This window comes from Coloeus monedula (assembly GCF_965178545.1).
Source record: "Coloeus monedula genome assembly, contig: HAP1_SCAFFOLD_89, whole genome shotgun sequence".
Lineage (NCBI taxonomy): Eukaryota > Metazoa > Chordata > Aves > Passeriformes > Corvidae > Coloeus > Coloeus monedula.
In genome coordinates, this window is record NW_028120812.1 from 118,489 (window position 1) to 258,314 (window position 139,826).

General features: G+C 56.0%; 3 protein-coding genes and 1 pseudogene across 4 annotated transcripts; 1 reads left to right on the forward strand and 3 right to left on the reverse strand.

Moving 5' to 3' along the window:
- Positions 1–3,492: 3,492 nt before the first annotated feature.
- LOC309585649 (maestro heat-like repeat-containing protein family member 7) lies at positions 3,493–9,046 on the forward strand (the record flags this gene model as incomplete). The annotated part of the gene is made up of 15 exons (XM_082303571.1): positions 3,493–3,645; positions 4,226–4,451; positions 4,770–4,834; positions 4,942–5,289; positions 5,473–5,621; positions 5,877–6,024; positions 6,256–6,443; positions 6,526–6,663; positions 6,926–7,040; positions 7,213–7,350; positions 7,591–7,767; positions 7,894–8,049; positions 8,208–8,309; positions 8,689–8,791; positions 8,928–9,046. The coding sequence occupies 15 exons, from the start codon at positions 3,493–3,495 to the stop codon at positions 9,044–9,046; spliced, it is 2,325 nt and encodes a 774-aa protein (XP_082159697.1).
- A 31,532-nt stretch (positions 9,047–40,578) lies between these two features.
- LOC309585650 (maestro heat-like repeat-containing protein family member 7) lies at positions 40,579–45,279 on the reverse strand (the record flags this gene model as incomplete). The annotated part of the gene is made up of 14 exons (XM_082303572.1): positions 40,579–40,697; positions 40,834–40,936; positions 41,316–41,417; positions 41,576–41,731; positions 41,858–42,034; positions 42,275–42,412; positions 42,585–42,699; positions 42,962–43,099; positions 43,182–43,369; positions 43,601–43,748; positions 44,005–44,153; positions 44,337–44,702; positions 44,810–44,874; positions 45,168–45,279. The coding sequence occupies 14 exons, from the start codon at positions 45,277–45,279 to the stop codon at positions 40,579–40,581; spliced, it is 2,076 nt and encodes a 691-aa protein (XP_082159698.1).
- Positions 45,280–45,958: 679 nt separating this feature from the next.
- Positions 45,959–88,328, reverse strand: LOC309585651 (olfactory receptor 14J1-like; annotated as a pseudogene). Its single transcript has 2 exons — positions 87,361–88,328; positions 45,959–46,155 (listed from the first exon to the last, which is right to left on the reverse strand). The product of its transcript is annotated as an olfactory receptor 14J1-like (transcript).
- A 29,871-nt stretch (positions 88,329–118,199) lies between these two features.
- On the reverse strand, positions 118,200–122,915 carry LOC309585653 (maestro heat-like repeat-containing protein family member 7; the record flags this gene model as incomplete). The annotated part of the gene is made up of 14 exons (XM_082303573.1): positions 118,200–118,318; positions 118,460–118,562; positions 118,942–119,043; positions 119,202–119,357; positions 119,484–119,660; positions 119,901–120,038; positions 120,211–120,325; positions 120,588–120,725; positions 120,808–120,995; positions 121,227–121,374; positions 121,631–121,779; positions 121,963–122,328; positions 122,436–122,500; positions 122,804–122,915. 14 exons carry the CDS (start codon positions 122,913–122,915, stop codon positions 118,200–118,202), a joined length of 2,076 nt encoding a protein of 691 aa, XP_082159699.1.
- Between the last annotated feature and the right edge of the window lie 16,911 nt (positions 122,916–139,826).

The following is a 139,826-nucleotide window of genomic DNA, read 5'->3' on the forward strand; positions in this document are numbered from 1 at the left end:
GGCACTTACATAGTATATCAGCTTGTTAACACTTTATTGGCTTAAACCTATCAGAGCGCATTTCTGCTTCTACATAATTAGACTACGTTGGCAAGCTTCTACTAGTTATGTTATGATTAAAGAATTCAGAGTTCACCCTCCCTTCTCCTGGTCAGTACATCTTACCTGCACAGCTGCACGTCCTCAAAACTCCCTGTTTGTTCTCAGGCTTGTTTCTCACACAGGCATTTGCTTGCAGGCTTTTTCCTTGCAGGCCTTTGCTTCGTACAGTTCTTTTACTGATCCCATAATTCTATCAATGACCCATGCCCCTGATCCTCTAACCATTCTTCAACAGATAATAACTAACTAGACGGCTGCCGCCCCTGACCTTATGGCCGACCGATCCACGCAAACGCGGAATGCGATTTTCCAGCATCGCGTGGTTTTAGACTACCGGCAGAAAAAGGAGGAGTCTGCAGGAAATGAATTTGCAAGAAAATGAATCCAGCTGCTGCTTACAAATTGATGACAATGGAGAAGTAGGAAAACAGACAACTAGGGAGATGAGAAAATTAGCCCATGTACCAACCCAACATGGGAATGTTGGGAACCAGATATATTCTTGTGGCTGCCAGGGAGTCTGTGGCTCAAAGGGGCCCTTTCTCCTTTCCCTTTGTGCAGCTGCTACCTTCTTGTTTATTCCTTGTTTCGCTCCTTGTATTGTACGACTCATCCAGCACACAGTACAGGGAAGGCAGCTCGCAGCTACGCCTCAAGATCAACCCACCCTATATGCAACAACTGCAGAGGCAGTCTGACAACCATGATTCATCCTGTAAGTCAGAGGAGCAACTGATGTGCTGAGGCCTGAGCAGCAGGCCTCAGCCGGAGCTGACCTACGAGATGAACCCTGGCCAACCTGTGACTAACACCATCAGTATTATTCAGCTAAAAACAGATGACAAAGATGCTTATGCTAGCTGTTTAACGCCAAACGGGCTGCTTTAGAAACTTTCCCATCACCGTGTACAGTTATCTGCAAGCAATGGATAATTTAAGAAGCTTTCCCAGCTGACATGAATAAAGGTCTGTTTGCAGGGTGTTTGAGGGGAAACCCTCCCAGGCAAGGCCTGGGCACTGGCCAAGCTTTGGCCCCTGCTGGTTGCAAAGTGTGCCATCAGATCCAGGTGTTTCCGGGCTAAAAACACAATCAAGTCACTTGGACTTCCTGATTTGGGCCTATAAAAGCTGGACCCACGTTTGGGGCAAATTTGGAGACCTCACATACGGATAGATGCCCCCACAGGTTTTTCCCAATTGACAGGAAGGGTTCTCCAGCTCCTTGCTGCGAAACGGGGCTCCCCAACGACTGCAGATCTGGATGATGGTAAGGTATTTAGGCAATTGGTGATGCATCTTTCTAAATCAATCTCCTTTCTCTTGGATAGTAATATTTAGGTGCATTCATTACCTTGCTTATTTTTGCTTGTTGCTAAAGCCAAGTGCCTAGTTTTACCAAATGTATTGTTTTACGTTTGAGGTTCCTTAATTTCACAGTAAAATAAGAGCATTCTTTCCAGTGCTGTCTGTGTCCTTTAAATCGCCTCTGCCCCTTGGCAGAACAACAGGAGACCCCTGAGGGGCTGGGGTGGTGGGAAGGCCCGAGGAAGTGGCTGTCAGAGGCCATAAGCAGCCTCCAGGCAGCCGCCTCGTTCCTGCCGCCCGGCTGCTCTGGCGCTTCCCCTGAGCATCTCCCAGGCCTGCGGCAGAAGCCCTCAAGGCTGGGCCTCAGCACGAGGGTGGGGACCACGCCAAGGTGCTGAGGCTGGGCTGGCTGGGGACAAGGAGGGCAGGGGGGCCCTGCTGGGGCACGGCCCCTGGCTGCTGCCAAGAAGGGGCAGTGGGCAGAGGCAGGGCTGGCGGCCAGCCCAGGCCCCCGCGGCTGCCCAGGCCACAGTGCTGTGACCGAGGCCCCCTCAACACAGAGCTCTGGGCCCGCACAGCTGCTGCCACCATGGGGAGGGCGGCGATGTCTCCTCGAGCAGGGCTGCCGAGTCGCTGCTGCCGAAACAGCTCTGGACGCCACAGAAACAGCAGCAGAGTGTGCACAGGAACAGCAGGAGCCCCAGTGTCAGCACCAGCTCAACAAGGCATCCGCACCAGCCGGGACGCCAAACGGGGCCATACTGTGGGCACAGCTGCACGTGGCTGGGCAAAAGGCTCCAGCAGAATCGGCCACAATGGCTTCCTCTTGTCTTGCCAGCCTCACAGCGACGCTTGGCAGCTTCAGCTGCAGCCTGTGCCCCTGACTGACTTCAGTGGCCGTGCTTGAGGGCAGACTCGCCTTCCACAGTCAGGCGTCCCAAGGCAGCAGCATTGCTGCCATCGTGACAGAGAGACTCTGATGGGACACAAGCCCTGCACTGCAGCTGCCATCCCTCTCCTCCATGCAGGCCCCTTAAAGACACGTACGTGAGCTTCCAAACTAAATCCTGGACTTGCTTGGAACAAAGGAAGATGCAGCTGGCACTAAAGAAAAGCAGGGAGTGCTGGCAGACGTTCAGGGGCGGAGGGAAGCATTTTGCTGTGTGCAGAGGAGATGGCCCGGTTCACAAGCTCAGGCTTTGCTGCCAGAGGATCCTGCTTTGCTCTTGCTGGAGGCCATTCCCTACCAATGCATGGCCCTCCATTGTTCCTGCATCACGGCTGCTGGACCTGTGGCAACAAGTGTGTCCCGAGTCCATGTGACAGCAGAAAAGGGTGGGACCTGTGTGCTTCCAGCGCTTGTCTTGGCTGCTCCTTCAGGGTGCTGGCACCATCATCAGAGACACAGAATAGCTTCTCCTCCCACAGCTATCCCTATCCTCTGCGCTTCCCCAGGTGGCTCCCTTGATGTTCCCTGGGGAACCTCCCTGTTTGTGGCCGTCCATTGCCCTGCTCAGCAGGGACGCAGTTGTGTTTGGACATGAGCTGCCACAGCCAGACACGCAGCACTGGGAAGGTTGAATATCAGAGGCTGGGCCGATTCTTTCATTTCCAGAATGCAGGAAAGACAGAAAAGCACAAGGAAACATCACAGTGTCTCTGTAGAATCTCTTTGTCCTGTGCAACTCAGCAGCTGATGCTGTTCTGGTGCTACTGCTAATCCCTTCCATGAAAAAATTCACTCCAGGAAGGAACAACATCTCCTGTTGGATACCAAGTGCTCCCCCCAGTCACTCCAGCTGCTCCTGCCAACAGCCCCCTGCAGGAAGGAGCACAGACCCCAATGCACCTTGGCTTTGGCTGCCCTCTGGCAGAGAAGCCCCCGGGGGCACAGGTCTCTGAGGCAGGAGACGGGCACCAGCGCTGCCAGGGCTCGGGGGTGGCAGGTCTGCTTCGGAGGGGACTCTGCCACACCTGCTGATTTCAGTGCTCCCGGGCCCCAGGGCTCAGAGCAGCATTTGCGCCCTGGCCCACACGTTCCTTGTCTGTGTCACAGCCCCGGCTTTAGGATGGCCACCAGCCGGGATGTGTCCCAAGGAGGCCGTGCCAGCTTCTGTGGAAGACCCCGAGCCCTTCCCGCGGCGGCTGCGGTGGCAGCCGTGGGGGCTCCTGGTGCTGCCCCGAGCCCGCAGAGCAGGGGAGCGCTTGCTTATGGCTGGAGCCGATGCTAAAGTTCCTGTCGGGCTGCCTTAGACACTTGGGGCAAGGCATTCCTTCCAACCTGGGCCACTTGGGCTGGGCTGGGGGCGGCCCCGGGGCAGGTGGCAGCGTGTGCAAGGGCCCTTTGTGACACGGTGCAGCACGGTCACCGTGGGATGGAACGGGACAGGGTGTCCCAGGGCCCTTTGTGACACGTGCTGACATAGGGGCTGGCGGCGACGCAGCCACACCACAGTGCTCGGAGCACGCGACGGGACAGGACGGGACAGAGCGGTGCCGTGAGGAGCCCCCGCACAGCGCACTCGTTCCTTGCCGACCCGGAGCTTTTCCGAAGCGTTATTCCTGCAGGTGACCTCGAGGCCAGACCACAGGACTTGGTGACCTGTGGCCTTCTCGAGGCTTCTCTTTTGCAGGTGCCCTCGAGGGCAGACCGTGGGACTTGGTGCCCCGGAGCTTTTCCGAGGTATCTCCCATCCCTGTGGCCGGTGCCCTCAAGGCCAGACCGTTGGCTTTGCTGACCACAATCCTTGACGAGGAGTCTCCTGTCCTTGTGGCAGGAGCCCTCTGAGACCAGGGTGCAGGACTTGCTGTCCTGTAGCCTTCCGGAGGCTTCTCTGCTGCTGGTGCCTTCAAGGCACAAGTGCAGGACTTGTTCACTCAGAGCTTTCCCAAGGAATCTCTCTTGAAGGTGCCCTTGAGGCCACACTGTGGCATGGCGGGCAGATTCCGTCGCCTGTTCAAAGTGTTCAGGAGGAAAAAAGGCCCTGGAGCTGCCCCAGCACAACAGCCCAAAGAGCTGGAGCGGTTCCAGCCACGGCAGGATGGTGAGTGACAGAACTGGGCCACAGGGCTGATGGCAGCAGCCAGCTTGGTGCCATCCCATCCCATCCCGTCCCGTCCCATCCCATCCCATCCCATCCCATCCCATCCCATCCCATCCCATCCCATCCCATCCCATCCCATCCCCGGGGAACAGGCCCATGGATAGGCTGGAAGAGGAGCCAGGCCAGACCCCCCGCAGCAGCCATGCTCCATCCCCTGGGCATCCCGGGGCTGTCCCTGCCTGGGGAGCGCAGGGCTGGGCTGCGTTCTCCGGCCTCTCCCGCAGCCCCTCAGCTCTGGCTGCGCTCGCTCTTTGCCAGATGCAGCCCTGGACTGGACACAAGAGCAGGACCGTGCCCACGGCCGCTTCCGGAGAACAGTGCAGGTACCTGCAGCCATCCCCACCTGGGCTGGGCCTGCTGTCGCTGCTCAGCTGAGCACCGCGCCTGGAGCACCCCTTGGAACATCCCTCTCTTCTTTGTTCTCCTGCAGATGTTCCGGAAGTTCATGTGCATTCGGCGTGGGAAGACCAGCACCACAGCAACTGAGGGCACAGCTGAGCCTGACTCTGGGCTGACCGAGCTCCAGGCAGAGCCTGATGTCAGCACAGATATCACTGCACCCTCAGAAGACTCTGACAGTCCAATGAATGATCACACGGTGAAGACTGACGGGGCAGTGACTGAGGACATGGCAGTGACTGAGGACATGGCCATCACAAACACTGACACCGGAGAGACTCAGGGCATCCCAAATACTGACACTATGCCCATTCCCACTGGGATTCATGCTCCCAAACTGGATTTTTTTGAAGAGAGTGCTGCTTCTCCTCAGCAGCAGGTAAGCAGCCTGGGGCCAGGGCTGGAGACTCCAAGGATCGTGTGCCCCCTCAAGCCACGGCTGCTGGGCCCCCTCAGCCTTTGAGGCCAGCACAATGCGGTGGGAAGGGAAGCACTTCTTGGGGGCAGCTGGGGAAGTTGCTCCCTTGGACAGTGCTCCAAGTCTTCCTCATGCCTCCTCCAGGTGCCAGCCATGGTGAGGAACATTCACCAGAGACTCGGGTCCCATGTCACTGTGGATGCCTGGCTGCAAATTGACATTCTGAGGCTGGCTGAAGAGCACCCCGCTGATGTGGTGCTGACCCTCCTGCGCTGTGCCCCATCGTGCGACAGGTACGGGGCCCAGCTGCCTTGAGAGCTCAGGGCTCACCAGCCCTTAGGGCCCATTGCCCTGTGCCGCTGGTCCAATGGGGTCTGCCAGACAGGTGGAGAGCTCCAGGACCCTCGGGCCCCTCTGTTTCCTGAGCCTGCTGCCATGCTCCCTCCCTGCCCCTCAGGGCACCGGGGCTCTGTCACCTGGGCCCCCACAGCTGCACAGGGCGTGGTACTGTGACTGAGATGCCCCGACTCAGAGCTCCGATCCCACAGAGCTGCTACAATGATGTGGAGAATCATAGGATCATTGGGACCAGCAGTGGAGAAGGTGTTGCCAACGCTGCTCTGTGTGATGCAGGAATGGCCACTGCATAGCACGTCCACCTCTGATGGGGATGATACAGATGTCTTTGCCCTGGCTGTGAGTTTCTGGAACTGGCCTTTACTCACCCTGAGGTCACATCCTCACCAGCTCTCCATCCTTCCCCCACTGCATCTCCTTGCCTCAGGCGCTGGGCTGAAACCTGGCCTAGGGCAGGCTCAGGGGGCACCAAGCCCGGTGCTCCCCCTGCGTCTCCCCTCGGGCCCTGCCACATGGACAGCTCGGCACTGAGGGATGTTCCTGAGCTGTCTCGAGCTGCTTCTTTTGCAGGCAACTCTGGCGCTGTGGGTGATTGTCCAGGTGCCCGAGTGCCACGAGGCAATGATCCTTTATTCAGCCCGCCTGTTTGTGACTCTGCTCTTCCAAGTTGTCATCACCACACAGCAGGTGCCAGAGGAAGTTGATCACTTCTGGAGAGCATGCCAGGAGGAACACCGCCTTCCCACCAACCCCAACAGGTCCCAGTCCTCCTGTCCTTCCCATGCCCTTGTGGCCAGCGCCAGTGCTCCCAGTGTGACCTGGGCTTTGCTCTGTGCACAGGTTTGCAGTGCAGGCCATGAAGGCTCTGCTCTGTCGACTGCGCTGTGACAATGAGGTGGTGGCTATGGAGCGCAAGCGCGGCTGGGACACGCTGCTGTGTGCTGACACCCAGCACTATGCAGTGGGTCTGCTGGCCAGGTGAGACCCCCTTCTCCCCACTGCCCCCGGCACTTGTGCCCTGGGCCCGAGGTGCCCCACACAGTCCCTGTGGGGCCTCGTCACCGAGGGACGGCCAAGCGGACTGGAAAAGGCTGGAAGGGGAGGGTGCCCAGAAGAAGCTGCCTCCCAGAGCACCCAGATCCCCTTGCAACGTGGTGGGGAAGACCAGACCTGTGTGAGTCAGTCCTGGGAGAGGTTTGCCCCCTGGCTCAGGGTCTTGGTGCCTTTTTCCCCCTACCAGAGAGATGCGCCAGGTCTTGATCCCCTTCTGCCCCCGCATTGCATTCCACCTGCTCAAACCACTCAGCAGGGAGGAGCCATGCTGGGATCTGCCCTTCCTGGCTTTCCTTGTGGAGGTGAGCCTGACGGCCAGCGCTGCCTCGCTGAGCTGCCTCCCGCCTCTCTGCCCTCTCGTAGCCGCAGCTGCCTGGGACGGTGCCCGCGCCCTGCGCTGCTGCCCGGGCCCAGCCCTGGGCAGTTCCGGGCTCCTGCCGGCCGGCTCCCCTGTCACTGCCCTGTGCCTTTCAGGTCCTCGAGTGCCTGGACTTAAGTAAATATGGTGACAACATCCTGGAGATCATGCCCAGGTACCTGCTGAGCGAGTGCAGGCAGAGATGTCGCCTGGCACTCAGAGGCCTCGTGGTGCTCAGCAAGGATCCCGCCATGGTGAGAAGGCGGCAGCGGCTGAAGCTGCGCTGGGGAAAGCAGTCACATGGGCTTGGCTGGGCTTCAGGAGCTGAGGCAGCTGCTCCCAGCTCTCCTGCCTCCCGGCTCAGCTGCCCCAGTGCTTCGGGACAGGCCTTTGGCCTCTGGGCCCTGAGGCAGCAGGGTGGGCTTGCAGGGCCAGGGTGGTGTAGGCAGTGCAGCCGTTCGTGGCTTCACAGCACAGCCTTGTGTTCCACACAGGCCAGAAGAATGGGCAGCCTGTCTCAACGGCTTGTGGAGCTGCTGGGCGATGCAGACGGAGAGGTGGTCAGGATGTCCCTCTCTGTGTTCATGAATGTGCTGGAGAACAAAGACATCCTGGTATCCAGCACCACTGCCCCGAAACTGGCTGAGGCGCTCTTGCCACTCTTTGAAAATGTAAGGCTCTGTGCCCCCAGCCACTGACACTGGCTGCTGCCCAGACACTTTGTGCCCTGTGGATTTTTAGGCCGTTGCCCACATGGGCTGGAGAAGTTGCTGCTGAGCTTTTTTCCTTTACTCCAGGACAACAGCAATGTGCAGATACTCTCCATTCACCTCTTCTGCAAGGTGATGGAGTTGGTAGTGGACGAGGGAAAAAAGCCCCTTAAGACAATTGTGTGCCAGAGCCTACTCCCACTTTTATTCCACTGCCATGATGAGAACCGGAACGTGGCAGAGGTGAGGACTTGTGGGCTGATGTGTCCTCCTGGGAGGGGGCTCAGCTGCCTCCTGCCCTGGGGCCTCGCAGGCTGCAGCCTTCTCCTGGCCTTGGCACAGGGACGCGGGTCCTGTGCCCTGGGCTGTGGTGCCATCTCCGTGTCTCTGCTGCTCTCCAGGCTTCTCGGGAAACGCTGATTTGTGCGGCCAAGTTCCTGAAGAGGAGAAATCTTGGGCAGCTGGTGAAGAAGGAGCAGCTGTCGAAGTTTGCCGAGTGCCTGGTAAGGACCGCCTGGAAGCCTAAGCTGAGCCTGGAGAAGTCCCCTGCCCCTGGCGCCCAGTGCGTGGGGCTGGCAGCTGTGCTGCACCAGGGGCGCCAGCCTGCGCCCCACACGCTGCTCCCTTCCCCGGGCTCTGCTCCAGGCTCCTGTGGCCCCGAGCCGGGAGCCGATGGAGCCCCGGCCCCGCTGGGCTGTGGCGCGGGGCGGCACCGCGGCTCCCCGGGCAGCAGCCGGCCCTCGGCCCCCTCCAGAGCCCGGCGCCAGCGGCTGCTGGCCGGGCCTCGGGGCCGTGCGGGCAGGGGAGGCCAGGGCTGGGCGCAGAGAGCCCGGCCAAGGGGCTGAGCCCGCGCCAACCCTTCCCTCCTGGCGCTCTCTGCAGCTGGCAGAGGACAGGAGCCGAGCGGCCGAGCGCCTGCACCAGGCGCTGCCGTTCGTGGAGAGCCCACAGGAGTCCCTGCGAGAGGCGGCCGCCAGGTTCATCGGTGAGCCACGAGCCCGGGGCCCCTCCCCGCCCCGCCGCAGCTCGGCCCCAGCCCCGGCTGCTGCCCCGGCAGCGGGATCCGGGCCCGGGGCCGTGGAGCCCCGCCTGCCCTCGGGGCCGCTGCCGCCCTCTCGCAGCCGTGCCCTCGGGCGTCAGGATGCGGCAAGGGCCCGGGCTGAGCCCTGCCGGGGCAGGAGAGCGTGTGGCCACGGGGCTGGCAGCGCCGCTGCGAGCGAGCTGTGCCGCGGGGCCGTGACCGCCTCTGTGCTCCCAGGGACTGCCAGGGTGTTCTTGAGGGGGCACAAGCAAGAGCTCCAGGTCCTCAGCGAGGGTGAGTGAGGGCAGCGGGCTGGCAGCGGGGGCTGGCGGGGGCGAGCTGCAATGCCTGGCTCGGGAGCCACAATCCCTGCCCTGGCTGTGGGGGCTTTGCTCCGTGTGTGGACTCGGGGTGACGTGGGCAGAGCACAGAGAGGTTTCAGGGACACGGTGGGGAGGTTCATGGCCAGCACCTTCTGGCTGATCTCCTTGGCCCCTGCTGTCTTCTGGCCATGGCAGGAGCTGGGTGAGATGGCCCTGGCAGGAAGGTCTGCTTGGATTCCTGCAGATCCACGCTCTGTTCCTGTCTCTTCCAGCCCTTCAAGCCCTGAGGAGAGACGACAGCCCTTCCCAGACAAACATCATAGTTCAGGAAATATTCAACGAAAGAGCTGCAGAACTACGTTCATCTGCTGGCTCAGAACCAGTGTCCCTTTAAGACCTCCAGATATCCTGGAAGATGAGACCATCTGGAGACTAGAGTAGAGCAGCTGGAGCTCCAGGCACAGCTGATGCTGGTCACAGCTGAGCCTGTGGAAAGCTCCCATAGCTCCTGCCCTCTCCCTCCCTTTTGACAGCTCCAGCCCTCCAGCCCTGAGACCCTGCCCATCCCCTTTTTTCCTCCCAGCTCATCCCTTCGCTTCGCTTCCTACTAATAAACAGTTTGGCTTCTTCACTTGAGCTGCATCTCTGTGGTGCTGAAGCGGCCCAAAACCTGAGCCCTGGGACACACAGGCCCCTCCTGCCGCTCTCTTCCGTGCTTTTACTGCAACCCTGGGGTATATCACCGTGTCCCGCAGCCGTAGGGAGCAGGAGAGAAGCTCCAGCAGGCAGGAATTGTGGAGCAAGATTGATTTATTTAAATATTTTACAAACTCTTTCATAGACTTTTTTCTTCATAGTCTAATTGGACAAAGGATCAGCCACCCCTTGGGGTGATCGGCTAAAATCCTAAAACATCCATTGTCCAAATATTTTCTACTGTACTATAAAAAAGACTTTTCAAGGATGCAGGTGTTTGGTTGTGTACATAACTCTGCTGCCTCTTCTGTGAGAGAGAAAAGTCTCTCACAGGGCTTAGAAAATAGTAAGAAAATCCTTGCTAGCAGCATTTTTGTATCCACACCATGCCATGTTTTGTGCAGAGACACAGAGGAACGAGGGCAGCTCAGGCTGGAAAGGTCCCTGTCCTGAAGGTTCAGTTCCACAACACTGTGGAGTCAGAGGTCTTGCTGAGCACCTTGAAGGCCCTGGATTTTAGAACAGCCAACAGGAGTATGCTCCGGAGGCAGCTGTGAGGGATGCCGTGGCAAGCCTCCACGGAGGGCCAAGGAGCTTGGAATGCTGGAAGTTTTCAAGAGCAGCTTCCTGAAAGCCCAGCAGCGCTGCATCCCTGCACGGGATCAGGAAGAGGGCAGAACCAGAGACGACCCGGGCTTAACAGTGGCCTCTGGGTGCGCCTACGAGCAAACGAAGCAGCAGCACAGTGGCCGAGACTGGGATGCGCGGCCATCCCGGTGTCCGGAGCGCTGTCAGGCAGTGTTGGGATCCTGGGGGCGGTTCTGGTCTCCACAAGTGTGGAATTGCAGCCCCTGCTGATGCCTAGAGAGGCCACCTAAAAACAGAGGCTAGAGCAGAATAAGGGAATAAAGGTAGGTATTTATTTGAAAGGCCTTCAAAGGTACACCCAGGGTAGCCAGAGGCTACTGCCAAGATGGACCCTAAGATGGACAACAGGTCACGAGTTCTTCACACTTTTGTAAGTTTGGTTCATTTGCATATGTGCCGGTTTGGCCAAATTTAGAAAGATATCCTCTGAGAAAAGGCACAACCACCCCTCCCCGAACCTGGTTCAGGAAAAAATAAGTTTTCCTCAAATGAAAGTGAAGGAGATTAAAACTATTGATTTAACAAACACATGGGAAAAGGAAAATAATGCTAAATAATAAAATCTCTCGCTGTGGAGAAAAAACCTGGGAAAGTGTTAGAGTCTTCCCTTTGGTCTCCTCGGAGCTGGGGCTTGGCCCAGGGCCAGGCCCTCTGTGCTCGGTGGCAAGTCCTCCTGATGTGTTCTGATATTGAAGCAGTCCAGCAGAAAAGGGAGAAAATCCAAAATTCCAGGGAATGAAAAAAAAATTCAGCTCTCAGTCTCCCTTTGGAGAAAAAGAAACTGAAGAACTGGCCAAAAGCTGACCAGGGAAGCAGCAAGCTGGCTGCCTCCTCCCTCCCCTGCTGCAGCTGGGAAAAAGAAAGTCCCTATCTCTGTGTGACCTTGAACAAGCTGCAAAGTGCTTTGAAAAAGTTTTGCTCAGTTTTTCCTTCCCCCTCTCAGGCTCAGTTTAGAGGCATAGAAAGGCACAAAGTTAATTTCTAGGCATAGGGCAGGGATACGGGATACACATCACAAAGTCACCCCAAGACATTCCACCCCTTATCCCATAGCATTGGCTCAATGCCCAAACGAATATATTCTAACTCTACACACACACATCAATACATATACATATATATATATATATATATATATATACAGCTATGTACGAACCGTGACAGTGACCCTCAGCAAGCAGGGGTACACAGGCATTTCACACTACAGGTGGTTTTCACCCAACAATCAGATCTCCCTGCGGTACACAATGCGTTGTTCCATCTTTCTGCATTACCCACCATGTGCAACCAGGTCCCTGAGCAAAGACAACCCCACGGATGGGTTTGTCTGTACTCGAGGCAGAATTTATCCACACAGGCTTTCCTAAGAGACCTCTGACATGCACTGCTGGGGCCTTATCTCCATCTGTTGTATGCAGGGATTCTGATTGGGCTGGACCCGCTCTACTGGTGGAACCTCGGGTGTTAACTAACCAGGTGGCCTTTGCCAGATGCTGCTCCCAATTTTTGAAAGTTCTCCCACCCAGTGCCTTCAAGGTGGTTTTCAACAATCCATGGCACCGTTCCACTTTGCCTGCAGCTGGTGCATGGTAAGGTATGTGGTACACCCACTCAATGCCATGTTCTCTAGCCCAGGTGTTGATAAGGCTGTTCTTAAAATGAGTCCTGTTGTTGGTCTCAAATCTCTCAGGGGTGCCATGCCTCCAAAGGACTTGCTTTTCCAGGCCCAGGATGGTGTTCTGGGCAGTAGTGTGAGGCACAGGGTAGGTCTCCAGCCATCCAGTGGTGGTTTCTACCATTGTGAGCACACAGCGCTTGCCTTGGCGGGTTTGAGGCAGTGTGATGTAATCAATCTGCCAGGCCTCCCCATACTTGTATTTGGACCATCGCCCACCGTACCACAGGGGCTTCACCCGCTTGGCCTGCTTGATCGCAGCGCATGTCTCACAGTCATGGATCACCTGGGAGATACTGTCCATGGTCAGATCCACCCCTCGATCTCGTGCCCACTTATAGGTGGCATCTCTGCCCTGATGGCCTGAGGCATCATGGGCCCATCGAGCTAGGAACAACTCTCCTTTATGTTGCCAATCCAAGTCTATCTGGGACACCTCTATCTTTGCAGCCTGATCTACCTGCTTGTGGTTTTGGTGTTCCTCATTAGCCCTACTCGTGGGGACACGATGCCTCAGGTCATCAAGGCAGAGATGCCACCTATAGGTGGGCACGAGATCGAGGGGTGGATCTAACCATGCATAGTATCTGTGATAAAACAAACTGTCTCCCTGTGATCCATGAAAGGCGGCCACCAGAGGCCAAGGCCAGCCAGACCTGTTGGCCTTGGCAGCTTTTGTCTGGCAGCAATCCTGAGATAGATGGAATTTTGGAGGCCAAATTGCAATTTTGGCCATGGGCAGCTGGAGGAGAAGGACAGTTCTGTTCCACAGGAAGGAAAGCACGGAGCCCCAGCGCTCCAGGGCAGGTGAGAAGCAGCTCTGGCCATGCCAAGGTCAGCCGGAGCTGCCAGGCGGCCCCAGGAGCCCAAGGCAGCCAGAGCTGTTCCATGTTCCCTTGGATCCGTGGGCCCAGCAGTGTCCCAATGGACTCCGTGATTCCATGAGGACCTGCAGGAGCACCATGGTCTCCTTGGATCCACGGGGCCCCTCAGAATCACACCGGCTCCTTGGTCCATGGGGCCCAGCAGTGCCCCGATGATGCCCTCGGATCCAATCCCACAATTACAGGGCTGCCAAGCAAAAATGCAGGAAAGGGAGTAACAGTTCTTTACTCTAAGAAGTAAACAAGGCTGAGGGAGGAGAATGAATCCACCAGAAAGCCAAGCCCAGAGCTGTCCTGAAAATCAGCCCTGGCTGGGGTCGGGCTGGGGGAGGCCCCAGCCCCCAGACCCATTTGCTGAGGCCAGGTTTGCACCCCCACCCCCCACCCAAGGGGGCAGGAGGAGTTTTGGGGGTGTGGGGTAACCCCTGCTCAGGGGGAGTGAACACCACCCCCCTTACCCAGACTGGCTCAGGTGTGAAACCCCCACCCCGGGAAGGCCACACACACAGGGGACAGAGTCACACTCGCCCCTCCCCAGGGGAGGTCTCTGTCCCTGTCACTCCCTTGCTCTCCCCCCTTTTCTCTCTCACAGCCTGGGGGGGGCTTTGCCAAATGGGAGAATCATTTTTCTCTTCCTCCCTGCCACCTTTGGAACAGCTACACAGAGTTTTCCTTCCTTTCAATAATCTGTATTGGGCTGAATTGACACTTTTCTTTTACAGGAACCTGCAGCAGCTGAGCTGGAGCTGTGCGGGAACCGCTGGAACTTTGAATTGCCACCATAACTGCTTGTGCTGTCAGTTCATTCATGGTTGGGGTTTGTTTGTGTTTTCACCACAAAGGACTTGTGGGAAGAGCAAACATTGCTCAAAGCATTTTGTGTAGAGTTAAGTTTGATTTCTGCCAAGTTTATTTGGTCTGGTGTCAAGGAGATGCTGAGGAGGGGCTTGGTGGGGTTGTCCCTGTCCCTCTCAGCCCAGGGGATGCTCGGGGATCCCTGTCCCCCTCGCCCTGGGGGATGCTCAGGTGTTGGGGTCCCTCCCCTGCCATGGAGCCCTGGGAGATGGGCCCTGGGGGGGAGACACGGCGTTTCCCTGCCCCTGGTCAGTCTCATTCCCCATTGGTTGGTTTGTGTTCCCCGGTGTGGCCAAGGACCCTCGGGTCCCGTGACTGGGGGAGTTCCTGAGCTGAGCCCCGGCCATGCGGCTGGAGAAATAAACATCTCTGAAACATCTACCACGACTCTGTCCATATATACTTCGCTTTCCACGGGACTCCTGGTTTGAAATATGCTTGTTGCAGTAATCCCCGCTGCAACACTCAGGGGTCTCCATCCCTCTCACCCCAGGGAATGCTTGTGCAGGGTGGGGGACCAGGGGCTCTGTGTCCCTCTCACCGCTGAGTGTGCTCGGGGGGTGGGGGGCTCTCCGACCTTCTCACACCTGGGGAGGCTGGGGGGGGTCTCTGTCCCTCTCACCCCTGGTGTGACCCCACCCAAGCATCATCGGGGTGAGAGGGACAGAGACACCCCCAAACCCCCACAAGCATCTCCCAAGAATCCCGAGGGGACAAGGACAGAGACCCTCACTGGGCACCGAGTGGGGTGAGAGGGACAGAGACAGTCTCCATCCTCCTCTGCCAAACATCACCCTGAACCCAAAATTCCCCCCACATACCAGTAAAATGGTGAGACTTTAGATTTAGATGTCTCTGATCAATTTCTTTATTTTTACCCCAGTTTGGGGTGGTTTTAAGGGACAAAGATGGATCAAAAGAAAATTAGGGCCAAAACAAAAGGACCATCAGCCAGGTGTCTTCCCAACGTGGATCACAGGGAATGTGGGTCACCAGGGCTCGTCTGGGGGATGGAGTTGGAGCACAGGACAAAGCTCTTGCCACAGTCGGGGCACTCGCGGGGCTTCCCTTACTGGTGGTTCTGTTGGTGTGGGGCCAACTGTGAGCTCCTGGAGAAGCTCTTCCCACACTGGGGACACTCACAGGGCCTCTCCCCGGTGTGGATGCGCCGGTGGGTGACGAGGGTGGAGTTGTACTTGAAGCCTTTTGTGTAGTCAGGGCAGCAGAAGGAGCACTCCTCTGTGTGCTTGCGCTGGTGCCCGAGGAGACTGGAGCTCTTCCCACCCTCAGGACACTCGCAGGGCCTCTCCCCAGTGTGGATCCTCTTGTGGCAGAGCAGGCTGGAGCTCCAGCTGAAGCTCTTCTCACATTCCAAGCACTTGTTGGGCTTCTCTGTGCCATGAAGCTGCTCAGGAAGCCCCAGCTCTGAACCCTGGCAGGATCTGCAGCTGCCTTCCCAGCACAGGGTGGGTCTTTCCTCCTCAGAGCACCCTGGGCTGCGTTTGGAGCCCCCCCCAGTCACTTCTCAGCCCCTTCCCAGCCCCGGCTGAGTTTAAGCCCTGTGTGCCTCTGTGCTGTGCCCGGGCTGGCTGCAGGCAGTGCCCCAGCCCTGCTGGGCTGTGCCCAGGAGCTGCTCCTGGCCAGAGCTGTCTCTCTGCAGCGCTGCCGCTTGCCAGGAGCTGCCTCTGTGCCAGGAGCCCGGCCCAGCTCAGCAGCACAGACACAGCACAAGGACTGGAATGACCCTCTTGGGGCTTGGTGCTGAGGCCCTGAACATCAGTCCCTGACAGGGACTGGCAGAAACCTCTCAAGGATTCAAGTCAGAACTGAACTTCAAAGTTTCTGGAAGTTTTCATGGGTCCCAGTGAGGGACACGACTGAGAAAGTGTCCCCAGGCTCCGGTCAGAGCAGAGAACTGGAGGCAGGGATGACAGGGGGGGACAAAGAGAAGCCAAGCCTTGGTGCCCTGGGGCACAGCAGCGTCTGTGCCACCAAGGGCTGGGAGGAGACACCTTGTCCTGAGGCCCTGGGGCCTCCTGGGCACAGCCCCAGCAAGGCTGGGCACTGTCAGCCCCTTGTCCTGCCCTCAGCATCCCCCCACATCCCAGTGGCCTCAGGGATCTGCTGGAAGGAGTCCCTGGGGAGCCTTGGTCAGGAATGGCCCTGGGGGCTCCTGAATGCTCCCAGGGACTGCAGGGTTTTCAAAGGACTTTGGCTTTGGCTTTTGCCTGGGAGCCTCTGAGAGCTTTGTGCAATCCTGGCCCCCAATTATCTGCTCTAATGAGCCCCTGGAGATTCTTTGTCAGTAACAACACTCAGTGGGGCTCATTAATGCTTCAGGGTACTCAGGGGTAATTTAAGTACTTCTTTTTGACACTGACTCTCTGAGAGGTTTGTGCAATCCTGGCCTCCAATTATCTCCAATTACTTTAACGAGTCCCTTGAGAGCTTTGCAGTGACACTCAGTGGGGCTCATTAATGCTCTGAGATACTCAAGGGTTTTAAGGTACTTGGGATTTTCCTTCCCACACTGAGGCTCTGAGAGGTTTCTGGGCAATCCTGGCTTCCAAGTCTCTCTTCCAAGGAGTCCATGAGGAGCCTGTGTTGGGGATGGACCTCAGTGGGACCCATGAATGCCTCGAGACACTTTGGGTGTTTCCTCTGCCTTTGACTCCTGGAAAGGTTTGTGCAATCTCCTCTCAGGCCCTGAGCTTCAAGGGCTCAGCCCCAAATGCACCACGGGGCTCATTAGGATCAAGCAAGTGCTGACAAACCCTGGCTCTGCCTTGATTTCCCTCTGGCCTGGTGCAGTTCATTAGGAAGGTTTCCTTCTCCAGTTATGGAGAAATATTTCAAAGAGCTTCTAAGAAATATGCATTCCTATTTTAAGGGGTGTATTTTATTGCTGTTCTCTTTAGAGAAGAGGTGATTGCAGCATTCTGTGACTGACACTGATGGAGGGTCTCTCCTAAGGAGGTGTGGCCTGGTCACAGAAGCTGTGCCTTGAGGTCTGACCCAGCATGGAGAACCCTGCTCCACATTCCCAAGCCCATCCTGTCTCTCCTCACTCACCTGGGACCTGCTTTGCTCAGAGAACTGGCTGCACTCAGCCAAAGGGGGGGGGTTGTTGGGGTTTTTTTGAAGCAATCTGAAACTCCTGAGTTTCCTCACTGAAAACAGACACCCTCCTCCAGTGTGTGCCAAGCCCCAGTGAAAGGGTGAAAATCATTGTACTTGGGCGTCCTTGGGCAAGAATAAAATGCACAGTAACCAATGTAGAAGCCAGCTGAACACCTTGGCAAGAGATAGGGAACAAAGCTGGCAGGAATGAGGAACAAAGCTGCCGAAAGCAGGGAAGAAAGTGCTGAAACAGCTGCCAAGAGACTGCGCATGCCGAGAGGAGAAAGGTGAAGAGTGCAGAGCGAGGAAGACCTTCAGCCTTCATCAAATGCCCACCGAGGCTTCCTGAGCGCGACCACCAGGGAGCCCTGGGCCTGCGCTCCGCGTGTGCTCCTGATAATAACGAGTGCTGAGAAATGGTTTGCACAACCACACCTTTTCTAGGGAAAACAATGAACATGCCTGAAATGGAACCACATCTTGTAATCTGCCGTGTGCCTGGGGTGGGTGTTAGGAGGAGCGATGCCCGCACAGCCAGCGTGCTGAATAAAGCAAACACCCGCTTCTTGGGCTTTGTCTGGGAAGTGTCTCTTGGCCCGGTGTGGGGCGAATCATAGAGCTGCCAGAGGGGCCTTTTTGGCTCAGCTGAGAGCAGTCCTGCTGCAAGGCTGTCCTCGAGCTGCTTGGGCTGCACATGTGCCCAGGGAATGCTCATTGCTTGCAGTCTCAGGGGCTGTGGGTGTGCAGGTGTAAGTACTGCAGGAGGGAACAGCTCTGCTGGGGGCAGTTCTCTTTTTCTTGGTGGTTTTTCTGTTGAATGAACGTTCCCTGCCAGCTCTGGGCAGAGCTCTGTAGCTGTATGTGCCACTTGTGTGTGGCACTGTGGCTCAGGAGGTGGCCAAGGGGAGCTTGGCCGAGGTGTGGGCAGAGGAATGGCCATCAGGCCAGGCTGGGGGGTCAGCGGCCGGTCAGTTGCGTTGCGTGGCCGCGGCTCTGGAGGCTTGTGTGGGAGCGTGTGCAGGGCTGGAAGGCTGGGGCTGCCGCCGCTGTGTCCCAGAGCCGGGAAGGCCGGGGCTGGCCCGGCCCTGGCCCGGCCCCGCCAGCTCTGGCAGCTGCCGGCGGGGACACAAAGGGCAGCTCCGAGCTGCGGCCGCTGCGCTGCGGCCGCACAAAGGCAGCGCCCGCAGAGCTCCAGGGCAAGGTCCTGGCCCTGGCTCGGGGCTGGGCCGGGGCCAGCGGCAGAAAATCAACTTGCAGCTTGGGCCCCGCAGCAGGGAGGAGCAGCAATTGCTGGCTGAGAGAGACTCTTGCCAAGGGCCTGCGGGGCCGGGCCCCAGGGAACGGCTTCCCGCTGCCCGAGGGCAGGCTGAGATGGGATGTGGGGCAGCAATGGTTCCCTGGCAGGGCGCTCAGGGCCTGGCACAGGCTGGCCCCAGAAGCTGCGGCTGCCCCCGCATCCCTGCAAGTGTCCCAGGCCGGCTCGGCCATTGGGGCTTCCTGCCCAGGAGGGCTGGGCTGGGCTGGGGCTGCTGAGGGCGGGATGGGCTCTGCCTGAGACAGCTGAAGGCTGCGCATGATGAGGCCGGGGGGACCCCGTTCCTCAGTGGGTTCTGGGGTATCCCCCATTCCTGAAGGGATGTCAGGGTATGTCCCGTTCCTGAGGCAGTTTTGGGGTCCCCCCAATGCTTTGGGAGGGGTTCTGAGAGGGGGCCTCTGGTACTTGGAAGGGGGACCTATTGTCAGGGAGCCGGGGAGCCCATTTTGGGAAGGATGCTGCTGTTTCTGGCAATGTTGAGAGGTTCTGAATGGCCTGTGGGGCCCTGGCTCTCATTTTGGGACTTGAGGTGAGCCCATGGGCACAGCAAGGGCTGAGGAGAGGTTCCAAGCTCCCATTTGGGATGGAGGGATTGAGCGGGTGCCTCCAATAAACTCAATGCCAGCCCCAATGTGTCGATGGCAGCCCCAAATGGCTCGATCCGTCAGCCCCAAGGACCGGCTGTGGGGAGTCAGGAACCACAGAAGGGGAATTGGTGTCCAGGAGGGGTGGCATGGCATGGCATGGCATGGCATGGCATGGCATGGCATGGCATGGGGGTGGCATTGTTGGGGTGGGATGAAGTTTGGGAGGGATGGGGTGGTTTGGGCACTTGGAGTGGGGCACTCCAGGGAGGGAAAGCAGGAGCTGCGTTTGGGGAGGCTCCTGCTGCTTTTTGACAATTTAGGGGTCTCTAGGGGGCTTCTGGGAGGTTGCAGTGAATTTGGGGAAGGTGCCATAAACTCCCCGCAAGTTGGGGGGCTGTGGTGAAGTCCCCATATTTTTGGGAGGGTGAGAGGACCGCAACTGGGAGGGGATCCTGCCGCTTTGCACCCCTTCAATGGGGTGAGAAGCAACTTGTGAGGGAGGGAGGGAGGGAGGGAAGTAAGGAAGGAATTTGGAAGGAATTCGGAAGGAAGGAATTCGGAAGGAATTCGGAAGGAATTTGGAAGGCAGGAAGGAATTCGGAAGGAAGGAAGGAAGGAAGGAAGGAAGGAAGGAATTCGGAAGGAAGGAAGGAAGGAGTGAAAACAATGTAAGTACTGAATGAAACAAAACCAAAGGTAAATAACTGAGTTCTCTTTTAAAAAATATCAATTCCCTCTGAATCCAAAGTTGCAGAAGACTTTTCACTCCACATTTGGGTTTTGTTTTTCTTTCTCATGCTTCTTCTGGTTCTTTCCTTTTCTCTCTTGTTTTTAATAGATAACCCCTGCTAGGAAAGGAATGCAGAGCAAAATGAGACCCATTTCTGGCAGGCAATGAAAGTGTCGACTCCTGGTCTGGTTCCTTTTGTGTGGATCCCTCATCTCTGCAGCACGGGGGGAATAGCAGTACTGGGAGGCAGCAGCGGGCTCAGGAGCATCCCGCTCTGGCAGCTCTGAGCAGGTGGCACATGTCCTGCTCTCCTGCTGCCCTCCAAAGCACAGAATCCATGGGCAAGTTTAGGCACAGCTCTGGGCACAGCCAGCATGGCCTGGGCACGGGAATGGGGGGCAAAGCGGGCGGGATCCTTCTGCAGCTGCCTGGTGGTTTCTGCTTTCTGTGCCCAGAGTGCCAGGATGTTCTTCAGAGGTGCTTGTCCATGCAGCCCTTGGCCAGGCCGTCCTTGGAAGAGCTCTTCAGTGAGCCTTGGCTGCAGGGTGTTCATGTGCCCTAGAGGATGGCAGAGCCCCACGGGCACAGTGTGATCCAGGGGCCTGGCAGGTAACAGCCCCACCCATCTCTTGGCAATCAGTGGCAAAGCAAAGCAGACTCTTTTGTCCTGCCTGTAGCTGTGAGCAGGGAGCCTCAGAAGGGAACACGCAGCTCTTGGGCTGCAGCTGAGCTGGAGGCCTGCTCTGGCAAGCACTGGTGGCCACCATCCCCCCTGGTTTTGCTTGTCTGGTTCACTGATGGCTGGGGCCCTGGGCAGAACCCTGAGAGCCTGGTGTGGCCCCAGGGAAGGAGAAGGAGCCCCTGGAGAAGCTGTACCAGGTGGGGCTGCTGCTGCTGGAGCCACCAAGGCCGAGCTCAAGGACAACAACCCCTTCCTGGAGCTGGCCAGCGGCAGCTGAAGATGATGGCCTTTGATTGTGGCACCTTCTCCAAAGACACGCTGCACGGCCAGTGTGCAGGTGAGTCCAGAGCCAGGGGGATGCTGCCAGAGCTGGGCATGGCACGGCCTGGCTGGGCACCAAAGGTTCCCCCTTTGCTGGGGCGGCTGCAGGGAATTCTGCAGTGGCTGCCAATACATATGTGTCAGTACAAAGCTCTCAAGGGACTGATTAAAGCAGAGGATTGGAGACCATGACTGCACAAACCTCTCAGAGACTCAAGTGTGAAAAAAGGAAAGTATCTTAGAAAAACCAGCAGTACCTTGAAGCATTAATGAACTGTCGTTAATGACCAAGGCTCTCAAGGGACTGATTAAAGCTTTAGCCCTATTGCTGCTACATGGACAGGGAGTATGTGGATTCTTGAACTGAAACAGCAACACTTGTTGTGTGCACATTCCAAATGTGATGCTGGATTGGATGATCAGGGAGAGAGGATAAAATCGGTTGCTGCATCCAGCAGGGAATTAAGGGGAGGGTTAGACAGTAACTGGTTGGATAAAATATTTAGAGGACTTGGATTTTCCCTGACTGATGGTTGGCCTCACTTTTGCAAAGTCTAACTGGGATCAGAGCAATACTTGTGCTTATGACACTTGCTTTGAGCTGTGTAAAGAACATGGTTGTGAAAGCAGCTGAGGAACTCGTGGGATGTGAGTAAAGGAGCAGAGTGAGGCTTACGAAGGCTTGAAGGGAAGAGAAGCTTCACAGCCCTCCAAGGGGGGGAGATTTGCCAGATGAAAAACCGTTTGCACCTGCTGGGTTCATGCAATGCTTCTTCTCCAAAAGCCACTGGCCATGGAACCGCACAGGGCTGATTCTGTAGGCAGCAACCAGCCCAGGTGTGCCAACTTTCACCAGTTCACCGGGCAGTCAGGGCTGGCTTTGGGGTCAGCGACCCCCAGGGACCCCCAAAGAGACCCCCAGGGCAGAAGAACGGATGTGCAAAGGGGTGGGGGAAATCTGCAATGATTTTGGGGCAATGATGATCGTGTGTGTGTTTCTTGTGGGACAATCTGGGAATGTGTCTGTGAAACACAGTCTGCAAACAGGAACATTCCTGAACTCGGCACACACGGCTTTGGGAGGGGCTCTCCCCTCGTGCATCCGGCCCAATAAAGAATGCTGCTGCTTCGTGCTGCGCTGGTGCTGAGGAGGTTTTGTTTCACTGAAGTTTTGGTAACACCTCTGTGCCTGTGTCACAGACCCACAGAGCAGCTGTGATGTCAGAAAGGGGCTGTGTGACGTCACAGAGTGGGCTGTGACATCACAGGGTATCGGTGTGATGTCACAGGTAGGGCTGGTTTGTCCCAGAAGAGGCTGTGACATCACAGAGTGGGCTGTGACATCACAGGGTGGCTGTATGACATTATAGAGTCAGCTGTGACATCACAGAACAGCTGTGTGGTATCACAGAGAGGACTGTGACAACACAGATGGGTGCTGTGACATCACAGAGTGAGCTGTGACATTGCAGATAGGGCTGTGATATCACAGGGCAGAGGTCTGACATCATAGAGTGGATTATGACATCACTGAGTGGTTGTGACATCACAGCATGGCTGTGTGACATCCCAGGGTGGCTGTGTGACATCCCTGGGGGTTGGATGCCATGGCAACCCTCAGCAGTTCCAGTTCCCTTGGAAACCCCCCCAGGACCCATTGCTGCAGTCAGGCTCCGTGGCCACTTGCCCGCAGAGCTGTGGCTGCCCTCGGCTGCCATGGCAGCCCTCAGGACAGAGCGGTGCCGGGCTGGTGCCAGCTACAATTGCAGTGACACTCGCTGATGCCCTCAGGTGCCACAGCAGCGGCCACAGGGACCCGTTCCTCACTTTGGTGCCACGGACACCAACGCTTGGCCCCGCTGCCATGGGCATTGGCACGGTCACCTGCACTCAGGGCCCGTGGCCGGGCACTGCTGCCATGGACACGGGCACGGAGCCCTGGGCCACAGTCGGCTGCCGTGGCCACCAGCCCAAGGTCCTGTAGCCAGGGCCGGGGCATGGAAAGGAGCCCATGGAGCCGTGGTGATGGTGGGTGGCCATGGGGTGCTGCTGTGGGCTGGGCCAGAGGGAATTTCCTTGCCAGGCCTTTCTCTGGGGCTGTGTTTGGCTCTGTGCTGAGCACAGCGTTGCTCACACTGAGATGGTTTTGTTCTTGCTGAGCTTGCACAGAGCCAAGGCCTTTCCTGCCCCTCGTCCGGCCACGCTGGCGAGGGGCTGGGGGTGCGGGGGAGCTTGGCAGGGGTCACAGCCAGGACAGGTGACCCCAACTGACCCCAGGCATATCCCAGACCACAGGACATCATGGCCAGGGTATAAAGTGGGGGGAACAAGGAGGAAGGGGGGACATTCCGAGTGAGGGTTTTTGTCTTCCCAGGTAACAGGCAGGCAGGACGGGGCCCTGTTTTGCTGGTGGGCAGGGTCAGCACCAAAGACACAGACACCAACTGAAGGAACTGTGTCATTTGCTACAGCTCAAAGCAGCAAAGAATCACAGCAGGAGCAGCTCAGCAATGCCCCCAATCATCAGTGCCAAAGATTGCCTGCAGTGATTAACCAAGATCCAGCCCCAGTTCCCCTCAGACTTTACCATCACCCAGAGCCACCCATCAGCTGGGGGAAGCTGTCCCAGCCAGGGACTGGAGAGCCACTCCCGGACACTGGGAATTCCTGCAGCTGCCTCCAGCCACAGCTGAGGCTCCAACCCCGCTGGGAGAGGGCCCAGCTTTGACAGTGCTGGAGAAACAAACTGACAGCACTTCCAGTGCGGGAACATCTGCTTTCATCCTCCTCTGGGCTTCCTCCTAAGCCTGGCCAGGGCTCGAGGAGGAGCCAAGGGAGCTGACTTTGACCATACAGCCCCAAACAAGGCCAGATGTGGCCTTGTCCGGTTTCTAAATACAGAAAGGTAAATCTGTGTTTCACCAATGCACAGGTACATAGAACATATTGTTAATAGTACTTTGTACTTTAATGAGTTAATGAGTGGGATACAAATATAACCGTTGGTTGGAAGGTTCATCAGGAGGTCAGCTTTGGCCCAGGGCCTGGTGTTCAGGCCTCAGTCAGGCCTGGTGTTCAGGCCTTGGAACTTCACTCAGTGCTTTGACCTAGAGATGAACTGCAACCTTCATAACAACTCTTCTAATAATGGAGTCTTAGATTTAGCTATTAGGCATAAAGGCAGCACCTCTTGTTCTCCAATTAAGTGCTGCTCAAAGTCATCACTCAGAGCTATAATTCACATTCCTTTTAAAACATGCCTCATTAGTTGCTATTCTCTGTTATTTATCAAATCCCCCTTTTTTCGTGAGACTGTGTCTCTTTTTGGACAAATCTCAGTGCTCCATTTCCCAGCACAAAGTGTCACAACAGCTCTAACATGGAATCATAACACACCAAGTGCTCACACTGCAGTGATGACAGTGACTGCCACAAATGCATTTCGCAGCAGCCTCCAGTTTGGCAGCCCCAAAGCCAATCCCAGCAAGGAGAATTTTCTTCTTTCTGCCACTCTTCTACTGCTCTTTCCATCGAGGTGATTCCTGACGGTTGGACTTCAAACCCATCACTGATAACAGTGCAGCATTCCTGTCCTAGAATAGCCCAGGCTCCTCCTTGGCCGGCAAGCAGATAATGCAAGGCCATGCGGGTCTGCAGAGCCCCCGTTTGTGTTTGTTGGAGCTCACAGGATGTGCTGTTGGATATTTTAACAGTATCATTTGCTGCTTCTTCTAATAATCGATTTAGCTCGTTAATGTGAACTCCACAGGATGAGGCAGCGCATGTGGGGCACAGGGTGAACCAGAATCTTTGGCTTTCTGAAATCCAAGGCACTCTTTGGGTGGAAAATGTTCTCTTAACATCAAACTCTTCCTCGCAGTTGTTGCTGAAGCAGCCTAAAGGGAGGCATCAATATTTTTCCTCAGTCTCATTCGGGTTAGGAACAATAATTCCATTGTCCATGGAGCTGGCACCGTTTTAATTGCAGAATAATGCCCCCAAGGTCCTTTGCTGTTCAGCTTTACCGCGGTGTCGGGGGTAACAAGGCTTGGTGGGTCCTTTCCCCTTCGGCTGGAGAGGTGCCGGGTCCCAGTCCCTGAGGGGCACCCAGGCTCCTGGCTGGAATCCGTGTGGAAGTCACTCAGTGTCACATCAGCCTTCACACGGAGCCCCGTGGATCAGAGCATTTTCCAGAGGGGCCGGGGGGGCAAACAGGGAGATTGGGTCTGGCAGGATCTGTAAAACAATATCCTGCAACATCTCCTTGTTCTCACACAGAACACTTGGCTGCAGGGACACATTCCCATCGTTCTGCCCAGGTTCCAGGATTCAAACAGTGCTGTCTTTCCCCAGAGCTGTTCCTTCAGCTGCCTCGGGAGGGCCATTGGGCCTCTGGACCCACACTCGGGCTCCATTATTAGGACTGCTGGAACCAAACCCTTTATCTCCACCAACAGTGGTCATTTGAGGTGGATCTCCTTTTTGCACAATTGTTTATAAAACTGCAATATCAATAATTGTGCTGGCCTGTCATGGAGTTAAATAATCCAATCTTGTTCATTATCATTTAACAGAATTACTTTGATCTCTCCTTGATAATCTGCATCAATTCCTCCTCCCATGACATGAACGCTTTGCAGGGCCAAGCTCCAGCGAGCAGTTATCAAACCAAAGTGTCCTGGAGGAATCTGAATTCCTATTCCTGCATTGATAACTCTCCCTTGCTTCTGATTTATCCCAATTAATCCTGATGCAGGAAGGCCCAGCCCTGCAGCCTCTGGGGTGGCCCTGTCAGGGCCCATCGCACCCAGAACGATTTCCCAGGAAGTCCAAGTCCCCCTGTCCATGGGTGGATTTGCAGACTGGGTGCAGCCGGGCACACCCAGGGGTTTCCATTTCCCCAGCAGGCCCATTGTTAAGGCTATGGAGCACATCTGGGAGATGGGTTCTCCATTGGGATGGGTTCCCATCTCCTCATTTTTTCAGCTGCTCTTTTAACAACCCCTTCATCTGTTCAACCAATCCTGCAGCTTGTGGATAATCTGGGATATGAAAAACCCAGCAGTCTTCATCACTGTCTTTTTCACAGGAACAGACAAAGCATTCCAGATCACAGTATCAGCAAACCCTATAAAAACAGCCAATTCCATCCCTTCCTCCTTTATGCGTTGTGTGCAATCTCACAAAATTTACCAGTGACCTTTGGGTCCTGGCCAGTCATTTTCTGGAGGGTATTTAGTGTGACATCCCTGAGCAACCATAGCTAAAGAATTTGTATTGTCAGCACTATTTCACATTATTATTTATTATCTATACAATATAAATATTATTTTATATATATATATAATATGATATTATTACTAGTTAACTTGCACAAAGACATTTGAGCTCAAGATTAAAAACTTCTTCTATTGCTCCATGTGGGAGCGTTCCAACAACAATTGTTCCTTCTGTTGGTGCTGTTTGCAATACGCTGTAAACAAAATCCATCCTCCTCTTCCCAAACCCACAAGCTCTTTTCCTTTTTCCATGTCCAATTTTTGGATGCATTTTAAGACATCCAGCGCTTCAGCTCCTTTTAACCGACTGCCCCACTGCTCTCACGGTGCTCCGACCTCAGCCCACTCCAGAGCCAGCGAACTCCAGGGAAGCTCTTCCCATCCAGGATTTCAGACAGGACTGATTCCTTACATTTACATTTAAAAAGTGACATTTTGGTGTGATCTGGCCAGACTACACCAATTTTGTTGAACCAGTGGGCAGGGCCAGCACCAAAGACACAGACACCAACTGAAGGAACTGTGTCATTTGCTACAGCTCAAAGCAGCAAAGAATCACAGCAGGAGCAGCTCAGCAATGCCCCCAATCATCAGTGCCAAAGATTGCCTGCAGTGATTAACCAAGATCCAGCCCCAGTTCCCCTCAGACTTTACCATCACCCAGAGCCACCCATCAGCTGGGGGCAGCTGTCCCAGCCAGGGACTGGAGAGCCACTCCCGGACACTGGGAATTCCTGCAGCTGCCTCCAGCCACAGCTGAGGCTCCAACCCCGCTGGGAGAGGGCCCAGCTTTGACAGTGCTGGAGAAACAGACTGACAGCACTTCCAGTGCGGGAACATCTGCTTTCATCCTCCTCTGGGCTTCCTCCTAAGCCTGGCCAGGGCTCAAGGAGGAGCCAAGGGAGCTGACTTTGACCATACAGCCCCAACAAGGCCAGATGTCGGATTTCATGGCCTTGTCCGGCTTCTAAACACAGAAAGGTCAATACATGTTTCACTAATGAGTGGATACATCTATCACAGCGCTAATGATCATGCATATTTCGGTAATGAGCAGCTACAAAGATAACCTTTGGTTGGAAGGTTCACCCAGAGGTCACCTTTGGCTCAGGGCCTCTTGTTCAGGCCTCAGTCAGGCCTCTTGTCCAGGCCTTGGCACTTCAGGGATGTGGTTTAGTGCTGGGCTTGACAGTGATGGGTTAATGGTTGGACTCGATGAGCTCCGAGGTCTTTTCCAACAGGAAGGATTCTGTAATTCCAGGATTCAGCCAGGTCCATGGCACCAGCATGACTTTGCCCCAAAGTCTCCTCTTGCTCAGCTCTTGTGGCCCAAGGCTTCAGCTCCTTCAGCTCCTGGTGCTGAGCTGCTCATGCTGAACGAGACGACTCAGAGAGAAGAATACAGCTCATCCAATTCCTTCTGGCACATGGAGAGGGAAGGCTGTGAAAAGAGGAGCATTGTTTGCTGTGGCCTCCTCTGTGCCCTTCACGCCTTTCAGCGCTTTGAAACAGCCAAGAGCTTTCTCCAAGAGTGCAATGAAGCAGCTGTTCCTGCTCCCAGTCTGTGCCCTTGACTGCTTTTGTCCCTCTTGCTGTGCCCTCTGTGCCCCCGGGGCTCGGTGGCTGCTGCCCAGGGCTGTGGCACTGGCACAGCTCCAGTGCTCGAGACCCTCCTTTCTCTGCCCTTGGAGCTGCCTGCTCACAGCAGCCTTTTCCATCTGCAAGCTCCACATGGACAGGGAGTGCCCACCTCTGCTCCTTGCACACCCTCCAGGAGCCCAGGGCTGCCATCTGCAGTCCCTGCTGGCACTGAGGGCTCCCAGGTGCCCCAGGCTGCTGTGACACCGCTGCCAACGGGAGGGAACAGTGGCAGGGGCTGTGCTGAAAGTCAGCTCCATTTGCTGCTGCTGCTGCTGCTGCTGCTGCTGCTGCTGCTGCTGTGGGGGTCATTTGTCCAGCCCTGCCCCAGAGTCAGGGATCAGATCCAGGCCCTGCTGCTGCTCCCTCGGGATCAGCCACAGTTTGGGTGTTGCTGTCAGTGCCAGCAGGAGTGGGCGCTGGAGCAGCGGGTGCTGACAGTGCCCCAAGCCCCGGGGCCCGAGGGGTGCCTGGGCTGCGGGGCTGGCAGGGAGCTGCCCCTTGTTCTCCCTGTGCCTCACGCAGAGCTGGGCCGCTCACAAGTGGGGCAGCACAGCAAACAGGGAGCCTGCGAGTCTCTGCCAGCCCTGTCTGCTCAGAGATTGGGCCTTGGAGCTGCAGGGGGACAAAGGCAGCTGCTTCTGCTCCCTCTGCGTGGCCCCGTATTCAGCAGTGCTGCTCCATCATTTAGGATGTGTTTTCTGTTTAAATTAATAGAAAAACAAAAAAGAAACAACCCAGAAGATATTATGAAACATAAAACCAAAACCCAAATGTGGAGTGAAAAATCTTTTGTAAGTCTGGATTAAGAGGTAACTGATCTTTTCAAAAAGACAACTCAGGTATGTGTAAATATGCTGATGGCATTGATCCATCTTACTGACCTCAGCAGTCCTTTTTTAAAGATGCTGGGCTTTGTTTCCAACATTGTTATTTTAAACTGTGGTTGAAGCAATAGGAAATTGATTGTGCCCTGCCAGCTCCGAGCAGGACTGGCAATCTAAACTCTGTCCCACCCCAACTCATGGAGAAGATGCCCTTCCTTCTCACCCTGTGAGTGAGCTGAAAATTCCCTCTGAAATTGTCAGGGGGTTCTTAAAGACGCAAAGTCCCACTCAGGGCTTTTTGCTCTGGTTTGGCACTGGAGAAGGACAATTCTTCATCCATCAGCTCCAGACTGCACTGCCTCAGGAACACGGCCCACTCGCCAGGTTGGGCCCACTCGTGGCACTTCCAGAGGAGGAAGAAAGTGCAATGGCACAATTCCAGCCCAAAAGGAAGGAAGAGTGGGACAGACAGAACACCCTGTGCAGATCCAGGCATTCAGCTGGGACTGTGCAGAGTTTGGGTTCTTGCCAGTAGGATGTGTTTCCCTGCCTGCAATCTCTTGGCCTGCACGAGAGTCTCACTCACCTGCAAAAGCAGAAAGCTCCGTCGCTGTGCTTGCAAGGGGCTCGTCTGATGCAAAGCTGTCAGAGCCCTGTGAGGGGAGAGCGGGCCCAGCCGTGCCCGGGGCTGAGCCCCAGCACAGCCCTGGCAGAGCCTGGAGCAGCCTCAGCATCCGCAGAGCCCGGCTACAAGGAGAGAAAGCAGAACCCGCCCGTCAGGTGAAGCCTCCTGTCCCCTTGTCCCAGCCGCCCGCGGTGCCCAGGCCGTGCTGGCCGTGCTCAGAGCTGGGCCCAAAGCTGCCCAGCATTGCTGCCTTTGGGAGCAGAGCAGGAGGGCAGGACACGTGCCCAGCCTGCAGCCAGCCATGGCACATCCACCTCCTCAGCAGCTGCCCAGAGCCCAAAAGCAGCTTGGCAGCCACTGAAGAATTGGCTGCAGCTGCCCCAGCAAAGGGGGAACCTTTGGTGCCCAGCCAGGCCATGCCATGCCCAGCTCTGGCAGCATCCCCCTGGCTCTGGACTCACCTGCACACTGGCCGTGCAGCGTGTCTTTGGAGAAGGTGCCACAATCAAAGTCCATCATCTTCAGCTGCCGCTGGCCAGCTCCAGGAAGGGGTTGTTGTCCTTGAGCTCGGCCTTGGTGGCTCCAGCAGCAGCAGCCCCACCTGGTACAGCTTCTCCAGGGCCTCCTTCTCCTTCCCTGGGGCCACACCAGGCTCTCAGGGTTCTGCCCAGGGCCCCAGCCATCAGTGAACCAGACAAGCAAAACCAGGGGGGATGGTGGCCACCAGTGCTTGCCAGAGCAGGCCTCCAGCTCAGCTGCAGCCCAAGAGCTGCGGGTTCCCTTCTGATGCTCCCTGCTCACAGCTACAGGCAGGACAAAAGAGTCTGCTTTGCTTTGCCACTGATTGCCAAGAGATGGGTGGGGCTGTTACCTGCCAGGCCTCTGGATCACACTGTGCCCGTGGGGCTCTGCCATCCTCTAGGGCACATGAACACCCTGCAGCCAAGGCTCACTGAAGAGCTCTTCCAAGGACGGCCTGGCCAAGGGCTGCATGGACAAGCACCTCTGAAGAACATCCTGGCACTCTGGGCACAGAAAGCAGAAACCACCAGGCAGCTGCAGAAGGATCCCGCCCGCTTTGCCCCCCGTTCCCGTGCCCAGGCCATGCTGGCTGTGCCCAGAGCTGTGCCTAAACTTGCCCATGGATTCTGTGCTTTGGAGGGCAGCAGGAGAGCAGGACATGTGCCACCTGCTCAGAGCTGCCAGAGCGGGATGCTCCTGAGCCCGCTGCTGCCTCCCAGCACTGCTATTCCCCCCGTGCCACAGAGATGAGGGATCCACACAAAAGGAACCAGACCAGGAGCCCACACTTTCATTGCCTGCCAGAAATGGGTCTCATTTTGCTCTGCATTCCTTTCCTAGCAGGGGTTATCTATTAAAAACAAGAAAAAAAAGGAAAGAACCAGAAGAAGCATGAGAAAGAAAAACAAAACCCAAATGTGGAGTGAAAAGTCTTCTGCAACTTTGGATTCAGAGGGAATTGATATTTTTCAAAAGAGAACTCAGTTATTTATCTTTTTTTTGTTTCATTCAGTACTTACATTGTTTTCACTCATTTCCTTCCTTCCTTCCTTCCTTCCTTCCTTCCTTCCTTCCTTCCTTCCTTCCTTCCTTCCTTCCTTCCTTCCTTCCTTCCTTCCTTCCTTCCTTCCTTCCTTCCTTCCTTCCTTCCTTCCTTCCTTCCTTCCTTCCTTCCTTCCTTCCTTCCTTCCTTCCTCCCAAGCTGCTTCTCACCTCATTGAAGGGGTGCAAAGAAGCAGGATCCCCTCCCAGATAGGGTTCTCTCTCACTCCCAAAATGTGGGGATTCACCTCAGCCCCCCAACTTGCAGGGAGTTTAAGGCACCTTCCCCAAATTCACTGCATCTCCCAGAAGCCCCTTAGAGGCCCCAAAACTGTCAAAAAGCAGCAGGAGCCTCCCCGGAACCCACTGAGGAACGGGGTCCCCCCGGCCTCATCATGCGCAGCCTTCAGCTGTCTCAGGCAGAGCCCATCCCGCCCTCAGCAGCCCCAGCCCAGCCCAGCCCAGCCCTCCTGGGCAGGAAGCCCCAATGGCCGAGCCGGCCTGGGACACTTGCAGGGATGCGGGGGCAGCCGCAGCTTCTGGGGCCAGCCTGTGCCAGGCCCTGAGCGCCCTGCCAGGGAACCATTGCTGCCCCACATCCCATCTCAGCCTGCCCTCGGGCAGCGGGAAGCCGTTCCCTGGGGCCCGGCTCCGCAGGCCCTTGGCAAGAGTCTCTCTCAGCCAGCAATTGCTGCTCCTCCCTGCTGCGGGGCCCAAGCTGCAAGTTGATTTTCTGCCGCTGGCCCCGGCCCAGCCCCGAGCCAGGGCCAGGACCTTGCCCTGGAGCTCTGCGGGCGCTGCCTTTGTGCGGCCGCAGCGCAGCGGCCGCAGCTCGGAGCTGCCCTTTGTGTCCCCGCCGGCAGCTGCCAGAGCTGGCCGGGGCCGGGCCAGGGCCGGGCCAGCCCCGGCCTTCCCGGCTCTGGGACACAGCGGCGGCAGCCCCAGCCTTCCAGCCCTGCACACGCTCCCACACAAGCCTCCAGAGCCGCGGCCACGCAACGCAACTGACCGGCCGCTGACCCCCCAGCCTGGCCTGATGGCCATTCCTCTGCCCACACCTCGGCCAAGCTCCCCTTGGCCACCTCCTGAGCCACAGTGCCACAGACAAGTGGCACATACAGCTACAGAGCTCTGCCCAGAGCTGGCAGGGAACGTTCATTCAACAGAAAAACCACCAAGAAAAAGAGAACTGCCCCCAGCAGAGCTGTTCCCTCCTGCAGTACTTACACCTGCACACCCACAGCCCCTGAGACTGCAAGCAATGAGCATTCCCTGGGCACATGTGCAGCCCAAGCAGCTCGAGGACAGCCTTGCAGCAGGACTGCTCTCAGCTGAGCCAAAAAGGCCCCTCTGGCAGCTCTATGATTCGCCCCACACCGGGCCAAGAGACACTTCCCAGACAAAGCCCAAGAAGCGGGTGTTTGCTTTATTCAGCACGCTGGCTGTGCGGGCATCGCTCCTCCTAACACCCACCCCAGGCACACGGCAGATTACAAGATGTGGTTCCATTTCAGGCATGTTCATTGTTTTCCCTAGAAAAGGTGTGGTTGTGCAAACCATTTCTCAGCACTCGTTATTATCAGGAGCACACGCGGAGCGCAGGCCCAGGGCTCCCTGGTGGTCGCGCTCAGGAAGCCTCGGTGGGCATTTGATGAAGGCTGAACGTCTTCCTCGCTCTGCACTCTTCACCTTTCTCCTCTCGGCATGCGCAGTCTCTTGGCAGCTGTTTCAGCACTTTCTTCCCTGCTTTCGGCAGCTTTGTTCCTCATTCCTGCCAGCTTTGTTCCCTATCTCTTGCCAAGGTGTTCAGCTGGCTTCTACATTGGTTACTGTGCGTTTTATTCTTGCCCAAGGACGCCCAAGTACAATGATTTTCACCCTTTCACTGGGGCTTGGCACACACTGGAGGAGGGTGTCTGTTTTCAGTGAGGAAATTCAGGAGTTTCAGATTGCTTCAAAAAACCCCAACAACCCCCCCCTTTGGCTGAGTGCAGCCAGTTCTCTGAGCAAAGCAGGTCCCAGGTGAGTGAGGAGAGACAGGATGGGGCTTGGGAATGTGGAGCAGGGTTCTCCATGCTGGGTCAGACCTCAAGGCACAGCTTCTGTGACCAGGCCACACCTCCTTAGGAGAGACCCTCCATCAGTGTCAGTCACAGAATGCTGCAATCACCTCTTCTCTAAAGAGAACAGCAATAAAATACACCCCTTAAAATAGGAATGCATATTTCTTAGAAGCTCTTTGAAATATTTCTCCATAACTGGAGAAGGAAACCTTCCTAATGAACTGCACCAGGCCAGAGGGAAATCAAGGCAGAGCCAGGGTTTGTCAGCACTTGCTTGATCCTAATGAGCCCCGTGGTGCATTTGGGGCTGAGCCCTTGAAGCTCAGGGCCTGAGAGGAGATTGCACAAACCTTTCCAGGAGTCAAAGGCAGAGGAAACACCCAAAGTGTCTCGAGGCATTCATGGGTCCCACTGAGGTCCATCCCCAACACAGGCTCCTCATGGACTCCTTGGAAGAGAGACTTGGAAGCCAGGATTGCCCAGAAACCTCTCAGAGCCTCAGTGTGGGAAGGAAAATCCCAAGTACCTTAAAACCCTTGAGTATCTCAGAGCATTAATGAGCCCCACTGAGTGTCACTGCAAAGCTCTCAAGGGACTCGTTAAAGTAATTGGAGATAATTGGAGGCCAGGATTGCACAAACCTCTCAGAGAGTCAGTGTCAAAAAGAAGTACTTAAATTACCCCTGAGTACCCTGAAGCATTAATGAGCCCCACTGAGTGTTGTTACTGACAAAGAATCTCCAGGGGCTCATTAGAGCAGATAATTGGGGGCCAGGATTGCACAAAGCTCTCAGAGGCTCCCAGGCAAAAGCCAAAGCCAAAGTCCTTTGAAAACCCTGCAGTCCCTGGGAGCATTCAGGAGCCCCCAGGGCCATTCCTGACCAAGGCTCCCCAGGGACTCCTTCCAGCAGATCCCTGAGGCCACTGGGATGTGGGGGGATGCTGAGGGCAGGACAAGGGGCTGACAGTGCCCAGCCTTGCTGGGGCTGTGCCCAGGAGGCCCCAGGGCCTCAGGACAAGGTATCTCCTCCCAGCCCTTGGTGGCACAGATGCTGCTGTGCCCCAGGGCACCAAGGCTTGGCTTCTCTTTGTCCCCCCCTGTCATCCCTGCCTCCAGTTCTCTGCTCTGACCGGAGCCTGGGGACACTTTCTCAGTCGTGTCCCTCACTGGGACCCATGAAAACTTCCAGAAACTTTGAAGTTCAATTCTGACTTGAATCCTTGAGAGGTTTCTGCCAGTCCTTGTCAGGGACTGATGTTCAGGGCCTCAGCACCAAGCCCCAAGAAGGTCATTCCAGTCCTTGTGCTGTGTCTGTGCTGCTGAGCTGGGCCGGGCTCCTGGCACAGAGGCAGCTCCTGGCAAGCGGCAGCGCTGCAGAGAGACAGCTCTGGCCAGGAGCAGCTCCTGGGCACAGCCCAGCAGGGCTGGGGCACTGCCTGCAGCCAGCCTGGGCACAGCACAGAGGCACACAGGGCTTAAACTCAGCCGGGGCTGGGAAGGGGCTGAGAAGTGACTGGGGGGGCTCCAAACGCAGCCCAGGGTGCTCTGAGGAGGAAAGACCCACCCTGTGCTGGGAAGGCAGCTGCAGATTCAGCCAGGGCTCAGAGCTGGGGCTTCCTGAGCAGCTTCATGGCACAGAGAAGCCCAACAAGTGCTTGGAATGTGAGAAGAGCTTCAGCTGGAGCTCCAGCCTGCTCTGCCACAAGAGGATCCACACTGGGGAGAGGCCCTGTGAGTGTCCTGAGGGTGGGAAGAGCTCCAGTCTCCTCGGGCACCAGCGCAAGCACACAGAGGAGTGCTCCTTCTGCTGCCCTGACTACACAAAAGGCTTCAAGTACAACTCCACCCTCGTCACCCACCGGCGCATCCACACCGGGGAGAGGCCCTGCAAGTGTCCCCAGTGTGGGAAGAGCTTCTCCAGGAGCTCACAGTTGGCCCCACACCAACAGAACCACCAGTAAGGGAAGCCCTGCGAGTGCCCTGACTGTGGCAAGAGCTTTGAACTCTGCTCCAACTCCATCCCCCAGAAGAGCCCTGGTGACCCACGTTCCCTGTGATCCACGTTGGGAAGACACCTGGCTGATGGTCCTTTTGTTTTGGCCCTAATTTTCTTTTGATCCATATTTGTCCCTTAAAAACACCCCAAACTGGGGTAAAAATAAAGAAATTGATCAGAGACATCTAAAGTCTCACTATTTTGCTGGATTTTGGGTTCAGGGTGATGTTTGGCAGAGGAGGATGGAGACTGTCTCTGTCCCTCTCACCCCACTCGGTGCCCAGTGAGGGTCTCTGTCCTTGTCCCCTCGGGATTCTTGGGAGATGCTTGTGGGGGTTTGGGGGTGTCTCTGTCCCTCTCACCCCGATGATGCTTGGGCGGGGTCACACCAGGGGTGAGAGGGACAGAGACCCCCCCCCGGCCTCCCCAGGTGTGAGAAGGTCGGAGAGCCCCTGAGCACACTCAGCAGTGAGAGGGACACAGAGCCCCTGGTCCCCAGCCCTGCACAAGCATTCCCTGGGGTGAGAGGGATGGAGATCCCTGAGCATCCCCCAGGGTGAGGGGGGCAGGGACCCCCAAGCATCCCCTGGGCTGAGAGGGACAGGGACAACCTCTCCAAGCCCCTCCCAAGCATCCCTTGGCACCAGACCAAATAAATTTGGCAGAAATCAAACTTAACTCTACACAAAATGCTTTGAGCAATGTTTGCTCTTCCCACAGGTCACTTGTGGTGAAAACACAAACAAACCCCAACCATGAATGAACCGACAGCACAAGCAGTTATGGTGGCAATTCAAAGTTCCAGCTCAGCTGCTGCAGGTTCCTGTAAAAGAAAAGTGACAATTCAGCCCAATACAGATGATTGAAAGGAAGGAAAACTCTGTGTAGCTGTTCCAAAGTTGGCAGGGAGAAAGAGAAAAATGATTCTCCCATTTGGCAAAGTCCCGCAGCCTGTGAGAGAGAAAAGGGGGAGAGCAAGGGAGTGACAGGGACAGAGACCTCCCCTGGGGAGGGGCGAGTGTGACACTGTCCCCTGTGTGTGTGGCCTTCCCGGGGTGGGGGTTTCACACCTGAGCCAGTCTGGGTAAGGGGGGTGGTGTTCACTCCCCCTGAGCAGGGGTTACCCCACACCCCCAAAACTCCTCCTGCCCCCTTGGGTGGGGGATGGGGGTGCAAACCTGGCCTCAGCAAATGGGTCTGGGGGCTGGGGCCTCCCCCAGCCCGACCCCAGCCAGGGCTGATTTTCAGGACAGCTCTGGGCTTGGCTTTCTGGTGGATTCATTCTCCTCCCTCAGCCTTGTTTACTTCTTAGAGTAAAGAACTGTTACTCCCTTTCCTGCATTTTTGCTTGGCAGCCCTGTAATTGTGGGATTGGATCCGAGGGCATCATCGGGGCACTGCTGGGCCCCATGGACCAAGGGGCCGGTGTGATTCTGAGGGGCCCCGTGGATCCAAGGAGACCATGGTGCTCCTGCAGGTCCTCATGGAATCACGGAGTCCATTGGGACACTGCTGGGCCCACGGATCCAAGGGAACATGGAACAGCTCTGGCTGCCTTGGGCTCCTGGGGCCGCCTGGCAGCTCCGGCTGACCTTGGCATGGCCAGAGCTGCTTCTCACCTGCCCTGGAGCACTGGGGCTCCGTGCTTTCCTTCCTGTGGAACAGAACTGTCCTTCTCCTCCAGGGGCCCATGGCCAAAACTGGGACTCTATATCCAAATTTGATTATGTAAGGATTGTTCCCATATGAAACTTGCCAGGACAGACAGCTCTGGCTGGCCTTGGCCTTTTGGGGGCCACCTCTCATCTGCCTTTGAAACACTGCAGGGCTGTGCTGTTCTTCCCATGGAATAAAACATCTTTCAAATCCAGGTGTCCATGGCCAAAATTGGGAATCCTGCTCCAAAATTCCATATATCCAAGTACAGCTCCCAGGCAAAATCTGCCAGGACTGACAAGTCCAGCTTCCCTTGGCTTCCTGAGGGCCAGCTCTCAGCTGCCTTTGAAATGCTGGGGCTGTGCTTCTCTTCCTGTGGAACAGAACCATCCTTCTCCCCCAGCTGCCCATGGCCAAAATGGCAATTTGGCCTCCAAAATTCCATCTATCCCAGGATTGCTGCCAGACAAAAGCTGCCAAGGCCAACAGGTCTGGCTGGCCTTGGCCTCTGGTGGCCGCCTTTCATGGATCACAGGGAGACAGTTTGTTTTATCACAGATACTATGCATGGTTAGATCCACCCCTCGATCTCGTGCCCACCTATAGGTGGCATCTCTGCCTTGATGACCTGAGGCATCGTGTCCCCACGAGTAGGGCTAATGAGGAACACCAAAACCACAAGCAGGTAGATCAGGCTGCAAAGATAGAGGTGTCCCAGATAGACTTGGATTGGCAACATAAAGGAGAGTTGTTCCTAGCTCGATGGGCCCATGATGCCTCAGGCCATCAGGGCAGAGATGCCACCTATAAGTGGGCACGAGATCGAGGGGTGGATCTGACCATGGACAGTATCTCCCAGGTGATCCATGACTGTGAGACATGCGCTGCGATCAAGCAGGCCAAGCGGGTGAAGCCCCTGTGGTACGGTGGGCGATGGTCCAAATACAAGTATGGGGAGGCCTGGCAGATTGATTACATCACACTGCCTCAAACCCGCCAAGGCAAGCGCTGTGTGCTCACAATGGTAGAAACCACCACTGGATGGCTGGAGACCTACCCTGTGCCTCACACTACTGCCCAGAACACCATCCTGGGCCTGGAAAAGCAAGTCCTTTGGAGGCATGGCACCCCTGAGAGATTTGAGACCAACAACAGGACTCATTTTAAGAACAGCCTTATCAACACCTGGGCTAGAGAACATGGCATTGAGTGGGTGTACCACATCCCTTACCATGCACCAGCTGCAGGCAAAGTGGAACGGTGCCATGGATTGTTGAAAACCACCTTGAAGGCACTGGGTGGGAGAACTTTTAAAAATTGGGAGCAGCATCTGGCAAAGGCCACCTGGTTAGTTAACACCCGAGGTTCCACCAGTAGAGCGGGTCCAGCCCAATCTGAATCCCTGCATACAACAGATGGAGATAAGGCCCCAGCAGTGCATGTCAGAGGTCTCTTAGGAAAGCCTGTGTGGATAAATTCTGCCTCGAGTACAGACAAACCCATCCGTGGGGTTGTCTTTGCTCAGGGACCTGGTTGCACATGGTGGGTAATGCAGAAAGATGGAACAACGCATTGTGTACCGCAGGGAGATCTGATTGTTGGGTGAAAACCACCTGTAGTGTGAAATGCCTGTGTACCCCTGCTTGCTGAGGGTCACTGTCACGGTTCATACATAGCTGTATATATATATATATATATATATATATATGTATATGTATTGATGTGTGTGTGTAGAGTTAGAATATATTCGTTTGGGCATTGAGCCAATGCTATGGGATAAGGGGTGGAATGTCTTGGGGTGACTTTGTGATGTGTATCCCGTATCCCTGCCCTATGCCTAGAAATTAACTTTGTGCCTTTCTATGCCTCTAAACTGAGCCTGAGAGGGGGAAGGAAAAACTGAGCAAAACTTTTTCAAAGCACTTTGCAGCTTGTTCAAGGTCACACAGAGATAGGGACTTTCTTTTTCCCAGCTGCAGCAGGGGAGGGAGGAGGCAGCCAGCTTGCTGCTTCCCTGGTCAGCTTTTGGCCAGTTCTTCAGCTTCTTTTTCTCCAAAGGGAGACTGCGAGCTGAATTTTTTTTCATTCCCTGGAATTTTGGATTTTCTCCCTTTTCTGCTGGACTGCTTCAATATCAGAACACATCAGGACTTGCCACCGAGCACAGAGGGCCTGGCCCTGGGCCAAGCCCCAGCTCCGAGGAGACCAAAGGGAGGACTCTAACACTTTCCCAGGTTTTTTCTCCACAGCGAGAGATTTTATTATTTAGCATTATTTTCCTTTTCCCATGTGTTTGTTAAATCAATAGTTTTTATCTCCTTCACTTTCCTTTGAGGAAAACTTATTTTTTCCTGAACCAGGTTCGGGGAGGGGTGGTTGTGCCTTCTCTCAGAGGATATCTTTCTAAATTTGGCCAAACCGGCACATATGCAAATGAACCAAACTTACAAAAGTGTGAAGAACTCGTGACCTGTTGTCCATCTTGGGGTCCATCTTGGCAGTAGCCTCTGGCTACCCTGGGTGTACCTTTGAAGGCCTTTCAAATAAATACCTACCTTTATTCCCTTATTCTGCTCTAGCCTCTGTTTTTAGGTGGCCTCTCTAGGCATCAGCAGGGGCTGCAATTCCACACTTGTGGAGACCAGAACCGCCCCCAGGATCCCAACACTGCCTGACAGCGCTCCGGACACCGGGATGGCCGCGCGTCCCAGTCTCGGCCACTGTGCTGCTGCTTCGTTTGCTCGTAGGCGCACCCAGAGGCCACTGTTAAGCCCAGGTCATCTCTGGTTCTGCCCTCTTCCTGATCCCGTGCAGGGATGCAGCGCTGCTGGGCTTTCAGGAAGCTGCTCTTGAAAACTTCCAGCATTCCAAGCTCCTTGGCCCTCCGTGGAGGCTTGCCACGGAATCCCTCACAGCTGCCTCCAGAGCATACTCCTGTTGGCTGTTCTAAAATCCAGGGCCTTCAGGGTGCTCAGCAAGACCTCTGACTCCACAGTGTTGTGGAACTGAACCTTCAGGACAGGGACCTTTCCAGCCTGAGCTGCCCTCGTTCCTCTGTGTCTCTGCACAAAACATGGCATGGTGTGGATACAAAAATGCTGCTAGCAAGGATTTTCTTACTATTTTCTAAGCCCTGTGAGAGACTTTTCTCTCTCACAGAAGAGGCAGCAGAGTTATGTACACAACCAAACACCTGCATCCTTGAAAAGTCTTTTTTATAGTACAGTAGAAAATATTTGGACAATGGATGTTTTAGGATTTTAGCCGATCACCCCAAGGGGTGGCTGATCCTTTGTCCAATTAGACTATGAAGAAAAAAGTCTATGAAAGAGTTTGTAAAATATTTAAATAAATCAATCTTGCTCCACAATTCCTGCCTGCTGGAGCTTCTCTCCTGCTCCCTTACGGCTGCGGGACACGGTGATATACCCCAGGGTTGCAGTAAAAGCACGGAAGAGAGCGGCAGGAGGGGCCTGTGTGTCCCAGGGCTCAGGTTTTGGGCCGCTTCAGCACCACAGAGATGCAGCTCAAGTGAAGAAGCCAAACTGTTTATTAGTAGGAAGCGAAGCGAAGGGATGAGCTGGGAGGAAAAAAGGGGATGGGCAGGGTCTCAGGGCTGGAGGGCTGGAGCTGTCAAAAGGGAGGGAGAGGGCAGGAGCTATGGGAGCTTTCCACAGGCTCAGCTGTGACCAGCATCAGCTGTGCCTGGAGCTCCAGCTGCTCTACTCTAGTCTCCAGATGGTCTCATCTTCCAGGATATCTGGGGGTCTTAAAGGGACACTGGTTCTGAGCCAGCAGATGAACGTAGTTCTGCAGCTCTTTCGTTGAATATTTCCTGAACTATGATGTTTGTCTGGGAAGGGCTGTCGTCTCTCCTCAGGGCTTGAAGGGCTGGAAGAGACAGGAACAGAGCGTGGATCTGCAGGAATCCAAGCAGACCTTCCTGCCAGGGCCATCTCACCCAGCTCCTGCCATGGCCAGAAGACAGCAGGGGCCAAGGAGATCAGCCAGAAGGTGCTGGCCATGAACCTCCCCACCGTGTCCCTGAAACCTCTCTGTGCTCTGCCCACGTCACCCCGAGTCCACACACGGAGCAAAGCCCCCACAGCCAGGGCAGGGATTGCGGCTCCCGAGCCAGGCATTGCAGCTCGCCCCCGCCAGCCCCCGCTGCCAGCCCGCTGCCCTCACTCACCCTCGCTGAGGACCTGGAGCTCTTGCTTGTGCCCCCTCAAGAACACCCTGGCAGTCCCTGGGAGCACAGAGGCGGTCACGGCCCCGCGGCACAGCTCGCTCGCAGCGGCGCTGCCAGCCCCGTGGCCACACGCTCTCCTGCCCCGGCAGGGCTCAGCCCGGGCCCTTGCCGCATCCTGACGCCCGAGGGCACGGCTGCGAGAGGGCGGCAGCGGCCCCGAGGGCAGGCGGGGCTCCACGGCCCCGGGCCCGGATCCCGCTGCCGGGGCAGCAGCCGGGGCTGGGGCCGAGCTGCGGCGGGGCGGGGAGGGGCCCCGGGCTCGTGGCTCACCGATGAACCTGGCGGCCGCCTCTCGCAGGGACTCCTGTGGGCTCTCCACGAACGGCAGCGCCTGGTGCAGGCGCTCGGCCGCTCGGCTCCTGTCCTCTGCCAGCTGCAGAGAGCGCCAGGAGGGAAGGGTTGGCGCGGGCTCAGCCCCTTGGCCGGGCTCTCTGCGCCCAGCCCTGGCCTCCCCTGCCCGCACGGCCCCGAGGCCCGGCCAGCAGCCGCTGGCGCCGGGCTCTGGAGGGGGCCGAGGGCCGGCTGCTGCCCGGGGAGCCGCGGTGCCGCCCCGCGCCACAGCCCAGCGGGGCCGGGGCTCCATCGGCTCCCGGCTCGGGGCCACAGGAGCCTGGAGCAGAGCCCGGGGAAGGGAGCAGCGTGTGGGGCGCAGGCTGGCGCCCCTGGTGCAGCACAGCTGCCAGCCCCACGCACTGGGCGCCAGGGGCAGGGGACTTCTCCAGGCTCAGCTTAGGCTTCCAGGCGGTCCTTACCAGGCACTCGGCAAACTTCGACAGCTGCTCCTTCTTCACCAGCTGCCCAAGATTTCTCCTCTTCAGGAACTTGGCCGCACAAATCAGCGTTTCCCGAGAAGCCTGGAGAGCAGCAGAGACACGGAGATGGCACCACAGCCCAGGGCACAGGACCCGCGTCCCTGTGCCAAGGCCAGGAGAAGGCTGCAGCCTGCGAGGCCCCAGGGCAGGAGGCAGCTGAGCCCCCTCCCAGGAGGACACATCAGCCCACAAGTCCTCACCTCTGCCACGTTCCGGTTCTCATCATGGCAGTGGAATAAAAGTGGGAGTAGGCTCTGGCACACAATTGTCTTAAGGGGCTTTTTTCCCTCGTCCACTACCAACTCCATCACCTTGCAGAAGAGGTGAATGGAGAGTATCTGCACATTGCTGTTGTCCTGGAGTAAAGGAAAAAAGCTCAGCAGCAACTTCTCCAGCCCATGTGGGCAACGGCCTAAAAATCCACAGGGCACAAAGTGTCTGGGCAGCAGCCAGTGTCAGTGGCTGGGGGCACAGAGCCTTACATTTTCAAAGAGTGGCAAGAGCGCCTCAGCCAGTTTCGGGGCAGTGGTGCTGGATACCAGGATGTCTTTGTTCTCCAGCACATTCATGAACACAGAGAGGGACATCCTGACCACCTCTCCGTCTGCATCGCCCAGCAGCTCCACAAGCCGTTGAGACAGGCTGCCCATTCTTCTGGCCTGTGTGGAACACAAGGCTGTGCTGTGAAGCCACGAACGGCTGCACTGCCTACACCACCCTGGCCCTGCAAGCCCACCCTGCTGCCTCAGGGCCCAGAGGCCAAAGGCCTGTCCCGAAGCACTGGGGCAGCTGAGCCGGGAGGCAGGAGAGCTGGGAGCAGCTGCCTCAGCTCCTGAAGCCCAGCCAAGCCCATGTGACTGCTTTCCCCAGCGCAGCTTCAGCCGCTGCCGCCTTCTCACCATGGCGGGATCCTTGCTGAGCACCACGAGGCCTCTGAGTGCCAGGCGACATCTCTGCCTGCACTCGCTCAGCAGGTACCTGGGCATGATCTCCAGGATGTTGTCACCATATTTACTTAAGTCCAGGCACTCGAGGACCTGAAAGGCACAGGGCAGTGACAGGGGAGCCGGCCGGCAGGAGCCCGGAACTGCCCAGGGCTGGGCCCGGGCAGCAGCTCAGGGCGCGGGCACCATCCCAGGCAGCTGTGGCTACGAGAGGGCAAAGAGGCGGGAGGCAGCTCAGCGAGGCAGCGCTGGCCGTCAGGCTCACCTCCACAAGGAAAGCCAGGAAGGGCAGATCCCAGCATGGCTCCTCCCTGCTGAGTGGTTTGAGCAGGTGGAATGCAATGCGGGGGCAGAAGGGGATCAAGACCTGGCGCATCTCTCTGGTAGGGGGAAAAAGGCACCAAGACCCTGAGCCAGGGGGCAAACCTCTCCCAGGACTGACTCACACAGGTCTGGTCTTCCCCACCACGTTGCAAGGGGATCTGGGTGCTCTGGGAGGCAGCTTCTTCTGGGCACCCTCCCCTTCCAGCCTTTTCCAGTCCGCTTGGCCGTCCCTCGGTGACGAGGCCCCACAGGGACTGTGTGGGGCACCTCGGGCCCAGGGCACAAGTGCCGGGGGCAGTGGGGAGAAGGGGGTCTCACCTGGCCAGCAGACCCACTGCATAGTGCTGGGTGTCAGCACACAGCAGCGTGTCCCAGCCGCGCTTGCGCTCCATAGCCACCACCTCATTGTCACAGCGCAGTCGACAGAGCAGAGCCTTCATGGCCTGCACTGCAAACCTGTGCACAGAGCAAAGCCCAGGTCACACTGGGAGCACTGGCGCTGGCCACAAGGGCATGGGAAGGACAGGAGGACTGGGACCTGTTGGGGTTGGTGGGAAGGCGGTGTTCCTCCTGGCATGCTCTCCAGAAGTGATCAACTTCCTCTGGCACCTGCTGTGTGGTGATGACAACTTGGAAGAGCAGAGTCACAAACAGGCGGGCTGAATAAAGGATCATTGCCTCGTGGCACTCGGGCACCTGGACAATCACCCACAGCGCCAGAGTTGCCTGCAAAAGAAGCAGCTCGAGACAGCTCAGGAACATCCCTCAGTGCCGAGCTGTCCATGTGGCAGGGCCCGAGGGGAGACGCAGGGGGAGCACCGGGCCTGGTGCCCCCTGAGCCTGCCCTAGGCCAGGTTTCAGCCCAGCGCCTGAGGCAAGGAGATGCAGTGGGGGAAGGATGGAGAGCTGGTGAGGATGTGACCTCAGGGTGAGTAAAGGCCAGTTCCAGAAACTCACAGCCAGGGCAAAGACATCTGTATCATCCCCATCAGAGGTGGACGTGCTATGCAGTGGCCATTCCTGCATCACACAGAGCAGCGTTGGCAACACCTTCTCCACTGCTGGTCCCAAGGATCCTATGATTCTCCACATCATTGTAGCAGCTCTGTGAGATTGGAGCTCTGAGTCAGGGGCGTCTCAGTCACAGTACCACGCCCTGTGCAGCTGTGGGGGCCCAGGTGACAGAGCCCCGGTGCCCTGAGGGGCAGGGAGGGAGCATGGCAGCAGGCTCAGGAAACAGAGGGGCCCGAGGGTCCTGGAGCTCTCCACCTGTCTGGCAGACCCCATTGGACCAGCGGCACAGGGCAATGGGCCCTAAGGGCTGGTGAGCCCTGAGCTCTCAAGGCAGCTGGGCCCCGTACCTGTCGCACGATGGGGCACAGCGCAGGAGGGTCAGCACCACATCAGCGGGGTGCTCTTCAGCCAGCCTCAGAATGTCAATTTGCAGCCAGGCATCCACAGTGACATGGGACCCGAGTCTCTGGTGAATGTTCCTCACCATGGCTGGCACCTGGAGGAGGCATGAGGAAGACTTGGAGCACTGTCCAAGGGAGCAACTTCCCCAGCTGCCCCCAAGAAGTGCTTCCCTTCCCACCGCACTGTGCTGGCCTCAAAGGCTGAGGGGGCCCAGCAGCCGTGGCTTGAGGGGGCACACGATCCTTGGAGTCTCCAGCCCTGGCCCCAGGCTGCTTACCTGCTGCTGAGGAGAAGCAGCACTCTCTTCAAAAAAATCCAGTTTGGGAGCATGAATCCCAGTGGGAATGGGCATAGTGTCAGTATTTGGGATGCCCTGAGTCTCTCCGGTGTCAGTGTTTGTGATGGCCATGTCCTCAGTCACTGCCATGTCCTCAGTCACTGCCATGTCCTCAGTCACTGCCCCGTCAGTCTTCGCCGTGTGATCATTCATTGGACTGTCAGAGTCTTCTGAGGGTGCAGTGATATCTGTGCTGACATCAGGCTCTGCCTGGAGCTCGGTCAGCCCAGAGTCAGGCTCAGCTGTGCCCTCAGTTGCTGTGGTGCTGGTCTTTCCACGCCGAATGCACATGAACTTCCGGAACATCTGCAGGAGAACAAAGAAGAGAGGGATGTTCCAAGGGGTGCTCCAGGCGCGGTGCTCGGCTGAGCAGCGACAGCAGGCCCAGCCCAGGTGGGGATGGCTGCAGGTACCTGCACTGTTCTCCGGAAGCGGCCGTGGGCACGGTCCTGCTCTTGTGTCCGGTCCAGGGCTGCATCTGGCAAAGAGCGAGCGCAGCCAGAGCTGAGGGGCTGCGGGAGAGGCCGGCGAACGCAGCCCAGCCCTGCGCTCCCCAGGCAGGGACAGCCCCGGGATGCCCAGGGGATGGAGCACGGCTGCTGCGGGGGGTCTGGCCTGGCTCCTCTTCCAGCCTATCCATGGGCCTGTTCCCTGGGGATGGGATGGGATGGGATGGGATGGGATGGGATGGGATGGGATGGGATGGGATGGGATGGGATGGCACCAAGCTGGCTGCTGCCATCAGCCCTGTGGCCCAGTTCTGTCACTCACCATCCTGCCGTGGCTGGAACTGCTCCAGCTCTTTGGGCTGTTGTGCTGGGGCAGCTCCAGGGCCTTTTTTCCTCCTGAACACTTTGAACAGGCGACGGAATCTGCCCGCCATGCCACAGTGTGGCCTCAAGGGCACCTTCAAGAGAGATTCCTTGGGAAAGCTCTGAGTGAACAAGTCCTGCACTTGTGCCTTGAAGGCACCAGCAGCAGAGAAGCCTCCGGAAGGCTACAGGACAGCAAGTCCTGCACCCTGGTCTCAGAGGGCTCCTGCCACAAGGACAGGAGACTCCTCGTCAAGGATTGTGGTCAGCAAAGCCAACGGTCTGGCCTTGAGGGCACCGGCCACAGGGATGGGAGATACCTCGGAAAAGCTCCGGGGCACCAAGTCCCACGGTCTGCCCTCGAGGGCACCTGCAAAAGAGAAGCCTCGAGAAGGCCACAGGTCACCAAGTCCTGTGGTCTGGCCTCGAGGTCACCTGCAGGAATAACGCTTCGGAAAAGCTCCGGGTCGGCAAGGAACGAGTGCGCTGTGCGGGAGCTCCTCACGGCACCGCTCTGTCCCGTCCTGTCCCGTCGCGTGCTCCGAGCACTGTGGCGTGGCTGCGTCGCCGCCAGCCCCTATGTCAGCACGTGTCACAAAGGGCCCTGGGACACTCTGTCCCGTTCCATCCCACGGTGACCGTGCTGCACCGTGTCACAAAGGGCCCTTGCACACGCTGCCACCTGCCCCGGGGCCGCCCCCAGCCCAGCCCAAGTGGCCCAGGTTGGAAGGAATGCCTTGCCCCAAGTGTCTAAGGCAGCCTGACAGGAACTTTAGCATCGGCTCCAGCCATAAGCAAGCGCTCCCCTGCTCTGCAGGCTCGGGGCAGCACCAGGAGCCCCCACGGCTGCCACCGCAGCCGCTGCGGGAAGGGCTCAGGGTCTTCCACAGAAGCTGGCACGGCCTCCTTGGGACACGTCCCGGCTGGTGGCCATCCTAAAGCCGGGGCTGTGACACAGACAAGGAACATGTGAGCCAGGGCGCAAATGCTGCTCTGAGCCCTGGGGCCCGGGAGCACTGAAATCAGCAGGTGTGGCAGAGTCCCCTCCGAAGCAGACCTGCCACCCCCGAGCCCTGGCAGCGCTGGTGCCCGTCTCCTGCCTCAGAGACCTGTGCCCCCGGGGGCTTCTCTGCCAGAGGGCAGCCAAAGCCAAGGTGCATTGGGGTCTGTGCTCCTTCCTGCAGGGGGCTGTTGGCAGGAGCAGCTGGAGTGACTGGGGGGAGCACTTGGTATCCAACAGGAGATGTTGTTCCTTCCTGGAGTGAATTTTTTCATGGAAGGGATTAGCAGTAGCACCAGAACAGCATCAGCTGCTGAGTTGCACAGGACAAAGAGATTCTACAGAGACACTGTGACGTTTCCTTGTGCTTTTCTGTCTTTCCTGCATTCTGGAAATGAAAGAATCGGCCCAGCCTCTGATATTCAACCTTCCCATTGCTGCGTGTCTGGCTGTGGCAGCTCACGTCCAAACACAACTGCGTCCCTGCTGAGCAGGGCAATGGACGGCCACAAACAGGGAGGTTCCCCAGGGAACATCAAGGGAGCCACCTGGGGAAGCGCAGAGGATAGGGATAGCTGTGGGAGGAGAAGCTATTCTGTGTCTCTGATGATGGTGCCAGCACCCTGAAGGAGCAGCCAAGACAAGCGCTGGAAGCACACAGGTCCCACCCTTTTCTGCTGTCACATGGACTCGGGACACACTTGTTGCCACAGGTCCAGCAGCCGTGATGCAGGAACAATGGAGGGCCAGGCATTGGTAGGGAATGGCCTCCAGCAAGAGCAAAGCAGGATCCTCTGGCAGCAAAGCCTGAGCTTGTGAACCGGGCCATCTCCTCTGCACACAGCAAAGTGCTTCCCTCCGCCCCTGAACGTCTGCCAGCATTCCCTGCTTTTCTTTAGTGCCGGCTGCATCTTCCTTTGTTCCAAGCAAGTCCAGGATTTAGTTTGGAAGCTCACGTACGTGTCTTTAAGGGGCCTGCATGGAGGAGAGGGATGGCAGCTGCAGTGCAGGGCTTGTGTCCCATCAGAGTCTCTCTGTCACGATGGCAGCAATGCCGCTGCCTTAGGACGCCTGACTGTGGAAGGCAAGTCTGCCCTCAAGCACGGCCACTGAAGTCAGTCAGGGGCACAGGCTGCAGCTGAAGCTGCCAAGCATCGCTGTGAGGCTGGCAAGACAAGAGGAAGCCATTGTGGCCGATTCTGCTGGAGCCTTTTGCCCAGCCACGTGCAGCTGTGCCCACAGTATGGCCCCGTTTGGCGTCCCGGCTGGTGCGGATGCCTTGTTGAGCCGGTGCTGACACTGGGGCTCCTGCTGTTCCTGTGCACACTCTGCTGCTGTTTCTGTGGCGTCCAGAGCTGTTTCGGCAGCAGCGACTCGGCAGCCCTGCTCGAGGAGACATCGCCGCCCTCCCCATGGTGGCAGCAGCTGTGCGGGCCCAGAGCTCTGTGTCGAGGGGGCCTGGGTCACAGCACCGTGGCCTGGGCAGCCGCGGGGGCCTGGGCTGGCCGCCAGCCCTGCCTCTGCCCACTGCCCCTTCTTGGCAGCAGCCAGGGGCCATGCCCCAGCAGGGCCCCCCTGCCCTCCTTGTCCCCAGCCAGCCCAGCCTCAGCACCTCGGCGTGGTCCCCACCCTCGTGCTGAGGCCCGGCCTTGAGGGCTTCTGCCGCAGGCCTGGGAGATGCTCAGGGGAAGCGCCAGAGCAGCCGGGCGGCAGGAACGAGGCGGCTGCCTGGAGGCTGCTTATGGCCTCTGACAGCCACTTCCTCGGGCCTTCCCACCACCCCAGCCCCTCAGGGGCCTCCTGTTGTTCTGCCAAGGGGCAGAGGCGATTTAAAGGACACAGACAGCACTGGAAAGAATGCTCTTATTTTACTGTGAAATTAAGGAACCTCAAACGTAAAACAATACATTTGGTAAAACTAGGCACTTGGCTTTAGCAACAAGCAAAAATAAGCAAGGTAATGAATGCACCTAAATATTACTATCCAAGAGAAAGGAGATTGATTTAGAAAGATGCATCACCAATTGCCTAAATACCTTACCATCATCCAGATCTGCAGTCATTGGGGAGCCCCGTTTCGCAGCAAGGAGCTGGAGAACCCTTCCTGTCACTTGGGAAAATCCTGTGGGGGCATCTATCCATATGTGAGGTCTCCAAATTTGCCCCAAACGTGGGTCCAGCTTTTATAGGCCCAAATCAGGAAGTCCAAGTGACTTGATTGTGTTTTTAGCCCGGAAACACCTGGATCTGATGGCACACTTTGCAACCAGCAGGGGCCAAAGCTTGGCCAGTGCCCAGGCCTTGCCTGGGAGGGTTTCCCCTCAAACACCCTGCAAACAGACCTTTATTCATGTCAGCTGGGAAAGCTTCTTAAATTATCCATTGCTTGCAGATAACTGTACACGGTGATGGGAAAGTTTCTAAAGCAGCCCGTTTGGCGTTAAACAGCTAGCATAAGCATCTTTGTCATCTGTTTTTAGCTGAATAATACTGATGGTGTTAGTCACAGGTTGGCCAGGGTTCATCTCGTAGGTCAGCTCCGGCTGAGGCCTGCTGCTCAGGCCTCAGCACATCAGTTGCTCCTCTGACTTACAGGATGAATCATGGTTGTCAGACTGCCTCTGCAGTTGTTGCATATAGGGTGGGTTGATCTTGAGGCGTAGCTGCGAGCTGCCTTCCCTGTACTGTGTGCTGGATGAGTCGTACAATACAAGGAGCGAAGCAAGGAATAAACAAGAAGGTAGCAGCTGCACAAAGGGAAAGGAGAAAGGGCCCCTTTGAGCCACAGACTCCCTGGCAGCCACAAGAATATATCTGGTTCCCAACATTCCCATGTCTGGGTTGGTACATGGGCTAATTTTCTCATCTCCCTAGTTGTCTGTTTTCCTACTTCTCCATTGTCATCAATTTGTAAGCAGCAGCTGGATTCATTTTCTTGCAAATTCATTTCCTGCAGACTCCTCCTTTTTCTGCCGGTAGTCTAAAACCACGCGATGCTGGAAAATCGCATTCCGCGTTTGCGTGGATCGGTCGGCCATAAGGTCAGGGGCGGCAGCCGTCTAGTTAGTTATTATCTGTTGAAGAATGGTTAGAGGATCAGGGGCATGGGTCATTGATAGAATTATGGGATCAGTAAAAGAACTGTACGAAGCAAAGGCCTGCAAGGAAAAAGCCTGCAAGCAAATGCCTGTGTGAGAAACAAGCCTGAGAACAAACAGGGAGTTTTGAGGATGTGCAGCTGTGCAGATAAGATGTACTGGCCAGGAGAAGGGAGGGTGAACTCTGAATTCTTTAATCATAACATAACTAGTAGAAGCTTGCCAATGTAGTCTAATTATGTAGAAGCAGAAATGCGCTCTGATAGGTTTAAGCCAATAAAGAGTTAACAAGCTGATATACTATGTAAGTGCCTCTGGATTGCTAATAAACGGAGCTTGCTTTTATCAACCATATTGGTTGTTCTGCTATGTCTTCCCCCGCCAAAGTCCCCGAACTTTTCCAACAATTATCTCCGAGACAGCTTGCAGTCTTATTATCCAATTCAGATTATAGGCAGGTTCTCTGGCCCCTGACACCAATTGGCTAGGGCTCCATGGAGCCGGTCCATAATGTTGTATGACTCTCTCAGGTGGCCGTTCGTCATGTCCCCATCTTTGGGAGCTTCCCTTACTTAGCGAGGTGTCAAGAGACCATGTTTCTCTGACCAAATCATGACACACTTTGACTCTGAGCCCCGTCCCCTGCCTTTGTGTCCATGTCCCTGATGAGCCTATTGTTAAGGATGTGCAGTGCATCAGTGAGATGGGTTCTCCACCAGGACAGGTGTCCATCTCCCAGGTTTCTCCACTGCTCTTTCAATAGCCCATCCATTCGCTCAGGTAATCCCACAGCTTGGGGATAATATGGTATGTGAAAACCCCACGGAATGTTTTTCTGCTCAGCGTACTGCTGAATGAATTTGTTCTGGAAATGAGACCCATTATCTGTTTGACTCGGTAATGGCATTCCGTAATACAGAATTATTGTGTCTATAGTACAGATGGTGCTATGCTGAGTGGCCTTCTCACAAGGATGGGCAACCAAATACCCAGGATATGTGTCTACGGCAGATATATTTACACCCTCGGTCCTGGGGTAAAGGTCCAATGTAATCCATTTGCCAAGTTGGTCCGGGCAATTTTCCTCTCCCCAGCGGTCCTTTTACAATGTTTGGCACCGGGCGTTTGTATATATGTTGGCACACAGGGCATTGAGCAATTCTAGTTCTACTCATATCGAGTGACATGGCAATGCCACGCTCTTGAGCCCACCTGTAAGGGGCTTTTTGTCCAAGGTGCACACATTTTTGGTGTGCACATTTTGCCGAGCCTTCGTGATCCTCCTTCGGAGGGAACTCTGGTCTGGCTTGGGAAATCTTTGCCCGGTTGCCTGCAACAGAGTCATAAAGTAGCTCTAAAGTGTCTGTGTTACTATGGGCATCAACATGAATCACAGTCACATCAGTTCTTTGTACCATTTGCCAAAGGTCACTCCACAGTTCCTTTCCCCAGACCTCTTTGGAGTAGATTTTCCAGGCTCTGCCTACCCATGTCCGTAGCCACGGAGCGAACCCATTTAGCTACCGACCAAGAAGCAGTATAGGAAAGGCATTCTCCTAGATCTTCTTGTTTTAAAGCCATATCAATTGCACAGAATTCAGCATATTGACTGCTTTTCCCCTCTCTGGTCATTTCTAGAAACTTTTCGGAATGAGGATGGTCAGCTACTGCTTTCTAAAACCTTTTCCCTCCTATATATTTAGCTGACCCATCCGTAAACCAAGCATGTTCTTTTTCCTGTGGCATTAGTTGATCTGAAGGCTTTTCCCACTTCCCTGGAGATTCCCTCTCAGCTGTGAAGTTGGCACTCACGTCTTGGTCCCTCCCGGGGCCAGCTGCTATTGGCTCATGAAGAGTGGCTATCTGCCCCGTTCCCAGCTTGGCCCTATCCCGAATATACCACTTCCACTTTACAATACCACACTCCGGAGCGTGCCCAATCCAATGGGCTTTCGGGGACCTTCTGACCCACTGCACAATAGGAATTTCCGGATGAAGAGCCACTTCATATCCTATGGTTAAGTTGTTCAGTTTCCAAAACTCAGTGCCCAATAACATGCCAATAACTGTTTCTCAAAAGGTGTGTAGTTGTTTCCTGCTTCTGGCAACTTCCTCCCACAAAACCCCGGGGGAACCTTTTTCTTTCCCTGTTTCTGCCAGAGGCTCCCATCAGCATGTGACCCATTTACAGGTACATTTAACTCAAGTTCTCCCTTTTGCATAGGCCATAGATCTAAAGGCCTTTTTGGCTAATAGCCTCTTTGGCTAATTCAAAGGCAGCCTGCTGCTCACTTCCCCATTCCAATTGCCTATTTCCCCTGGTTACTTTATGCAAAGGGGTTGAGATTTGTCTCAGATGCAGAATATGTTGTCTCCAAAAGACAAATAATCCAATAAATCTTGGTGCCTCCTTTTTATTTTGTGGCACTGCAAACTCTAAAATTTTCTGTCGGGCTTTGGGGAAGATTTACTGATGCCCACATTGCCACTGAATTCCCAAAAATTTCACTTGAATTTTGGTAGGGTTAATTTCCCAGTCTTTCTGTTTCCTATGATCCACAACTAATTCAAGGACTTGTTGCACTTCCTCCTCATTGCTGCCCTGGACCAAGATGTCATCTATATAATGAATGAGTTGCGTATGAGGAGTCAGTTTGATTTCATCCAAGTGCTCGGCCGCTGTTTGATAACAAATTGTTGGGCCGTGCACACATGCCTGGGGCAATGTGCTGAGTGCGCAGTGTCGTCCTGCCACGTGAAGGCAAAGTGACGCCCCTGCTCCTCAGCAATGGGTACTGCAAAGAAAGCATCAGCCAAATCAATTCCTGCATACCAGGTTCTTCCAGAGTGTTCCTGGATTTTTTCTATTAAAGGAACAATATCTGGTACAGCTGCCGCAAGAGGTGGCTGTGTTTATTTGATTCTCTAAAGTCCACGGTCGTTCTCCATGACCTGTCACTTTTCTTGGCAGGCCAGACGGGGTTATTCCAAGCCATTCTAGTGGGTTTTAAAACATCCACTAAGTCTTTAATTGCCGGTGAAATGTCTTCATGCCCCCCGGGATTTGGTATTGCTTCACGGTTACCAATTTAGTTGTGGCAGGAATCTGCACGGGGGGCATTTTCACCTGCCTGACTAAAACTGGTCGGGCACTGATATAAGGCTTTGTCCCAAACTGATACAAACCGTTGGATAAATTTAAAGCCAGTCCCTTTAAGATACCAATCCCAACTATATATTCAGGGACCAGGACAATCATAACTGAATGCAATCATCTGGGGAGGTTCCCTAGTTTCATTTTGATTTGTGTTTGCACAGCTTCAATTTGTTTCCCCCCACCAAACCTGTAAGAATCACTGGTTGTCCTTTAAATTTCTTGGGATTCCCATAAATGTAAAGAGGCCTCCGCTCTGCTGTCAGTCCAGGCTTTTACAGTTTGTGAGGACCAGTTTTTCCAAAGTATCTCAAGCTCCACAGGAGGCCGCCAGTCCTTTTGTGCTGATTGCACGGGAGCTGGGCCCTTATCTCATTCTTGTTTAACATGCTGAACTATTTCCCTAGTGTCTTTGCAGGGATACAGGTCAGAATAGGGCCCCCAGCCCTCCCTCTCCCCCAGAACAGCCGACCCGCTCGCGGTGGGCCCTCTGCAAGCAGATGTGAAGTCCCGTTGAGGCTCCGGGGGTGCCGTAGGCCGAGCTGTTCCCCTATTTTTTGCTTTAGCATTCTGCACTTTCTTGCTAGGTTTGTGCAATCCTCTCTGTTTCTGTGTCTTCCATAAATCAGGAGCTGGGATCCCATCAATTTTATCGTGAGACACGCTGAGGAGATTGACAGTTGGACTGACAATCTCTCCGAGAGCAAGGAGGACTGTATTGCACTGATATCCCTGCGATCAAGGGTATTGGCTTGCACTGAGATGCACTGGAGCCCAAATAGCAACGAATAACAAAAAAATGCAGGTGCTAATATGGTCCTTGTCAGTTTTGCTGAGCTTACTGCCTGCTGTTTCTGCTTGGCCTGTCAGTCAGCCGAGAACCAACATGTGAGTTACCCTGGCCAATGCGACAGGGCAAGATACTCTGTGCTTAGCCACTGCTACTCCTGACAATCCTCTTTCTACTGGCCTTGTTGGCTTGCCAATAGATGACTGGCCAAAGGCTAAGGCAGTTAACAAACTTTTACAATCACACAATCACACTGATGCTTGAGATCAGTGGGTTTCATACCTTCCCCGGGCAACTCTTGAGCTGCAAGAAATAGAGCTTTTAGGATCTGTGACAATGGACCTTTGTGTTAAGTTTAATTACTCTGGATCTGATCAGTCCAAAGTATGGGATGTTTCCCCTAACCAACCCATATTTACAGAGGAAAGTGCCTGGTGCAATTCCAGTTCACCACATATTTCACACTCTACTACTGTTCCTCTGACTTTGCCTCCAGGGGTGTTTTTTATTTGCGGAGACCGAGCATGGGCTGCGATTCCATCACACATCAAGGGAGGTCCTTGCAGCTTAGGATGACTCTCACTGTTAACACCTAACACATAGCTATGATTTTACAGCATAAACTACGGAGGGGAAAACGCAGCACCCGTGTGTTTGCCCCTGATTGTGATGACAACACCAAAGTTTGGCAACCAAGTGCTCGATGGGCTGTTTCCTTCCTTTCTCCACAAATAGCATCTGCTAAAGCACTGGGACTGTTAAACAAGTTAGGATGTTGGCTAGCTTGGCAGGCTAACGCTACTTCCCTTGCTTTAGCTGGATTATGAACAGGTGTTGGTTCAGTAAGGCACACTACACTGCAAAATAGAGCTGCCATTGATTTTTTGTTGCTAGCACATGGATGTAGATGTGAGGATTTTGATAGAACATGTTTTATGAATTTGTCTGATCATTCAAAATCGATTCATGCCCACATTATAGAATTACAAACAAGCGTGTCAAAATTGCATGAAGAATCAGAATCTGATTGGCTCAACAGTTTGTTTGGCAATTGGCAAATTGCAAGATAGATCAAAAATCTGCTTAAAATTAGATGCCCGGCCCTACTGGTTATTTTTTGCATCCTGCTCATTGTGCCATGTTTATTGTCTTTTTTGCAAAAGTATAGGAGAAAGGTTCACAAAGGATGTCTGGACTTCAGGCGGCTCTCTTGAAAGCTTTTATTGCATAGGTGAAGTTACAGCAGTTCAGGGAGTGGGTATCCAGAGCCAGCCCTACAGCTGCCAGCTCCAGCTGTAGGCATACCTGAAGCCACCCGCTGTTCAAGTTACAAAGCATTAGATACTTTTCTTTGCTGAGTAGCTTAATACATAACAACCAATAAGCAGCAGACACAATACCTTTACATTGGCCTATAGCCTATCATAGCTACTACCATCACCATATTATAGTCATTATTATCCAGTCACAAGAGTAAGTTACAATTTAAGCTTTCAGTGGAAAATTCTCAGACCCCTCTTCTTGCTACATCAACATTTCTTGTTTGCCTGCGATAGCTCTCTGTTTGGTAAAAACATGTTTTCTATTTACTTATGCTCTTCTTGGGACTCATTTACTTGGTGAAAAACATGTCTTTGTTTGTAGTCACATACCTTTGTCCTAATCATAAAAATCTCCTTCCAACTCATCTCCAACCTTTGCCTTCTCAGCTATTCAGTGATCAGTGGTTCAGCAAAACATCTTTTACTCTATATCAAAACTTGGTTTCATTTCTACCTCATCCTCAGTTTCTACATTCAGAGATCTTTCTGCCAAGCCTACATATCTGTGAAACTTTCTTACCAAACTTTCATCCTCTCCAACGAGAGAGAGAGAGAAATAAAAAAGAAAAAAAAGGCAACAAGAGAAAAGGAGGGAGGGAGGGACATGTCAGGACATCCTCCTGCCAGGGCTGATGCTCCTCACGGCCCCTCACGGCCCCTCTCAGCCCCTCTCAGCCCCTCTCAGCCCCTCACAGCCCCTCACGGCCCCTCTCGGCCCCTCTCAGCCCCTCTCAGCCCCTCACGGCCCCTCTCAGCCCCTCACGGCCCCTCACAGCCCCAGGCACGGGGCTCCTCCCAAGGAGAAGGGGTCAGGCCCCGCTTGTTCTCCTTTTATTTCGGGCACTTCACAGCAACGAGCACAGAAAGGCTGAACCGGAGCCTTTCCGCAGCGTTTCCCTCGGGGTTAATGCCGAGGCCGAAGCTCTGTGCCGGCGCTGGCCCGAGCGCGAACATCCCTGCAGCCCCCGAGCCTTTGCTGTCCCCCGGGCCCGTTCCCTGTCCCCGAGTCCCGCCCGGCTCTGGCAGCAGCAGGAGCCGCAGCGCAGCGGGCGCCGGCCCGGCCCGGCCGGGGCTGCCGGCCACGAGCAGCAGCAGCGCCGGCCCTTCCCGCCCGCTCCCGCCTCGGCTTCCCAAGGGCTTTTTCCAGGTGAATTCTGGAGCAGAGCAACCATCACCGCCAAACAGCCCCGATTCCTCAGGACCCGGCTGTGCTGCCCTGAGCCAGCCTTCAGAGAAAAAAGGAAGGATCGGGTTCCAGCGCTGCTCTCAGCACGGTTTTACTCCCCCTGAGCTGACAGCATGGGGCTGTTGTTGCCTTTGCCTTGGGAACTGGAGATCGCGGCTGCTCTTGCCCCTCTTCTGGTTGCCACCTGAATTTTATCAGGAAAACTGCAATTACCTCTCTTGATCCGCGCTACTCACAGTGCTTTCATGACAGTGAACAGTATTTTTGTCACAGGCATCACGATTAGCAGAGACTGCAATGCTCAGATGCCCGGAGCCCTGGGCACGGCCGCCGATTGCGGGGCAGCGGCGCAGAGGGAACGTCCTGCGGCCCAAACCTCCTGCTCCTCCCACACAGCGCCCATCGCTCTCCCCCTCCTGCTCTCCCAGCACGGCACAAATTCCAGCTGGGAGGAGGCTTCCCAAGAGAGGGCTCCAGCTCCTGTTTCAGCCTGAGTGTCCCTGCAGAAGAACAGGGTATCTTTCAGGTAGTTCCACAAGCTCAGGGTTCTCATTTGATGAGGAATCTGGGATGCAAATGGCCTTGTTAGGAAGGATAAAAGCAGAGGAAATGGATTAGAAATTATTAGAAAAAAAATCACCCTTCTTCCAGACAAAGCTCACCAAATCATTCCCTGCATTTCTCCTTTTCAGATTATTTCCGTGTCTGAGAGGTCCAGCTGGCATGAACGGATTGTGCTCTTGATTTATACCAGTGCAAGGGAGGTAGACTGATCTAAACTGAACACAGAAACAAAGTACCTCTGTCAGCCCATTTTCATGCTCTAGATCACTTTCCAGATGCCCATGGAGATGTGGGAATGATTATCACACACCTCTCCATTTCTGGCTGCAGGCTCTGGGGATTCTTTCTCTGAGTTCAGCCAGGGTTGCAGTCCCTAACAATTCCTGGTTCCACCTCCTGGTTTCTCAGGTTAGAACAGCCACAATGAAAACCTCACCGATGGCACAACTGCCCAGCCCACAAGGAAAAGAAAGGACAACTTGTAAAGGTCTCCACACGATTGTCCTGCTTTGCTGCAGCAGTTGTGCTGCACTCACAGTGTGGGAAGCCAAGAGAAGCTGCAGTTGGTGGCACATCTTGTGACAGGAGCTGCACCTTGTTCCCCAGGAGAGGTTCTTGAAAAGAGCAGACAGGACTGTGGAGAAGATTCCCAGAAAACTGAAACAGTTTTCCAGAAATGAAATGAAAATGGAAAGAAACAATCCGAGGTGTTTTCCTCTCTATTTCTGTGCTCCCCTTTCTCATGTTGCACTGCTTCTCCATCCCATGAATTCCAAATGGATCTCACCTCTAAGATCTGTGCCTTAGCGAGTTTTAGACACTCTGAAATACCATGAGCTGCACACAGTTTGCCTTCCCCTGTTTTTATTGGAAAGCAGTGCTGGAGACAAAAGTGCAGAGCTTGGGTCGGGCACGAATTCTACAGGCAGGGAATGTGGCCCGGCAGTGTCTGACCCTCAGCAGGGACAAGGCACAGCAGCAGCCGAGGGGATTCCTCTGCCACCGTGCAGGAGCCAGGACTCTGGATCCGGGCTGGACACGGCAAAGTTCCCATGTTTGCACAGACTCAGGGGCTGCCCCCGGGGCGAGCGGGGAACGGACACTCGGACACTCGGACACGCGGACACGCGGACACGCGGACAAACGGCCCCGCCGCTTCAGTTGCAGCGGCGGCAGCGGCAGCAGCGAAATCGCAAGCGACTCCACACTCTCCGTTTCTTGCTCTTGCTCCTCCTCTCCCTCTGTTCCGCACCTTCTCCCCGCCTCCCCTTCCCGGTGTCCCCCTCCTCTCTCGGTGTCCCTTTCCCGGTGTCCCCCTCCTTTCCCGGTGTCCCCGTCCTCTCCCGGTCTCTCCCCCTCCCCCTGCCGGGCCGGGCCATGCCCCAGGCCCGCCCCCGGCCCCGGGCGGGGCCGCCCCCTCCCCGGCCCCGGGCGTCCCGCCGCGGTCTCGCCTCCGCCCGGCTCTCGCCGTCCTGGCTGTGGCGCTGCCGGGCGGGCATCAGTGCCCGGGGCTGGGGCGGCATCTCCACCCTTTGGCTCCGCCTGTCCCGAGCCCGGCCCCGGCCCCGACGCGGGGTCCGGCTCCGGCCGCGGCTCCGGCCTCGGCTCCGGCCCCGGCTCCTCCCGGGGCCCGCGGAGGACACACGGGGCGCGGCCGCTCCCGCCGCCTCCGCTGCGGCTTCCCCGGCCCGAGCTCCGCCGCTCTTGAGCGCGGCTGCCGGCCCCGAGCCGCCGGTGTCCCGTTCGGATGGGGATGCCCGGGCCGGGGCGGTCGGGGGGCGGTCGGGGGCCGTGTCTGGCCCCGGGCCGAGCGCTGACGGCCGCGTGTCGCCCGCAGGGAAGGCGCAGGAGGCCCTGCAGGAGCGGTACCGGCTGGGTTCGCTGCTGGGCAGCGGCGGCTTCGGCAGCGTCTTCTCGGGCACGCGGCTCGCGGACGGCGCCCCGGTGAGTGGCGGGGCCGGCGGAGGAGGAGGAACAGGAGGGTGCAGGAGGAGGAGGAGGAGGAGGATGGAGGAGGAGAAGGCCGGGGCGCAGCGGGGCGGGCGGTGAGCTCAGCCCGCTGCTGCCCCTTGCTCGCAGGTGGCCATCAAATGCGTGCCGCGGGACCGCGTCCGGCACTGGGGCGAGCTGGTGAGTGAGCGGGGCCAGCGGCAGAGCCGGGGCGTGCCGGGCGGCGAGGAGCCGGGGCCCGGCGGGTTGGGAGCCGCCGGGAGCCCCGGAGGGAGAGCGGGCGGGGGCTGAGCGGGGGCCGCAGAGCGTCCCGGGCTGGGTGAGGGGTCCCAGAGCCCTGGCACGGCCTCAGCCCCGCTGACGGCACCGTGCTCCTCCCGCAGCGCGACGGCGCCCGTGCGCCCCTGGAGATCGTGCTGCTGGACAAGGTGTCCACTGGGTTCCGTGGTGTCATCCGGCTCCTGGAGTGGGTTGAGCTGCCCAGCAGCTTCTTGCTGGTGCTGGAGCGTCCGGAGCGGTGTCAGGACCTGTCGGGTTTGCTGGCGCAGCGGAGGTTCCTGCCCGAGGAGGAGGCGCGGGGGCTGTTCGGCCAGGTGCTGGAGGCCGTGCGGCACTGCACCAGCTGCGGGGTCCTGCACCGGGACATCAAGCCCGAGACCATCCTGCTCGACCTGGCCACCGGGCAGCTGAAACTGATCGACTTTGGCTGCGGCACCTTCCTCCAGGACACAGCTTACACCCAATTTGCAGGTGAGCCCTCCCAGGGGATGCTCCTGGGCATCTCATGGCCCAGCATGGGTGTGGCACCGGGGCTTCCCCTCATTGTTCCCAGGATGGGATTAATTCTTGAGCCAAGTTGCTTTTGGGCGGGGCTGGGAGGGGGCCAGTTCCCAACCCTGCCGTCAGCCTTCAGCACCCACTCTGCCCTGGGCTGGGGCTGGAGCGGGGGCAGCCAGCCCAACAAAATCCCCCATGGGGGTAGCAGAGAGGGGGCTCAGACCCCGTGCACCGGCCGGTTTGGTGTGCAGGAGAGGAAGGGCCTGGACTGCTCCGCTGCCCTTGTTTGCCTTGGCTTATTGATGTTTTTTGGGGCACTGCAGGCAGGGAGGAGAGTGGGTTTTCCCCACCACTGGGTGGGTTTTTCATTTGCATGTCATGGTTGGGCCTCCCCAGGCCTTCTGCTGCCCTTTTCCAACACCAGTGGCCTCTTTTCCAACACCAGTTTGTACACAAGTCACAGGTGCAGGCAAGAGGGCAGCGGGTCACCCCGTGTGCCTCTGGTGCAGCCCCTGTGTGCCCAGGGATGCTGGGGCGAGGCTCTGGGAGCAGCAGCATCCCCTGATGGACTCAGTCTGTGTTCCACAGGAACCCTGTTGTACAGCCCACCCGAGTGGATCCACCAGCAACGCTACCACGGCGAGGCAGTGATGATCTGGTCCCTGGGCCTCCTGCTGTACCACCTGGTGGTGGGGAAGCACCCGTTCAGGAGGGGCCAGGAGATCATCTGGGGGCGGATCCTGTTCCCACGACGGCTCTCTCCAGGTGGATCCTCATCTCTGCGGCACGGGGGGAATAGCAGTGCTGGGAGGCAGCAGCGGGCTCAGGAGCATCCCGCTCTGGCAGCTCTGGCAGCTCTGAGCAGGTGGCACATGTCCTGCTCTCCTGCTGCCCTCCAAAGCACAGAATCCATGGGCAAGTTTAGGCACAGCTCTGGGCACAGCCAGCATGGCCTGGGCACGGGAATGGGGGGCAAAGCGGGCGGGATCCTTCTGCAGCTGCCTGGTGGTTTCTGCTTTCTGTGCCCAGAGTGCCAGGATGTTCTTCAGAGGTGCTTGTCCATGCAGCCCTTGGCCAGGCCGTCCTTGGAAGAGCTCTTCAGTGAGCCTTGGCTGCAGGGTGTTCATGTGCCCTAGAGGATGGCAGAGCCCCACGGGCACAGTGTGATCCAGGGGCCTGGCAGGTAACAGCCCCACCCATCTCTTGGCAATCAGTGGCAAAGCAAAGCAGACTATTTTGTCCTGCCTGTAGCTGTGAGCAGGGAGCATCAGAAGGGAACACGCAGCTCTTGGGCTGGAGGCCTGCTCTGGCAAGCACTGGTGGCCACCATTCCCCCTGGTTTTGCTTGTCTGGTTCACTGATGGCTGGGGCCCTGGGCAGAACCCTGAGAGCCTGGTGTGGCCCCAGGGAAGGAGAAGGAGCCCCTGGAGAAGCTGTACCAGGTGGGGCTGCTGCTGCTGGAGCCACCAAGGACGAGCTCAAGGACCACAATCTCTTCCTGGAGCTGGCCAGCGGCAGCTGAAGATGATGGACTTTGATTGTGGCACCTTCTCCAAAGACACGCTGCACGGCCAGTGTGCAGGTGAGTCCAGAGCCAGGGGGATGCTGCCAGAGCTGGGCATGGCATGGCCTGGCTGGGCACCAAAGGTTCCCCCTTTGCTGGGGCAGCTGCAGCCAATTCTTCAGTGGCTGCCAAGCTGCTTTTGGGCTCTGGGCAGCTGCTGAGGAGGTGGCTGTGCCATGGCTGGCTGCAGGCTGGGCACGTGTCCTGCCCTCCTGCTCTGCTCCCAAAGGCAGCAATGCTGGGCAGCTTTGGGCCCAGCTCTGAGCACGGCCAGCACGGCCTGGGCACTGCGGGCAGCTGGGACAAGGGGACAGGAGGCTTCACCTGACGGGCGGGTTCTGCTTTCTCTCCTTGCAGCCGGGCTCTGCGGATGCTGAGGCTGCTCCAGGCTCTGCCAGGGCTGTGCTGGGGCTCAGCCCCGGGCACGGCTGGGCCCGCTCTCCCCTCACAGGGCTCTGACAGCTTTGCATCAGACGAGCCCCTTGCGAGCACAGCGACGGAGCTTTCTGCTTTTGCAGGTGAGTGAGACTCTCGTGCAGGCCAAGAGATTGCAGGCAGGGACACACATCCCACTGGCAAGCACCCAAACTCTGCACAGTCCCAGCTGAATGCCTGGATCTGCACAGGGTGTTCTGTCTGTCCCACTCTTCCTTCCTTTTGGGCTGGAATTGTGCCATTGCACTTTTTTCCTCCTCTGGAAGTGCCACGAGTGGGCCCAACCTGGCGAGTGGGCCGTGTTCCTGAGGCAGTGCAGTCTGGAGCTGATGGATGAAGAATTGTCCTTCTCCAGTGCCAAACCAGAGCAAAAAGCCCTGAGTGGGACTTTGCGTCTTTAAGAACCCCCTGACAATTTCAGAGGGAATTTTCAGCTCACTCACAGGGTGAGAAGGAAGGGCATCTTCTCCATGAGTTGGGGTGGGACAGAGTTTAGATTGCCAGTCCTGCTCGGAGCTGGCAGGGCACAATCAATTTCCTATTGCTTCAACCACAGTTTAAAATAACAATGTTGGAAACAAAGCCCAGCATCTTTAAAAAAGGACTGCTGAGGTCAGTAAGATGGATCAATGCCATCAGCATATTTACACATACCTGAGTTGTCTTTTTGAAAAGATCAGTTACCTCTTAATCCAGACTTACAAAAGATTTTTCACTCCACATTTGGGTTTTGGTTTTATGTTTCATAATATCTTCTGGGTTGTTTCTTTTTTGTTTTTCTATTAATTTAAACAGAAAACACATCCTAAATGATGGAGCAGCACTGCTGAATACGGGGCCACGCAGAGGGAGCAGAAGCAGCTGCCTTTGTCCCCCTGCAGCTCCAAGGCCCAATCTCTGAGCAGACAGGGCTGGCAGAGACTCGCAGGCTCCCTGTTTGCTGTGCTGCCCCACTTGTGAGCGGCCCAGCTCTGCGTGAGGCACAGGGAGAACAAGGGGCAGCTCCCTGCCAGCCCCGCAGCCCAGGCACCCCTCGGGCCCCGGGGCTTGGGGCACTGTCAGCACCCGCTGCTCCAGCGCCCGCTCCTGCTGGCACTGACAGCAACACCCAAACTGTGGCTGATCCCGAGGGAGCAGCAGCAGGGCCTGGATCTGATCCCTGACTCTGGGGCAGGGCTGGACAAATGACCCCCACAGCAGCAGCAGCAGCAGCAGCAGCAGCAGCAGCAGCAGCAGCAAATGGAGCTGACTTTCAGCACAGCCCCTGCCACTGTTCCCTCCCGTTGGCAGCGGTGTCACAGCAGCCTGGGGCACCTGGGAGCCCTCAGTGCCAGCAGGGACTGCAGATGGCAGCCCTGGGCTCCTGGAGGGTGTGCAAGGAGCAGAGGTGGGCACTCCCTGTCCATGTGGAGCTTGCAGATGGAAAAGGCTGCTGTGAGCAGGCAGCTCCAAGGGCAGAGAAAGGAGGGTCTCGAGCACTGGAGCTGTGCCAGTGCCACAGCCCTGGGCAGCAGCCACCGAGCCCCGGGGGCACAGAGGGCACAGCAAGAGGGACAAAAGCAGTCAAGGGCACAGACTGGGAGCAGGAACAGCTGCTTCATTGCACTCTTGGAGAAAGCTCTTGGCTGTTTCAAAGCGCTGAAAGGCGTGAAGGGCACAGAGGAGGCCACAGCAAACAATGCTCCTCTTTTCACAGCCTTCCCTCTCCATGTGCCAGAAGGAATTGGATGAGCTGTATTCTTCTCTCTGAGTCGTCTCGTTCAGCATGAGCAGCTCAGCACCAGGAGCTGAAGGAGCTGAAGCCTTGGGCCACAAGAGCTGAGCAAGAGGAGACTTTGGGGCAAAGTCATGCTGGTGCCATGGACCTGGCTGAATCCTGGAATTACAGAATCCTTCCTGTTGGAAAAGACCTCGGAGCTCATCGAGTCCAACCATTAACCCATCACTGTCAAGCCCAGCACTAAACCACATCCCTGAAGTGCCAAGGCCTGGACAAGAGGCCTGACTGAGGCCTGAACAAGAGGCCCTGAGCCAAAGGTGACCTCTGGGTGAACCTTCCAACCAAAGGTTATCTTTGTAGCTGCTCATTACCAAAATATGCATGATCATTAGCGCTGTGATAGATGTATCCACTCATTAGTGAAACATGTATTGACCTTTCTGTGTTTAGAAGCCGGACAAGGCCATGAAATCCGACATCTGGCCTTGTTGGGGCTGTATGGTCAAAGTCAGCTCCCTTGGCTCCTCCTTGAGCCCTGGCCAGGCTTAGGAGGAAGCCCAGAGGAGGATGAAAGCAGATGTTCCCGCACTGGAAGTGCTGTCAGTCTGTTTCTCCAGCACTGTCAAAGCTGGGCCCTCTCCCAGCGGGGTTGGAGCCTCAGCTGTGGCTGGAGGCAGCTGCAGGAATTCCCAGTGTCCGGGAGTGGCTCTCCAGTCCCTGGCTGGGACAGCTGCCCCCAGCTGATGGGTGGCTCTGGGTGATGGTAAAGTCTGAGGGGAACTGGGGCTGGATCTTGGTTAATCACTGCAGGCAATCTTTGGCACTGATGATTGGGGGCATTGCTGAGCTGCTCCTGCTGTGATTCTTTGCTGCTTTGAGCTGTAGCAAATGACACAGTTCCTTCAGTTGGTGTCTGTGTCTTTGGTGCTGGCCCTGCCCACTGGTTCAACAAAATTGGTGTAGTCTGGCCAGATCACACCAAAATGTCACTTTTTAAATGTAAATGTAAGGAATCAGTCCTGTCTGAAATCCTGGATGGGAAGAGCTTCCCTGGAGTTCGCTGGCTCTGGAGTGGGCTGAGGTCGGAGCACCGTGAGAGCAGTGGGGCAGTCGGTTAAAAGGAGCTGAAGCGCTGGATGTCTTAAAATGCATCCAAAAATTGGACATGGAAAAAGGAAAAGAGCTTGTGGGTTTGGGAAGAGGAGGATGGATTTTGTTTACAGCGTATTGCAAACAGCACCAACAGAAGGAACAATTGTTGTTGGAACGCTCCCACATGGAGCAATAGAAGAAGTTTTTAATCTTGAGCTCAAATGTCTTTGTGCAAGTTAACTAGTAATAATATCATATTATATATATATATAAAATAATATTTATATTGTATAGATAATAAATAATAATGTGAAATAGTGCTGACAATACAAATTCTTTAGCTATGGTTGCTCAGGGATGTCACACTAAATACCCTCCAGAAAATGACTGGCCAGGACCCAAAGGTCACTGGTAAATTTTGTGAGATTGCACACAACGCATAAAGGAGGAAGGGATGGAATTGGCTGTTTTTATAGGGTTTGCTGATACTGTGATCTGGAATGCTTTGTCTGTTCCTGTGAAAAAGACAGTGATGAAGACTGCTGGGTTTTTCATATCCCAGATTATCCACAAGCTGCAGGATTGGTTGAACAGATGAAGGGGTTGTTAAAAGAGCAGCTGAAAAAATGAGGAGATGGGAACCCATCCCAATGGAGAACCCATCTCCCAGATGTGCTCCATAGCCTTAACAATGGGCCTGCTGGGGAAATGGAAACCCCTGGGTGTGCCCGGCTGCACCCAGTCTGCAAATCCACCCATGGACAGGGGGACTTGGACTTCCTGGGAAATCGTTCTGGGTGCGATGGGCCCTGACAGGGCCACCCCAGAGGCTGCAGGGCTGGGCCTTCCTGCATCAGGATTAATTGGGATAAATCAGAAGCAAGGGAGAGTTATCAATGCAGGAATAGGAATTCAGATTCCTCCAGGACACTTTGGTTTGATAACTGCTCGCTGGAGCTTGGCCCTGCAAAGCGTTCATGTCATGGGAGGAGGAATTGATGCAGATTATCAAGGAGAGATCAAAGTAATTCTGTTAAATGATAATGAACAAGATTGGATTATTTAACTCCATGACAGGCCAGCACAATTATTGATATTGCAGTTTTATAAACAATTGTGCAAAAAGGAGATCCACCTCAAATGACCACTGTTGGTGGAGATAAAGGGTTTGGTTCCAGCAGTCCTAATAATGGAGCCCGAGTGTGGGTCCAGAGGCTCAATGGCCCTCCCGAGGCAGCTGAAGGAACAGCTCTGGGGAAAGACAGCACTGTTTGAATCCTGGAACTTGGGCAGAACGATGGGAATGTGTCCCTGCAGCCAAGTGTTCTGTGTGAGAACAAGGAGATGTTACAGGATATTGTTTTACAGATCCTGCCGGACCCAATCTCCCTGTTTGCCCCCCCGGCCCCTCTGGAAAATGCTCTGATCCACGGGGCTCCGTGTGAAGGCTGATGTGACACTGAGTGACTTCCACACGGATTCCAGCCAGGAGCCTGGGTGCCCCTCAGGGACTGGGACCCGGCACCTCTCCAGCCGAAGGGGAAAGGACCCACCAAGCCTTGTTACCCCCGACACCGCGGTAAAGCTGAACAGCAAAGGACCTTGGGGGCATTATTCTGCAATTAAAACGGTGCCAGCTCCATGGACAATGGAATTATTGTTCCTAACCCGAATGAGACTGAGGAAAAATATTGATGCCTCCCTTTAGGCTGCTTCAGCAACAACTGCGAGGAAGAGTTTGATGTTAAGAGAACATTTTCCACCCAAAGAGTGCCTTGGATTTCAGAAAGCCAAAGATTCTGGTTCACCCTGTGCCCCACATGCGCTGCCTCATCCTGTGGAGTTCACATTAACGAGCTAAATCGATTATTAGAAGAAGCAGCAAATGATACTGTTAAAATATCCAACAGCACATCCTGTGAGCTCCAACAAACACAAACGGGGGCTCTGCAGACCCGCATGGCCTTGCATTATCTGCTTGCTGGCCAAGGAGGAGCCTGGGCTATTCTAGGACAGGAATGCTGCACTGTTATCAGTGATGGGTTTGAAGTCCAACCGTCAGGAATCACCTCGATGGAAAGAGCAGTAGAAGAGTGGCAGAAAGAAGAAAATTCTCCTTGCTGGGATTGGCTTTGGGGCTGCCAAACTGGAGGCTGCTGCGAAATGCATTTGTGGCAGTCACTGTCATCACTGCAGTGTGAGCACTTGGTGTGTTATGATTCCATGTTAGAGCTGTTGTGACACTTTGTGCTGAGAAATGGAGCACTGAGATTTGTCCAAAAAGAGACACAGTCTCACGAAAAAAGGGGGATTTGATAAATAACAGAGAATAGCAACTAATGAGGCATGTTTTAAAAGGAATGTGAATTATAGCTCTGAGTGATGACTTTGAGCAGCACTTAATTGGAGAACAAGAGGTGCTGCCTTTATGCCTAATAGCTAAATCTAAGACTCCATTATTAGAAGAATTGTTATGAAGGTTGCAGTTCATCTCTAGGTCAAAGCACTGAGTGAAGTTCCAAGGCCTGAACACCAGGCCTGACTGAGGCCTGAACACCAGGCCCTGGGCCAAAGCTGACCTCCTGATGAACCTTCCAACCAACGGTTATATTTGTATCCCACTCATTAACTCATTAAAGTACAAAGTACTATTAACAATATGTTCTATGTACCTGTGCATTGGTGAAACACAGATTTACCTTTCTGTATTTAGAAACCGGACAAGGCCACATCTGGCCTTGTTTGGGGCTGTATGGTCAAAGTCAGCTCCCTTGGCTCCTCCTCGAGCCCTGGCCAGGCTTAGGAGGAAGCCCAGAGGAGGATGAAAGCAGATGTTCCCGCACTGGAAGTGCTGTCAGTTTGTTTCTCCAGCACTGTCAAAGCTGGGCCCTCTCCCAGCGGGGTTGGAGCCTCAGCTGTGGCTGGAGGCAGCTGCAGGAATTCCCAGTGTCCGGGAGTGGCTCTCCAGTCCCTGGCTGGGACAGCTTCCCCCAGCTGATGGGTGGCTCTGGGTGATGGTAAAGTCTGAGGGGAACTGGGGCTGGATCTTGGTTAATCACTGCAGGCAATCTTTGGCACTGATGATTGGGGGCATTGCTGAGCTGCTCCTGCTGTGATTCTTTGCTAATGATGATGTGCTTTGCTGAGCTTATGCTTTTGTAACTTTTTGCAGATTTGCATTCTATAAATTGCACAATTCCTTCAGTTGGTGTCTGTGTCTTTGATGCTGACCCTGCCCACCAGCAAAACAGGGCCCTGTCCTGCCTGAGTGTTACCTGGGAAGACAAAAACCCTCACTCGGAATGTCCCCCCTTCCACCTTGTTCCCCCCACTTTATACACAGGCCATGATGTCCTGTGGTCTGGGATATGCCTGGGGTCAGTTGGGGTCACCTGTCCTGGCTGTGACCCCTGCCAAGCTCCCCCGCACCCCCAGCCCCTCGCCAGCGTGGCCGGACGAGGGGCAGGAAAGGCCTTGGCTCTGTGCAAGCTCAGCAAGAACAAAACCATCTCAGTGTGAGCAACGCTGTGCTCAGCACAGAGCCAAACACAGCCCCAGAGAAAGGCCTGGCAAGGAAATTCCCTCTGGCCCAGCCCACAGCAGCACCCCATGGCCACCCACCATCACCACGGCTCCACGGGTTCCTTTCCATGCCCCCAGCCCTGGCCACGGGACCTTGGGCCGGTGGCCACGGCAGCCGACTGTGGCCCAGGGCTCCGTGCCCGTGTCCATGGCAGCAGTGCCCGGCCACGGGCCCTGAGTGCAGGTGACCGTGCCAATGCCCATGGCAGCGGGGCCAAGCGTTGGTGTCCGTGGCACCAAAGTGAGGAACGGGTCCCTGTGGCCGCTGCCGTGGCACCTGAGGGCATCAGCGAGTGTCACTGCAATTGTAGCTGGCACCAGCCCGGCACCGCTCTGTCCTGAGGGCTGCCATGGCAGCCGAGGGCAGCCACAGCTCTGCGGGCAAGTGGCCACGGAGCCTGACTGCAGCAATGGGTCCTGGGGGGGTTTCCAAGGGAACTGGAACTGCTGAGGGTTGCCATGGCATCCAACCCCCAGGCATGTCACACAGCCACCCTGGGATGTCACACAGCCATGCTGTGATGTCACAACCACTCAGTGATGTCATAATCCACTCTATGATGTCAGACCTCTGCCCTGTGATATCACAGCCTTATCTGCAATGTCACAGCTCACTCTGTGATGTCACAGCCACTCTGTGATGTCACAGCACCCATCTGTGTTGTCACAGTCCTCTCTGTGATACCACACAGCTGTTCTGTGATGTCACAGCTGACTCTATAATGTCATACAGCCACCCTGTGATGTCACAGCCCACTCTGTGATGTCACAGCCTCTTCTGGGACAAACTAGCCCTACCTGTGACAACACACCAATACCCTGTGATGTCGCAGCCCACTCTGTGATGTCACACAGCCCCTTTCTGACATCACAGCTGCTCTGTGGGTCTGTGACACAGGCACAGAGGTGTTACCAAAACTTCAGTGAAACAAAACCTCCTCAGCACCAGCGCAGCACGAAGCAGCAGCATTCTTTATTGGGCCGGATGCACGAGGGGAGAGCCCCTCCCAAAGTCGTGTGTGCCGAGTTCAGGAATGTTCCTGTTTGCAGACTGTGTTTCACAGACACATTCCCAGATTGTCCAACAAGAAACACACACACACGATCATCATTGCCCCAAAATCATTGCAGATTTCCCCCACCCCTTTGCACATCCGTTCTTCTACCCTGGGGGTCTCTTTGGGGGTCCCTGGGGGTCGCTGACCACAAAGCCAGCCCTGACTGCCCGGTGAACTGGTGAAAGTTGGCACACCTGGGCTGGTTGCTGCCTACAGAATCAGCCCTGTGCGGTTCCATGGCCAGTGGCTTTTGGAGAAGAAGCATTGCATGAACCCAGCAGGTGCAAACGGTTTTTCATCTGGCAAATCTCCCCCCCTTGGAGGGCTGTGAAGCTTCTCTTCCCTTCAAGCCTTCGTAAGCCTCACTCTGCTCCTTTACTCACATCCCACGAGTTCCTCAGCTGCTTTCACAACCATGTTCTTTACACAGCTCAAAGCAAGTGTCATAAGCACAAGTATTGCTCTGATCCCAGTTAGACTTTGCAAAAGTGAGGCCAACCATCAGTCAGGGAAAATCCAAGTCCTCTAAATATTTTATCCAACCAGTTACTGTCTAACCCTCCCCTTAATTCCCTGCTGGATGCAGCAACCGATTTTATCCTCTCTCCCTGATCATCCAATCCAGCATCCCATTTGGAATGTGCACACAACAAGTGTTGCTGTTTCAGTTCAAGAATCCACATACTCCCTGTCCATGTAGCAGCAATAGGGCTAAAGCTTTAATCAGTCCCTTGAGAGCCTTGGTCATTAACAACAGTTCATTAATGCTTCAAGGTACTTCTGTTTTTTCTAAGGTACTTTCCTTTTTCCACACTTGAGTCTCTGAGAGGTTTGTGCAGTCATGGTCTCCAATCCTCTGCTTTAATCAGTCCCTTGAGAGCTTTGTACTGACACATATGTATTGGCAGCCACTGCAGAATTCCCTGCAGCCGCCCCAGCAAAGGGGGAACCTTTGGTGCCCAGCCAGGCCGTGCCATGCCCAGCTCTGGCAGCATCCCCCTGGCTCTGGACTCACCTGCACACTGGCCGTGCAGCGTGTCTTTGGAGAAGGTGCCACAATCAAAGGCCATCATCTTCAGCTGCCGCTGGCCAGCTCCAGGAAGGGGTTGTGGTCCTTGAGCTCGTCCTTGGTGGCTCCAGCAGCAGCAGCCCCACCTGGTACAGCTTCTCCAGGGGCTCCTTCTCCTTCCCTGGGGCCACACCAGGCTCTCAGGGTTCTGCCCAAGGCCCCAGCCATCAGTGAACCAGACAAGCAAAACCAGGGGGGATGGTGGCCACCAGTGCTTGCCAGAGCAGGCCTCCAGCTCAGCTGCAGCCCAAGAGCTGCGTGTTCCCTTCTGATGCTCCCTGCTAACAGCTACAGGCAGGACAAAATAGTCTGCTTTGCTTTGCCACTGACTGCCAAGAGATGGGTGGGGCTGTCACCTGCCAGGCCTCTGGATCACACTGTGCCCGTGGGGCTCTGCCATCCTCTAGGGCACATGAACACCCTGCAGCCAAGGCTCACTGAAGAGCTCTTCCAAGGACGGCCTGGCCAAGGGCTGCATGGACAAGCACCTCTGAAGAACATCCTGGCACTCTGGGCACAGAAAGCAGAAACCACCAGGCAGCTGCAGAAGGATCCCGCCCGCTTTGCCCCCCGTTCCCATGCCCAGGCCATGCTGGCTGTGCCCAGAGCTGTGCCTAAACTTGCCCATGGATTCTGTGCTTTGGAGGGCAGCAGGAGAGCAGGACATGTGCCACCTGCTCAGAGCTGCCAGAGCGGGATGCTCCTGAGCCCGCTGCTGCCTCCCAGCACTGCTATTCCCCCCGTGCCGCAGAGATGAGGGATCCACACAAAAGGAACCAGACCAGGAGCCCACACTTTCATTGCCTGCCAGAAATGGGTCTCATTTTGCTCTGCATTCCTTTCCTAGCAGGTGTTATCTAGTAAAAACAAGAGAAAAAAGGAAAGAACCAGAAGAAGTATGAGAGAGAAAAGCAAAACCCAAATGTGGAGTGAAAAGTCTTCTGCAGCTTTGGATTCAGAGGGAATTGATATTTTTTTAAAGAGAACTCAGTTATTTACCTTTGGTTTTGTTTCATTCAGTACTTACATTGTTTTCACTCCTTCCTTCCTTCCTTCCTTCCTTCCTTCCTTCCTTCCTTCCTTCCTTCCTTCCTTCCTTCCTTCCTTCCTTCCTTCCTTCCTTCCTTCCTTCCTTCCTTCCTTCCTTCCTTCCTTCCTTCCTTCCGAATTCCTTCCTTCCTTCCGAATTCCTTCCGAATTCCTTCCTTCCTTCCGAATTCCTTCCTTCCGAATTCCTTCCTTCCTTCCGAATTCCTTCCGAATTCCTTCCTTCCTTCCTTACTTCCTTCCTTCCGAATTCCTTCCGAATTCCTTCCGAATTCCTTCCGAATTCCTTCCTTCCGAATTCCTTCCTTCCGAATTCCCTCCCTCCCTCCCAAGCTGCTTCTCACCCCATTGAAGTGGTGCAAAGCAACAGGATCGCCTCCCAGCTGCGGTCCTCTCACCCTCCCAAAAATATGGAGGACTTCACCACAGCCCCCCAACTTGCAGGGAGTTTATGGCACCTTCCCCAAATTCACTGCAACCTCCCAGAAGCCCCCTAGAGGCCCCAAAACTGTCAAAAAGCAGCAGTAGACTCCCCAAACGCAGCTCCTGCTTTCCCTCCCTGGAGTGCCCCACTCCAAGTGCCCAAACCACCCCATCCCTCCCAAACTACATCCCACCCCAACAATGCCACCCCCATGCCATGCCATGCCATGCCATGCCATGCCATGCCATGCCACGCCATGCCACCCCTCCTGAACACCAATTCCCCTTCTGTGGTTCCTGACTCCCCACAGCCGGTCCTTGGGGCTGACGGATCGAGCCATTTGGGGCTGCCATCGACACAATGGGGCTGGCATTGAGTTGATTGGAGGCACCCGCTCAATCCCTCCATCCCAAATGGGAGCTTGGACCCTCTCCTTAGGCCTTGCTGTGCCCATGGGCTCACCTCAAGTCCCAAAATGAGAGCCAGGGCCCCACAGGCCATTCAGAACCTCTCAACATTGCCAGAAACAGCAGCATCCTTCCCAAAATGGGCTCCCCGGCTCCCTGACAATAGGTCCCCCTTCCAAGTACCAGAGGCCCCCTCTCAGAACCCCTCCCAAAGCATTGGGGGGACCCCAAAACTGCCTCAGGAACGGGACATACCCTGACATCCCTTCAGGAATGGGGGATACCCCAGAACCCACTGAGGAACGGGGTCCCCCCGGCCTCATCATGCGCAGCCTTCAGCTGTCTCAGGCAGAGCCCATCCCGCCCTCAGCAGCCCCAGCCCAGCCCAGCCCAGCCCTCCTGGGCAGGAAGCCCCAATGGCCGAGCCGGCCTGGGACACTTGCAGGGATGTGGGGGCAGCCGCAGCTTCTGGGGCCAGCCTGGGCCAGGCCCTGAGCGCCCTGCCAGGGAACCATTGCTGCCCCACATCCCATCTCAGCCTGCAGCGGGAAGCGTTCCTCGGGCAGCGGGAAGCCGTTCCCTGGGGCCCGGCCCCGCAGGCCCTTGGCAAGAGTCTCTCTCAGCCAGCAATTGCTGCTCCTCCCTGCTGCGGGGCCCAAGCTGCAAGTTGATTTTCTGCCGCTGGCCCCGGCCCAGCCCCGAGCCAGGGCCAGGACCTTGCCCTGGAGCTCTGCGGGCGCTGCCTTTGTGCGGCCGCAGCGCAGCGGCCGCAGCTCGGAGCTGCCCTTTGTGTCCCCGCCGGCAGCTGCCAGAGCTGGCCGGGGCCGGGCCAGGGCCGGGCCAGCCCCGGCCTTCCCGGCTCTGGGACACAGCGGCGGCAGCCCCAGCCTTCCAGCCCTGCACACGCTCCCACAACAAGCCTCCAGAGCCGCGGCCACGCAACGCAACTGACCGGCCGCTGACCCCCCAGCCTGGCCTGATGGCCATTCCTCTGCCCACACCTCGGCCAAGCTCCCCTTGGCCACCTCCTGAGCCACAGTGCCACACACAAGTGGCACATACAGCTACAGAGCTCTGCCCAGAGCTGGCAGGGAACGTTCATTCAACAGAAAAACCACCAAGAAAAAGAGAACTGCCCCCAGCAGAGCTGTTCCCTCCTGCAGTACTTACACCTGCACACCCACAGCCCCTGAGACTGCAAGCAATGAGCATTCCCTGGGCACATGTGCAGCCCAAGCAGCTCGAGGACAGCCTTGCAGCAGGACTGCTCTCAGCTGAGCCAAAAAGGCCCCTCTGGCAGCTGCAGGGCCATTGCAAAGGGCAAGGGCCAGAGCCTGGGCCCACGGTGGAGGAAAGGGCTCTGAATTCCCCTGCCCTGGCACCTCAACCCTGTTCCCAGGGTGCTTCCCACACAGGATTCCTCTGCAGGACTGCGGAAAGCTGAGAGGCAGCTCTGGCTTCTCCTCTTTTCCTGTGCTAAAGCTGCCTGGCAGAAGAAATGGAGGGACAGCTCTGGTGGCACAATCCCTCCCGGCCCAGGGCACAGCGCTGGGAAGGTCTTTCCGTACCGAGGCTTTGCTGCGGCCAAGGAAAGCTCCTGGCTCAGGGTCACCTTTCCTGCTCGGCCAGAGCCCCCGAGTGGCCCAGCAGCAGCAGAGAATTCCAGCACAGCCCCGGCACGGGCAGGGCGGCCCTGGGTGGGCTGCGGGTGCCGGCAGCGCCTGAGCTCAGAGCAGCTGAGCCCGGGGGCTCTTGGCCAAGGCCGAGGCCCAGCGAGCATGGAAAGGTGCTGGGGGGGATAATTCACCCCCCAGTGCGCTCCCAGTCGCTCCCAGTATTTCCATGTCCGTGCTCCCAGCGCTGCTCCCAGCCCTGATCCGTGGGGATGGGAATGTCCCGCTCCCTTCCCGGGGCAGGCTCACACCTGAGCCAGGTGTGCAGGGCAGGACCTTGCCCTGAGCCCAAGCCCTGTCCCCCCTGCAGGATCTGCTTCCCATCGGCTTCTTCCTCCTGCGGCCCCAAGCCCAGCTCGGTGCTGACCGAAGGGCGCTGGGCCGGGGTCATCCCCCGGCGGGGGCTGCGCACCCCCTCTGCCCCCTCCCCAAATTCCCTCCCGGGGCAGCAGGGGCTGGCTCAGGAGCCCTGTGGGCAGGGAAAAGGGGTGACACCGGGATGGGTAGTGTCACATACGCTCTGGGAGGACACACACAGCCTCTGGGGACCCCCCCTCACCTTCTCCCGCAGCGCCAGGGGGATGAACCCCAACACAGAGCCCCTGACCCACAGCAGCATCTTGGGGGGTGGGGTCTATTGGCTGCTTTGGGGTCTGGGGGAGAGGCCCTAAAACTTCCTCCCATGCCCACAGTCACTCCCAGACCCCTCAAACCACCCCACAGCTCCTGGCTAGCAACCCCCCCCAACCACTCTCTGCATCATAAATGACCCCAAGAACCACAAAATTCTCTCCGAGCCACACAACCCAGCCAAGATCACCAAAACTCTCTCAGAGACCACCCCAAAAGGCCCCTCCAAGCACCACAAATGCCCTCAAGAGCCACAAAAGCCCGTCCCAGTCCCCCAAGGAGCCCCCAGACCCTCTCCACGCCCCCAGGACAGGCTCGGGGACAGGAACATCCACAGCCAGGAGCAGCTCAGGCACTTCAGCAGCGATTTGGGCACTTTGGAGGTCACACCCCAAAGGGCGAGACCCAGGCCAGCGACTGGGACAGACAACCAGAATTCCTGGAGAACGGACGGGCTCAGGTGGACACGTTCTGCCGGCACAACTATGAGATTGTGGCCCCAATCTGCCTGGCTTCATGGCTCCACAACACTCAGATCCTCCCAAATATTCCCCTGAACCCCAAATTCACCCCCAACTTCCGGTAAAATGGTGCCGCTTTAGATCTCTTTGCTTAATTTCTTTATTTTTACTCCAATTTTGGTTGTTTCAGTAGGATTAACACAGAAGTTACTTAGGCTGCAGAAGATCTCCAAGATCATCCAGGGTTGCTTGATACCACCAGAGAAAACAGTTGGACAGAGCAGATGAAAATTTTAGGGTGTAAAGGTAAAAAATCAGCTCTTGCCAATGAATTTCCAATGTTGATCTGAGTCCCGATGGATGTTCCTGCCCCTGCGTTCACCCAGGTGCCTCCAGGGATCCAGGAGAACATGGAGAGCACCAGCCAGGGGTCTTCCCAACACGGATCACAGGGAATGTGAGTCACCAGGGCTCTTCCCAATGTGGGTCCTCTGACGGGAGATGGAGTTGGAGCAGAGGACAAAGCTCTTGCCACAGTCGGGGCACTTGCAGGGCTTCCCTTAGCGGTGCCTCCGTTGGTGTTTGGTCAAGTGAGAGCTCGTGGAGAAACCCTTCCCACACTGGGGACACTCGTAGGGCCTCTCCCCGGTGTGGATGCGCCGGTGGCTGACGAGGTGGGAGTTTTGCTTGAATCCCTTCCTGCAGTCGGGGCAGCAGAAGGGCCTTCCCTTCGTGTGAATCCGCTGGTGCAGGAGGAGACTGGAGCTGGTGTGAAACCTCTTCCCACACTTGGAACACTCGTAGGGCCTCTCCCCAGTGTGGATGCGCTGGTGGTTGATCAAGGAGGAACTCTCTGAGAAGCTCTTCCCACACTCAGGACACTCATAGGGCCTCTCCCTCGTGTGGATGCGCCGGTGGGTGACGAGGTGGGCGTTTTGCTTGAAGCCCTTCTTGCAGTCGGGGCAGCGGAAGGGCCTCTCCTCCGTGTGAATCCGCTCGTGCAGGAGGAGATTGGAGCTGGTCTGAAACCTCTTCCCACACTCGGGACACTCGTAGGGCCTCTCCCCGGTGTGGATGCGCCGGTGCCTGACGAGAGTGGAGTTTTGGTTGAAGCTCTTCCTGCAGTTGGGGCAGTGGAAGGGCCTCTCATCCGTGTGAATCCGCTGGTGCCGGAGGAGATTGGAGCTGGTCTGAAACCTCTTCCCACACTCAGGACACTCGTAGGGCCTCTCTCCTGTGTGGATCATCTGGTGGCGGATCACTTCAGAGCTGTACCTGAAGCTCTTCCCACATTCCCCACACTTGTGGGGCTTCTCCCCATTGTGAAGCTGCTCATGAACCACCAGCTCTGACCTCTGGCTGGATCTCCGGATGCCTTCCCTGCACAGGGTGGGTCTTTCCTCCTCACAGCTCCCTGGGCTGCGTTTGCAGCCCCTCCTCCTGCGGGATCTCCGGGGCTTTTCCTCCCTGTTGGATTCCTGCGCTGTGGAGCCGCTCAAAATGGCCTCTTCCACCAGGTTCTGCCGTGGGGATTTGTCCTCCCTGGGCTCTGTCCTCAGCTCCTTGTCTGGGGGAGGAAGGGCAAGGAGAGGATGGGATTTGCCTGTGTGCCACAGGGAAGGGGAAGGAGATCCCCCCAGTCCGTCCCCGGCAGGACGGCGTCGGCAGCGGGGTTGTCCTGCAGCCGGGGGCGATGCTGGGCTGGGAGATGGAGCAGGAGAGAGGGGAAAGGGGCAGGGACTTCCTCCTCACCTGCCTGGGTGTCCTGGGGCATCTTCCTCTTCCTCACAGCCTCCTCCTCCATCTGGCCAAGGGTTGGGAATGGGAAATCCTGGTTTGGGGAGAAACAAGGGATGAGTGGTTTGGGTTGGGGCTTCCTCCTGCCCAAGTCCATCTCTAGAAGTCAACGGTGTCCATAGAAACTAACAAAATATTGACAGTGAGTCCAAAAAAAGCCTCCAGGAGTTCCCCCTTTCCTGTTTCCTCACTTTGAGTTCTGGGGGTCCAGTGGGTCCTGGGGATCCCCCTCTCTGGGGTCCTGCTTAGGGATGCTGAGGGGTTTTGGGGGTCCCACAGGCCCCTTTTTTCCTGATTCTGCTTCGGCTCCCAGAGGTCCCAGGGTCCCCTCTTCAGCCTCCGTCCACTCCAGGCACTTGGGGCTCCCCTCTCTCCTCATCGCCCCTTTTAGGGCCGAGAGGTCTCAGCCCCACCTCTTCTCCAGGCCCCCCCACCCCTCCAGGCTCTTGGGGGTCCCCCAGCTCTGGTATCGTCCCTCTCTGCTCTCCCCACTCCAGGGGTCCCGTGTTCCAGCCCCCAGCTCTCCTGGGGATCCCCAAAGCCAATGTCCCACCCTGCAAGTACCGGGCAATCCTCACATGGACCCCCCAAGACCCCCAAGGGGCAATTATGGCTCAGCTTTGGAGTCCTGCAAGATTCACATATCCCCTCTGGCCCAAAAAATCCCTCCCAGGGACATGCAAGGACATCTGGGGCTCAATTCCAGAATCTGCAAGCTCCAAACACCCCTCCAAAAAAACCCCTCCTGCTGACCCCCCGATAGATTTGGGGTGATCTCCCCCTCCTCGCTCACCTGCAGGATGGGGGGGAAGATGCTACCGGGGCTGGGGGAGCTGCGGACACAGTGGGCGGGCGGTGGAACCTCGTGGTTCTCCAGCTCCTCCTCCTCCACTCTCCCTCCTCTTCCTCCCGGCTCCTCCTCCACTCCCACCCTGCCCCCCCTTTCCCACCCCCTCTGCCCCACGGCTGCCGCAGCACCGGCTGCTGTGTGGGGGGAGCCCCGATCAGCCCCAGGGATGGACAGGGGGGCTGGGGACCCCCCGAGTGCAGATCCCTCCCTTCCCCAGAGCCCCAGGGAATTGCTCCAGGGCTCAGGTGCTGGGGGACAGGGCTGGACCCCCATGGAACCGCTCTTCTGCTGTCCCAATCCCACCTTTCCCTCCTGTCTCCTCCTCTTTCTCAGCGTTCCCCCAATCCACAGCCCCATTCCAGCTCAATTTGGGTGTCCCATCCCCATCCCGCTTTGTTTGGGGGTCCCAGCCCCCTCTTCCCCCCCCCTTCTGAACCTTCCCCATCCCCAATCCCCACCTCCCCTCCCCCGGCCTTGCTTTTGGGGGTTCCAGGCCCCTCCTGCTCCCTTTGGGGGTTCCATTCCCCATTTCGCTCAATTTGGGGTCCCAGACCCGCCCCCCTTCTCACCGCTCACCCCGCGGCCGGGGGGGCTCCCAGCACCACCAGTGCCACCAGTGCGGCCCCAGCTGCCCCCACACGCCCCATGCCCAGCGCCGGGCGCTGCCCACAGCCCCAAAGCAGCCGCGCTGTGCCCTGGGGGGTCCCCAGAGCGGCCCCGCCCCGCACGGCACTGGGAGCACCAGTCCGGACCAGTGCGGAGCGCGGGCGGGCGGCATCAGCCGTGCCCGGGCAGGGCCGGGCCCCGCGGGGCTCCCGCCCGCACTCGGCCCCCGCCGGGACAGCGCGGGGGGGCCCGGCCTGGCCGCCCCCACCTCCCCCTCCCCAAATTCCGCTCCGGGGGGCGCTGGCGGCGGGGGGGGCTCAGCTGGGGCCAGAGCTGCCGGAGCCACGTGTCCCCCGCTGCCAGCACCACCCCCTCAGGATTAGGGGTGCCCCAAAACTCCCTCCGAGCTGCCGGATACCCCGCAGGCCCCTGAGTAGTGGCGTCCCCCCGGCCTCGTCATCCCCAACCTGCGGCTGCCTCATCCCAGGCCCCATCCCGCCCATCCCCCTCCGCCACACTTCATCCCACACCCCAATCCACATCCCACCCTTCCTGGGCCCCATCCCGCCCCATCCCATTTCTCCCGGCAGCCGCCACCGGGACCCCCAAAACCCCGCGTGCCGGGGGCTCCCCAATATCCCCCAAGGGGCATTTGTGCCTCACATTTGGAGCCCTGCGAGATCCAAACATCCGCCCCTCCACCCCCGCCCCACCAAACCCCCCTTCCCCCAGGAACCAACAAAGATATTTGGGGCTCGGTGCTGGAGTCCTCCAAGCTCCAAAAATCCCCTCTCCCGAAACAACCCCAGGCACCGCCCAAGATATTTGGGGCGAGCTGCCCCTCCCCGGTCACCTGCGGGATGGGGGGAGAGATGCTCCCAGAGCCGAGAGCTGCGGACACAGAGAGCGATGGATGCACACGGAGGCTCCTCTTCCTGCCTCCTCTGTCCCGCCTCTTCCTCCCGCTCCTCCCCCTTTATCCCGCCTCTTCCTCCTGCTCCTGCTCCTCCAGCCGTCCTCCCCCCTCGCTCCTCCTCCTCCTCCCGTTGTTTGTGGCTCCCATCTCGGCTTTGTCTGACATCAGCCCTGGGGCCGTCCCGTGCTCAGCAGCAGCAGCAGCAGCAGCAGCAGCAGCAGCAGCAGCAGCAGCAGCAGCATCCTGTGCTCTGGCAGCACTCGCTGCTCCTTAGGGAAGGCTTTGGCATTTCTGCCGGGCACAGACACTGAAGCTCACCCCGACCTGCCCCGCTCCCATTGCTGTCCCCTGGGCGCTGGGCAGCTGCTGTGCCAGGGCAGCCAGAGACACAAACGAAGCCAAGTCCAGCCCAGCTGCCCGGGCTGATGCAGACGAGCCCCAGGGCCGGGGTCCTGCAGAGCCCCACGGAGCCCTGGGCTCCTCGCTGGGAACGGGCTGTGCTGCGGCTGCCACAGCGGCCACAGCGAGTCCTGGGGCTCCCCCGGCGCCGCTGCAGCAGCACCCAGGTTCCACCTCCTGTGCCGGGCCCTGGCCAGGGGCCATCAGATCCATGGGCTCCGTGCCGAGGGGGAACACAACAACAATGGATCGGCTGCAGCCCCCAAGGACCTCGAGCAAATCGTGCAGGAACATCCAGACCTGGACCTGACGTTTGCAAAGCTGCAGCCGGCAGAGTTCTGTGGCGCAGGAGAGCCGGCACGGGGAGAGGAGACCTGCAAGGAGCTGCAGGAGAAACACCCTGAGCCTCAAAGGCCGCCACGGCCTGAATCTGTGCTGGGGAAAGTTCTTCCTGTCCGGGAAGAGATCCCGGGATGAGGCAAAAGCCAAGGTCACGGCTGGGGACAAGATTGCCGTGCAGGGAGGGCAGAGGAGGGACTGCGAGCGGAGACTGGGAGCCCGGGAAGGAGGGAGGGGTGGGGAAGGTGTTTTTTAGGGTTTGTTTTGGTTCTCCTTGTCCTGGTGTGATTGGTTTGGAAATAAATTCCATTAATTTCCTCAGCTTGGGTCTGTTGTGGCCCTGACAGTGAGCAGTGAGTGAGCTCTCCCTGCCCCGATCCCAGCCCTCGAGCCTTTCCTTCTGTGTTCTGTGTGCTGCAGCTGTGAGCAGAGTGCCAGAGCGGCTTTGGTGGCCCCGGGCACCCGGCCAGGGCCAGCCCAGCGCAGCGGTGCCTGCAATTCATTCCCTCGGCTGCAGCGCTGAGCGGCCGCAGGGCGGGTCCGGCTGCGCGGGCAGGCGGCTCCAGAAGCACCAACTGCGCCCCACGGGACAGGAGGAGGAGGCAGGGGGTGCCGGGGGAATCTCCTTCCTCCGAGCCGGCAGGGCCAGGCGGGAGAGACTGGAGAGAAGGAAACGGAGAGGAGGGACGAGGCTGGAGCTGTGGAGAGCTGCAGGGATGCCGGGGCAGCCGGGAACTTTGTTTTCCAAATCTCTGGGGTGAAAGGAAGCGCTGTGAAATCCGTCATGGAAAAGAGAGGAGAAATAGCGATTGATGGAAACCGACACCCCTTGGGACTCAGTTTCTCCCTCTGCATTGCAAAAGCTGACAGACCCCGAGCGCCGACGGACACCCGTCCCCGGCGTCACGGCCCAAGGGATCGGAGCTGCGGCTGGCGGGGCTGGAAGCTCCGTCCAGCAGCTCCGCTGCCGCCCCCAACCCTCGGGCTGGACCGTGGGGTCTGGGACACAGCCCCGTGCTGGGGGGCGGCAGCGGGAGCCGCGGGGCCCGGCCCGTGGGGGCGGCCGGGCTGGAAAAGTGCGTGGGGCCCCAGCGCGGTGCCCCGGTCTTGTTCCTCACCTTAACTCAATGTCTTCACCTCCCTGCGTGCCCTTCATTTAATAAGCATTTCCTAAATGCTGACCCATCCTATCATCATCTCTACCCAGAACAGAATTTCCCAGGCCATTCCAAGTCCTTTATAGTTCTTAAAATACTGTGGCCAACCCCTGACCGTGATTTCCCCCACCCCCGCCTCCGTGTAGACCTTGTTGTCTCCCAGCACCAGGATAGTTCCCACTGCCCCAGGTCTGCGTTTAGCAAAGCCAACAGTACTTCTACCACTGCTTTCAGCAAGACCCCAGTTGAGTCTTTACATTTCAACATAACCAGATGATGTCTACTTAGCATGAAATGGAGTTACTGTCCAAGAGTTGTATGTCCCAAGCAATTTCTTAGCAGAATAAATCTTAAATCCTTTGGGTTTAAGTGTTTGGAAATCATCTGCTAGCAGATATAGCAACTTCACTACATTCTTATTTTCAATATCTATGTAGAGCTAAGGAATTCCAATTATGAGAGGCTCTATTCTGTAAGCTCATTAAAAGTTAATATCCACCACAACACTGTCTCTCTATTTCATTGGTTCTTTGCAATTGCTTAGCAAAGATAACAAGCACCAGGCTTTTTAAGAGGGAGACACGCTTTCTCACTTAAAAAGACACAATCTTGTTGCCACCAAAGCACTCACACAGGTGAAAGTCACAATTTTCCTGCCTCTTCCTTCCTTTCCAAACCAGTGCAGCATGAGAGAAAGCAGCTGTTTCCCGAGGCCGATGGGTCACAGACAGGTAAGGTGACATTGAGGCTTGTTCCTCAGCGGCAGTCAGCAAGCAGCAGATGATGATCTCAAGGATCCAGGTGACACCATCACCCTCTCAAGAGAGGAATCCTTTAAGCAAGCACATTGCTCATCACTTCCATCCTGCTTTGGTTTAATGAACCAGCTCTTCCTGGCAATGAGCAGCAAGGGGATCTAATTTGACTGTTGCTATCCTTTTACATTTTATTCAGTCATTACATCAGAACAGGCATTTTACTTTTGTTTCAGTTACTCCAGAGGACCTTGGCACAAAGCAAAATGAAGTCAAATGAGAAATAGCTAGCTTAAATTTATATACAGCAACAAATCATGCTGTGTTTCAACAAGTGTAAGAGAGACGTGGGGCTTTCCTTCCCTCTGAGCAGCTGCAAGCATAAAAAAAGCAATGATGCAATGTTCATTAATAAAACTTTCTTAGAAATCTCTTCTTGTGGACAGATTCAACATCTGCAGGTGATGCCATGAAGATTTTTACCTTTTCTTTTATACCCCTGTTTTACCTTTTACAACTTCTGTATTCCTAGTGCTTTTTGCCTACATTCTTAGACTTGTTTGTTAAGCTAAGAGACTAAACATTTTAGAAGCTTCGTAGTTAGGGATCAGTGTGCCCCAGACCCCAAGGTCCTCTCCAGAACACATTCTGTAAACCAAGATAGAACCATCCAAGGGAAGGTTCCTTGGGGAGGGGGGCTCACTTGAGCCTCTCATTGGGGAATCTTTAATAGATATGCTAATTAGTAAAACCTATAATGTTATACCCAATGTTGGGGGGAGACACGGAGACACAGAGACAGAGACAGACTCGGCAGGGTGCATCTCAATGCACATGACCTGGACGTGTACACCTAAGGATCCTTAAAAATAAATACCAAGGTAAAATCCCTTTTCCCCTTCTAACCGTGTATGCCTCTTGATTTTAAGACCAGGAAAAGGCATCACAGGAGATACCCAAAACACATTCATTGTGCTGCATTTCCCTTTTTCCATTCACGTGTTATATATACTGAAAATATGTTACTGAACACACCATGCTCCCAAATTTTCCATAAGTAAAACATGTAGCTGTGTATGTTATAAAGGATCAAACACAAGGGAGAAAATCGTGGCACAGATGCTGCAGCAAAGGAAATTCATCACATTACAGATCTCCCCTGATACTGAGGTTGGCCAGGACTTTCATCAGTGATGGGAAGGAATTTCTCATCTTCCCATTTACAGCACCTGAAGCTAGGAGGACCCAACACCTTAAGCGGTGTCCAAGATAGCACAGAAATTTAAACAGAGCCATTTACAAAGGGCAGCAATTCATCTGGCCAGTTCACACCTCAGATAACTATCTGCAGAACCCAGAGCAACATAATACTCCAAGGAGCAGTGAGATAGCCAGAGGATTCTCAGCTAAAGAAAATCAGGCAAGAACAGGATGTTCCTTAGCCTGGCTAACCCAGATAACATCTCCCAGCCATTAGCATGAGATGAAACAGAAAGAGAGAGGCTGAATTACTTGCAGTGTACAGATACTGCCTGAGGGAAATGTGACAGGTGACCTACAACATAAAAAAATGCACTTAACTGTAAAAACTAGGAAGTGAAGCTAAAAATGAGAAAAATTAAAAGCTGTCCTTGGATATGCAGTAAAAGGCACACTGACATCATAAACGGGAGAAGGAACACAAAAGCACCCAGCTGTTCAAAAGCTGTGCTATTCAGGTACAAAGAAATCAATGTTTTTCTAAAGAAAAAATCCCTCACAACATGAATGAGCTCGGTAACACTCAAAACAATATTATTTGTTAGAAAAATCATCTGCTCCAGTGCCTGAAGCAAAAGGTTTGCAGTTTATTCCATCATTCCTTCAAATCCAGGGATTAGTGAGAACTTCTTAACAAATTCCTGCCTTGCCTTATGGTCCTTCAGCTTCACTAGGGCCAAAGCTTGCTGCTCACAGTCAGTACAGGAATCCCTGTGGTGTTACCATCCTCTCTGAGTGAGAAAAGCACTCGAGATGGTGAACAAAGAGATGGGGCAGTTTCCTGATGCCTGAGAAGGATGTTCTCAACTCAGTGACACAAAGTCTGCTTTTGTTCAGACAGGAATGAAGAGGAAAAATGGCAGAAATTCATAATAGGGACGATGAGGAGGAACATTGGGCTGTGCACACATTCAGTCCAAGCAACATCAACTCCAGGTGTGGTTTAAAATTCACGTTTGTGCTTTATTAAAGCCATGCACTGTATTTATGGCTCTCAGTGAATTCTGTATCCAAAAGGGACACATTAGATGATTAAAAATTAGTTGGATTTCTTTCCTTCTCCTGTAGCAGTGCCAGTAGGAGAGGTGACAAAGGCAGTTCCCTGGCCTTCAGACCTTGGACAGAAGTGGGATCCATTGATACAAACTCATGCAGCCAAACTGCAGGTATTTAATTCAGGGCCTGAGACATGAAGCTAGGCTTCTTTTAATAAATCACGGACAGGGATGAGCTCCTGACATTAATATTCCACTCCTCCCTCTTTCTGCTGAGACAGTCTGGCCAACACGAATATCCCTAATACAGATCCAGGGCTCTGGTATAACAGCCACCCCAAAAAGCCATAGTTCCAGCTACCTTTCCTCTCTTTGCATCATACCAGGAGGAATCAAAAGGAATGAAACCTATTTCATTTATTATTACAGGTGAGAACCCCTCTAAGTACACAGGAAGAGAAGTTGCATTTTGTAACCTTGTTCTCCATCTAGAAGTAAAACAGGGGCTGGTGTGAGGCAACAAGGGGAACAGAGAAAATGCTGAAAAGAAACTGAGGAATGTGAAGCCAAATTTTCAAGCATTCCAGGCAATCACACCACTCAGGGACATTCTACAGCTCAGCAAATCACATGCTGGAATGCAGTGGAGTATGGAGTAGGGAAATAGGGAACTGCTCAACAAAATAGGTGCTACAGCCTCTTGTGCTCAGGCTCTTAGCCCAAAGTATGTTCCAGCTCCAACTGAAGGGCATTCTGAACCAGAAGAACACTGACCTTTTGATTTTGGCAGTTCACAGTTCTCAGACAGCAGAACGTCTGTGGCTCCTCTCATCATTATTTTTGCTGTTTTCACTACTGGCCATCAAGTTTACTGCAGTAGCCATCCATGAACCCCAGATCACTACTACATTAATCACACAGAACATGGCTCTCAGAGTGCATTAGTGAGGTACCAAGAGAAAACCCAAATGATGATCCTCCTCACAGAAAAGGTAACAGACAAAAAAAAATAAAAGTGTGAAAATACTTTTTAAAAGATGGCTGAAATTAGGTGAATTCTTAAAATTAAGTAAATGTCTGAAATGAAATTTAAGCAAATTTAACTGTTGCAAAGTATTCTGAATACACATACAGTACAATATACTAGAGTCCAAAATTAAAAAACTTACAGTCATGGAAATATGGGGTAAGGGATATGTTTATTTGGAAAAATCAGTTCAGCAGAGATCTCTTTGCTACAAATATCTTGAATTTAATTCTTCTGCCTTGATACAACCTCCTGAGAAAATACAAAGTAAAATAAAAATCCTACAGGAAAAACTTGTGTTCGATGCAATCTATTCACTCAGACCTGATACAAAAGTCTAATTTATTCTCTTGATTTATTGTCTTAAGGAGAATGAATCAATTATTCTTCCACTCAGAAGTCTATGGCATTAATCCTTGAGTTGAATCAGGGAAAATTCAATCTCTCATGAGTTCCCGCACCATTTACGTTTCTTGTAGTGTTCTGTTTTGTTGGAGTGAAAGCTCCTCTGGACTCAGGCCCAGAGGGAAGCCAAAGCACAGGGGTTGAATTAAAACCTTTGGACAAGCTGAGATACATGAAGTCACACCAAAGTGAAATAGAAATATAGATTTTTAACTTTTAGTAGAAATATATGCTAAGTGCCTTAAACATTGAAAAGCTGCAGCAGAGACCTTAAACACAGTTCTTGCTGCAGCAGTGTTACCTTTTCACAGAATTCTTTACTTTAGACAAAATCTAGATAGAACTGTACTGTTCAGTTTTTTTAGATAGAGTGTTCACATAAACAATAAGAACTGATAGAAACTGTACATGCAAATCTGTGTAATACCTGTCTAACACTGGTGTAAGGCTTACAACTGTTAGAATTAGACCAGGATAGGTTAAGAAAAGGAAAACTAAAATCGTGTGTTAATCTTATTGGTCAATTAACAAATACAATCCACACTTCTGCAAGAAAAAATATAGAGTCTAGAGTCTAGAGCATAAAGAGTATAGAGCATACAGAATATATAGAGCATATAGAGCATATAGAAGAAGAAGAAGCTGGTTTTGCCTGCTGTTTGCTGTTGCTGCTTGCCTTTATCATGTAACCCCCTTCGAACTCTGCCTTCAAGAAAGCTGTGAGACTATGAAATAAAGAACTCAGCAGAACAGCAGCCTCCTCTGCTCTCTCACCCTGGTCCGGGAAGGAAGGGTACCCCATCAAAAGCTCAACAGCGCAGAGCCCCAAGGCTGCTGTGGGCAGCAGGGCCCAGGGGCCGTTCCCACCCGCAGCGCTCCTGTCCTGGGCTGGGCCTGCACAGGGGCTGGGGCACCATGGCTGGGGCAGCGGGGCACAGAGGGGCCACGGAGCCGCTGCCGGGGCTGACAGCAAGGCCAGGGACACACAGGGAATTTCTGGGCATTGCCTGCGCTGGGCAGGGCTGAGTGTGGGGAAGGCAGAGCTCAGCTGGCCTCGGTGGCTGCAGGAAAAGCCGAGAGCCCGAAGAGCCCCCGTGGCTGTGCTGGAGAGCAAGGCTGGAGGAGGGAAATGCGGGGCTGCTGCGGGATGGGGAGGGGGATTGAATTCCAGCAGGCACCGACGGGGGGCTGAGAGACTCAAGGGCTCCTTGGCCTGAGCCTGTCCTGGAAAGGTCTCTCAGCCCTCTGTGCCCATGAAGGGCTCCAAGGAGGAGCAGAGCTCATCTTGGCAGGACCCTCATGGAATCCCTGAGGGACAAATGCCAGTGCCTGCCCAGCCTTCCCAACATCCCTGACACCAGAGGCCTTTTCCACATCCCTCAGTTCCAGGTCAGTGCCCAGAACACAGCACAGGCCTGTCCAGGTCCTGGGGCAATTCCCAAGGGAGGCAGCTGTGATTTCTCCCCACAGACCCACCACTCCAGTGTCTCTCTGTGCAGCCCTTGGCTGTCCTGAGCACTTTCCCTGGAGCCTCCCTGCCCTGGACGTTTGTCTCCATGCAGTTCTCAGCACAGCCCAGCAAAGAATTCAGGTGCTTTCCCAGAGGACATTACTCTGGGAGTGAAGTGGCCTCAGGGCACTGTTTGTGCCCCTGGAATTGTGCCAGCCCCGAGTGCTGCTGATGGTGTTTGTGCTCACTCGGGTTCATCTCCCCACACCCACTCGATGCACTGCTGAAGGCTCCTCAGGACACAGCAAACACGGACTGCTGGCCTGGTCACTTGGTGTCCCTCCGTGCAGGGACAAACAACCTCCTGCAGGGGAGGGCAGAGGCCAGTGCTGGGATTGCTGGTGGCAGGGACTGGTGTGGGACACTTGCCCTGGGCACCTTCCCAGGCTGTGCCCGGAACAAAGGCACAGCCCAGGCCCTGCTCTGCTGCTCCCTCAGGTCCATCCCAGGAGCTCTGGCAGTGCCAGGACACTGCTGCGTGCCCCCCCTGCACACTCCCCCCTGCCCCTGGGCACTGGGGTTTGCTTTGCCAGGGCATTCCTGGGGCACATTCCTGACAGCAGCTCTGGAGGAGAGTGAAGCCTTCCTGCCCTGCCCCCAGGAGATGCCCTTTGCTGATGGAGCTGCTGTGCTGGAGCCCGGCTGTGTCCCAGCAGTGCCCGTGGCCTGTCCCTGCCTGTGGTCACAGCACGGACACGCAGCAGGACAGTGACCGAGCTGCCCGAGCACTCCGGCCTTGCACCCTCAGAAAGGCTGGGAAAGGAGTGTGGAGCTGGGAAGAGCAGAGGTGGGAAGAGGCTGGGCCATTGTCCCTGGCCGTGCTGCTGTGCTGGGAGTCTCTTCCCTCCAGCTCTGCCCACAGGCACTGCCCCTGCAGAGCCAGAGAAGGGCTGAGGAACAAACCTTGCACACAAAGGTCAGGGCAGCCCCTTGTTTTTATTCAAATGCACAGGGAAGAAGCCTCCTGAAAGTCTTTGTGTTTCAAAAGAAAGGTAGATGTTCGTGTAGAAATGCTAGGAGTAGTACTACAGTACTTTATAAAAAGCAGAATAACACCAGAAAAAGAGTAAGAAAAAGCACCAGTGGAAATATGGACAAAGAGGGAAAAAAAGGCCGAGATTTTAAGGTGTTACATTCTGAAGGTTCTGGAGCAGAAAAGAGAGAGTTTATTGCTTCTGAGAAGCATCCTAGTCATCACTTTCCTCAGGGCATCCCTGAGCTCCTGGTTCCTCAGGCTGCAGATGAGGGGGTTCAGGGCTGGAGGCACCACCAAGAACAGAACTGACACTGCCACATCCAGGGATGGGGACGAGGTGGAGGGGGGCTTCAGGTGGGCAAACATGGCAGTGCTGATAAACAGAGAGAGCACGGCCAGGTGAGGGAGGCACGTGGAAAAGGCTTTGTGCCGGCCCTGCTCAGAGGGGATCCTCAGCACGGCCCTGAAGATCTGCACATAGGAGAAAAGCATGAACACAAAACAGCCAAACACCAAACAGACACTGACAGCGATGAGCCCAAGTTCCCTGAGGTAGGATTTGGAGCAGGAGAGCTTGAGGATGTGTGGGATTTCACAGAAGAACTGGCCCAGGGCATTGCCCTGGCACAGGGGCAGGGAAAATGTATTGGCCGTGTGCAGCAGAGCAGTGAGAAAGGCACTGGCCCAGGCAGCTGCTGCCATGTGGGCACAAGCTCTGCTGCCCAGGAGGGTCCCGTAGTGCAGGGCTTTGCAGATGGACACGTAGCGCTCGTAGCACATGATTGTGAGGAGGGAAACCTCTACTCCCATAAAGAAGACAATCAGAAACACCTGAGCAGCACATGCTGTGTAGGAGATGTGCCTGGTGCCCCAGAGAGAATTGTGCATGGCTTTGGGGACAGTGGTGCAGATGGAGCCCAGGTCAGTGAGGGCCAGGCTGAGCAGGAAGAAGAACATGGGGCTGTGCAGGTGCTGGCCGCAGGCTCCGGCGCTGATGATGAGGCCGTTGCCCAGGAGGGCAGCCAGGGAGATGCCCAGGAAGAGGCAGAAGTGCAGGAGCTGCAGCTGCCGCGTGTCTGCCAATGGCAGCAGGAGGAAGGGGCTGATGGGGCTGCTGTTGGACATTCCTTCACTCTGGGCATTGTGGACTGTTGAAATAAGGCATTGACAAGCTGGGACAGATTCCCCTGAGTCAATCCTATGCTATTTTCTTAGGAATTCCCGCAAAACCACTTCTCCTCCTGTGTCACAACTTGGCTAAGCTTTTTGATTTCTGAGCTGAGGTTTGTGCTGCTGCCTCATCCTCAGCATTGCTCTCAGCCTGAACACTGGGGGCCCAGAGGGAAAACAGGGCTCCCTGTGCCCCAGTGCAGTCGGACCTGCTGGTCCCCACACAGGTGCCCTTTGCTCATTGCACCTCCCTCTATTTCAGGGTGATTGTACTTAAAATGGGCTTGAAAAATAAAGTGACTTTTTGAAGGCTCCAATTTCAAAACCATTTCTCTAAACCCTTCTCCCTTTCCCTGAGCAGCTGTGGTTGCTCTGGCTCTCTGCTGCCTGGAGTTGTGCCTCCTGGCAGCTGTTTCTCTGAGTCCAAGGCTTGTCCCTGCCAGTGCTGCCAGAGCCCAGCCCAGCCCTGGGGGCTCAGCCCTGCCCTGCAGAGCCCTCCCAGCACAGGGCACTGCCCAGGGGCATCTCCCTGGCAGCAGGGCCTGAAGGGCAGCTCAGACAAAGGGAGATGCTGCAAGCCAAGGTGCTGCTGGTGCTGTCTGCAGGCAGAGGAGTGTGAGGAGGCATTTCCTGAGGGAGATCTGAGGCAGAGCTGCTGATGCCCAGGGTGGCAGTGCAGGAGTCTCAGTGACACAGACAAACCTGAGAGCCCCTTTCCCTTCCCTTGAGGAGAAAGCTGAGAGCAGCCCTGGCCATGCAGCACCACCTCCCCAGCAGGAGGAGTCTGCCCTGAGGGGGGTCGCTCCTTCCACCTCCAACTCCTCCCCAGAGCCCATGGGGAGCTGCCAGGCAGGCTGAGAGCTGCCCCTGGCAGGTGGCAGATGCCCTGGCCTGGCAAAGAGCCCTCAGGGCTGCAGGAGCTGCTCTGCAGGACAGCCCTGGGCACCCCTGGCTGCTGCCCACCTTCACAGCCTGCAGCCGGCCCTGGCAGCAGGAGCCGTCCTGCCCTGTCCCTCTGACGGTGCCCAGGGCAGCCCCGCTCTGCAGCACATCCTCCCCCAAGGCAGGAACGGCAGCAGAGCCATCCTCACAGCCATGGCAGCCGTGCCATGGGCCAGCTCTAGAGGATCCCTGCAGCCAGAGACTCACTGTGTCCCACGCTGGGAAGGTTTCTCCAGGAATGAGTTCAGAGCTGTCCTTCCAGCTGCTTTAGCCAGCTCTCTGCTCACTCCTCCCAGGTACCTGCAGGCAGTGCCCTCAGCCCTGCTGGGCTGGCAGAGGAGCTGCTCCTCAGCAGAGCTGCCTCTTTGAAGCTCTCCTTGGTTGCCAGAAGCTTGAGAGTTCCCTCTGTGCCAGGAGCCCGGCCCAGCTCAGCAGCACAGCAGCAGCACAAGGACTTTAATGACCCTCTCGGGGCTTTGGTGTTGTTCACATCAGACTCAGTCCCTCAGAGCATCTTCAAAAAACTTCTCAAGAACTCAAAGATTCAAAGTCCAAAGTTTCTTTAACTTTTAATGGGTCCCAGTGAGGGACACGGCTCACGTGAAAGTGTCCCCAGGTTCCAGTCAGAGCAGAACTCTGAAGGCAGCGATGGCAGGTGGGGACAAGCAAGGGAAAGGTGTCTCTGGTGCCAAGCGAACCTGGCTGTGTTCCATGAGTGCAAAGGGCCAAGGCCTGAGCCCCAGCCCCTCGCAAGGCAGATCCTGTCCCTCCCTCAGTGCTCAGGGCTCTTGCCGGGGCACTGGGATGTGGGGATGGGCAGTGCCCAGGGCAGCACCATGGGGTGGCCCCTGCCAGGCTGCTGGGCAGGGACAAGGAGGCACTGAGGCCCCAGGGCTGCAGGGGTCACTTGTCCCCTCCTGGCCTCAGGGCCAGGGCCAGCAGCCATGGCCAAAGGGCTGCACAAGTTGGCTCTGTCAGGGCCTTGCAGCTGCTGCCCATCCCTCTGCCCTCTGCAGCCCAGGCTGTCCCACGGTGTCCCTGCCCTGCGCCTCTGTCCCTGCAGGCTGTCCTCATCCCCCCGGCTGCCCCACCTGGCTGGCCCCTTCCTTTGCTGGCAGCTCTGTGTCCTGCCTGCCTCTGCCTGGGCACACAAAGCCTTGGGCTGCTCCAGACTCCTTCTGGGGGACGTGTTGCACCCCAGCCCTGCCTGGGAGGGAAATTCCTTTCTCCTGGTGTCCACTCTGGGCCTCCCCAGCTGCCCTTCGCATTCATTTTCTCTTTCTCTGCCTGTTCTCTACAGTGCCAGAAGGATCTACCATCTCTGAAACCTCCCTTCAGTCCCTCCCAGGGCTCTCCTCTGCTCTCCTCAGTCTCCACTCCACGGAGCACAGAGCTCCTTTGTCCCTATACAGTGGTCAGGTGCTTGAGGCCAAGAGCGCCCGGACAAGAGGGACGGTTCTTTTCCCCAGGAAGGAAACCACAGAAGCCCAGTATTGAAAGATGAAAGGCGGCCACCAGAGGCCAAGGCCAGCCAGACCTGTTGGCCTTGGCAGCTTTTGTCTGGCAGCAATCCTGGGATAGATGGAATTTTGGAGGCCAAATTGCCATTTTGGCCATGGGCAGCTGGGGGAGAAGGATGGTTCTGTTCCACAGGAAGAGAAGCACAGCCCCAGCATTTCAAAGGCAGCTGAGAGCTGGCCCTCAGGAAGCCAAGGGAAGCTGGACTTGTCAGTCCTGGCAGATTTTGCCTGGGAGCTGTACTTGGATATACGGAATTTTGGAGCAGGATTCCCAGGTTTGGCCATGGACACCTGGACTTGAAAGATGTTTTTTTCCATGGGAAGAACAGCACAGCCCTGCAGTGTTTCAAAGGCAGATGAGAGGTGACCCCCAAGAGGCCAAGGCCAGCCAGAGCTGTCTGTCCTGGCAAGTTTCATATGGGAACAATCCTTACATAATCAAATTTGGATGTAGAATCCCAGTTTTGGCCATGGGCCCCTGGAGGAGAAGGACAGTTCTGTTCCACAGGAAGGAAAGCACGGAGCCCCAGCGCTCCAGGGCAGGTGAGAAGCAGCTCTGGCCATGCCAAGGTCAGCCGGAGCTGCCAGGCGGCCCCAGGAGCCCAAGGCAGCCAGAGCTGTTCCATGTTCCCTTGGATCCGTGGGCCCAGCAGTGTCCCAATGGACTCCGTGATTCCATGAGGACCTGCAGGAGCACCATGGTCTCCTTGGATCCACGGGGCCCCTCAGAATCACACCGGCCCCTTGGTCCATGGGGCCCAGCAGTGCCCCGATGATGCCCTCGGATCCAATCCCACAATTACAGGGCTGCCAAGCAAAAATGCAGGAAAGGGAGTAACAGTTCTTTACTCTAAGAAGTAAACAAGGCTGAGGGAGGAGAATGAATCCACCAGAAAGCCAAGCCCAGAGCTGTCCTGAAAATCAGCCCTGGCTGGGGTCGGGCTGGGGGAGGCTCCAGCCCCCAGACCCATTTGCTGAGGCCAGGTTTGCACCCCCACCCCCCACCCAAGGGGGCAGGAGGAGTTTTGGGGGTGGGGGGTAACCCCTGCTCAGGGGGAGTGAACACCACCCCCCTTACCCTGACTGGCTCAGGTGTGAAACCCCCACCCCGGGAAAGCCACACAAACAGGGGACAGAGTCACACTCGCCCCTCCCCAGGGGAGGTCTCGGTCCCTGTCACTCCCTTGCTCTCCCCCTTTTCTCTCTCACAGGCTGGGGGGCTTTGCCAAATGGGAGAATCATTTTTCTCTTTCTCCGTGCCACCTTTGTGACAGCTACACAGAGTTTTCCTTCCTTTCAATCATCTGTATTGGGCCGAATTGTCACTTTTCTTTTACAGGAACCTGCAGCAGCTGAGCTGGAGCTGTGCGGGAACCGCTGGATCTTTGAATTGCCACCATAACTGCTTGTGCTGTCAGTTCATTCATGGTTGGGGTTTGTTTGTGTTTTCACCACAAGTGACTTGTGGGAAGAGCAAACATTGCTCAAAGCATTTTATGTGGAGTTAAGTTTGATTTCTGCCAAGTTTATTTGGTCTGGTGTCAAGGAGATGCTGAGGAGGGGCTTGGTGGGGTTGTCCCTGTCCCTCTCAGCCCAGGGCATTCCTGAGGGGGTGTCCCTGTCCCTCTCAGCCCAGGGGATGCTCAGGGGTCTCCATCCCTCTCACCCCAGGGAATGCTTGTGCAGGGTGGGGGACCAGGGGCTCTGTGTCCCTCTCACCGCTGAGTGTGCTCGGGGGGTGGGGGGCTCTCCGACCTTCTCACACCTGGGGAGGCCGGGGGGGTCTCTGTCCCTCTCACCCCTGGTGTGACCCCGCCCAAGCATCATCGGGGTGAGAGGGACAGAGACACCCCCAAACCCCCACAAGCACCTCCCAAGAATCCCAAGGGGACAAGGACAGAGACCCTCACTGGGCACCAAGTGGGGTGAGAGGGACAGAGACAGTCTCCATCCTCCTCTGCCAAATATCACCCTGAACCCAAATTTCCCCCCACATACCAGTAAAATAGTGAGATTTTAGATGTCTCTGATCAATTTCTTTATTTTTACCCCAGTTTAGGGTGTTTTTAAGGGACAAAGATGGATCAAAAGAAAATTAGGGCCAAAACAAAAGGACCATCAGCCAGGTGTCTTCCCAACGTGGATCACAGGGAATGTGGGTCACCAGGGCTCTTCTGGGGGATGGAGTTGGAGCAGAGTTCAAAGCTCTTGCCACAGTCGGGGCACTCGCGGGGCTTCCCTTACTGGTGGCTCTGTTGGTGTGGGGCCAACTGTGAGCTCCTGGAGAAGCTCTTCCCACACTGGGGACACTTGCAGGGCCTCTCCCCGGTGTGGATGCGCCGGTGGGTGACGAGGGTGGAGTTGTACTTGAAGCCTTTTGTGTAGTCAGGGCAGCAGAAGGAGCACTCCTCTGTGTGCTTGCGCTGGTGCCCGAGGAGACTGGAGCTCTTCCCACCCTCAGGACACTCGCAGGGCCTCTCCCCAGTGTGGATCCTCTTGTGGCAGAGCAGGCTGGAGCTCCAGCTGAAGCTCTTCTCACATTCCAAGCACTTGTTGGGCTTCTCTGTGCCATGAAGCTGCTCAGGAAGCCCCAGCTCTGAACCCTGGCAGGATCTGCAGCTGCCTTCCCAGCACAGGGTGGGTCTTTCCTCCTCAGAGCACCCTGGGCTGCGTTTGGAGCCCCCCCCAGTCACTTCTCAGCCCCTTCCCAGCCCCGGCTGAGTTTAAGCCCTGTGTGCCTCTGTGCTGTGCCCGGGCTGGCTGCAGGCAGTGCCCCAGCCCTGCTGGGCTGTGCCCAGGAGCTGCTCCTGGCCAGAGCTGTCTCTCTGCAGCGCTGCCGCTTGCCAGGAGCTGCCTCTGTGCCAGGAGCCCGGCCCAGCTCAGCAGCACAGACACAGCACAAGGACTGGAATGACCCTCTTGGGGCTTGGTGCTGAGGCCCTGAACATCAGTCCCTGACAGGGACTGGCAGAAACCTCTCAAGGATTCAAGTCAGAATTGAACTTCAAAGTTTCTGGAAGTTTTCATGGGTCCCAGTGAGGGACACGACTGAGAAAGTGTCCCCAGGCTCTGGTCAGAGCAGAGAACTGGAGGCAGGGATGACAGGGGGGGACAAAGAGAAGCCAAGCCTTGGTGCCCTGGGGCACAGCAGCATCTGTACCACCAAGGGCTGGGAGGAGACACCTTGTCCTGAGGCCCTGGGGCCTCCTGGGCACAGCCCCAGCAAGGCTGGGCACTGTCAGCCCCTTGTCCTGCCCTCAGCATCCCCCCACATCCCAGTGGCCTCAGGGATCTGCTGGAAGGAGTCCCTGGGGAGCCTTGGTCAGGAATGGCCCTGGGGGCTCCTGAATGCTCCCAGGGACTGCAGGGTTTTCAAAGGACTTTGGCTTTGGCTTTTGCCTGGGAGCCTCTGAGAGCTTTGTGCAATCCTGGCCCCCAATTATCTGTTCTAATGAGCCCCTGGAGATTCTTTGTCAGTAACAACACTCAGTGGGGCTCATTAATGCTTCAGGGTACTCAGGGGTAATTTAAGTACTTCTTTTTGACACTGACTCTCTGAGAGGTTTGTGCAGTCATGGCCTCCAATTATCTCCAATTACTTTAACGAGTCCCTTGAGAGCTTTGCAGTGACACTCAGTGGGGCTCATTAATGCTCTGAGATACTCAAGGGTTTTAAGGTACTTGGGATTTTCCTTCCCACACTGAGGCTCTGAGAGGTTTCTGGGCAATCCTGGCTTCCAAGTCTCTCTTCCAAGGAGTCCATGAGGAGCCTGTGTTGGGGATGGACCTCAGTGGGACCCATGAATGCCTCGAGACACTTTGGGTGTTTCCTCTGCCTTTGACTCCTGGAAAGGTTTGTGCAATCTCCTCTCAGGCCCTGAGCTTCAAGGGCTCAGCCCCAAATGCACCACGGGGCTCATTAGGATCAAGCAAGTGCTGACAAACCCTGGCTCTGCCTTGATTTCCCTCTGGCCTGGTGCAGTTCATTAGGAAGGTTTCCTTCTCCAGTTATGGAGAAATATTTCAAAGAGCTTCTAAGAAATATGCATTCCTATTTTAAGGGGTGTATTTTATTGCTGTTCTCTTTAGAGAAGAGGTGATTGCAGCATTCTGTGACTGATACTGATCACAGGTCTCTTCTAAGGAGGTCTGGCCTGGTCACAGAAGCTGTGCCTTGAGGTCTGACCCAGCATGGAGAACCCTGCTCCACATTCCCAAGCCCATCCTGTCTCTCCTCACTCACCTGGGACCTGCTTTGCTCAGAGAACTGGCTGCACTCAGCCAAAGGGGGGGGTTGTTGGGGTTTTTTTGAAGCAATCTGAAACTCCTGAATTTCCTCACTGAAAACAGACACCCTCCTCCAGTGTGTGCCAAGCCCCAGTGAAAGGGTGAAAATCATTGTACTTGGGCGTCCTTGGGCAAGAATAAAATGCACAGTAACCAATGTAGAAGCCAGCTGAACACCTTGGCAAGAGATAGGGAACAAAGCTGGCAGGAATGAGGAACAAAGCTGCCGAAAGCAGGGAAGAAAGTGCTGAAACAGCTGCCAAGAGACTGCGCATGCCGAGAGGAGAAAGGTGAAGAGTGCAGAGCGAGGAAGACGTTCAGCCTTCATCAAATGCCCACCGAGGCTTCCTGAGCGCGACCACCAGGGAGCCCTGGGCCTGCGCTCCGCGTGTGCTCCTGATAATAACGAGTGCTGAGAAATGGTTTGCACAACCACACCTTTTCTAGGGAAAACAATGAACATGCCTGAAATGGAACCACATCTTGTAATCTGCCGTGTGCCTGGGGTGGGTGTTAGGAGGAGCGATGCCCGCACAGCCAGCGTGCTGAATAAAGCAAACACCCGCTTCTTGGGCTTTGTCTGGGAAGTGTCTCTTGGCCCGGTGTGGGGCGAATCATAGAGCTGCCAGAGGGGCCTTTTTGGCTCAGCTGAGAGCAGTCCTGCTGCAAGGCTGTCCTCGAGCTGCTTGGGCTGCACATGTGCCCAGGGAATGCTCATTGCTTGCAGTCTCAGGGGCTGTGGGTGTGCAGGTGTAAGTACTGCAGGAGGGAACAGCTCTGCTGGGGGCAGTTCTCTTTTTCTTGGTGGTTTTTCTGTTGAATGAACGTTCCCTGCCAGCTCTGGGCAGAGCTCTGTAGCTGTATGTGCCACTTGTCTGTGGCACTGTGGCTCAGGAGGTGGCCAAGGGGAGCTTGGCCGAGGTGTGGGCAGAGGAATGGCCATCAGGCCAGGCTGGGGGGTCAGCGGCCGGTCAGTTGCGTTGCGTGGCCGCGGCTCTGGAGGCTTGTGTGGGAGCGTGTGCAGGGCTGGAAGGCTGGGGCTGCCGCCGCTGTGTCCCAGAGCCGGGAAGGCCGGGGCTGGCCCGGCCCTGGCCCGGCCCCGCCAGCTCTGGCAGCTGCCGGCGGGGACACAAAGGGCAGCTCCGAGCTGCGGCCGCTGCGCTGCGGCCGCACAAAGGCAGCGCCCGCAGAGCTCCAGGGCAAGGTCCTGGCCCTGGCTCGGGGCTGGGCCGGGGCCAGCGGCAGAAAATCAACTTGCAGCTTGGGCCCCGCAGCAGGGAGGAGCAGCAATTGCTGGCTGAGAGAGACTCTTGCCAAGGGCCTGCGGAGCCGGGCCCCAGGGAACGGCTTCCCGCTGCCCGAGGGCAGGCTGAGATGGGATGTGGGGCAGCAATGGTTCCCTGGCAGGGCGCTCAGGGCCTGGCACAGGCTGGCCCCAGAAGCTGCGGCTGCCCCCGCATCCCTGCAAGTGTCCCAGGCCGGCTCGGCCATTGGGGCTTCCTGCCCAGGAGGGCTGGGCTGGGCTGGGCTGGGGCTGCTGAGGGCGGGATGGGCTCTGCCTGAGACAGCTGAAGGCTGCGCATGATGAGGCCGGGGGGACCCCGTTCCTCAGTGGGTTCTGGGGTATCCCCCATTCCTGAAGGGATGTCAGGGTATGTCCCGTTCCTGAGGCAGTTTTGGGGTCCCCCCAATGCTTTGGGAGGAGTTCTGAGAGGGGGCCTCTGGTACTTGGAAGGGGGACCTATTGTCAGGGAGCCGGGGAGCCCATTTTGGGAAGGATGCTGCTGTTTCTGGCAATGTTGAGAGGTTCTGAATGGCCTGTGGGGCCCTGGCTCTCATTTTGGGACTTGAGGTGAGCCCATGGGCACAGCAAGGCCTGAGGAGAGGTTCCAAGCTCCCATTTGGGATGGAGGGATTGAGCGGGTGCCTCCAATCAACTCAATGCCAGCCCCAATGTGTCGATGGCAGCCCCAAATGGCTCGATCCGTCAGCCCCAAGGCCCGGCTGTGGGGAGTCAGGAACCACAGAAGGGGAATTGGTGTTCAGGAGGGGTGGCATGGCGTGGCATGGCATGGCATGGCATGGCATGGCATGGCATGGCATGGGGGTGGCATTGTTGGGGTGGGATGTAGTTTGGGAGGGATGGGGTGGTTTGGGCACTTGGAGTGGGGCACTCCAGGGAGGGAAAGCAGGAGCTGCGTTTGGGGAGGCTCCTGCTGCTTTTTGACAGTTTTGGGGCCTCTACGGGGCTTCTGGGAGGTTGCAGTGAATTTGGGGAAGGTGCCATAAACTCCCTGCAACTAGGGGGGCTGTGGTGAAGTCCCCCATATTTTTGGGAGGGTGAGAGGACCGCAACTGGGAGGGGATCCTGCTGCTTTGCACCCCTTCAATGGGGTGAGAAGCAGCTTGTGAGGGAGGGAGGGAGGGAGGGAGGGAAGGAAGGAATTCGGAAGGAAGGAAGGAAGGAAGGAAGGAATTCGGAAGGAAGGAATTCGGAAGGAAGGAAGGAATTCGGAAGGAAGGAAGGAAGGAATTCGGAAGGAATTCGGAAGGAAGGAAGGAAGGAATTCGGAAGGAAGGAATTCGGAAGGAAGGAATTCGGAAGGAAGGAAGGAATTCGGAAGGAATTCGGAAGGAAGGAAGGAATTCGGAAGGAAGGAAGGAAGGAAGGAAGGAAGGAAGGAAGGAAGGAAGGAAGGAAGGAAGGAAGGAAGGAAGGAAGGAAGGAAGGAAGGAAGGAAGGAAGGAAGGAAGGAAGGAAGGAAGGAAGGAAGGAAGGAAGGAGTGAAAACAATGTAAGTACTGAATGAAACAAAACCAAAGGTAAATAACTGAGTTCTCTTTTAAAAAATATCAATTCCCTCTGAATCCAAAGTTGCAGAAGACTTTTCATTCCACATTTGGGTTTTGTTTTTCTTTCTCATGCTTCTTCTGGTTCTTTCCTTTTTTTTCTTGTTTTTAATAGATAACCCCTGCTAGGAAAGGAATGCAGAGCAAAATGAGACCCATTTCTGGCAGGCAATGAAAGTGTGGGCTCCTGGTCTGGTTCCTTTTGTGTGGATCCCTCATCTCTGCGGCACGGGGGGAATAGCAGTGCTGGGAGGCAGCAGCGGGCTCAGGAGCATCCCGCTCTGGCAGCTCTGAGCAGGTGGCACATGTCCTGCTCTCCTGCTGCCCTCCAAAGCACAGAATCCATGGGCAAGTTTAGGCACAGCTCTGGGCACAGCCAGCATGGCCTGGGCACGGGAACGGGGGGCAAAGCGGGCGGGATCCTTCTGCAGCTGCCTGGTGGTTTCTGCTTTCTGTGCCCAGAGTGCCAGGATGTTCTTCAGAGGTGCTTGTCCATGCAGCCCTTGGCCAGGCCGTCCTTGGAAGAGCTCTTCAGTGAGCCTTGGCTGCAGGGTGTTCATGTGCCCTAGAGGATGGCAGAGCCCCACGGGCACAGTGTGATCCAGAGGCCTGGCAGGTAACAGCCCCACCCATCTCTTGGCAATCAGTGGCAAAGCAAAGCAGACTCTTTTGTCCTGCCTGTAGCTGTGAGCAGGGAGCATCAGAAGGGAACACGCAGCTCTTGGGCTGCAGCTGAGCTGGAGGCCTGCTCTGGCAAGCACTGGTGGCCACCATTCCCCCTGGTTTTGCTTGTCTGGTTCACTGATGGCTGGGGCCCTGGGCAGAACCCTGAGAGCCTGGTGTGGCCCCAGGGAAGGAGAAGGAGCCCCTGGAGAAGCTGTAGCAGGTGGGGCTGCTGCTGCTGGAGCCACCAAGGACGAGCTCAAGGACAACAACCTCTTCCTGGAGCTGGCCAGCGGCAGCTGAAGATGATGGCCTTTGATTGTGGCACCTTCTCCAAAGACACGCTGCACGGCCAGTGTGCAGGTGAGTCCAGAGCCAGGGGGATGCTGCCAGAGCTGGGCATGGCACGGCCTGGCCGGGCACCAAAGGTTCCCCCTTTGCTGGGGCGGCTGCAGCCAATTCTTCAGTGGCTGCCAAGCTGCTTTTGGGCTCTGGGCAGCTGCTGAGGAGGTGGCTGTGCCACGGCCGGCTGCAGGCTGGGCACGTGTCCTGCCCTCCTGCTCTGCTCCCAAAGGCAGAAATGCTGGGCAGCTTTGGGCCCAGCTCTGAGCACGGCCAGCACGGCCTGGGCACTGCGGGCAGCTGGGACAAGGGGACAGGAGGCTTCACCTGACGGGCGGGTTCTGCTTTCTCTCCTTGCAGCCGGGCTCTGCGGATGCTGAGGCTGCTCCAGGCTCTGCCAGGGCTGTGCTGGGGCTCAGCCCCGGGCACGGCTGGGCCCGCTCTCCCCTCACAGGGCTCTGACAGCTTTGCATCAGACGAGCCCCTTGCGAGCACAGCGACGGAGCTTTCTGCTTTTGCAGGTGAGTGAGACTCTCGTGCAGGCCAAGAGATTGCAGGCAGGGACACACATCCCACTGGCAAGCACCCAAACTCTGCACAGTCCCAGCTGAATGCCTGGATCTGCACAGGGTGTTCTGTCTGTCCCACTCTTCCTTCCTTTTGGGCTGGAATTGTGCCATTGCACTTTCTTCCTCCTCTGGAAGTGCCACGAGTGGGCCCAACCTGGCGAGTGGGCCGTGTTCCTGAGGCAGTGCAGTCTGGAGCTGATGGATGAAGAATTGTCCTTCTCCAGTGCCAAACCAGAGCAAAAAGCCCTGAGTGGGACTTTGCGTCTTTAAGAACCCCCTGACAATTTCAGAGGGAATTTTCAGCTCACTCACAGGGTGAGAAGGAAGGGCATCTTCTCCATGAGTTGGGGTGGGACAGAGTTTAGATTGCCAGTCCTGCTCGGAGCTGGCAGGGCACAATCAATTTCCTATTGCTTCAACCACAGTTTAAAATAACAATGTTGGAAACAAAGCCCAGCATCTTTAAAAAAGGACTGCTGAGGTCAGTAAGATGGATCAATGCCATCAGCATATTTACAAATACCTGAGTTGTCTTTTTGAAAAGATCAGTTACCTCTTAATCCAGACTTACAAAAGATTTTTCACTCCACATTTGGGTTTTGGTTTCATGATTTTTTCTGGTTTTTGGTTGTTTCTTTTTTGTTTTTCTATTAATTTAAACAGAAAACACATCCTAAATGATGGAGCAGCACTGCTGAATACGGGGCCACGCAGAGGGAGCAGAAGCAGCTGCCTTTGTCCCCCTGCAGCTCCAAGGCCCAATCTCTGAGCAGACAGGGCTGGCAGAGACTCGCAGGCTCCCTGTTTGCTGTGCTGCCCCACTTGTGAGCGGCCCAGCTCTGCGTGAGGCACAGGGAGAACAAGGGGCAGCTCCCTACCAGCCCCGCAGCCCAGGCACCCCTCGGGCCCCGGGGCTTGGGGCACTGTCAGCACCCGCTGCTCCAGCGCCCGCTCCTGCTGGCACTGACAGCAACACCCAAACTGTGGCTGATCCCGAGGGAGCAGCAGCAGGGCCTGGATCTGATCCCTGACTCTGGGGCAGGGCTGGACAAGTGACCCCCACAGCAGCAGCAGCAGCAGCAGCAGCAGCAGCAAATGGAGCTGACTTTCAGCACAGCCCCTGCCGCTGTTCCCTCCCGTTGGCAGCGGTGTCACAGCAGCCTGGGGCAACTGGGAGCCCTCAGTGCCAGCAGGGACTGCAGATGGCAGCCCTGGGCTCCTGGAGGGTGTGCAAGGAGCAGAGGTGGGCACTCCCTGTTTATGTGGAGCTTGCAGATGGAAAAGGCTGCTGTGAGCAGGCAGCTCCAAGGGCAGAGAAAGGAGGGTCTCGAGCACTGGAGCTGTGCCAGTGCCACAGCCCTGGGCAGCAGCCACCGAGCCCCGGGGGCACAGAGGGCACAGCAAGAGGGACAAAAGCAGTCAAGGGCACAGACTGGGAGCAGGAACAGCTGCTTCATTGCACTCTTGGAGAAAGCTCTTGGCTGTTTCAAAGCGCTGAAAGGCGTGAAGGGCACAGAGGAGGCCACAGCAAACAATGCTCCTCTTTTCACAGCCTCCCCTCTCTGTGTGCCAGAAGGAATTGGATGAGCTGTATTCTTCTCTCTGAGTCGTCTCGTTCAGCATGAGCAGCTCAGCACCAGGAGCTGAAGGAGCTGAAGCCTTAGGCCACAAGAGCTGAGCAAGAGGAGACTTTGGGGCAAAGTCATGCTGGTGCCATGGACCTGGCTGAATCCTGGAATTACAGAATCCTTCCTGTTGGAAAAGACCTCGGAGCTCATCGAGTCCAACCATTAACCCATCACTGTCAAGCCCAGCACTAAACCACATCCCTGAAGTGCCAAGGCCTGGACAAGAGGCCTGACTGAGGCCTGAACAAGAGGCCCTGAGCCAAAGGTGACCTCTGGATGAACCTTCCAACCAAAGGTTATCTTTGTATCTGCTCATTACCAAAATATGCATGATCATTAGTGCTGTGATAGATGTATCCACCCATTAGTGAAACATGTATTGACCTTTCTGTGTTTAGAAGCCGGACAAGGCCATGAAATCCGACATCTGGCCTTGTTTGGGGCTGTATGGTCAAAATCAGCTCCCTTGGCTCCTCCTTGAGCCTTGGCCAGGCTTAGGAGGAAGCCCAGAGGAGGATGAAAGCAGATGTTCCCACACTGGAAGTGCTGTCAGTTTGTTTCTCCAGCAGTGTCAAAGCTGGGCCCTCTCCCAGCGGGGTTGGAGCCTCAGCTGTGGCTGGAGGCAGCTGCAGGAATTCCCAGTGTCCGGGAGTGGCTCTCCAGTCCCTGGCTGGGACAGCTGCCCCCAGCTGATGGGTGGCTCTGGGTGATGGTAAAGTCTGAGGGGAACTGGGGCTGGATCTTGGTTAATCACTGCAGGCAATCTTTGGCACTGATGATTGGGGGCATTGCTGAGCTGCTCCTGCTGTGATTCTTTGCTAATGATGATGTGCTTTGCTGAGCTTATGCTTTTGTGACTTTTTGCAGATTTGCATTCTATAAATTGCACAATTCCTTCAGTTGGTGTCTGTGTCTTTGGTGCTGACCCTGCCCACCAGCAAAACAGGGCCCCGTCCTGCCTGAGTGTTACCTGGGAAGACAAAAACCCTCACTCGGAATGTCCCCCCTTCCTCCTTGTTCCCCCCACTTTATACCCTGGCCATGATGTCCTGTGGTCTGGGATATGCCTGGGGTCAGTTGGGGTCACCTGTCCTGGCTGTGACCCCTGCCAAGCTCCCCCGCACTCCCAGCCCCTCGCCAGCGAGGCCGGACGAGGGGCAGGAAAGGCCTTGGCTCTGTGCAAGCTCAGCAAGAACAAAACCATCTCAGTGTGAGCAACGCTGTGCTCAGCACAGAGCCAAACACAGCCCCAGAGAAAGGCCTGGCAAGGAAATTCCCTCTGGCCCAGCCCACAGCAGCACCCCATGGCCACCCACCATCACCACGGCTCCACAGGTTCCTTTCCATGCCCCCTGCCCTGGCCACGGGACCTTGGGCTGGTGGCCACAGCAGCCGACTGTGGCCCAGGGGTCCGTGCCCGTGTCCATGGCAGCAGTGCCCGGCCACGGGCCCTGAGTGCAGGTGACCGTGCCAATGCCCATGGCAGCGGGGCCAAGCGTTGGTGTCCGTGGCACCAAAGTGAGGAACGGGTCCCTGTGGCCGCTGCCGTGGCACCTGAGGGCATCAGCGAGTGTCACTGCAATTGTAGCTGGCACCAGCCCCGGCACCGCTCTGTCCTGAGGGCTGCCATGGCAGCCGAGGGCAGCCACAGCTCTGCGGGCAAGTGGCCACGGAGCCTGACTGCAGCAATGGGGCCTGGGGGGGTTTCCAAGGGAACTGGAACTGCTGAGGGTTGCCATGGCATCCAACCCCCAGGGATGTCACACAGCCACCCTGGGATGTCACACAGCCATGCTGTGATGTCACAACCACTCAGTGATGTCATAATCCACTCTATGATGTCAGACCTCTGCCCTGTGATATCACAGCCCTATCTGCAATGTCACAGCTCACTCTGTGATGTCACAGCACCCATCTGTGATGTCACAGTTTTCTCTGTGATACCACACAGCTGTTCTGTGATGTCACAGCTGACTCTATAATGTCATACAGCCACCCTGTGATGTCACAGCCCACTCTGTGATGTCACAGCCTCTTCTGGGACAAACCAGCCCTACCTGTGACATCACACCAATGCCCTGTGATGTCGCAGCCCACTCTGTGATGTCACACAGCCCCTTTCTGACATCACAGCTGCTCTGTGGGTCTGTGACACAGGCACAGAGGTGTTACCAAAACTTCAGTGAAACAAAACCTCCTCAGCACCAGCGCAGCACGAAGCAGCAGCATTCTTTATTGGGCCGGATGCACGAGGGGAGAGCCCCTCCCAAAGCCGTGTGTGCCGAGTTCAGGAATGTTCCTGTTTGCAGACTGTGTTTCACAGACACATTCCCAGATTGTCCCACAAGAAACACACACACGATCATCATTGCCCCAAAATCATTGCAGATTTCCCCCACCCCTTTGCACATCCATTCTTCTGCCCTGGGGGTCTCTTTGGGGGTCCCTGGGGGTCGCTGACCCCAAAGCCAGCCCTGACTGCCCGGTGAACTGGTGAAAGTTGGCACACCTGGGCTGGTTGCTGCCTACAGAATCAGCCCTGTGCGGTTCCATGGCCAGTGGCTTTTGGAGAAGAAGCATTGCATGAACCCAGCAGGTGCAAACGGTTTTTCATCTGGCAAATCTCCCCCCCTTGGAGGGCTGTGAAGCTTCTCTTCCCTTCAAGCCTTCGTAAGCCTCACTCTGCTCCTTTACTCACATCCCACGAGTTCCTCAGCTGCTTTCACAACCATGTTCTTTACACAGCTCAAAGCAAGTGTCATAAGCACAAGTATTGCTCTGATCCCAGTTAGACTTTGCAAAAGTGAGGCCAACCATCAGTCAGGGAAAATCCAAGTCCTCTAAATATTTTATCCAACCAGTTACTGTCTAACCCTCCCCTTAATTCCCTGCTGGATGCAGCAACCGATTTTATCCTCTCTCCCTGATCATCCAATCCAGCATCCCATTTGGAATGTGCACACAACAAGTGTTGCTGTTTCAGTTCAAGAATCCACATACTCCCTGTCCATGTAGCAGCAATAGGGCTAAAGCTTTAATCAGTCCCTTGAGAGCCTTGGTCATTAACGACAGTTCATTAATGCTTCAAGGTACTTCTGTTTTTTCTAAGGTACTTTCCTTTTTCCACACTTGAGTCTCTGAGCGGTTTGTGCAGTCATGGTCTCCAATCCTCTGCTTTAATCAGTCCCTTGAGAGCTTTGTACTGACACATATGTATTGGCAGCCACTGCAGAATTCCCTGCAGCCGCCCCAGCAAAGGGGGAACCTTTGGTGCCCAGCCAGGCCGTGCCATGCCCAGCTCTGGCAGCATCCCCCTGGCTCTGGACTCACCTGCACACTGGCCGTGCAGCGTGTCTTTGGAGAAGGTGCCAGAATCAAAGGCCATCATCTTCAGCTGCCGCTGGCCAGCTCCAGGAAGAGGTTGTGGTCCTTGAGCTCGTCCTTGGTGGCTCCAGCAGCAGCAGCCCCACCTGCTACAGCTTCTCCAGGGGCTCCTTCTCCTTCCCTGGGGCCACACCAGGCTCTCAGGGTTCTGCCCAGGGCCCCAGCCATCAGTGAACCAGACAAGCAAAACCAGGGGGGATGGTGGCCACCAGTGCTTGCCAGAGCAGGCCTCCAGCTCAGCTGCAGCCCAAGAGCTGCGTGTTCCCTTCTGATGCTCCCTGCTCACAGCTACAGGCAGGACAAAAGAGTCTGCTTTGCTTTGCCACTGATTGCCAAGAGATGGGTGGGGCTGTTACCTGCCAGGCCTCTGGATCACACTGTGCCCGTGGGGCTCTGCCATCCTCTAGGGCACATGAACACCCTGCAGCCAAGGCTCACTGAAGAGCTCTTCCAAGGACGGCCTGGCCAAGGGCTGCATGGACAAGCACCTCTGAAGAACATCCTGGCACTCTGGGCACAGAAAGCAGAAACCACCAGGCAGCTGCAGAAGGATCCCGCCCGCTTTGCCCCCCGTTCCCGTGCCCAGGCCATGCTGGCTGTGCCCAGAGCTGTGCCTAAACTTGCCCATGGATTCTGTGCTTTGGAGGGCAGCAGGAGAGCAGGACATGTGCCACCTGCTCAGAGCTGCCAGAGCGGGATGCTCCTGAGCCCGCTGCTGCCTCCCAGCACTGCTATTCCCCCCGTGCCGCAGAGATGAGGATCCACACAAAAGGAACCAGACCAGGAGCCCACACTTTCATTGCCTGCCAGAAATGGGTCTCATTTTGCTCTGCATTCCTTTCCTAGCAGGTGTTATCTATTAAAAACAAGAGAAAAAAGGAAAGAACCAGAAGAAGTATGAGAGAGAAAAGCAAAACCCAAATGTGGAGTGAAAAGTCTTCTGCAGCTTTGGATTCAGAGGTGTAGTGGTTTGGTCCAAAATACTCATTACTGTTTATTTGCTGTGAGATAAGAATTAGGAGAAATGCAAAGCAGGCACCAAACTTGAAAGAATATAAAGAAGTTTATTAACAGACCTAAAAGAAGGGAGAAAAGAAAAAAAAATTATACCACCTTCAGAACTCTCCTCCTCCCCCCACCTTCCTCCCTTCTCCCACTGACAATGTAAAAAGACAACCCTTGAGATGTTCAGTCTGTTTACCACTGCCATAATAACCTTGTTCAGTCCATTTAGAAAGAGAAGTCTCTTCTTGCTCGTGCTATGAATGAAAACAGTATCACAACAAAACAGCCGCCCACTTCCAAATATTGTTCAGTCCATTTAGGAAGAGGAGTCTCTCTGCTCACGTGTGAGTCCCTTCCCCTGACTTGCAGCTTTTCCCGCAACTGCTTTCGAGGGTCCACTCTTGAAGTTTTTTGGGGTACAATTTTAAGGTTGAGCCGTTCAGAAACAAAAACAGAGGCCCTTCTCCTTCCCTGGGAGCAAAGGGTCTTCATCATCTTCATCTTTAGACTATCTCTGGGAACATCTCAAGGGACTGAGGTTTTCTCCTTTCCCGTTTGGAGCAAAAGTCCTCATCTGGTTCATCTCTCCCTGTCCAAACTTCTCATGAAATTACAGCGGTGTCAGCATCTGCCTATCTCAGCGCAGGTGCTTTTGCTTACGAGTTGAACACTCTACCCCCATATCTTCATGAAATTACAACAGGATACTCTGATATATCATAGCTTCACAACAGAATTTCAGCTTTAAGCATCTCCTCTCTCTCTCTTCCCTCAGGTTTTCAGCTCTTCACAGCAATAAAAAGGGTTAATCTCACCTTGGCCTTGCAGCTTTGCAGCTGGAATGTTGAATTTTTCTTATCGCAGTGGAGAGGGGGGAGAGCCGAGCCGCTCTGGCTGCCCACGGCAAGGCAGTGGGGGGGGTTCCACGGCTGGAACAGGTCCATGGCTCCAGGATGGCCGTGGCCCGGCCCAGCCTGGCCCAAGCAGGGCCTGGCCGGGCCCGCTGGCCCCCACACGGGGCCTGCAGCCACCTGCCCCAGCACCGGAAACGAGAGAGAGCTTGGGGGGGAGTTTGCCTATTCTTAAATGTGGATCACAGAGGTGGTCACAACTTTAAGTGGCTTAAAGAATTGTCCATATTCAAACTGGCCACTGATAGGTTCTATCAGTTCCCAGAGGAAACTGTAAGCACCCCTTAGCAAGGACATCCCTTCCGGGACTATGCTTGCTAACCTCTGACAAGAGGGAACTGGTATTTTTTAAAAGAGAACTCAGTTATTTACCTTTGTTTCATTCAGTACTTACATTGTTTTCACTCCCTTCCTTCCTTCCTTCCTTCCTTCCTTCCGAATTCCTTCCTTCCTTCCTTCCTTCCTTCCGAATTCCTTCCTTCCGAATTCCTTCCTTCCTTCCTTCCGAATTCCTTCCTTCCGAATTCCTTCCTTCCGAATTCCTTCCTTCCGAATTCCTTCCTTCCGAATTCCTTCCTTCCTTCCTTCCTTCCTTCCTTCCTTATTCCTTCCTTCCGAATTCCTTCCTTCCGAATTCCTTCCTTCCTTCCAAATTCCTTCCGAATTCCTTCCCTCCCGCCCTCCCTCGCTCCCTCCCTCCCTCACAAGCTGCTTCTCACCCCATTGAAGTGGTGCAAAGCAGCAGGATCCCCTCCCACTGCGGTCCTCTCACCCTCCCAAAAATATGGGGGCTTCACCACAGCCCCCCAGCTTCCGGGGAGTTTATGGCACCTTCCCCAAATTCACTGCAACCTCCCAGAAACCCCCTAGAGGCCCCTAAATTGTCAAAAAGCAGCAGGAGCCTCCCCAAACGCAGCTCCTGCTTTCCCTCCCTGGAGTGCCCCACTCCAAGTGCCCAAACCACCCCATCAATCCCAAACTTCATCCCACCCCAACAATGCCACCCCCCATGCCATGCCACCCCCATGCCATGCCATGCCATGCCACGCCATGCCACCCCTCCTGGACACCAATTCCCCTTCTGTGGTTCCTGACTCCCCACAGCCGGGCCTTGGGGCTGACGGATCGAGCCATTTGGGGCTGCCATCGACACATTGGGGCTGGCATTGAGTTGATTGGAGGCACCCGCTCAATCCCTCCATCCCAAATGGGAGCTTGGACCCTCTCCTCAGGCCTTGCTGTGCCCATGGGCTCACCTCAAGTCCCAAAATGAGAGCCAGGGCCCCACAGGCCATTCAGAACCTCTCAACATTGCCAGAAACAGCAGCATCCTTCCCAAAATGGGCTCCCCGGCTCCCTGACAATAGGTCCCCCTTCCAAGTACCAGAGGCCCCCTCTCAGAACTCCTCCCAAAGCATTGGGGGGACCCCAAAACTGCCTCAGGAACGGGACATACCCTGACATCCCTTCAGGAATGGGGGATACCCCAGAACCCACTGAGGAACGGGGTCCCCCCGGCCTCATCATGCGCAGCCTTCAGCTGTCTCAGGCAGAGCCCATCCCGCCCTCAGCAGCCCCAGCCCAGCCCAGCCCTCCTGGGCAGGAAGCCCCAATGGCCGAGCCGGCCTGGGACACTTGCAGGGATGCGGGGGCAGCCGCAGCTTCTGGGGCCAGCCTGTGCCAGGCCCTGAGCGCCCTGCCAGGGAACCATTGCTGCCCCACATCCCATCTCAGCCTGCCCTCGGGCAGCGGGAAGCCGTTCCCTGGGGCCCGGCCCCGCAGGCCCTTGGCAAGAGTCTCTCTCAGCCAGCAATTGCTGCTCCTCCCTGCTGCGGGGCCCAAGCTGCAAGTTGATTTTCTGCCGCTGGCCCCGGCCCAGCCCCGAGCCAGGGCCAGGACCTTGCCCTGGAGCTCTGCGGGCGCTGCCTTTGTGCGGCCGCAGCGCAGCGGCCGCAGCTCGGAGCTGCCCTTTGTGTCCCCGCCGGCAGCTGCCAGAGCTGGCGGGGCCGGGCCAGGGCCGGGCCAGCCCCGGCCTTCCCGGCTCTGGGACACAGCGGCGGCAGCCCCAGCCTTCCAGCCCTGCACACGCTCCCACACAAGCCTCCAGAGCCGCGGCCACGCAACGCAACTGACCGGCCGCTGACCCCCCAGCCTGGCCTGATGGCCATTCCTCTGCCCACACCTCGGCCAAGCTCCCCTTGGCCACCTCCTGAGCCACAGTGCCACACACAAGTGGCACATACAGCTACAGAGCTCTGCCCAGAGCTGGCAGGGAACGTTCATTCAACAGAAAAACCACCAAGAAAAAGAGAACTGCCCCCAGCAGAGCTGTTCCCTCCTGCAGTACTTACACCTGCACACCCACAGCCCCTGAGACTGCAAGCAATGAGCATTCCCTGGGCACATGTGCAGCCCAAGCAGCTCGAGGACAGCCTTGCAGCAGGACTGCTCTCAGCTGAGCCAAAAAGGCCCCTCTGGCAGCTCTATGATTCGCCCCACACCAGGCCAAGAGACACTTCCCAGACAAAGCCCAAGAAGCGGGTGTTTGCTTTATTCAGCACGCTGGCTGTGCGGGCATCGCTCCTCCTAACACCCACCCCAGGCACACGGCAGATTACAAGATGTGGTTCCATTTCAGGCATGTTCATTGTTTTCCCTAGAAAAGGTGTGGTTGTGCAAACCATTTCTCAGCACTCGTTATTATCAGGAGCACACGCGGAGCGCAGGCCCAGGGCTCCCTGGTGGTCGCGCTCAGGAAGCCTCGGTGGGCATTTGATGAAGGCTGAATGTCTTCCTCGCTCTGCACTCTTCACCTTTCTCCTCTCGGCATGCGCAGTCTCTTGGCAGCTGTTTCAGCACTTTCTTCCCTGCTTTCGGCAGCTTTGTTCCTCATTCCTGCCAGCTTTGTTCCCTATCTCTTGCCAAGGTGTTCAGCTGGCTTCTACATTGGTTACTGTGCATTTTATTCTTGCCCAAGGACGCCCAAGTACAATGATTTTCACCCTTTCACTGGGGCTTGGCACACACTGGAGGAGGGTGTCTGTTTTCAGTGAGGAAATTCAGGAGTTTCAGATTGCTTCAAAAAACCCCAACAACCCCCCCCTTTGGCTGAGTGCAGCCAGTTCTCTGAGCAAAGCAGGTCCCAGGTGAGTGAGGAGAGACAGGATGGGGCTTGGGAATGTGGAGCAGGGTTCTCCATGCTGGGTCAGACCTCAAGGCACAGCTTCTGTGACCAGGCCAGACCTCCTTAGAAGAGACCTGTGATCAGTATCAGTCACAGAATGCTGCAATCACCTCTTCTCTAAAGAGAACAGCAATAAAATACACCCCTTAAAATAGGAATGCATATTTCTTAGAAGCTCTTTGAAATATTTCTCCATAACTGGAGAAGGAAACCTTCCTAATGAACTGCACCAGGCCAGAGGGAAATCAAGGCAGAGCCAGGGTTTGTCAGCACTTGCTTGATCCTAATGAGCCCCGTGGTGCATTTGGGGCTGAGCCCTTGAAGCTCAGGGCCTGAGAGGAGATTGCACAAACCTTTCCAGGAGTCAAAGGCAGAGGAAACACTCAAAGTGTCTTGAGGCATTCATGGGTCCCACTGAGGTCCATCCCCAACACAGGCTCCTCATGGACTCCTTGGAAGAGAGACTTGGAAGCCAGGATTGCCCAGAAACCTCTCAGAGCCTCAGTGTGGGAAGGAAAATCCCAAGTACCTTAAAACCCTTGAGTATCTCAGAGCATTAATGAGCCCCACTGAGTGTCACTGCAAAGCTCTCAAGGGACTCGTTAAAGTAATTGGAGATAATTGGAGGCCATGACTGCACAAACCTCTCAGAGAGTCAGTGTCAAAAAGAAGTACTTAAATTACCCCTGAGTACCCTGAAGCATTAATGAGCCCCACTGAGTGTTGTTACTGACAAAGAATCTCCAGGGGCTCATTAGAGCAGATAATTGGGGGCCAGGATTGCACAAAGCTCTCAGAGGCTCCCAGGCAAAAGCCAAAGCCAAAGTCCTTTGAAAACCCTGCAGTCCCTGGGAGCATTCAGGAGCCCCCAGGGCCATTCCTGACCAAGGCTCCCCAGGGACTCCTTCCAGCAGATCCCTGAGGCCACTGGGATGTGGGGGGATGCTGAGGGCAGGACAAGGGGCTGACAGTGCCCAGCCTTGCTGGGGCTGTGCCCAGGAGGCCCCAGGGCCTCAGGACAAGGTGTCTCCTCCCAGCCCTTGGTGGTACAGATGCTGCTGTGCCCCAGGGCACCAAGGCTTGGCTTCTCTTTGTCCCCCCCCTGTCATCCCTGCCTCCAGTTCTCTGCTCTGACCGGAGCCTGGGGACACTTTCTCAGTCGTGTCCCTCACTGGGACCCATGAAAACTTCCAGAAATTTTGAAGTTCAGTTCTGTCTTGAATCCTTGAGAGGTTTCTGCCAGTCCCTGTCAGGGACTGATGTTCAGGGCCTCAGCACCAAGCCCCAAGAGGGTCATTCCAGTCCTTGTGCTGTGTCTGTGCTGCTGAGCTGGGCCGGGCTCCTGGCACAGAGGCAGCTCCTGGCAAGCGGCAGCGCTGCAGAGAGACAGCTCTGGCCAGGAGCAGCTCCTGGGCACAGCCCAGCAGGGCTGGGGCACTGCCTGCAGCCAGCCCGGGCACAGCACAGAGGCACACAGGGCTTAAACTCAGCCGGGGCTGGGAAGGGGCTGAGAAGTGACTGGGGGGGCTCCAAACGCAGCCCAGGGTGCTCTGAGGAGGAAAGACCCACCCTGTGCTGGGAAGGCAGCTGCAGATCCTGCCAGGGTTCAGAGCTGGGGCTTCCTGAGCAGCTTCATGGCACAGAGAAGCCCAACAAGTGCTTGGAATGTGAGAAGAGCTTCAGCTGGAGCTCCAGCCTGCTCTGCCACAAGAGGATCCACACTGGGGAGAGGCCCTGCGAGTGTCCTGAGGGTGGGAAGAGCTCCAGTCTCCTCGGGCACCAGCGCAAGCACACAGAGGAGTGCTCCTTCTGCTGCCCTGACTACACAAAAGGCTTCAAGTACAACTCCACCCTCGTCACTCACCGGCGCATCCACACCGGGGAGAGGCCCTGCAAGTGTCCCCAGTGTGGGAAGAGCTTCTCCAGGAGCTCACAGTTGGCCCCACACCAACAGAGCCACCAGTAAGGGAAGCCCCGCGAGTGCCCCGACTGTGGCAAGAGCTTTGAACTCTGCTCCAACTCCATCCCCCAGACGAGCCCTGGTGACCCACATTCCCTGTGATCCACGTTGGGAAGACTCCTGGCTGATGGTCCTTTTGTTTTGGCCCTAATTTTCTTTTGATCCATCTTTGTCCCTTAAAAACACCCCAAACTGGGGTAAAAATAAAGAAATTAATCAGAGACATCTAAATCTAAAGTCTCACCATTTTACTGGTATGTGGGGGGAATTTTGGGTTCAGGGTGATATTTGGCAGAGGAGGATGGAGACTGTCTCTGTCCCTCTCACCCCACTCGGTGCCCAGTGAGGGTCTCTGTCCTTGTCCCCTTGGGATTCTTGGGAGGTGCTTGTGGGGGTTTGTGGATGTCTCTGTCCCTCTCACCCCGTTGATGCTTGGGCGGGGTCACACCAGGGGTGAGAGGGACAGAGACCCCCCCCGGCCTCCCCAGGTGTGAGAAGGTCGGAGAGCCCCCCACCCCCCGAGCACACCTAGTGGTGAGAGGGACACAGAGCCCCTGGTCCCCCACCCTGCACAAGCATTCCCTGGGGTGAGAGGGATGGAGATCCCTGAGCATCCCCCAGGGTGAGGGGGACAGAGACCCCCAAGCATCCCCTGGGCTGAGAGGGACAGGGACAACCTCTCCAAGCCCCTCCCAAGCATCCCTTGGCACCAGACCAAATAAACTTGGCAGAAATCAAACTTAACTCTACACAAAATGCTTTGAGCAATGTTTGCTCTTCCCACAGGTCACTTGTGGTGAAAACACAAACAAACCCCAACCATGAATGAACCGACAGCACAAGCAGTTATGGTGGCAATTCAAAGTTCCAGCGGTTCCCGCACAGCTCCAGCTCAGCTGCTGCAGATTCCTGTAAAAGAAAAGTGAAAGTTCAGCCCAATACAGATGATTGAAAGGAAGGAAAACTCTGTGTAGCTGTCACAAAGGTGGCAGGGAGAAAGAGAAAAATGATTCTCCCATTTGGCAAAGCCCCCCAGCCTGTGAGAGAGAAAAGATGGGAGAGCAAGGGAGTGACAGGGACAGAGACCTCCCCTGGGGAGGGGCGAGTGTGACTCTGTCCCCTGTGTGTGTGGCCTTCCCGGGGTGGGGGTTTCACACCTGAGCCAGTCAGGGTAAGGGGGGTGGTGTTCACTCCCCCTGAGCAGGGGTTACCCCACACCCCCAAAACTCCTCCTGCCCCCTTGGGTGGGGGGTGGGGGTGCAAACCTGGCCTCAGCAAATGGGTCTGGGGGCTGGGGCCTCCCCCAGCCCGACCCCAGCCAGGGCTGATTTTCAGGACAGCTCTGGGCTTGGCTTTCTGGTGGATTCATTCTCCTCCCTCAGCCTTGTTTACTTCTTAGAGTAAAGAACTGTTACTCCCTTTCCTGCATTTTTGCTTGGCAGCCCTGTAATTGTGGGATTGGATCCGAGGGCATCATCGGGGCACTGCTGGGCCCCCTGGACCAAGGAGCCGGTGTGATTCTGAGGGGCCCCGTGGATCCAAGGAGACCATGGTGCTCCTGCAGGTCCTCATGGAATCACGGAGTCCATTGGGACACTGCTGGGCCCACGGAACCAAGGGAACATGGAACAGCTCTGGCTGCCTTGGGCTCCTGGGGCCGCCTGGCAGCTCCGGCTGACCTTGGCATGGCCAGAGCTGCTTCTCACCTGCCCTGGAGCGCTGGGGCTCCGTGCTTTCCTTCCTGTGGAACAGAACTGTCCTTCTCCTCCAGGGGCCCATGGCCAAAACTGGGACTCTATATCCAAATTTGATTATGTAAGGATTGTTCCCATATGAAACTTGCCAGGACAGACAGCTCTGGCTGGCCTTGGCCTCTTAGGGGCCACCTCTCATCTGCCTTTGAAACACTGCAGGGCTGTGCTGTTCTTTCCAAGGAATAAAACATCTTTCAAATCCAGGTGTCCATGGCCAAACCTGGGAATCCTGCTCCAAAATTCCGTATATCCAAGTACAGCTCCCAGGCAAAATCTGCCAGGACTGACAAGTCCAGCTTCCCTTGGCTTCCTGAGGGCCAGCTCTCAGCTGCCTTTGAAATGCTGGGGCTGTGCTTCTCTTCCTGTGGAACAGAACCATCCTTCTCCCCCAGCTGCCCATGGCCAAAATGGCAATTTGGCCTCCAAAATTCCATCTATCCCAGGATTGCTGCCAGACAAAAGCTGCCAAGGCCAACAGGTCTGGCTGGCCTTGGCCTCTGGTGGCCGCCTTTCATGGATCACAGGGAGACAGTTTGTTTTATCACAGATACTATGCATGGTGTACTAGTTTGAAAACAAACCAGTGGGAGGCACCATGTCAGAATAACAATTTAATGGGGAAGTTAAAGAAAAGGAAAGAAAAAAACTAAAAGAAAACACTGGTTCAAACTGACAGAGTCAAGATACAACCTGGTCCCTGTTGTGGGTGGTGGTAGCAGTCTGCTAGAATGGTGGCTGCAGTCCTCTGAAGCGGTGATCCTGTAGAAAAGAGGGTCTGCTCTTCCTCAGAAGGTCCAGTGGTGGCTGTGTAGCTCCTGTTCTCTGGAAATCCAGTGGAAAGGCCTCCTCTCTGGTGTTCAGCCTCAGCTTATATCCACGCTGGGATGCTTGGTTCCTCCCTCTGGGTGGAGCATCTCACAATGGGGTAATGAGTCATGAGGCCAGGTGTTGATTGGGCTCATTAACAGATGATAGTCCAGAGGGAGTTATCTATGAGTCATGCGGCAGGACAATGATGGGCTATTAACAGCAAGATAGTCTGGGGGGAGGAGGCAAGGAAACACTGCCCCACCTGATTTCAATGGCTGATGGGGATGGTAATAGAATACACTGCAACCCAGGACAATGGTTAGATCCATCCCTCGATCTCGTGCCCACCTATAGGTGGCATCTCTGCCTTGATGACCTGAGGCATCGTGTCCCCACGAGTAGGGCTAATGAGGAACACCAAAACCACAAGCAGGTAGATCAGGCTGCAAAGATAGAGGTGTCCCAGATAGACTTGGATTGGCAACATAAAGGAGAGTTGTTCCTAGCTCGATGGGCCCATGATGCCTCAGGTCATCAGGGCAGAGATGCCACCTATAAGTGGGCACGAGATCGAGGGGTGGATCTGACCATGGACAGTATCTCCCAGGTGATCCATGACTGTGAGACATGCGCTGCGATCAAGCAGGCCAAGCGGGTGAAGCCCCTGTGGTACGGTGGGCGATGGTCCAAATACAAGTATGGGGAGGCCTGGCAGATTGATTACATCACACTGCCTCAAACCCACCAAGGCAAGCGCTGTGTGCTCACAATGGTAGAAGCCACCACTGGATGGCTGGAGACCTACCCTGTGCCTCACACTACTGCCCAGAACACCATCCTGGGCCTGGAAAAGCAAGTCCTTTGGAGGCATGGCACCCCTGAGAGAATTGAGACCAACAACAGGACTCATTTTAAGAACAGCCTTATCAACACCTGGGCTAGAGAACATGGCACTGAGTGGGTGTACCACATCCCTTACCATGCACCAGCTGCAGGCAAAGTGGAACGGTGCCATGGATTGTTGAAAACCACCTTGAAGGCACTGGGTGGGAGAACTTTCAAAAATTGGGAGCAGCATCTGGCAAAGGCCACCTGGTTAGTTAACACCCGAGGTTCCACCAGTAGAGCGGGTCCAGCCCAATCTGAATCCCTGCATACAACAGATGGAGATAAGGCCCCAGCAGTGCATGTCAGAGGTCTCTTAGGAAAGCCTGTGTGGATAAATTCTGCCTCGAGTACAGACAAACCCATCCGTGGGGTTGTCTTTGCTCAGGGACCTGGTTGCACATGGTGGGTAATGCAGAAAGATGGAACAACGCATTGTGTACCGCAGGGAGATCTGATTGTTGGGTGAAAACCACCTGTAGTGTGAAATGCCTGTGTACCCCTGCTTGCTGAGGGTCACTGTCACGGTTCATACATAGCTGTATATATATATATATATATATATATATATGTATATGTATTGATGTGTGTGTGTAGAGTTAGAATATATTCGTTTGGGCATTGAGCCAATGCTATGGGATAAGGGGTGGAATGTCTTGGGGTGACTTTGTGATGTGTATCCCGTATCCCTGCCCTATGCCTAGAAATTAACTTTGTGCCTTTCTATGCCTCTAAACTGAGCCTGAGAGGGGGAAGGAAAAACTGAGCAAAACTTTTTCAAAGCACTTTGCAGCTTGTTCAAGGTCACACAGAGATAGGGACTTTCTTTTTCCCAGCTGCAGCAGGGGAGGGAGGAGGCAGCCAGCTTGCTGCTTCCCTGGTCAGCTTTTGGCCAGTTCTTCAGTTTCTTTTTCTCCAAAGGGAGACTGAGAGCTGAATTTTTTTTTCATTCCCTGGAATTTTGGATTTTCTCCCTTTTCTGCTGGACTGCTTCAATATCAGAACACATCAGGAGGACTTGCCACCGAGCACAGAGGGCCTGGCCCTGGGCCAAGCCCCAGCTCCGAGGAGACCAAAGGGAGGACTCTAACACTTTCCCAGGTTTTTTCTCCACAGCGAGAGATTTTATTATTTAGCATTATTTTCCTTTTCCCATGTGTTTGTTAAATCAATAGTTTTTATCTCCTTCACTTTCATTTGAGGAAAACTTATTTTTTCCCGAACCAGGTTCGGGGAGGGGTGGTTGTGCCTTCTCTCAGAGGATATCTTTCTAAATTTGGCCAAACCGGCACATATGCAAATGAACCAAACTTACAAAAGTGTGAAGAACTCGTGACCTGTTGTCCATCTTGGGGTCCATCTTGGCAGTAGCCTCTGGCTACCCTGGGTGTACCTTTGAAGGCCTTTCAAATAAATACCTACCTTTATTCCCTTATTCTGCTCTAGCCTCTGTTTTTAGGTGGCCTCTCTAGGCATCAGCAGGGGCTGCAATTCCACACTTGTGGAGACCAGAACCGCCCCCAGGATCCCAACACTGCCTGACAGCGCTCCGGACACCGGGATGGCCGCGCGTCCCAGTCTCGGCCACTGTGCTGCTGCTTCGTTTGCTCGTAGGCGCACCCAGAGGCCACTGTTAAGCCCGGGTGGTCTCTGGTTCTGCCCTCTTCCTGATCCCGTGCAGGGATGCAGCGCTGCTGGGCTTTCAGGAAGCTGCTCTTGAAAACTTCCAGCATTCCAAGCTCCTTGGCCCTCCGTGGAGGCTTGCCATGGAATCCCTCACAGCTGCCTCCGGAGCATACTCCTGTTGGCTGTTCTAAAATCCAGGGCCTTCAGGGTGCTCAGCAAGACCTCTGACTCCACAGTGTTGTGGAACTGAACCTTCAGGACAGGGACCTTTCCAGCCTGAGCTGCCCTCGTTTCTCTGTGTCTCTGCACAAAACATGGCACAGTGTGGATACAAAAATGCTGCTAGCAAGGATTTTCTTGCTATTTTCTAAGCCCATGAGAGACTTTTCTCTCTCACAGAAGAGGCAGCAGAGTTATGTACACAACCAAACACCTGCATTCTTGAAAAGTCTTTTTTATAGTACAGTAGAAAATATTTGGACAATGGATGTTTTAGGATTTTAGCCGATCACCCCAAGGGGTGGCTGATCCTTTGTCCAATTAGACTATGAAGAAAAAAGTCTATGAAAGAGTTTGTAAAATATTTAAATAAATCAATCTTGCTCCACAATTCCTGCCTGCTGGAGCTTCTCTCCTGCTCCCTACGGCTGCGGGACACGGTGATATACCCCAGGGTTGCAGTAAAAGCATGGAAGAGAGCGGCAGGAGGGGCCTGTGTGTCCCAGGGCTCAGGTTTTGGGCCGCTTCAGCACCACAGAGATGCAGCTCAAGTGAAGAAGCCAAACTGTTTATTAATAGGAAGCGAAGCGAAGGGATGAGCTGGGAGGAAAAAAGGGGATGGGCAGGGTCTCAGGGCTGGAGGGCTGGAGCTGTCAAAAGGGAGGGAGAGGGCAGGAGCTATGGGAGCTTTCCACAGGCTCAGCTGTGACCAGCATCAGCTGTGCCTGGAGCTCCAGCTGCTCTACTCTAGTCTCCAGATGGTCTCATCTTCCAGGATATCTGGAGGTCTTAAAGGGACACTGGTTCTGAGCCAGCAGATGAACGTAGTTCTGCAGCTCTTTCGTTGAATATTTCCTGAACTATGATGTTTGTCTGGGAAGGGCTGTCGTCTCTCCTCAGGGCTTGAAGGGCTGGAAGAGACAGGAACAGAGCGTGGATCTGCAGGAATCCAAGCAGACCTTCCTGCCAGGGCCATCTCACCCAGCTCCTGCCATGGCCAGAAGACAGCAGGGGCCAAGGAGATCAGCCAGAAGGTGCTGGCCATGAACCTCCCCACCGTGTCCCTGAAACCTCTCTGTGCTCTGCCCACGTCACCCCGAGTCCACACACGGAGCAAAGCCCCCACAGCCAGGGCAGGGATTGCGGCTCCCGAGCCAGGCATTGCAGCTCGCCCCCGCCAGCCCCCGCTGCCAGCCCGCTGCCCTCACTCACCCTCGCTGAGGACCTGGAGCTCTTGCTTGTGCCCCCTCAAGAACACCCTGGCAGTCCCTGGGAGCACAGAGGCGGTCACGGCCCCGCGGCACAGCTCGCTCGCAGCGGCGCTGCCAGCCCCGTGGCCACACGCTCTCCTGCCCCGGCAGGGCTCAGCCCGGGCCCTTGCCGCATCCTGACGCCCGAGGGCACGGCTGCGAGAGGGCGGCAGCGGCCCCGAGGGCAGGCGGGGCTCCACGGCCCCGGGCCCGGATCCCGCTGCCGAGGCAGCAGCCGGGGCTGGGGCCGAGCTGCGGCGGGGCGGGGTGGGGAGGGGCCCCGGGCTCGTGGCTCACCGATGAACCTGGCGGCCGCCTCTCGCAGGGACTCCTGTGGGCTCTCCACGAACGGCAGCGCCTGGTGCAGGCGCTCGGCCGCTCGGCTCCTGTCCTCTGCCAGCTGCAGAGAGCGCCAGGAGGGAAGGGTTGGCGCGGGCTCAGCCCCTTGGCCGGGCTCTCTGCGCCCAGCCCTGGCCTCCCCTGCCCGCACGGCCCCGAGGCCCGGCCAGCAGCCGCTGGCGCCGGGCTCTGGAGGGGGCCGAGGGCCGGCTGCTGCCCGGGGAGCCGCGGTGCCGCCCCGCGCCACAGCCCAGCGGGGCCGGGGCTCCATCGGCTCCCGGCTCGGGGCCACAGGAGCCTGGAGCAGAGCCCGGGGAAGGGAGCAGCGTGTGGGGCGCAGGCTGGCGCCCCTGGTGCAGCACAGCTGCCAGCCCCACGCACTGGGCGCCAGGGGCAGGGGACTTCTCCAGGCTCAGCTTAGGCTTCCAGGCGGTCCTTACCAGGCACTCGGCAAACTTCGACAGCTGCTCCTTCTTCACCAGCTGCCCAAGATTTCTCCTCTTCAGGAACTTGGCCGCACAAATCAGCGTTTCCCGAGAAGCCTGGAGAGCAGCAGAGACACGGAGATGGCACCACAGCCCAGGGCACAGGACCCGCGTCCCTGTGCCAAGGCCAGGAGAAGGCTGCAGCCTGCGAGGCCCCAGGGCAGGAGGCAGCTGAGCCCCCTCCCAGGAGGACACATCAGCCCACAAGTCCTCACCTCTGCCACGTTCCGGTTCTCATCATGGCAGTGGAATAAAAGTGGGAGTAGGCTCTGGCACACAATTGTCTTAAGGGGCTTTTTTCCCTCGTCCACTACCAACTCCATCACCTTGCAGAAGAGGTGAATGGAGAGTATCTGCACATTGCTGTTGTCCTGGAGTAAAGGAAAAAAGCTCAGCAGCAACTTCTCCAGCCCATGTGGGCAACGGCCTAAAAATCCACAGGGCACAAAGTGTCTGGGCAGCAGCCAGTGTCAGTGGCTGGGGGCACAGAGCCTTACATTTTCAAAGAGTGGCAAGAGCGCCTCAGCCAGTTTCGGGGCAGTGGTGCTGGATACCAGGATGTCTTTGTTCTCCAGCACATTCATGAACACAGAGAGGGACATCCTGACCACCTCTCCGTCTGCATCGCCCAGCAGCTCCACAAGCCGTTGAGACAGGCTGCCCATTCTTCTGGCCTGTGTGGAACACAAGGCTGTGCTGTGAAGCCACGAACGGCTGCACTGCCTACACCACCCTGGCCCTGCAAGCCCACCCTGCTGCCGCAGGGCCCAGAGGCCAAAGGCCTGTCCCGAAGCACTGGGGCAGCTGAGCCGGGAGGCAGGAGAGCTGGGAGCAGCTGCCTCAGCTCCTGAAGCCCAGCCAAGCCCATGTGACTGCTTTCCCCAGCGCAGCTTCAGCCGCTGCCGCCTTCTCACCATGGCGGGATCCTTGCTGAGCACCACGAGGCCTCTGAGTGCCAGGCGACATCTCTGCCTGCACTCGCTCAGCAGGTACCTGGGCATGATCTCCAGGATGTTGTCACCATATTTACTTAAGTCCAGGCACTCGAGGACCTGAAAGGCACAGGGCAGTGACAGGGGAGCCGGCCGGCAGGAGCCCGGAACTGCCCAGGGCTGGGCCCGGGCAGCAGCGCAGGGCGCGGGCACCGTCCCAGGCAGCTGCGGCTACGAGAGGGCAGAGAGGCGGGAGGCAGCTCAGCGAGGCAGCGCTGGCCGTCAGGCTCACCTCCACAAGGAAAGCCAGGAAGGGCAGATCCCAGCATGGCTCCTCCCTGCTGAGTGGTTTGAGCAGGTGGAATGCAATGCGGGGGCAGAAGGGGATCAAGACCTGGCGCATCTCTCTGGTAGGGGGAAAAAGGCACCAAGACCCTGAGCCAGGGGGCAAACCTCTCCCAGGACTGACTCACACAGGTCTGGTCTTCCCCACCACGTTGCAAGGGGATCTGGGTGCTCTGGGAGGCAGCTTCTTCTGGGCACCCTCCCCTTCCAGCCTTTTCCAGTCCACTTGGCCGTCCCTTGGTGATGAGGCCCCACAGGGACTGTGTGGGGCACCTCGGGCCCAGGGCACAAGTGCCGGGGGCAGTGGGGAGAAGGGGGTCTCACCTGGCCAGCAGACCCACTGCATAGTGCTGGGTGTCAGCACACAGCAGCGTGTCCCAGCCGCGCTTGCGCTCCATAGCCACCACCTCATTGTCACAGCGCAGTCGACAGAGCAGAGCCTTCATGGCCTGCACTGCAAACCTGTGCACAGAGCAAAGCCCAGGTCACACTGGGAGCACTGGCGCTGGCCACAAGGGCATGGGAAGGACAGGAGGACTGGGACCTGTTGGGGTTGGTGGGAAGGCGGTGTTCCTCCCGGCATGCTCTCCAGAAGTGATCAACTTCCTCTGGCACCTGCTGTGTGGTGATGACAACTTGGAAGAGCAGAGTCACAAACAGGCGGGCTGAATAAAGGATCATTGCCTCGTGGCACTCGGGCACCTGGACAATCACCCACAGCGCCAGAGTTGCCTGCAAAAGAAGCAGCTCGAGACAGCTCAGGAACATCCCTCAGTGCCGAGCTGTCCATGTGGCAGGGCCCGAGGGGAGATGCAGGGGGAGCACCGGGCCTGGTGCCCCCTGAGCCTGCCCTAGGCCAGGTTTCAGCCCAGCGCCTGAGGCAAGGAGATGCAGTGGGGGAAGGATGGAGAGCTGGTGAGGATGTGACCTCAGGGTGAGTAAAGGCCAGTTCCAGAAACTCACAGCCAGGGCAAAGACATCTGTATCATCCCCATCAGAGGTGGACGTGCTATGCAGTGGCCATTCCTGCATCACACAGAGCAGCGTTGGCAACACCTTCTCCACTGCTGGTCCCAATGATCCTATGATTCTCCACATCATTGTAGCAGCTCTGTGAGATTGGAGCTCTGAGTCAGGGGCGTCTCAGTCACAGTACCACGCCCTGTGCAGCTGTGGGGGCCCAGGTGACAGAGCCCCGGTGCCCTGAGGGGCAGGGAGGGAGCATGGCAGCAGACTCAGGAAACAGAGGGGCCCGAGGGTCCTGGAGCTCTCCACCTGTCTGGCAGACCCCATTGGACCGGCGGCACAGGGCAATGGGCCCTAAGGGCTGGTGAGCCCTGAGCTCTCAAGGCAGCTGGGCCCCGTACCTGTCGCACGATGGGGCACAGCGCAGGAGGGTCAGCACCACATCAGCGGGGTGCTCTTCAGCCAGCCTCAGAATGTCAATTTGCAGCCAGGCATCCACAGTGACATGGGACCCGAGTCTCTGGTGAATGTTCCTCACCATGGCTGGCACCTGGAGGAGGCATGGGGAAGACTTGGAGCACTGTCCAAGGGAGCAACTTCCCCAGCTGCCCCCAAGAAGTGCTTCCCTTCCCACCGCACTGTGCTGGCCTCAAAGGCTGAGGGGGCCCAGCAGCTGTGGCTTGAGGGGGCACACGATCCTTGGAGTCTCCAGCCCTGGCCCCAGGCTGCTTACCTGCTGCTGAGGAGAAGCAGCACTCTCTTCAAAAAAATCCAGTTTGGGAGCATGAATCCCAGTGGGAATGGGCATAGTGTCAGTATTTGGGATGCCCTGAGTCTCTCCGGTGTCAGTGTTTGTGATGGCCATGTCCTCAGTCACTGCCATGTCCTCAGTCACTGCCATGTCCTCAGTCACTGCCCCGTCAGTCTTCGCCGTGTGATCATTCATTGGACTGTCAGAGTCTTCTGAGGGTGCAGTGATATCTGTGCTGACATCAGGCTCTGCCTGGAGCTCGGTCAGCCCAGAGTCAGGCTCAGCTGTGCCCTCAGTTGCTGTGGTGCTGGTCTTTCCACGCCGAATGCACATGAACTTCCGGAACATCTGCAGGAGAACAAAGAAGAGAGGGATGTTCCAAGGGGTGCTCCAGGCGCGGTGCTCGGCTGAGCAGCGACAGCAGGCCCAGCCCAGGTGGGGATTGCTGCAGGTACCTGCACTGTTCTCCGGAAGCGGCCGTGGGCACGGTCCTGCTCTTGTGTCCGGTCCAGGGCTGCATCTGGCAAAGAGCGAGCGCAGCCAGAGCTGAGGGGCTGCGGGAGAGGTCGGCGAACGCAGCCCAGCCCTGCGCTCCCCAGGCAGGGACAGCCCCGGGATGCCCAGGGGATGGAGCACGGCTGCTGCGGGGGGTCTGGCCTGGCTCCTCTTCCAGCCTATCCATGGGCCTGTTCCCCGGGGATGGGATGGGATGGGATGGGATGGGATGGGATGGGATGGGATGGGATGGGATGGGACGGGATGGGATGGGATGGCACCAAGCTGGCTGCTGCCATCAGCCCTGTGACCCAGTTCTGTCACTCACCATCCTGCCGTGGCTGGAACTGCTCCAGCTCTTTGGGCTGTTGTGCTGGGGCAGCTCCAGGGCCTTTTTTTCTCCTGAACACTTTGAACAGGCGACGGAATCTGCCCGCCATGCCACAGTGTGGCCTCGAGGGCACCTTCAAGAGAGATTCCTTGGGAAAGCTCTGAGTGAACAAGTCCTGCACTTGTGCCTTGAAGGCACCAGCAGCAGAGAAGCCTCCGGAAGGCTACAGGACAGCAAGTCCTGCACCCTGGTCTCAGAGGGCTCCTGCCACAAGGACAGGAGACTCCTCGTCAAGGATTGTGGTCAGCAAAGCCAACGGTCTGGCCTTGAGGGCACCGGCCACAGGGATGGGAGATACCTCGGAAAAGCTCCGGGGCACCAAGTCCCACGGTCTGCCCTCGAGGGCACCTGCAAAAGAGAAGCCTCGAGAAGGCCACAGGTCACCAAGTCCTGTGGTCTGGCCTCGAGGTCACCTGCAGGAATAACGCTTCGGAAAAGCTCCGGGTCGGCAAGGAACGAGTGCGCTGTGCGGGGGCTCCTCACGGCACCGCTCTGTCCCGTCCTGTCCCGTCGCGTGCTCCGAGCACTGTGGTGTGGCTGCGTCGCCGCCAGCCCCTATGTCAGCACGTGTCACAAAGGGCCCTGGGACACCCTGTCCCGTTCCATCCCACGGTGACCGTGCTGCACCGTGTCACAAAGGGCCCTTGCACACGCTGCCACCTGCCCCGGGGCCGCCCCCAGCCCAGCCCAAGTGGCCCAGGTTGGAAGGAATGCCTTGCCCCAAGTGTCTAAGGCAGCCTGACAGGAACTTTAGCATCGGCTCCAGCCATAAGCAAGCGCTCCCCTGCTCTGCGGGCTCGGGGCAGCACCAGGAGCCCCCACGGCTGCCACCGCAGCCACCGCGGGAAGGGCTCGGGGTCTTCCACAGAAGCTGGCACGGCCTCCTTGGGACACGTCCCGGCTGGTGGCCATCCTAAAGCCGGGGCTGTGACACAGACAAGGAACGTGTGAGCCAGGGCGCAAATGCTGCTCTGAGCCCTGGGGCCCGGGAGCACTGAAATCAGCAGGTGTGGCAGAGTCCCCTCCGAAGCAGACCTGCCACCCCCGAGCCCTGGCAGCGCTGGTGCCCGTCTCCTGCCTCAGAGACCTGTGCCCCCGGGGGCTTCTCTGCCAGAGAGCAGCCAAAGCCAAGGTGCATTGGGGTCTGTGCTCCTTCCTGCAGGGGGCTGTTGGCAGGAGCAGCTGGAGTGACTGGGGGGAGCACTTGGTATCCAACAGGAGATGTTGTTCCTTCCTGGAGTGAATTTTTTCATGGAAGGGATTAGCAGTAGCACCAGAACAGCATCAGCTGCTGAGTTGCACAGGACAAAGAGATTCTACAGAGACACTGTGACGTTTCCTTGTGCTTTTCTGTCTTTCCTGCATTCTGGAAATGAAAGAATTGGCCCAGCCTCTGATATTCAACCTTCCCATTGCTGCGTGTCTGGCTGTGGCAGCTCATGTCCAAACACAACTGCGTCCCTGCTGAGCAGGGCAATGGACGGCCACAAACAGGGAGGTTCCCCAGGGAACATCAAGGGAGCCACCTGGGGAAGCGCAGAGGATAGGGATAGCTGTGGGAGGAGAAGCTATTCTGTGTCTCTGATGATGGTGCCAGCACCCTGAAGGAGCAGCCAAGACAAGCGCTGGAAGCACACAGGTCCCACCCTTTTCTGCTGTCACATGGACTCGGGACACACTTGTTGCCACAGGTCCAGCAGCCGTGATGCAGGAACAATGGAGGGCCAGGCATTGGTAGGGAATGGCCTCCAGCAAGAGCAAAGCAGGATCCTCTGGCAGCAAAGCCTGAGCTTGTGAACCGGGCCATCTCCTCTGCACACAGCAAAGTGCTTCCCTCCGCCCCTGAACGTCTGCCAGCACTCCCTGCTTTTCTTTAGTGCCGGCTGCATCTTCCTTTGTTCCAAGCAAGTCCAGGATTTAGTTTGGAAGCTCACGTACGTGTCTTTAAGGGGCCTGCATGGAGGAGAGGGATGGCAGCTGCAGTGCAGGGCTTGTGTCCCATCAGAGTCTCTCTGTCACGATGGCAGCAATGCCGCTGCCTTGGGACGCCTGACTGTGGAAGGCGAGTCTGCCCTCAAGCACGGCCACTGAAGTCAGTCAGGGGCACAGGCTGCAGCTGAAGCTGCCAAGCGTCGCTGTGAGGCTGGCAAGACAAGAGGAAGCCATTGTGGCCGATTCTGCTGGAGCCTTTTGCCCAGCCATGTGCAGCTGTGCCCACAGTATGGCCCCGTTTGGCGTCCCGGCTGGTGCGGATGCCTTGTTGAGCTGGTGCTGACACTGGGGCTCCTGCTGTTCCTGTGCACACTCTGCTGCTGTTTCTGTGGCGTCCAGAGCTGTTTCGGCAGCAGCGACTCGGCAGCCCTGCTCGAGGAGACATCGCCGCCCTCCCCATGGTGGCAGCAGCTGTGCGGGCCCAGAGCTCTGTGTCGAGGGGGCCTGGGTCACAGCACCGTGGCCTGGGCAGCCGCGGGGGCCTGGGCTGGCCACCAGCCCTGCCTCTGCCCACTGCCCCTTCTTGGCAGCAGCCAGGGGCCGTGCCCCAGCAGGGCCCCCCTGCCCTCCTTGTCCCCAGCCAGCCCAGCCTCAGCACCTCGGCGTGGTCCCCACCCTCGTGCTGAGGCCCGGCCTTGAGGGCTTCTGCCGCAGGCCTGGGAGATGCTCAGGGGAAGCGCCAGAGCAGCCGGGCGGCAGGAACGAGGTGGCTGCCTGGAGGCTGCTTATGGCCTCTGACAGCCACTTCCTCGGGCCTTCCCACCACCCCAGCCCCTCAGGGGTCTCCTGTTGTTCTGCCAAGGGGCAGAGGCGATTTAAAGGACACAGACAGCACTGGAAAGAATGCTCTTATTTTACTGTGAAATTAAGGAACCTCAAACGTAAAACAATACATTTGGTAAAACTAGGCACTTGGCTTTAGCAACAAGCAAAAATAAGCAAGGTAATGAATGCACCTAAATATTACTATCCAAGAGAAAGGAGATTGATTTAGAAAGATGCATCACCAATTGCCTAAATACCTTACCATCATCCAGATCTGCAGTCGTTGGGGAGCCCCGTTTCGCAGCAAGGAGCTGGAGAACCCTTCCTGTCAATTGGGAAAATCCTGTGGGGGCATCTATCCGTATGTGAGGTCTCCAAATTTGCCCCAAACGTGGGTCCAGCTTTTATAGGCCCAAATCAGGAAGTCCAAGTGACTTGATTGTGTTTTTAGCCCGGAAACACCTGGATCTGATGGCACACTTTGCAACCAGCAGGGGCCACAGCTTGGCCAGTGCCCAGGCCTTGCCTGGGAGGGTTTCCCCTCAAACACCCTGCAAACAGACCTTTATTCATGTCAGCTGGGAAAGCTTCTTAAATTATCCATTGCTTGCAGATAACTGTACACAGTGATGGGAAAGTTTCTAAAGCAGCCCGTTTGGCGTTAAACAGCTAGCATAAGCATCTTTGTCATCTGTTTTTAGCTGAATAATACTGATGGTGTTAGTCACAGGTTGGCCAGGGTTCATCTCGTAGGTCAGCTCCGGCTGAGGCCTGCTGCTCAGGCCTCAGCACATCAGTTGCTCCTCTGACTTACAGGATGAATCATGGTTGTCAGACTGCCTCTGCAGTTGTTGCATATAGGGTGGGTTGATCTTGAGGCGTAGCTGCGAGCTGCCTTCCCTGTACTGTGTGCTGGATGAGTCGTACAATACAAGGAGCGAAACAAGGAATAAACAAGAAGGTAGCAGCTGCACAAAGGGAAAGGAGAAAGGGCCCCTTTGAGCCACAGACTCCCTGGCAGCCACAAGAATATATCTGGTTCCCAACATTCCCATGTCTGGGTTGGTACATGGGCTAATTTTCTCATCTCCCTAGTTGTCTGTTTTCCTACTTCTCCATTGTCATCAATTTGTAAGCAGCAGCTGGATTCATTTTCTTGCAAATTCATTTCCTGCAGACTCCTCCTTTTTCTGCCGGTAGTCTAAAACCACGCGATGCTGGAAAATCGCATTCCGCGTTTGCGTGGATCGGTCGGCCATAAGGTCAGGGGCGGCAGCCGTCTAGTTAGTTATTATCTGTTGAAGAATGGTTAGAGGATCAGGGGCATGGGTCATTGATAGAATTATGGGATCAGTAAAAGAACTGTACGAAGCAAAGGCCTGCAAGGAAAAAGCCTGCAAGCAAATGCCTGTGTGAGAAACAAGCCTGAGAACAAACAGGGAGTTTTGAGGATGTGCAGCTGTGCAGATAAGATGTACTGGCCAGGAGAAGGGAGGGTGAACTCTGAATTCTTTAATCATAACATAACTAGTAGAAGCTTGCCAATGTAGTCTAATTATGTAGAAGCAGAAATGCGCTCTGATAGGTTTAAGCCAATAAAGAGTTAACAAGCTGATATACTATGTAAGTGCCTCTGGATTGCTAATAAACGGAGCTTGCTTTTATCAACCATATTGGTTGTTCTGCTATGTCTTCCCCCGCCAAAGTCCCCGAACTTTTCCAACAATTATCTCCGAGACAGCTTGCAGTCTTATTATCCAATTCAGATTATAGGCAGGTTCTCTGGCCCCTGACACCAATTGGCTAGGGCTCCATGGAGCCGGTCCATAATGTTGTATGACTCTCTCAGGTGGCCGTTCGTCATGTCCCCATCTTTGGGAGCTTCCCTTACTTAGCGAGGTGTCAAGAGACCATGTTTCTCTGACCAAATCATGACACACTTTGACTCTGAGCCCCGTCCCCTGCCTTTGTGTCCATGTCCCTGATGAGCCTATTGTTAAGGATGTGCAGTGCATCAGTGAGATGGGTTCTCCACCAGGACAGGTGTCCATCTCCCAGGTTTCTCCACTGCTCTTTCAATAGCCCATCCATTCGCTCAGGTAATCCCACAGCTTGGGGATAATATGGTATGTGAAAACCCCACGGAATGTTTTTCTGCTCAGCGTACTGCTGAATGAATTTGTTCTGGAAATGAGACCCATTATCTGTTTGACTCGGTAATGGCATTCCGTAATACAGAATTATTGTGTCTATAGTACAGATGGTGCTATGCTGAGTGGCCTTCTCACAAGGATGGGCAACCAAATACCCAGGATATGTGTCTACGGCAGATATATTTACACCCTCGGTCCTGGGGTAAAGGTCCAATGTAATCCATTTGCCAAGTTGGTCCGGGCAATTTTCCTCTCCCCAGCGGTCCTTTTACAATGTTTGGCACCGGGCGTTTGTATATATGTTGGCACACAGGGCATTGAGCAATTCTAGTTCTACTCATATCGAGTGACATGGCAATGCCACGCTCTTGAGCCCACCTGTAAGGGGCTTTTTGTCCAAGGTGCACACATTTTTGGTGTGCACATTTTGCCGAGCCTTCGTGATCCTCCTTCGGAGGGAACTCTGGTCTGGCTTGGGAAATCTTTGCCCGGTTGCCTGCAACAGAGTCATAAAGTAGCTCTAAAGTGTCTGTGTTACTATGGGCATCAACATGAATCACAGTCACATCAGTTCTTTGTACCATTTGCCAAAGGTCACTCCACAGTTCCTTTCCCCAGACCTCTTTGGAGTAGATTTTCCAGGCTCTGCCTACCCATGTCCGTAGCCACGGAGCGAACCCATTTAGCTACCGACCAAGAAGCAGTATAGGAAAGGCATTCTCCTAGATCTTCTTGTTTTAAAGCCATATCAATTGCACAGAATTCAGCATATTGACTGCTTTTCCCCTCTCTGGTCATTTCTAGAAACTTTTCGGAATGAGGATGGTCAGCTACTGCTTTCTAAAACCTTTTCCCTCCTATATATTTAGCTGACCCATCCGTAAACCAAGCATGTTCTTTTTCCTGTGGCATTAGTTGATCTGAAGGCTTTTCCCACTTCCCTGGAGATTCCCTCTCAGCTGTGAAGTTGGCACCCACGTCTTGGTCCCTCCCGGGGCCAGCTGCTATTGGCTCATGAAGAGTGGCTATCTGCCCCGTTCCCAGCTTGGCCCTATCCCGAATATACCACTTCCACTTTACAATACCACACTCCGGAGCGTGCCCAATCCAATGGGCTTTCGGGGACCTTCTGACCCACTGCACAATAGGAATTTCCGGATGAAGAGCCACTTCATATCCTATGGTTAAGTTGTTCTGTTTCCAAAACTCAGTGCCCAATAACATGCCAATAACTGTTTCTCAAAAGGTGTGTAGTTGTTTCCTGCTTCTGGCAACTTCCTCCCACAAAACCCCGGGGGAACCTTTTTCTTTCCCTGTTTCTGCCAGAGGCTCCCATCAGCATGTGACCCATTTACAGGTACATTTAACTCAAGTTCTCCCTTTTGCATAGGCCATAGATCTAAAGGCCTTTTTGGCTAATAGCCTCTTTGGCTAATTCAAAGGCAGCCTGCTGCTCACTTCCCCATTCCAATTGCCTATTTCCCCTGGTTACTTTATGCAAAGGGGTTGAGATTTGTCTCAGATGCAGAATATGTTGTCTCCAAAAGACAAATAATCCAATAAATCTTGGTGCCTCCTTTTTATTTTGTGGCACTGCAAACTCTAAAATTTTCTGTCGGGCTTTGGGGAAGATTTACTGATGCCCACATTGCCACTGAATTCCCAAAAATTTCACTTGAATTTTGGTAGGGTTAATTTCCCAGTCTTTCTGTTTCCTATGATCCACAACTAATTCAAGGACTTGTTGCACTTCCTCCTCATTGCTGCCCTGGACCAAGATGTCATCTATATAATGAATGAGTTGCGTATGAGGAGTCAGTTTGATTTCATCCAAGTGCTCGGCCGCTGTTTGATAACAAATTGTTGGGCCGTGCACACATGCCTGGGGCAATGTGCTGAGTGCGCAGTGTCGTCCTGCCACGTGAAGGCAAAGTGACGCCCCTGCTCCTCAGCAATGGGTACTGCAAAGAAAGCATCAGCCAAATCAATTCCTGCATACCAGGTTCTTCCAGAGTGTTCCTGGATTTTTTCTATTAAAGGAACAATATCTGGTACAGCTGCCGCAAGAGGTGGCTGTGTTTATTTGATTCTCTAAAGTCCACGGTCGTTCTCCATGACCTGTCACTTTTCTTGGCAGGCCAGACGGGGTCATTCCAAGCCATTCTAGGGGGGTTTAAAACATCCACTAAGTCTTTAATTGCCGGTGAAATGTCTTCATGCCCCCCGGGATTTGGTATTGCTTCACGGTTACCAATTTAGTTGTGGCAGGAATCTGCACGGGGGGCATTTTCACCTGCCTGACTAAAACTGGTCGGGCACTGATATAAGGCTTTGTCCCAAACTGATACAAACCGTTGGATAAATTTAAAGCCAGTCCCTTTAAGATACCAATCCCAACTATATATTCAGGGACCAGGACAATCATAACTGAATGCAATCATCTGGGGAGGTTCCCTAGTTTCATTTTGATTTGTGTTTGCACAGCTTCAATTTGTTTCCCCCCACCAAACCTGTAAGAATCACTGGTTGTCCTTTAAATTTCTTGGGATTCCCATAAATGTAAAGAGGCCTCCGCTCTGCTGTCAGTCCAGGCTTTTACAGTTTGTGAGGACCAGTTTTTCCAAAGTATCTGAAGCTCCACAGGAGGCCGCCAGTCCTTTTGTGCTGATTGCACGGGAGCTGGGCCCTTATCTCATTCTTGTTTAACATGCTGAACTATTTCCCTAGTGTCTTTGCAGGGATACAGGTCAGAATAGGGCCCCCAGCCCTCCCTCTCCCCCAGAACAGCCGACCCGCTCGCGGTGGGCCCTCTGCAAGCAGATGTGAAGTCCCGTTGAGGCTCCGGGGGTGCCGTAGGCCGAGCTGTTCCCCTATTTTTTGCTTTAGCATTCTGCACTTTCTTGCTAGGTTTGTGCAATCCTCTCTGTTTCTGTGTCTTCCATAAATCAGGAGCTGGGATCCCATCAATTTTATCGTGAGACACGCTGAGGAGATTGACAGTTGGACTGACAATCTCTCCGAGAGCAAGGAGGACTGTATTGCACTGATATCCCTGCGATCAAGGGTATTGGCTTGCACTGAGATGCACTGGAGCCCAAATAGCAACGAATAACAAAAAAATGCAGGTGCTAATATGGTCCTTGTCAGTTTTGCTGAGCTTACTGCCTGCTGTTTCTGCTTGGCCTGTCAGTCAGCCGAGAACCAACATGTGAGTTACCCTGGCCAATGCGACAGGGCAAGATACTCTGTGCTTAGCCACTGCTACTCCTGACAATCCTCTTTCTACTGGCCTTGTTGGCTTGCCAATAGATGACTGGCCAAAGGCTAAGGCAGTTAACAAACTTTTACAATCACACAATCACACTGATGCTTGAGATCAGTGGGTTTCATACCTTCCCCGGGCAACTCTTGAGCTGCAAGAAATAGAGCTTTTAGGATCTGTGACAATGGACCTTTGTGTTAAGTTTAATTACTCTGGATCTGATCAGTCCAAAGTATGGGATGTTTCCCCTAACCAACCCATATTTACAGAGGAAAGTGCCTGGTGCAATTCCAGTTCACCACATATTTCACACTCTACTACTGTTCCTCTGACTTTGCCTCCAGGGGTGTTTTTTATTTGCGGAGACCGAGCATGGGCTGCGATTCCATCACACATCAAGGGAGGTCCTTGCAGCTTAGGATGACTCTCACTGTTAACACCTAACACATAGCTATGATTTTACAGCATAAACTACGGAGGGGAAAACGCAGCACCCGTGTGTTTGCCCCTGATTGTGATGACAACACCAAAGTTTGGCAACCAAGTGCTCGATGGGCTGTTTCCTTCCTTTCTCCACAAATAGCATCTGCTAAAGCACTGGGACTGTTAAACAAGTTAGGATGTTGGCTAGCTTGGCAGGCTAACGCTACTTCCCTTGCTTTAGCTGGATTATGAACAGGTGTTGGTTCAGTAAGGCACACTACACTGCAAAATAGAGCTGCCATTGATTTTTTGTTGCTAGCACATGGATGTAGATGTGAGGATTTTGATAGAACATGTTTTATGAATTTGTCTGATCATTCAAAATCGATTCATGCCCACATTATAGAATTACAAACAAGCGTGTCAAAATTGCATGAAGAATCAGAATCTGATTGGCTCAACAGTTTGTTTGGCAATTGGCAAATTGCAAGATAGATCAAAAATCTGCTTAAAATTAGATGCCCGGCCCTACTGGTTATTTTTTGCATCCTGCTCATTGTGCCATGTTTATTGTCTTTTTTGCAAAAGTATAGGAGAAAGGTTCACAAAGGATGTCTGGACTTCAGGCGGCTCTCTTGAAAGCTTTTATTGCATAGGTGAAGTTACAGCAGTTCAGGGAGTGGGTATCCAGAGCCAGCCCTACAGCTGCCAGCTCCAGCTGTAGGCATACCTGAAGCCACCCGCTGTTCAAGTTACAAAGCATTAGATACTTTTCTTTGCTGAGTAGCTTAATACATAACAACCAATAAGCAGCAGACACAATACCTTTACATTGGCCTATAGCCTATCATAGCTACTACCATCACCATATTATAGTCATTATTATCCAGTCACAAGAGTAAGTTACAATTTAAGCTTTCAGTGGAAAATTCTCAGACCCCTCTTCTTGCTACATCAACATTTCTTGTTTGCCTGCGATAGCTCTCTGTTTGGTAAAAACATGTTTTCTATTTACTTATGCTCTTCTTGGGACTCATTTACTTGGTGAAAAACATGTCTTTGTTTGTAGTCACATACCTTTGTCCTAATCATAAAAATCTCCTTCCAACTCATCTCCAACTATAGCCTTCTCAGCTATTCAGTGATCAGTGGTTCAGCAAAACATCTTTTACTCTATATCAAAACTTGGTTTCATTTCTACCTCATCCTCAGTTTCTACATTCAGAGATCTTTCTGCCAAGCCTACATATCTGTGAAACTTTCTTACCAAACTTTCATCCTCTCCAACGAGAGAGAGAGAGAAATAAAAAAGAAAAAAAAAGGCAACAAGAGAAAAGGAGGGAGGGAGGGACATGTCAGGACATCCTCCTGCCAGGGCTGATGCTCCTCACGGCCCCTCACGGCCCCTCTCGGCCCCTCTCAGCCCCTCTCAGCCCCTCACAGCCCCTCACGGCCCCTCTCGGCCCCTCTCAGCCCCTCTCAGCCCCTCACGGCCCCTCTCAGCCCCTCACGGCCCCTCACAGCCCCAGGCACGGGGCTCCTCCCAAGGAGAAGGGGTCAGGCCCCGCTTGTTCTCCTTTTATTTCGGGCACTTCACAGCAACGAGCACAGAAAGGCTGAACCGGAGCCTTTCCGCAGCGTTTCCCTCGGGGTTAATGCCGAGGCCGAAGCTCTGTGCCGGCGCTGGCCCGAGCGCGAACATCCCTGCAGCCCCCGAGCCTTTGCTGTCCCCCGGGCCCGTTCCCTGTCCCCGAGTCCCGCCCGGCTCTGGCAGCAGCAGGAGCCGCAGCGCAGCGGGCGCCGGCCCGGCCCGGCCGGGGCTGCCGGCCACGAGCAGCAGCAGCGCCGGCCCTTCCCGCCCGCTCCCGCCTCGGCTTCCCAAGGGCTTTTTCCAGGTGAATTCTGGAGCAGAGCAACCATCACCGCCAAACAGCCCCGATTCCTCAGGACCCGGCTGTGCTGCCCTGAGCCAGCCTTCAGAGAAAAAAGGAAGGATCGGGTTCCAGCGCTGCTCTCAGCACGGTTTTACTCCCCCTGAGCTGACAGCATGGGGCTGTTGTTGCCTTTGCCTTGGGAACTGGAGATCGCGGCTGCTCTTGCCCCTCTTCTGGTTGCCACCTGAATTTTATCAGGAAAACTGCAATTGCCTCTCTTGATCCGCGCTACTCACAGTGCTTTCATGACAGTGAACAGTATTTTTGTCACAGGCATCACGATTAGCAGAGACTGCAATGCTCAGAAGCCCGGAGCCCTGGGCACGGCCGCCGATTGCGGGGCAGCGGCGCAGAGGGAACGTCCTGCGGCCCAAACCTCCTGCTCCTCCCACACAGCGCCCATCGCTCTCCCCCTCCTGCTCTCCCAGCACGGCACAAATTCCAGCTGGGAGGAGGCTTCCCAAGAGAGGGCTCCAGCTCCTGTTTCAGCCTGAGTGTCCCTGCAGAAGAACAGGGCATCTTTCAGGTAGTTCCACAAGCTCAGGGTTCTCATTTGATGAGGAATCTGGGATGCAAATGGCCTTGTTAGGAAGGATAAAAGCAGAGGAAATGGATTAGAAATTATTAGAAAAAAAATCACCCTTCTTCCAGACAAAGCTCACCAAATCATTCCCTGCATTTCTCCTTTTCAGATTATTTCCGTGTCTGAGAGGTCCAGCTGGCATGAACGGATTGTGCTCTTGATTTATACCAGTGCAAGGGAGGTAGACTGATCTAAACTGAACACAGAAACAAAGTACCTCTGTCAGCCCATTTTCATGCTCTAGATCACTTTCCAGATGCCCATGGAGATGTGGGAATGATTATCACACACCTCTCCATTTCTGGCTGCAGGCTCTGGGGATTCTTTCTCTGAGTTCAGCCAGGGTTGCAGTCCCTAACAATTCCTGGTTCCACCTCCTGGTTTCTCAGGTTAGAACAGCCACAATGAAAACCTCACCGATGGCACAACTGCCCAGCCCACAAGGAAAAGAAAGGACAACTTGTAAAGGTCTCCACACGATTGTCCTGCTTTGCTGCAGCAGTTGTGCTGCACTCACAGTGTGGGAAGCCAAGAGAAGCTGCAGTTGGTGGCACATCTTGTGACAGGAGCTGCACCTTGTTCCCCAGGAGAGGTTCTTGAAAAGAGCAGACAGGACTGTGGAGAAGATTCCCAGAAAACTGAAACAGTTTTCCAGAAATGAAATGAAAATGGAAAGAAACAATCCGAGGTGTTTTCCTCTCTATTTCTGTGCTCCCCTTTCTCATGTTGCACTGCTTCTCCATCCCATGAATTCCAAATGGATCTCACCTCTAAGATCTGTGCCTTAGCGAGTTTTAGACACTCTGAAATACCATGAGCTGCACACAGTTTGCCTTCCCCTGTTTTTATTGGAAAGCAGTGCTGGAGACAAAAGTGCAGAGCTTGGGTCGGGCACGAATTCTACAGGCAGGGAATGTGGCCCGGCAGTGTCTGACCCTCAGCAGGGACAAGGCACAGCAGCAGCCGAGGGGATTCCTCTGCCACCGTGCAGGAGCCAGGACTCTGGATCCGGGCTGGACACGGCAAAGTTCCCATGTTTGCACAGACTCAGGGGCTGCCCCCGGGGCGAGCGGGGAACGGACACTCGGACACTCGGACACGCGGACACGCGGACAAACGGCCCCGCCGCTTCAGTTGCAGCGGCGGCAGCGGCAGCAGCGAAATCGCAAGCGACTCTACACTCTCCGTTTCTTGCTCTTGCTCCTCCTCTCCCTCTGTTCCGCACCTTCTCCCCGCCTCCCCTTCCCGGTGTCCCCCTCCTCTCTCGGTGTCCCTTTCCCGGTGTCCCCCTCCTTTCCCGGTGTCCCCGTCCTCTCCCGGTCTCTCCCCCTCCCCCTGCCGGGCCGGGCCATGCCCCAGGCCCGCCCCCGGCCCCGGGCGGGGCCGCCCCCTCCCCGGCCCCGGGCGTCCCGCCGCGGTCTCGCCTCCGCCCGGCTCTCGCCGTCCTGGCCGTGGCGCTGCCGGGCGGGCATCAGTGCCCGGGGCTGGGGCGGCATCTCCACCCTTTGGCTCCGCCTGTCCCGAGCCCGGCCCCGGCCCCGACGCGGGATCCGGCTCCGGCCTCGGCTCCGGCCCCGGCTCCTCCCGGGGCCCGCGGAGGACACACGGGGCGCGGCCGCTCCCGCCGCCTCCGCTGCGGCTTCCCCGGCCCGAGCTCCGCCGCTCTTGAGCGCGGCTGCCGGCCCCGAGCCGCCGGTGTCCCGTTCGGATGGGGATGCCCGGGCCGGGGCGGTCGGGGGGCGGTCGGGGGCCGTGTCTGGCCCCGGGCCGAGCGCTGACGGCCGCGTGTCGCCCGCAGGGAAGGCGCAGGAGGCCCTGCAGGAGCGGTACCGGCTGGGTTCGCTGCTGGGCAGCGGCGGCTTCGGCAGCGTCTTCTCGGGCACGCGGCTCGCGGACGGCGCCCCGGTGAGTGGCGGGGCCGGCGGAGGAGGAGGAACAGGAGGGTGCAGGAGGAGGAGGAGGATGGAGGAGGAGAAGGCCGGGGCGCAGCGGGGCGGGCGGTGAGCTCAGCCCGCTGCTGCCCCTTGCTCGCAGGTGGCCATCAAATGCGTGCCGCATTTGCAAATGCGTCCGGCACTGGGGCGAGCTGGTGAGTGAGCGGGGCCAGCGGCAGAGCCGGGGCGTGCCGGGCGGCGAGGAGCCGGGGCCCGGCGGGTTGGGAGCCGCCGGGAGCCCCGGAGGGAGAGCGGGCGGGGGCTGAGCGGGGGGCGCAGAGCGTCCCGGGCTGGGTGAGGGGTCCCAGAGCCCTGGCACGGCCTCAGCCCCGCTGACGGCACCGTGCTCCTCCCGCAGCGCGACGGCGCCCGTGCGCCCCTGGAGATCGTGCTGCTGGACAAGGTGTCCACTGGGTTCCGTGGTGTCATCCGGCTCCTGGAGTGGGTTGAGCTGCCCAGCAGCTTCTTGCTGGTGCTGGAGCGTCCGGAGCGGTGTCAGGACCTGTCGGGTTTGCTGGCGCAGCGGAGGTTCCTGCCCGAGGAGGAGGTGCGGGGGCTGTTCGGCCAGGTGCTGGAGGCCGTGCGGCACTGCACCAGCTGCGGGGTCCTGCACCGGGACATCAAGCCCGAGAACATCCTGCTCGACCTGGCCACCGGGCAGCTGAAACTGATCGACTTTGGCTGCGGCACCTTCCTCCAGGACACAGCCTACACCCAATTTGCAGGTGAGCCCTCCCAGGGGATGCTCCTGGGCATCTCATGGCCCAGCCTGGGTGTGGCACCGGGGCTTCCCCTCATTGTTCCCAGAATGGGATTAATTCTTGAGCCAAGTTGCTTTTGGGCGGGGCTGGGAGGGGGCCAGTTCCCAACCCTGCCGTCAGCCTTCAGCACCCACTCTGCCCTGGGCTGGGGCTGGAGCGGGGGCAGCCAGCCCAACAAAATCCCCCATGGGGGTAGCAGAGAGGGGGCTCAGACCCCGTGCACCGGCCGGTTTGGTGTGCAGGCGAGGAAGGGCCCAGACTGCTCCGCTGCCCTTGTTTGCCTTGGCTTATTGATGTTTTTTGGGGCACTGCAGGCAGGGAGGAGAGTGGGTTTTCCCCACCACTGGGTGGGTTTTTCATTTGCATGTCATGGTTGGGCCTCCCCAGGGCTTCCGCTGCCCTTTTCCAACACCAGTGGCCTCTTTTCCAACACCAGTTTGTACACAAGTCACAGGTGCAGGCAAGAGGGCAGCGGGTCACCCCGTGTGCCTCTGGTGCAGCCCCTGTGTGCCCAGGGATGCTGGGGCGAGGCTCTGGGAGCAGCAGCATCCCCTGATGGACTCAGTCTGTGTTCCACAGGAACCCTGTTGTACAGCCCACCCGAGTGGATCCACCAGCAACGCTACCACGGCGAGGCAGCGACGATCTGGTCCCTGGGCCTCCTGCTGTACCACCTGGTGGTGGGGAAGCACCCGTTCAGGAGGGGCCAGGAGATCATCTGGGGGCGGATCCTGTTCCCACGACGGCTCTCTCCAGGTGGATCCTCATCTCTGCGGCACGGGGGGAATAGCAGTGCTGGGAGGCAGCAGCGGGCTCAGGAGCATCCTGCTCTGGCAGCTCTGAGCAGGTGGCACATGTCCTGCTCTCCTGCTGCCCTCCAAAGCACAGAATCCATGGGCAAGTTTAGGCACAGCTCTGGGCACAGCCAGCATGGCCTGGGCACGGGAACGGGGGGCAAAGCGGGCGGGATCCTTCTGCAGCTGCCTGGTGGTTTCTGCTTTCTGTGCCCAGAGTGCCAGGATGTTCTTCAGAGGTGCTTGTCCATGCAGCCCTTGGCCAGGCCGTCCTTGGAAGAGCTCTTCAGTGAGCCTTGGCTGCAGGGTGTTCATGTGCCCTAGAGGATGGCAGAGCCCCACGGGCACAGTGTGATCCAGAGGCCTGGCAGGTAACAGCCCCACCCATCTCTTGGCAATCAGTGGCAAAGCAAAGCAGACTCTTTTGTCCTGCCTGTAGCTGTGAGCAGGGAGCATCAGAAGGGAACACGCAGCTCTTGGGCTGCAGCTGAGCTGGAGGCCTGCTCTGGCAAGCACTGGTGGCCACCATTCCCCCTGGTTTTGCTTGTCTGGTTCACTGATGGCTGGGGCCCTGGGCAGAACCCTGAGAGCCTGGTGTGGCCCCAGGGAAGGAGAAGGAGCCCCTGGAGAAGCTGTACCAGGTGGGGCTGCTGCTGCTGGAGCCACCAAGGACGAGCTCAAGGACCACAATCTCTTCCTGGAGCTGGCCAGCGGCAGCTGAAGATGATGGACTTTGATTCTGGCACCTTCTCCAAAGACACGCTGCACGGCCAGTGTGCAGGTGAGTCCAGAGCCAGGGGGATGCTGCCAGAGCTGGGCATGGCACGGCCTGGCCGGGCACCAAAGGTTCCCCCTTTGCTGGGGCGGCTGCAGCCAATTCTTCAGTGGCTGCCAAGCTGCTTTTGGGCTCTGGGCAGCTGCTGAGGAGGTGGCTGTGCCACGGCCGGCTGCAGGCTGGGCACGTGTCCTGCCCTCCTGCTCTGCTCCCAAAGGCAGCAATGCTGGGCAGCTTTGGGCCCAGCTCTGAGCACGGCCAGCACGGCCTGAGCACCGCGGGCGGCTGGGACAAGGGGACAGGAGGCTTCACCTGACGGGCGGGTTCTGCTTTCTCTCCTTGCAGCCGGGCTCTGCGGATGCTGAGGCTGCTCCAGGCTCTGCCAGGGCTGTGCTGGGGCTCAGCCCCGGGCACGGCTGGGCCCGCTCTCCCCTCACAGGGCTCTGACAGCTTTGCATCAGACGAGCCCCTTGCGAGCACAGCGACGGAGCTTTCTGCTTTTGCAGGTGAGTGAGACTCTCGTGCAGGCCAAGAGATTGCAGGCAGGGACACACATCCCACTGGCAAGCACCCAAACTCTGCACAGTCCCAGCTGAATGCCTGGATCTGCACAGGGTGTTCTGTCTGTCCCACTCTTCCTTCCTTTTGGGCTGGAATTGTGCCATTGCACTTTCTTCCTCCTCTGGAAGTGCCACGAGTGGGCCCAACCTGGCGAGTGGGCCGTGTTCCTGAGGCAGTGCAGTCTGGAGCTGATGGATGAAGAATTGTCCTTCTCCAGTGCCAAACCAGAGCAAAAAGCCCTGAGTGGGACTTTGCGTCTTTAAGAACCCCCTGACAATTTCAGAGGGAATTTTCAGCTCACTCACAGGGTGAGAAGGAAGGGCATCTTCTCCATGAGTTGGGGTGGGACAGAGTTTAGATTGCCAGTCCTGCTCGGAGCTGGCAGGGCACAATCAATTTCCTATTGCTTCAACCACAGTTTAAAATAACAATGTTGGAAACAAAGCCCAGCATCTTTAAAAAAGGACTGCTGAGGTCAGTAAGATGGATCAATGCCATCAGCATATTTACAAATACCTGAGTTGTCTTTTTGAAAAGATCAGTTACCTCTTAATCCAGACTTACAAAAGATTTTTCACTCCACATTTGGGTTTTGGTTTTATGTTTCATAATATCTTCTGGGTTGTTTCTTTTTTGTTTTTCTATTAATTTAAACAGAAAACACATCCTAAATGATGGAGCAGCACTGCTGAATACGGGGCCACGCAGAGGGAGCAGAAGCAGCTGCCTTTGTCCCCCTGCAGCTCCAAGGCCCAATCTCTGAGCAGACAGGGCTGGCAGAGACTCGCAGGCTCCCTGTTTGCTGTGCTGCCCCACTTGTGAGCGGCCCAGCTCTGCGTGAGGCACAGGGAGAACAAGGGGCAGCTCCCTGCCAGCCCCGCAGCCCAGGCACCCCTCGGGCCCCGGGGCTTGGGGCACTGTCAGCACCCGCTGCTCCAGCGCCCGCTCCTGCTGGCACTGACAGCAACACCCAAACTGTGGCTGATCCCGAGGGAGCAGCAGCAGGGCCTGGATCTGATCCCT